This window comes from Manis javanica, chromosome 5, assembly GCF_040802235.1.
Source record: "Manis javanica isolate MJ-LG chromosome 5, MJ_LKY, whole genome shotgun sequence".
In the NCBI taxonomy this organism is placed as follows: Eukaryota; Metazoa; Chordata; class Mammalia; order Pholidota; family Manidae; genus Manis; species Manis javanica.
Genome location: NC_133160.1, coordinates 1,106,151 through 1,229,808, shown reverse-complemented (window position 1 = coordinate 1,229,808; position 123,658 = coordinate 1,106,151). Strand labels below are relative to the sequence as shown.

The 123,658-nt window shown below is 59.7% G+C and overlaps 2 protein-coding genes and 1 long non-coding RNA gene across 9 annotated transcripts; 2 read left to right on the top strand and 1 right to left on the bottom strand.

Moving 5' to 3' along the window:
- Window positions 1–20,954: 20,954 nt before the first annotated feature.
- Window positions 20,955–30,912, bottom strand: LOC140849738 (uncharacterized). Its single transcript, XR_012131910.1, has 3 exons — window positions 30,095–30,912; window positions 29,353–29,474; window positions 20,955–22,320 (listed from the first exon to the last, which is right to left on the bottom strand). It is a non-coding gene; the product is annotated as an uncharacterized lncRNA (long non-coding RNA).
- Window positions 30,913–41,443: 10,531 nt separating this feature from the next.
- Window positions 41,444–60,510, top strand: SLCO4A1 (solute carrier organic anion transporter family member 4A1). Of its 7 annotated transcripts, XM_073236363.1 has the most exons (14): window positions 41,451–41,563; window positions 42,320–42,517; window positions 46,931–47,022; window positions 47,834–48,693; window positions 49,458–49,548; window positions 50,356–50,477; window positions 50,896–51,007; window positions 54,079–54,233; window positions 55,198–55,393; window positions 56,442–56,607; window positions 56,699–56,871; window positions 57,121–57,185; window positions 57,589–57,737; window positions 59,450–60,510. In XM_073236363.1, exons 4-14 carry the CDS (start codon window positions 47,901–47,903, stop codon window positions 59,633–59,635), a joined length of 2,208 nt encoding a protein of 735 aa, XP_073092464.1. In that variant the 5' UTR covers window positions 41,451–41,563; window positions 42,320–42,517; window positions 46,931–47,022; window positions 47,834–47,900; the 3' UTR covers window positions 59,636–60,510. The 7 variants fall into 7 exon arrangements, with proteins under 7 accessions (XP_073092463.1, XP_073092467.1, XP_073092466.1 ...); XM_073236364.1 differs by lacking the exon at window positions 46,931–47,022; XM_073236362.1 differs by lacking the exons at window positions 42,320–42,517; window positions 46,931–47,022 and having other exon boundaries at window positions 41,444–41,563.
- Window positions 60,511–73,380: 12,870 nt separating this feature from the next.
- On the top strand, window positions 73,381–108,199 carry NTSR1 (neurotensin receptor 1). The gene is made up of 4 exons (XM_017663736.3): window positions 73,381–74,764; window positions 102,279–102,480; window positions 103,870–103,960; window positions 105,215–108,199. The coding sequence occupies exons 1-4, from the start codon at window positions 74,051–74,053 to the stop codon at window positions 105,462–105,464; spliced, it is 1,257 nt and encodes a 418-aa protein (XP_017519225.1). The 5' UTR covers window positions 73,381–74,050; the 3' UTR covers window positions 105,465–108,199.
- The last annotated feature ends 15,459 nt before the right edge of the window (window positions 108,200–123,658 follow it).

Genomic DNA, 123,658 nt, shown 5'->3' with positions numbered 1-123,658 from the left:
GACAACCTCTGGAGCTGCACAATCAGAGCCATTGACCTGAGTCTCAGCATGTTTATCACAATGCTTGCTCACCAAGGGTCCTGGGTAGGACTTGGAGCGAGGAGTTCGCAGAGCCCATGTCCCGGGGACTCCCTGGTCTGAAACAGGCCTGCCAGGTGTCTGACGTGCCCTCCACAGGCTGGAGCCCTGACACATGATTTATTAATGCAGCGCTGTATTAATTGTATCGCTATATTAATAATTAATAGTGGCATGCTAATAATTGCCGTCAGGCCTCATCTACGGCTGCTCGCTCGCATCCTGTCCTGGGACAAGGGAAGTGCGCTTGCCCAAGGGCAGCTGGGGGCCAGTGGGCAGGCCACTGGGCGGGACCCATGCCCAGCAGGCGGTGCAGAGGGGACAGCGCTGAACGGTGTAGCCACTCAGGTGTGTTGGGGGGAGGGGTCCCAGGGCACAGAGAGGAGCCTGGACTGCCCACTGGGAGCTTCTGGCTGCCCCAGCAGGTCAGGTCTGCAGCGTGTGGGCCAGGCCAGCCTGGACGGGGGCCTCGAGCAGCATTCTCCAGCTCGGCGCGGCTCCCTTGGCATCCGCAGTGGGCACGGCGGTCCTGTCACCTTGCCCAGGGCTCAGGCCTGGCACTTGGCAAAGGCAGGCACCCAAGGAGCTATTTCCTCCTGAGGGTTCCGCCCAGTGTCTGTCCTTGGAAAGCACTGAAGAAAATGCTGGAAATTCCCACTCTCCCTGGTGTTGCTTCCCGGTGAGGCCAGGAGGAGGTGGCCGGGGCAGGGCCTTCTTTCCAAACTGGAGGTCTGGAGGGCTGCCTTTGGAGAGCACAGCGACGGCCCTGCTGGCAGTGGGCCAGGACCGGGGAGTCACGGCGCCTGAGGGGCGGGCCAGGCCTGGCACAGCCACCTTACCAGGTGCACTTTCACCCAGATTGCTGCTATTAGCCCCATTTTATAAGCTGAGGGCCTTGTCAAGGTCACTGCCCATGGAACAGCCAAGCTGGGCTTCAGAAGTTTCCAGAACCAGGCAGTATAGCCACTAGGTGACCAGCTTCCTGTCCAGTAGCTGGAGAGGCCGGCACAGTGGGCCTTCCCAGAGCCCACCCAGCAGGCCTGTGCCCCCCCACTGCTCCTCTTCCCCCATGGGTATGTCTCTGCTCCTCTCTCCCACCCTCTCCCTCCCTCCCCCTCCCCCTCCATCCCTCCATCTCTCTCCCTGTAATGATGGCCCCGGGAGGGGCATCAGGAGGGGCCCTGAGCATATGGAGCCCGCCCCTTACTGGGGGGGTGCAGGGCTGTGTCCCCAGAGCACACAGACACTCCGCAGCTCTGCCCGCCTGCCAACATGTGCTCTTGTCCCTGACCTTCAGCTGGCTACTCTGGGGCTGCAGGACTAGGACAGCACTGGGCCTGATGAACAGACGCCACGGAACTTGCTTTTATTCCCCTTTGACATCTTACCCAGATGGCAGTCTCACCTCTGAGTGAGTGGTCCCTGGGCATCTTGAGGCCCAGAGGGCCCCCACAAGCCACTGTCCTGAGATGTGTTCTGGGGGAGGGGCAGGACCGTCTAGGACTCCCCAATACTTACATTTAGAGGGAATGGGGTGGGGGTTGCCTCTGGGCCCACTTCAGCGTGGGGCTTCTGCCCAGAGCATCTAGAGAAGGGCCCACCTGGCAGAGCTGGTCCATCCCAGTGGCTGCCTGGGGCTGTGCTGGCACCTCGGGGGCCTCGGGGCAGCCGCAGGCGCCCTCAGGCAGCACCTCTTCATGGGGATCGGCACCTGCGGGGCAGTGGGGTCAGGAGCAGCCGGGTCTGCTGTGGAACAGAGGCAGAGGGGCTGTTCAGGGTCCTGAGTGGCCTGTGGGGCTTGGGGCCGGTGGCCTTCCAAGAGGAGCAAAGGCGAAGGGGTGTCCATCGGGGCTGAGGGTGGAGCTTGCTGGGCGGCCCTGAGCAAGGGCAGCATGTCTCTGAATCTCCGTCTCCTGTTTTCCAGCAGGCTAGCCACGTGTCCTCAGAGGCTGCCAGTGGTGGACAGGAGGGCGGCCACTCACTCCTTGCCAGGCAGAGGCTGGGACGCCTGGCAGGGAAGCCTGGCCCCTCGGTGGCCCCTGCACCCTGAGGCCTGTGGGTGCCCACTTGGCTGTGGCACTAACTTCCCAGGCTGGGCCCCTTCTCCATGGACCCATCCCTGTCTGAGCTCAGCCTGGAAGAGGGCATTCCCAGGAGAGCGGAGGGGCACTGGGGCCTGCTGGGGACTCGGCACGGCCACACCCAGAACCCGGGGGCTGCAGCGGTGGGGCAGGTCTGCTGAGCCAGAAAGGCCTAGGGACTAAAGGTCATGAGAGGCCGTGTGGCCCTCGCGTTGAGTGACAGACTTTGACATGTCGACACTGTGTGTGGGTTTGGACGTTATACTGCTCCAGGCTCTGAGAAACTCCTGGTGAGGGGCTCTGGGCAGGGGCAGGGGCTGATGCTAAACCAGCTGCATTTGGGGAAGCAAAATGCAGGCAGGGAGGGCAGGACAGAGCCCAGGTCCAAGAACTAGGCTTCGAGCTCCCCCAACCCCGTCGCATCCCCAGGTCACCAGGTCACCTTCCTTTGCCAAAGCCTTTGCGGGGGCAGAGGTGCAGGGGAGCCCCGGAGTGGCGGCCCCTCCTCTGGGCGGACCTCACAGGGCCCTGCAAATTCCTCACTGAACTCCTAGCTGCTGGACGCAGGCGCGATGAGTGTTCTGTGATTCCGACCCACAGCCCAGGCTGCTCGTGAAGCCATCTTGGAGCCTGGGTGGGCGCAGGGTGCGGGGCAGAGGCCAGACTGCACCCCTCAGGCTGAAAGGGGTGACGGGCGCTGGGTCATGCTGATCAGTGGTGGCCGCTGCAGGGCAGGTGCCTGTGGACACCAGACAGGAGTGTGGGCCTGGGAGGGGCACTGGGGCAGGGGGACAGGGCAGTAAGTGCAGGGATGTTGGGAAATTCAGAGCTTTAGAGGGAACTATGATCCTGGGGAAAGGGGGGATGTGAATTTGGGGGACTGGTCATTGCTCTCTGCTGTGCTGACCTTGAACAAGTTAGTGCCTGGGCTCCTGAATCCCTGTCTCCAGGGCTGGACGGGCCCTGCTTTGAGCCAGCCGTACCCCTCTAGACCCCTGTGTGCTTTGGGGGGTGGGGACAGCCTTGGTGTCCCTGTGTCCTTAAGGTTCTTAGGAGAAACAGACATGGGTGGTGGTCAGTACCTGCTTCTACTTCTCTACCAGTCTGTGTGTCTGTCTGTGTGCCTCTATCATCTATCAGTCAGCTGTCTGTTCAGCTCTGTCCTTCCCTGGGTGTCTGTCTGTTGGGGTGAGAGATTTACTTTAAGGAATTCCAGCTGGGGGACTGTAGAGCCCAAGACCGCAGGACGGGTGGCTAGGCTCTTGGGCAGGCTTCCAAGTTGCCCCTTCCCTGGAGGAGAACTCTTCCAGAAGCACGGCTTTGTTTGTGAGGCCTGGGGGCTTGGGGAAGCTCCCCCAGTGCCATTCCCAGGCCCAACCACTGTGCTCCGAGTCGGTTGATTGAAGCACTGATCACATCTGAAAATGCCTTCACAGTAACATCCTGAGGGGCGTTTGACCTGACCATGGGCACCAGCCTAGCCAGACTGCTGTGACGTCAGCCATCACACCCCCGTCTGCATGCCCTGCTGCCAGGGGACACCGAGGGCCTTAGTGCTTAGCGGGTTAGGTCAGATTTTCTGCATGACTTTCTGGTGATCTGGTGGCAAGTGCCTCACACGGATTTGTGGCTCTCAGACGAGTGAAGCCTTCAGGCCTGGGTACTGCCAGGCTCAGCCCCACCCTCACCTTAACTTACAGGAGATGCTCACGGGTTCTGAGCTGGGCGCCTGCTGCCCCAAGGCTCACAGTCAGTGGGGGTCCGGGCACATGCAGAGCTCATGGCTGGCACTCCTCACCTGAGTGGTCAGAGAGGATTTCCTGTAGGAAGGGGTCTGTCTGTAAGATGAGACCCAGATGATGGCTAGGCATTTTGAGAGGGGAATTCTCCCTGGCCGTCCCTAGGCCTGCTGGTTACCTGTGCTTTGGGGTTCCCTCTGGGCATGACAACAAGTATATACAACATATTCTGAAGCCAGCGACACACCCCTGCAGGACACAGCCAGGCCCGGCTCCTGCAGCGAGGGGCACACACCGCCCGCCCCCAGGCACTTGTGGACGCACATGGCTGAGCTGAATAAATGGTGTGTGAGGGGCACCCCCTTCAAATCCGACTCCAACACAAACACTTTAATTATTTAACTTGCGCTTAATCAGAGACCTGGGTCCACATGTTTATTGAGCACCTACTATGGGCTGTGGAACTGTGACAGGCCCAGTCCTTGGGGGGCCTCACCTCCTAAGGAGAGAAAGGTGCTGACCTGGGTGATGGGGAGCTGAGGTCGAGGGTAGCGGTCATAGGGGTGGAAGGCAGCTCTGGGGGAGGCGGCACATCATCAGGACGTGGAATTGGGGTAGGGTGGCGGCACTGAGTCCCAGAGAGTGAGAGCCAGGGAGCCGAGTGACAGAGGGGCGCAGCCCCCACACACGTGCACACCACACTCACGTGTCCCCTGCAGGTGAAGGGCCAGCCACACGGACAAGGTCCAGTCCGACCTGGCCGTGGGTGGGCCCAGCGCAGGCAGATGTGACCTCGCCTGCAGGCATCTGGAATGTTCCCGGCCCAGCAGACGCTCAGAGGCAGAACTGGGGGGCGGCCAGAGGCTGAGCCAGGCAACCTGCTTCCTCTCCGGGTCAGTTTGCTTATCTGTGAAGGGGGAGGACCGAACCAGTGCAGCATGGTGGCCCAGGGAGTGTCAGAGCACCGTGAGCTCCGTGGTAACGGGCCACCCAGGCCTGGCAGAGGGATGAGGCTCCTGCCCCGCCCCGCCTGAGGGGCCCAGGGGACCTGGCAAGACTCCCAGCTCACCGGGGTGCTGGGGGTTGGCGCCGTGTGCCTCTGGAGACACGACATGATGGCTCACTGCTCCTGCTCCCAGGGCGTCACAGATGTGTGAACTACGTCCTCCCGAGACCCGGTGGGGAAGTCGAGTTTGGTGGCTTCAGCCTTGAGAGTGTGAGAGTGTCTGGCCTCTCCTCTGGCAAGCTGGGAGCTGCCCAGGTGCACGGGTTCCCGTCATACGCTGACAGGCATTCGCAGAAATGAATGAGGGTTCCTGGTGAGTTCACCTGAGAAGTCGCGCAGCCCCCATGCGGGCCCCGCCAGCTGTTAGCGCCCAGCCCAGAGGCGTCTCAGGGAAGTGGTGGCTGAGCCTCTGGCCACACAGCCCCTGGAGTGTCTGGCGGGACCGAGTGTCCTGAGGACACACTCTGGAAATTGCTGCTTCTAGCAGACTTCCACCCCAGGACAGCCAGGATGGGGCCCCCACGGACACTGCCAGGAAATCGTGGGGACTGAGGCCAAAGGGCCGAGGAGGGGATCGCCTGCCATGGGCTCTGGGAACACTAAAGGGTGGTAAGTGGGGAGTGCTGGCTTCTTGGCTCGGGGTGCCTGGAGCAGACCCAGGGACACAGATCTGGGGACATAGTTTGTACGGAGGTGCCAGCAAGTGTGGTGAGGAGCCGGGAGGGACAGTAAGGGGAAGGTCAGGGAGGTGGCTGCTCTAGGGCTCAGTTCCGGGAGGACCCACGGGCCAGTGTGGGATACCCTCGGGGGGGACACCGGGCACCTGTCCACCTGCCTTCATATCCCGGTTGGGGCCTGTCCAGGAGGCGTGGCCCCCAGCATGCTGAGCCTGCCGTCGCAGGTGGCGGCTGCCGGACCATCTGAGGGCCCCTGGGTCCACGGCAGGCTCTCTTTCAGCACTGAGGAGAGCGGCTGCCAGGCTGCATGGGCCCTGGCACCCAGCTCTGTGGGCCCTGGCGCCCGGCTCTGGCTGTGGCTGGTTCCACGCTGGGGCCTGGGTTGCCCCTGAAGCACAAGCCCAGGCAGGCAGTGGGCTGCTTGGCTCTAGTTCCTGAATCCCTCTGGACAGAGATGTTACGCCGCCGGCCTACCAAGGCACGAAGTGCAGGCCCAGGGGCGCGGGCAGAGGCTTCAGGCAGTGCTTTATGAGGGCTGAGATTTACTCTTTCATTTGGAACATGAATAACCAATTTCCTGCAAATCTGCCAGGGCTTTTGAGTCAGGTTTCCCGCTAAGAATAACCAAATCAAATCCATGCTCTGGGGTCTTTCGTGGGGGATGCTCAGGTCCCATACGCAGTACAGGGTCTGCCTGCAGCAGCACCCAAGTGGGTTCATGGAGCTGGGGGTGGGGTGGCTGCCCACGGGACAAAGCTCCCACATCTGTGAGCCTACTGCGTGGCCACCAGGCTGTTCCCCAGCCCCTCACCCTGGCAGCCTGATGCCTGGGCCCCGCCCTCCACGCCTCAGTGTCCCATTGGGTCTGAGTCCTTTCACCACAGCAGGAGAGAAATGGTCCATGGAAGTCAGTGTGGTGGGCTTGGTGGGGGGACAGCACAGGACAGGAACACCATGCAGGTGGGGGCTCCAGGACCTTTTTGGGGGAATAGGGGGGTCTAGGACCAGAGGTTGGGCTGCTTTTCGGTGTCTGCGTCTTCCTGCTGCCCAGAACACACTCCCTGCTGCCCACACCTCCTTCTCTTATCAAAATCGACTTGTTCCTCAAGGTCAAATTCAAGGTCACCCCCTCTATGGAGATTTCCATCCCGAATGGCAACCCCTTGGTCCCCAAAGCCCTTTCTTTCTTCTCACTGCCCCTGTGGCTGGCCACTCAGCGGGGCTCTTGGTTGCTGGCAGTTTGTACCCTGGCTTCCCCCCAGACAGTCTGGGACTCTGCCTCTGCTGGTGCAGAGTGATCCCAAAACCAGTGTGTGACCCCTCACTGTGGCCAGAAGTGGGGGGGCAGATGGAAGCAAAGGCTCAGAGAGGCTGGGCTACTTCCCAAGGCCTCACAGCATGCTGGGGGCAGAGCCGGGCTATGAACCTTGGCCTGTGAGTCCAGCATGGGTGGCCTTGCGATATCAGAAGCCCCAGGCAGGGGCTGTGGGTCTGCTGGGCTCAGAGAAGGCATATGGGACCTCAGGAAATCAGAGGCACTGAGGGGGTCCTTCATGGCTCTGTCAGGGGTGTCTGCTGGGCGGGGACCCCAACACACCATCTCACAGACAAGGAGACGGGCAGAGAGCAGGCTGCTGATGAACCAGGTCACACATCGAGCACAGGGCCCCTGGGCTGTGGCCCCAGGCCAGCTGTGAGGGTGGCCGTTTGGGTTTTACGGTAGGCTTCCGCCACCCACACTGGGAAAGGGGACCCCAGTGCCGGAGGTCTCCTGGCCTGTCTCCCATGGACTGTAGAGACCTGGATGCCTACCTGAGACCACGGGTATCAGAGCTGGTGGGGCCCAAGCAAGCCCAGCAGTGGGGAAACGGCCATGGCAGGGCCTTCTGAGGGAGCGTTTGCCACAGACACAGTCCAGTGCCTGGACGGCTGGTCAGGCGTGGACAAGGACTCAGACCCCCCTGGTGGCCCCTGCAGCCCGTGCGGGAGTGTGGGGTGGTCTGGGACCTCACTGGGGATCCTGTGAGGCCCTAAGCCCCACGTGCTGCACCACTCCCACGAGACAACCCCAGGGCCGGCAGCATCTCCCCTCCACGTGTGCTCCCTGCTCCGTCATTCTGTTTAAGGGGACCCCGACTCACAGGCTCAAAAGGAGGCTTCGCTGCAGAGTTCCCAGCTCCCCAAGGGCAGCCAAGTGAGGGTTCCTTTTACAAAACATGAGTGATCAGGATGCAGGCTGAGCCATGGGTGCCAAGGTGGAAAGAGCCCCAGGCAGGGGCAGGGGCCCAGGAATGGCAGACCGTGAAGCTGGGCTCGCCCTCCGGGGCTGCCGTGGTCCCCCCCCCCATTGGACTGGGCCCTTGAGGACTGCTGCATGTCTGCCCAAAGTCCTCTCACTGGGCCCTCCTGCCAGCCTGAGATGCCCTGGGAAGAGGCCTCTGTCCCAGCACCCAGGGGAGTGCTCGTCCCGGGGCCTGGACACCCTCTCTCCAAGGGCTTCTAGCAGGGGACCCATGTCCCTCTCGGCAGACAGACAGTCTCCTTGCTTACTGGGGGTGGGACTGGGCCGTCACAGGCCTGGAGATGCATGGCGGCCCTTCTCTCAGCAGAGCTGATGCCAAAGGTTTATAGAATGCAGTTATGGGGCGAGGGGGTTCTGGATAAAGCAGCAGGAAATAGCAACTCAAGATAAGCCCCAAATCAAACCTCAGAGCTCTGAGCTGACCAGGCCTGTAGCACATGGGACGTGAACTCCAAATCCTGCTCAGTCGGGACCTTGGCACACATATGCATGTGTGCACACATGCAAGCACACACACGGAAGTGAGAGGGCAATGGAAGCCATGCTGGGTGCAAAGCGGTGCCCACGTAACACACACACATGCATGTACACACACTCATGCTTGTGGACACATACACCCCCCCACTCCCCCACCCCATAGCAAACCTGCCCTTGACCTTTCTGCATCCTGGGAGGCATTTTCTGAGAAAATAAGGCAAAGCTGTCAGCACGTCCAGCTCCTGGTCTTGGAGCCTGTTTTCGCCTGAGTCCCTGCCTGTTTGGAGGGGAATTTGGGGGTCAGTATGGTGACTGTTTGGAGCCTGTGTCTGCAAATGCACAGTGAAGGTGGCCCTGACTCCAGAGTCAGCAAGCAGCAGGATAGGACTCAGTGCAGGGCAGGGACCCCAAGATGGGCTTCAGAGAAGGGAGGGGCTGGGCCTGTCTGCAGAGGCCTGTGGGGGGAGGAGGCCTGCGCTGCGGTTCCATTAACAGCGGACAGAAGCTCTGAGCTGGAGCCGGAGATGACTTAAGAGCGGAGATGTGGGACGCAGTCCAGGAGAACGCTTACCCCGCTAGCCTGCAGGGCCTGCCCCACGCCGAGTGAATGATTCAGCGGGCCTACCCAGACAGGGAGTGGGCAGGAGGGAAGGGCGGGCAGGACGCAGGGGGCACAGCTGCCCCGTGGGGTGGTGTTGCTCCTGCCCCTGGAGAGAGGTGATTATCTTAGAGCTGGGCAAGTGCAGAGCTGAGCCAGGTGCCCCGTGGAGAGGACTGGACCATGGGCTCTGGCGCAGATAGGGGCCCAGAATGCCCCCAGGAGGAGCAGCAACGCTGCGGCTGGGACAGTGGCGGGGGTGTTTCGGAACAGCTCTCCAGGTTTAGTGAAGGTCACTCTTTGTTCCTCCCTGGCCACAGCGCCTCTGCCTGGACTCTGGCTTAGCGAGAGGCCACCCTGGGCACCCCCAACCCCTGGCAATATGTGGCACCCTTGGGGCCAGCCTCCCAGGCAGCTCCTCCTGCTGGGTTCCCGGAGGCAGTGGGGCTGTCCCAGGGGCTGAGCCCAGAGGATTCCTCAGGCTCCCAGCTGGTGAGGCAGCATGCACCCTGCTGCAGCCCCCTTTCCTGGGGAGGCCCAGCCCTGCTCTGCCCTGCCCAGCACCACCGTCCTGCCCATGGTGTGGAGAGTGTGCGGCTGAACGCCCCACGGGAGCCCGTCCCTTGCCTGACACAGCAGAGGCCACAGCCCCGTAAGGCTGGGCCAGACCCCACCCCACCCCTCACGCTGTGCACTGGAAACCTGGTCTTTGGCGTCTCAGTCGCCCTACAGCAGGCCGTACTGCTTGGGGGACATGGAGTGAACAAGACAGACAGGAGGCCACCATCCAGGGCTCCCATTCCAGGGGCAGGTGTCAGGGGCAACTCATGTAAATGAGCGGCTGAGTTCATGTCAGGTTTTATAAGAGCTGGGCCAGGCGGGGTGATGCGTGGGCCAAGGAGGACCTTTCTCAGGAAGAAATGTCCGGATGGTGCCTGAGCCGTGAGGAGGAGCAGCTTCGTGGTGGAGCCTGCAGGCAGCAGGAGCATTGGTACAAAGGCCCCGGGGCAGATGGGACAGGGGCCCATGCCCAGAAGGGAGGCCCACATGGCAGAGAGGGCCGCAGTGAGTCTCCGGGGATGGCGCGGGTCCCAGTAAGGAGCTGGGTTTTGTTCTGGGTGAGGTGGGGTGAGAAAGTCAATGAGGAGGGCACCCCGAGTTTCGGGTGTTAATGGTGGAGTCTTGCGATGGTCAGACCTAGCAGGGGGCAGTGGGTGGTCACGCTGGACTGAGCCGCCTGCTGGCCCTTCACGTGGGTGAGCAGGCAATCGAGAGCTAAGGCAAGCTCGGGAAATGAGGATGAGGACGTCTGGAATGTGGGCGTGAATTTGGGTCATTAGCGTGTGGGTGACTTTGGAAGCCCTGGGACTGTCTGGGGTCACTGTCAGGTCACACAGGGCCAGTGTGGGCAGCTGGAAGAAGGCTGCCTGAGCCCCGCTGCCTCTGGATCCTGAGATTCCAGGAAAAGAGAACCCTGTGCGCGGGCGGGCATGGGACGGGGCGCGTGGGAGGACCGGCCTGTGTGGTGTGGCCTGGCACACAGCGAGCGCTCAATAAGCGTGAAGTCAGTAAGTTAGCGTTGCTTGGCACAAAGGGCCTGGTCAGCACACAGTGGGCCAGCTGCCTGAGTTCCCCTGGCAGTGGGCATGCTCCCAGGTCATCCACAGGGCCCTTGCCTCTCCCCGCCATCGCCATGGCAGTGTGCCGTCGTCGTCTGCAGAGGGAACCTGAGGCCCAGGGTTCCATAAACTGCCCACTGCCTCTAGTCTCACCCCGTGAGGCCTGGGAATGGGGTCCCAGGCCCCCAGACCCCCAGCTTGCTCACGGTGAGACCCTAGGGGCCCTGTACCTCCTCTCCTCACCCATGAAAGAAGAGTGGATTCCTGAGGTTTCCAAACTCCAACTGCTGCAAGGGGAACCTGCCCTGAGGTGGGCAAAGCCCAAAGAGGACCTTGTGATGCAGAGCGGGTGGCACCTGGTGCCTAGCTGCTCTGGGGGGCACCGGACACCCTCGAGGGGCACTGGAGGGCCAAATCCCTCCAGGGGCGCTTTCTCATCTCTACTCAGAGCCCTCGTTCTGGAGATGATGAGAAGCAGACCGGCTTTCATCTGGGTTTTTTTGAGTGTTTTTAAATCCTCTGCAGGTGATACTGCCTGCCTCCCCTGAGCCCTGCTAACGAGCAATCAAGGGAAGACCCCGTGGCGAGGGAGGAAAGGAAAGGGGGGCAAGAGCACCGGGGGGATCAGCTGCCCCTTTGGCCCTGCTTGGCCCGGGACAATAACCCGACCTATCATCCTGACATCCGGCAGACCGCCAGCCTCAAAACCAGCCAGCACCCCAGGCCTTGGACACAAAGCCGTCTGTGAGTGCCAGGCGAGACAGAGGTTTGGCAAATGACCACTGCCCAGGTGACGGGACAATGTGGTCCATGCTGAACAAGCTGTGCCTGCACCTGCGCTTGGCAGTGTGGTGGGGGTGGGGCAAGCCAGGCCTCCCCAGGCTGGGGCAGGCATTAGGGAGGGGCAGCCTCCATCCTTAGCCTCACCCCCAATGCCCCCAACGCCTCCTGTGGAGGCACCGGGGCAGAAGGCAAAAGTGTGCAGCTGTGGGCCTGCAGAGTGGCAAGAGCTTGGGGGCGGGGACCCCCACCCATCATACCTTCCCCGCACCTGCCTGCTGCCATCACAGGCACCCCCACCTACGGAGGGGCCCCTCAGGGACTCCTTGCCATTGCTGGAGGTGCTGGGCAAGCCTCCTTCGGGCACCCACCCCGTGCCGCCCTCACCACGGCCACAGGGCAAGCCTTGCAGGCCCTTCTTTCCGGTGAGGCTCCCCAAAGCCACAGGGCCCCAGCCGGGTGCAGACAAGGTTGGCATGGGGACAATGGTCCAGCACACAGTAGGACATGTCCCCCACTCTGCAGGCTCCCACATCCGAATCTGTGGAGATGGATCCCCTGGAGCCACCTAAGTGGGATGATGCCCAGTGACCCCACAACAGCTGGCAGGGGGCCCTGGCCTGGTGGCTGGCCTGGGGCAGAGGCTAGCTGCATCTGGCCTGGAGCCCCGACCACGAGCCCCCCACATGGCCGGTGGGAGGAAGGGTTGGCTGTGGGGGTTTCAGGGCTTGTGTCAGTGTGGGGGGCTCTGGCCATGTCAGCTTTGCTGTCAGCTGTGGGGCCTGGGCTTCAGCTGGGCAGCCTGAGGGGGAGCTGGGCTGCAGGAACGTCAGTGCCCTTTTTGTCAGCCTTGGCTGTCAAAATAAGATTCCACAGGCTGGGTGGTTAAACAACAGGAATTAACTTTCTCACAGGTCTGGATGCCAGCAGTCTGAGGCCGCGGTGCCGGCACAGTCTGCCTTGAGTGCCGGCTCTCCCTGGCTTGTACACTGCTGCCTTCTCACTGCGTCCTAACCTGGCCTCGCCCTGGCGTGCATGCAGATAGAGTGGCCTTCCTGTAGGGCCACCAACCCTGTCCTGAGGGCCCCATCCTCATGACCTGATCTAACACTAATGACCTCCCAAATCCCCATCTCCAAACACACATGGATCTAGGGCTTCGACATAGGGACTTCAGGAGGGCAAACATTCAGCCTGTAACAGATGCAGAAACCCACAACAAATACTAGGAAACCGAATCCAGCAAAAATAATAATAAATATGTCGTGACCAAGTGGAGTCATCCCTACAATGCATGGCTGGCTCTGTAGGCACTACTGAGTCACAGTGTCAACACCCTAGAGAACCAAGACCAGGTGCATCTCAACGGATGCTGTAAGAACATTTGAAAAAAATGTCAACACCCATTCATGATAAAAGCCCTCAGCAAATACGGAATGGAATGGAACTACCTCAGCCCGATAAAGGCATCTACAAAAATCAAATGATACAAAAGCAAAGAGCTTTATACCTAACCTCATTTTTAATGGTGAAAGACCTAGGTGATGATATAATTGACCACAGACAAACGATACACTGATTGGAAAGAAGAAATAAAACACCCCATAGATAACATCATAGTCTATACAGAAAGTCCTAAAGAATTGACAAAAAGCTACAAGAACTAATAAGTGACTTTTGCAAGGCCATTAGATACAAAGTCACTATACAAACATCAGTCACATTTCTATACACTAGCAATGAACACTTGCAAACTGAAATTTTGAAATACTACCATTTACAATGGCATCAAAAAACTTATGAAATAGACATAAATCTAACAAAACAAGTGTACATTCTGTAAGCTGAAACCTACAAAACAGTGATTAAAGAAATCAGCTAAAATGCAAATATGTGGAGGGATAAACTATCTTCATGGATTGTTAACTAGTCAGTTTCCCCCAAACTGGTCTAGAGGGCCAATGCAGTTCCAGAAAGAATACAGCAAAATATTTTTGCAGAGACTGGAAAACTTATTTTGAAGTTTATGTCAGAAAGGCAAAGGCGCTGGCATCACCAAAACAATTTTGAAGAAAAAAAACAAAGCTGGAGGATTCACACCACCTGATTTTAAGGGTTAGTATGAAGCTACACTAATTAAGGGAGGTGGATTTATGACAGGACAAATACATAGATCAGTGAACAGAATAGAGACCCCAGAAGTCAACCCACATATATATGGTCAATGGCCTTCCAGTGACAGTTACGAGGCCATTTCATAGGAAAGGTATGGCCTTTTCCAGTCGTTTGAATCATCGTTTTTGTGTTTTCTTTGGTCTTCAGAAATTTGATTATTATGTTTCTAGGTGTGTGTCTCTTTTGAGTTTGTCCTGCTTGGGAAACTCTGAGTTCATTGGATGTTTAAATTTGTGTCTCTCCCCAAATTTGAGATCCCAGTCATTGATCTGTCAACTAACTTTTCTACCCCAGTCTCTTTCTGGAACTCCAAGTGTCTACTGGCCCTTTTAATATTGTCCCCACTAGTCCCTAAGCATCTGTGCAGATTTTTCTTTTTATCTGTGGTCTTCAAATTAGATATTTCCTATTTATCTACCTGAAAGTTCTCTGGCTCTCTCTTTGATCTACATTCTGTATTAAACCCATCAGCAAATTTTTTATTTCAGATACTGTATTTTTCAGTTATAAAATACTCATTTGTGTATTTCTTACTTCTCAACTGAGAATTCTTTTCATTCATTTCATATCATATCCACTTCAAGTGTGTGTGCGTGAGAGAGACCGGGGTGGGGTGGGGGGGGGGCGTCTCACCGAGCAGCTGGGCCCCTGCTCTGGGCCGCTGGGCCGCCCCGCCTGGGATCTGATCCTTGTCTGTTCCCCAGGAGGGCTGGTCGTTTTCCTGTTTTCTGTTGAGCAGTTTTGTTCTACACTCTGAATGTCGTGAATGCCTGAATGCCGTGCTGGGTAGACTCTGGGACCGGTTTCAGTCCTCAGGAGGTGACGTCTTAGCAGGTGAGCTCACTTGCCTTCTGCGGGCGGGGCTTCACCCCTCCCTCCTGTCGTCCCCACGCCCCGCCCACCCCGCATCTTCTGGAGGTTCTGAACACACGCTTAAGCATCCTCTTCTTGGACCCACTCCCTTGCCTGCAGGGGCCCCTCTCCCTGGTTCCTCTGGTGGAAAGAGGGGGTTTCTCCCAGAGTTTAGCCTCGCACGTGGTGGTGCAGACTTGAGGCTGGGGCTGGTTCTCTGGGCAGGGCCACAAGGAAAACCCAGAAACTCCAAGCAGGTTATTTCTCCGCTTTGCACCCTCCGCGTCTCCTGCGTCCTGAGTCCTGGGGGTTGCTGCCTGGCCCTAAGTCACAATCAGTGAGGGGCTGGCTGATGCCCATCAGACCCTGGGTGGGGATGAGTCCCCTCCCCATCCATTCAAAGGCTTCCTGACAGTGAAGCCTGGTGGAGGGAGCTTTATGAACCCGAAGGTGAGTGGGTCCCTGGCCGCGTGCGGGCACTTGGCCAGTGCCATAGGCTTGGGAAGGTGATAAGGACTCCGTGAGTGGCTCTTATCTGGGGCACTGGCTGGAGCTGCCTGTGTCCGAGTGTGGCTGGAGGACAGGTCAGGTGGAGGAGGCGTGGCATCAACACCTTCCTGTTCTGCATCAAAGTGGGTACAGCATCCTGGGACACAGGTTAGGGCAGCTGTCCATCTACCTGCCCACAGCTGTGGGGCCAGGGGGGCTGGGCTGGACTGCGTTGCCCAGCCACTGACGCAGAGACACTGCCTGTGACTGCATGGCACGTGGGGGCAGGGCAGCCGGAGCCCGTGCCTGGCCCTGTGCCGCATCCGCTGAGCAGCTCCAGCCGCCTGGCTGGCGAAGTCCTTGTCAGGGCCGGCTGCCTCTGGGGTAAATGATGACTGGCAGAGCCGATGATCTCAGAGCTGGCAGCGGGGACGGTGGTGACTCAGGGGAGAGACAGAGATGGGAAGCAGAGGCCCCTCATGCACTCTCCCTGTTGGTAATGTGCAGGAGCGGGGACATGGGGCACGTGGGTCATGACAGCCTACTGGCCTTTGGCTAGAACCTCTTCTGTTCTGGGAGAGGCCGAGCTGAGAAGCTCTCCTGTCGCTGTTGCTTGGCCAACTGGGCCAGGAGAAGGCTACATCGGTGTGTTTCCACCAGGCCATGAATTCGGGTGGCACCTCAGAGGGACAGTGGGCAGGCTGTCTGCTGGGGAAGAGGGTGCAACCCAGCCACACCCAAGCAGGGACAGATTTGGGCCAAGTGCCCCAACATACCCAGTCTTTCTGTCACTGTGATGTCACCTGCCCAGGGGACCTGCCAGTAGGAGAGGTGGGGCATGGGGCAGCGAGGGCTGAGGACCCCAACTCACACACGGGCCTGTGAGGGGCTGCAGCCTGGGCCACGCACTTGGGTCCCTCCAGGTCTGGCGCCCCCTTGGTCAGAAAGGAATTGGGCATGTCCCCAGAAGGGCCCAGAATAAGAGCAAATGCCCAGCCCCACTCTCCTGGCAGCAAGAGCTTCCCCTGGGGTGGGGAGAGCAGGCCCCGGGGTGGGCCCTTCTCTGCAGCTGCAGCCCTGTTAGCACCCCCTGCAGCTGCCACCATCTGTCCACTGGCTCCCACCCCCATCCTGCCTCTGCACTCCAGGTCTGAGCATCCTCTGGCCATCCTGGGGGTTCCCAAACCCATGCTTCAGCCAGACCTGGGGCTCTCCCTCTGTGTCTAGGACCCTCCTGTCTCCCACCCTGCCCCCAAGGTCTCCTGCAGGGCACCAGGCAACCCAGCCAGCCCCACTGCCCCCTCTCCCCTCTGCTTGCAGCAGCCCAGCCATGTCCTCACGGACACCCTGTGTACCACCCGGGTCCGGCTGGAGCCCTCCAGGTCAGCCCAGGCCTGCCAGAGTATCCCACACCGCGTTAGCACTGTTATTTTAAAGATGCCAAGGCCCAGGGGGACTGGCTCACACGCCTCCTTCCATGCTTCCTTCAAGCCCAACTCAGCCCTCCCACGCTCCCGGAACCACCTCTCTGCGAATGCAGGTCCAGCTCTGTCCACTGTCCGCGCGTGGCTGTCTTGAGGGCAGCTTAGCCCCGGCTGTCCGTCCCCCGTTCCTGCCCTGTCTCTCTTGCTATGCTTTTCCGCCCGCTCTGGTTATCTAGGCTGATCCGGCTCGTTGTCTCTGCTGCTGCTCAATTGCTGTCAGCAGTGAGGCCGCCTCTACCTGCCCAGGTCCCTGGCGGGGGAGTTGGGAAGCTCCCATGTCACCACTGGGGCAACCCTGCTGGGGAGCTGACCCCCGTTTCGCTCATGAGGACACAAGGCTTGGCGCTATGACAGTGACATGGTTCAGGGCCTGTGGCACGGGAGCCTGCATACCTGTCAGGCTACCCAGCCTCCTGGGGAGGTCCTGCAGGGTACCAGCCCTCTGAGCCCTGTTCTGATCCTGGGTGAGGACCACGTTCTCCTCAGGCTTGAGGGGAGTGTGGGGTTGGAGGGCTGGTTTGAGGGGAGTTCTGGGCCCTGACTAGTGGAGGGCTCCTGCAGGTGAGTTTCCTAGTGAGCACTTTCAGTGTGAAAGGCAATTTCTTGTTGAAACAAGAAAAGCCTGGACATTTGGCTCTCGGGGATATTATTAGGAAGTTCTTGTCCCAGTGGGTAACTGTCCTCTAAATTTGGGGTTTGGAGGGGGAAGCACTGTCTTCAGAATTCCTAGCAAGTTAAGGTTTGGGGATTTCAAGGCATCAGCTGCTGATTGCGGGCCGAGCCCCGCACCCAGACTTACGATGCCATGGTGTGTGTGTGTGTGTGCGCGTGGGGTCACATCCCGACACCAGAGACCCTCTGGGAAGCTCTGCCCCTTTGGGCCCCAGGCCCCAGGACGGGTGGGAGGGTAGGGCCCGCAGTCCCCCGCCCATCATCCACAGGACACGCAGGGCGCTGGGGCTGAGGGCATCTTGGCTGCTCACTCTTTTCTTTTCTTTTCAATACAAATTAAGCTTCTGCTGGGCGCCAAGTTCCAGGTACCCGCGTCCTAATCCCCCAGACTCGGGCTGTAGGGTGGCCACATTTGCTGCTCGTGGAGTCCGTGGGCCAGGACTCGGGCGGGCCACGTGGTGCATCCTGCTTCCTCGGTGGGGTGGGTGGGCTGCCCCTCGGGGCCCCGAGTTCTGCTCTTCTGGGTGGGCTCTCACCACTTCCGCTTCCCAGGTCTGGGCTCAGCAGGTCCACCCCACCAACCGTGAGTCCTGGGGGTGAGGTGGGGTGCCCAGGGACACCAGTGGGAATGCGCATGCACCACCCCCCGTACACAGCTCCACATTGCCCAGGACAGACGGCAGCAGGGCCTCACTGCACAGAGGCGGGCCATGCACGTGCCTGGCTGAGCCGATGCCGCTCTGGACTGGCTGCTGCCCCTGTCCCCGCTGTCCCCGCTGGCTCCCCCAGGGAGGTGCCGGGCCCCACCAGCCTGGGCAGCACAGGTCACCACTGCCCCTCCCAATCCCCCCCCAAGATCCACTCCTGGCTGAGGGCGAGGGAGGTGGGCATAGGGTCGGGAGGTCTCAGCCTGGCTGGGGTCTGAGGCAGCGCCCTTACACTCCCTCCCTTACACACTGTTTTACACTCCAGGGAAACCGTCCCCACTGCCCCTGGGGCAGCCACAAGAGCAGGGGCACAGCCTCCCCAGGCCCAACGCCTCCGTGAGCTGGGCCCAGGGGAAAGGCCTCCACTGGCCCTGCCCCCTGGAGGGCCTTGACAGGGGTGCCTTGAGGCCGGGTGTGCTCAGAGCCCCGTGCCCCGGCCCCTCACCCGGCTTTGTGTTTGTGGGTGCCCCTGTCCTGGGCTGTCCACACGGACCAGCATCTGCTTGAATTGTGCTCGGGGTCTAGAGTACCCCCGGTGCAGGCAGCTCTAAGCCAAAAGGCTCCACTGTGTCTGGAGAGGGTAAGAGTTTTGTGGGGGTGCTCAGGCCCACCAAGGTCTTTGGGGGGCAGCAACGGGAGGGCTGAGGTGGGGTGCACATGGAGAGTGGGCTAGGCCCTGAGTGGGAAGGGGGAGCTGCCTGGATCACCCCCATCGAGCCCCCACCTGGGACCCCTTTGGGGTCCAGTGGCCCCTTCCCAGCCCCTGCCTGCAGCATCGTGGGACATGGCCTGTGGTATGCTGCCCGAGCTGCCATGTGCCCAGGGGTCTGGGACAGTGGGAGGGATGCCCAGGGCCCACTCTTGAGGGGCGAGGGGCAGCTCACAGCAGCTGCAGGGCCAGGGAGGCCTGAAGCAACGCCATTCCTGCCAACAAGAAAAATCCCTGTTGGAGAATGTAGCCTAAAAATATCCAGCCGCAGCCGAGGTGAGGCAGGGGGGCTGGCACCCAGCTCTGACAGCTCTCTGAGGACCCTCCCTTTGACCCTGCACTGGAAGCACTGGGCTGGGGGCCAGCAGGGCACTTAGAGCGAGAGCCGGCCCCTGTTTAACTGGTGGTGTCCAGGAGCAGTTTGCCCCAGCTGGCTGGCTGGCAGAGCCCCAGCTTGGCGCAGTGCCTCTGCGGCATCCTGCTGGCTCACCCAGGACTGGGGATGGGGGGTGCTTCCCAGGGACTCCGCACCTCGGTGCTCACCCCTCCCCAGGCCCTGCCCAAGGAGAGCACATTGTACAGAAGCTGGGAACGTGGAGCCCCAGACGGGAGATGAGCCTGAGGGGTGGATAAACACCCCTCCTTGCGACAGCTTCAAGTCAAAACTTCCCATCCACGATTGCCGACCCCAAGTGTGTGCCCTACTCTGGGTGACCAGCAACTCCCCAGGGAGGCCGCGCCAGAGGCCCTGGCCCTGCAAACCTCTGACCATCATGCGCAGCCTCCGAGCTGCGCCTCAGCCTGAGCCCAGCTCATTTCTGCCCATTTCATGAGGGCGGCTGCAGGTCCATCCTAGCCATGCCAGTTTCAGGTAAGTTGGTTTCCTCCTTAAAGAGCGATCAAGGGAACCCTCAAAGCGTCACCTCCCTCAGCAAGTTCCTGATGGACTAACTGAGCTTGGTAGGCCGCACGCTCCCACCTGGGCCCCAGCTATGGGGCCTGCCTTCAGACCCAAGCGGCAAAGCCTACATTTTTAATATCCACTTGGCATTATTGTCTCTTGCCTGGGAGATTATTGCAGGGACGCAGGAACTGCATCTCACATTTATAATGATCCGATTCGGGCTAATAAAATGCCTCATAAACCTAAAAAAGACGCTTCAACGGCACCTCCTCTTCTTGGGGCCGCTCACACCGAGTTCTGGGGCTCCGGGGCTGGCAGGGAGATGGTGCCCACTGGGAAGTCCTCCGCTGCGGAAGGTGCCCCCTCTTGAGGCCGTGGACCCAGTTTGCCTTGGAGATCCAGCCCCGCTCTGTTCCAGCCCATGCGTTTCAGGCAAGACCAGCTTAGCAAGGCCACAGCCCAGGGGTGGGCCCGTGACCCCGAGAGGGGTGGTACGGGGAGTGGGTTCCGGCGTTCCCACGGACTTGAAGTCCTGCAGCTTCCGCCTGGGAGAGGGGGGTCTACAAGGACACAGGGAGAAGTCTTGGCGACACCTTTTAAAGCTTTGATCGAGCTGCACTGAAACCAGTCCTGCCCTGAACTTCCAGGCACGTGAGTCCCCAGGTTGCCCTTTGCTCAGGCCAGTTCGGGTTGCATTTTCTGCCACATGCGGCTAAGGCCAGCCTGTGTCCATGCAGGGGTGGGGGGCATCGCGGTGCGTGGCAGAGCCCGCTTGGCCCCCCCATCAGGCAGCACGGGCACCGTGACTCATTTCTTCATGAGGAGCCTCAGGCACACCTAGCGAGGGGCCTTCTGCAACCCCACCAGCCCTCTGCACACCTGCCAGTCATCAAAACAGGGAGGTCTGGGAAGCTGTCTGGCCCAGAGGACCTAAGGAGACTGACAGCCGAAGGCCAGGTGGGACCTGGGGCAGGAAAGGGTGCCGGGGAGGCCAGGGATGCCTGAGTTTGGGGTGCCCAGTTCCTGATCACAGCTCACGTGCCCACTGGGACAAGGGCGCCTTGGATGTGAGATGACAGCCAGGGGCTGCCAGATATGGGCCGGGCAGCCATCCTTTATGTTTCTGTAAATCTAAAACTCTTCTAACATTTAAATGTGTATTTTTAAAAAGGAGGGAAGTACACAATTTGGAGATTCATGGAGGAAAGAATGATTTTCCAGAGACTAGTAAGCCTTTAATTCAGTTTAATTTTATGTACTTGAGTCAGAGCTCTGGAAGGAGGAGAGGGTGGGCCTGGGTGACACACAGCCCCCATACCGGTCTACCCACCCATCTCACCCGAGTCACCTGTGGCAGCACAAAATCCCAAAGGAACAAAAACAGGTCCTGGGCACCCCAGGACTAGCTGACCAGTGGGTGTGGGCAGGTGCACGTTGGTGTTTGGCAGTTTGCAGGGAGGGTGGAGACCCATGGAGGGAAGCCCCCAGCCAGGATGAAGATGGAGTGTTATCAACAGCTGCTGTGGAGGAGGAGATGAGGTGGGGTCCCCTGCTGTGGGCCCCGGGTGGGGGGTGGGGGGGCCACAGGACGGGGTGGGACAGACCCTGAGGGATAAGGGTGGACCCCAAGAGCGGGTAGACCCTCCCCTGGGAGAGAGGGAGCAGGGCATGTGGGGTGGGGACTACAGGGAAGAAGCCCACGGAATCTGAGGACCAGGGCTACGTGGGGGCTCTGCCCTGCGAAGGTGACAGCCGCCCCCCAGGGTCCAGGTGGTGTCCTGGCGAACGAGAGCTGTACCGACATGCGCTCCCCTGAGAAGCACTGGGAACAGGGTATGACCTGGCCGGTGCCCTTCAAAGGTCGCTGTAGTGGAGACTGGACAAAGGGGTCAGGCAGGTGGAAGCAGGGCGATGGGGTGGGGACGGAGATGGAGAGAAGTCAACGGCTGCCGGGTATCTGGGCACCGAGCGGCACGTGCACCCACCACTTCCCAGCTGGTCACTCGCTGTGTCGGCCTGTGGTTGGTGCGTCACGAACACCCTGTGGTTCTTGTTCTCATTCTGGGTCTGCAGGTTGGTTGGTTTTGGGCTGATCCCCGCTGTGGGTTGGGTTCAGCTGTATTCGCCACTTCCTTCTTCAGGGACCAGCAGGGACGGCCCCTCTGGTGGTGATGGCGGATGGGCAGGGAAACAAGGCACAAGGCCACCACGCACAGTTCAGGTCCTGCTTGTGTCGTGCTCGCCGAGATCCCACTGGCCAGTCCAATCAAGGGAGGAGGAAGGATGCTCCGCCCACTGTGAGGTCCCCTGGGAAGAGTGGGATTATAGTGCTGCCCCTGGGGACAGGGACTCAGCCCCGCAAGGGCCTCAGACCAGGAAGGCAAATGCTTTGCAGGGGAGCGACCAGCACAGGTGTCGCAGTGCGGTCAAAAGGAAATGCTTCCCAAAGGTGGGCTATCAGTATCAGACCATTGTAGGGGCGGGAGTTGGGGGAGTGTCCACCAGGGAAATCAGTCATTCTAAAAGGCCGCTTTCCGCCAGGCACGTCCTGTGCCAGCACAAACCTGGGTCAGATGAACTAAGAAATGTGTAGTGACAGTGACCAAGCCTTCAACCCTCCCCAGGTTGTTTGTGTGGAAGAATGGGAGGGTGGCAGTGTCCAGCTGATGGGCCTTGGTGGACCGCTGCCCTGCTTCCTCCCTGACGGGCCATAAGGTCTGCCGAGGTGTTTAGGAGCAGAGCAGAGCCTGCATGCGGAGCAAATGCGTGTCACAGTGCCCTCCCGCGGTCCCTGCCGGGCCAGGCCCGCAGCCCCGGGCACATGACAGCGATCAGGGTGATGCTGACATGAGATTGCTTTCCGGGAAAACCGCTGATGCGTGGCACGCTCTGGCACAGAGAGAGCTGCAGGGCGAGGGCCTCCCGGATCCATACAGCACATGATGGCTCCGGCTTCAATCGATTTTCAGCCCTTGAAACGAAAATAGTGTTGATTTATGAAACTTTGCAAGTCCATTGTCTTCTATGCGGCCCAGCATTGCAAGCAATGACATCCTCCTGGCACAGGGGCGGCTTTGAACGGTCCAATCCCACCCTCCTGGGCACCCCCCAACCCCCTGAATGCTGACCTCCAAATACGACCAAAGAAGCCCAGGGCCTGTGTCTCCCGCCGAGCCCAGCTAGGCCCGCACCTGCTGCGTTAAGAGGGACGCTGTCTCCGTGCTCTCCGCCGCCTCCACGTGCTCACCTCTCTGAGGCCTGGCCTGTGCACCCTGGGTTCAGCAGTGGCTCTGGGACTGACCACAGCCTCAGGAGGTGGCTGCCCAGGACATGGAAGGTGATGGATTAAGGGAAACCAACTCTTTTCAGCCACTGAGCAGGGGCAAACGGGTTTGTATTGGGGGGGGGGGGTTGATGAAATACCAATTTCCACCCATTTTAAAACCATATCATTACATTCCATCTGCAGTTCATGCCCCTCTGCTAATTATTCAAATAAGCTATTCAAAGCAAAGTCTAGAAGCCTTATGTCACCAAACACATTAAATAGTGGGAATGTAGATGAATTACCGTATTGCTTTGGGATAGTGGGGCCTTTCTAATCACCACAAAGGAAAAGATTGATGTATTTGACTACATGAAAATTTAAAGCATCTATATGGTCAAAAATATCATAAATCAAAATTAAAAACAAATGGAAAACAGGAGAAAGTGTCTCAATATATATGACAAATACTTAATTGCATTCTCAAAAAGAAATATGTATTTAAAGGACAAGCACAGCCCTCGAAAAATGGGCAAAAGACTTGAACAGGCATTTCACAAACCGCGTCACGGGCATATGCTGTGACAAATGCTCGACTTCACTGGGACCGAATAAGTACAGTGAATGTATTGATGACATCCAATTTCTCTTCTGTCAAACTGGCAAACTGTGTTTTAAGCCATAAAACTGATTCTGGACAAAGAACAGAGAAAAGATGCATCCCCTGCCAGGCGGGTAGAAGTCCAGATGGGCAGGTCTTCTCTGGAGGATGGGGAGAAGGGACAATGGGGTGTGTTTGGCACAAGGGACCAAAATCCCAATAAACATAGAAATATGCCGTAAGGAAATTAGTTGCTGCATGATTTGCATGCAAGAGTAGTTATGATATATAATATCCATATATATAATATCCAAATCTGGAAACAATTAACAGAAGTTAAATAAATTATGGCAGAATGGTGTGCAGCTGAGAATGCTGCAGATGACAGCGACGTGGAACGGTGTCCATGGTATACTAAGAGGAATGAAGGGGTCACACAGACGGTGCACGTCACCTGTGTGCTGTTTTATAATTAAATAGATGGCCAAGGGCACGTGGACCCTGGTCACCCCTGCAGATGTTCTCAGGAGACCAAGGGACCTTCACAAACTTTCTTGCTGCAAATCAGAAGAAATTACAACATAAGCTGGTCCGTTTCTGAGTTCACATGCTGACTCATCACTTTCTGCTATTGATTTTGTTCTACAAATCACATTCGATGGAGTTCTTTGGAGTCATAATGCAAAGAGGCGCGCACTGGAGCTGGACCACAAACAGGCGCGGACGGCCACCCCTTCCTCTCCGCGGCGCCGAGCAGGCAGGTCACTTACTGTAACAGCGGAGGAGGCGGCGGAGGGCAGGGCTACTGTCCCGATATCTCTGCTCTTAAAACTGATCTTGGAAAAGGTGCTGTGTGTGGAGCAGTGAATGGGCACAGCCCCTCCAACGTGAGGAGTGATTGTGTGCCTGAGAACCAGTCCTGCCTGGCCTTGAGTCTTGGCTCCACATTCACGCACACTTTTATCCTGTTGCCTGCCGCACAGACGAGTTACAGTAGGCCAAAACCTACTTTGGAGGCATTCGACAAATACCTGTGGTTACTGTTGATGTTGGTGTTAGTCTACTTATTCAACCATGACACAACCTCTCTCCAAAGGAATTTTGGCTTGATGTGGATTATAAAAATCCAGTTAAGGCAAAGGCATCCCGTGCGCAGTTCTGCTGCTCCCAACCCCCATCAGGACGCACATGGTTCGTGCACCCACGTCACCAGTGTTCACAAGAGCCCAGATGCCCGTGAACAATGTGATGAGTACATTGTTGTGTGTTTGTACAATGGCATATGGCCATGTAAAGAAACGGGCTCCAACTGTGTGCAACCACCCAGATGAACCGTGCAGACATCATGTGGCATGAAGAGGCCAGACACGCAGCATGAACACTGAACGATTCCATTTTGATAGAGTGCAAAACAGCCAAGCTGGAAAACAGGGTGGCAGTTTCTCAAAAAATCAAACATAGACTCGCCATATGATCGAGCTATTCCACTTGTGGATATAAACCCAAAGGATTGAAAGCAGGGTCTCAAAGCGATATTGGCACACCCACGTCACCAAAGCGTGATTCACGACAGCCAGAATGTGGAAGCAGCCCCAGGGCCCGCTGACAGACGAACAGATAAACAGAATGTGGTCTAGTCATTCGATGGAATATTACTCAGCCTTAAAAAGGAAGGAAACTCTGACATGCGCCCCAGCACGGATGAACCTTGGAGACATAACACTAAGTAGCCCAAAGGACAAATGCTGTCTGACCTTCACACTCGCAAGGTCGCTCTCTCTGCAGGGCAACCGGTCGGTGCATGGCGTCAGAGGCTCTGGAGTTCAGCACCGCGCCGGGCCGGCAGCAAGCCAGATGCCTCCAGGCTTCCGGCAGCGCCTTAGCTCCAGTCCCTGGGCCCTGACCAGGTGCTGCCCCTCCGCTTGCTGGCCTGTCCACCACTCCGTTCCCGCTGACAGCAGCAAAGCCCCTGTCCTGTGGCCACCGGAGGGTCAGGGCAGGACCCTTCTCCGATGGAGCAGAGTCGTCTCGGAGCACAAGCTCCCTGGCAGCGAGAGCAGCAGACACGTCTCCAGGGATCCCATAGACTTAGCCAAAAGAGAAGGAAAGAGCTGAGAACTGGGAGCCGGCCTGACCATGGGGGTGAACCTCAGAGCACCAGGCTGTGAGAAGGAAGCCGGACACAGAGGCACATGGTGTGAGACGCCTTTCCTAGGAAACGTCCAGAAAAGGCACCACAGAGACAAGGCAAGTTTGCTGGATGGGGAAGGGGAGTGGCTGCTACTGGGCATGGGGACGCCCCAGGGGGATGTGACGTCCAAGGCCTGCACAGATTTGACAGTCACACACCATGGATGTGCCAAGTGCCACTGAGTCGTCTTCCCAGTGGCCAGCTGTCTGTGGGTGAGTGCCCGTGGGAGTGGGGGCTGTGGGGCCAGCTCTGACGGGGAGTCAGGTGGGGACCCTGACCCAGTTTCTTCAACCAAAACTGGTGCAAGGAGAAAAGGGCAGAGGGTGTGTGGTGAGCACACCTGGCATGAGATGGCCCAGAAGGGGCAGCTGGGCTCAGAGCCGGCCTTCAGGGGCCCCTGGGCGTGACCACGAGAAACCCCAGCCTCAGAGCCTGGGCGAAACTACTGGTCATGCAGATGCTAGAAATCTGGGATTTGCTTCCGAGTGATTTGGGTGGGGCTGGGGGGAGGTGGGGCAGATGGGGACCAACTCTGGCACCCGGCCATGGGCACCGTGGGCACCTTGCTCTCTTCTCTGTGCCTTTTAAGTATTTAAACTTTTCCAAGAGAAAGAGTTGTCACATAAGAAAAGCGGACAGAACACTGGCCACGCCAGGAGGCCCCCTGGTCTGGGGGACCCTTCTCCGCAGGGCTCCACACAGGCCTGCCCGAGGTCAGCGGGGATTCAGGGGGCTCCTCCCAGCTGTAACTCCCAATGCTGGCCATGATCTTAGATTTTTGACAGTAAGATGGATAAAGGAACATGCAGGTGACTGCACACCCTGCCAGGCACTGAGGTGGGCCGCCCGGGTCAGTGTCCCACTGTGGGCGACCTTACACTCAGGCCCAGGCCGTGCCTGGGCCCGGGACGCCCGTCCCAGCTGCTGGGAGAACCGTCGTAAAGCCGTGTTCCTTCTCATTTGTCTAGTGTCTGATGCCGCCCATGCTCAGCAGCCCTGCAGGCACCTCCGGGTTCACAGGATGGGGTGGCCTCCAGGGAGACAAAAGGACGCGGGCTGAGGATACCATGGCAGGAACCGAGCTGGGGCAGACCGAGGGCACGGGCACAATGTCCCACACCAGAACTTTCCACTGGCTCTGGCTGTGACTGCGGACTCCGCGCGGCTCCAGCCCTGGGAGGGTCCTGCATCCCCCGCCCTGCCAGCTGTGGCCCCACATCCCAGGCGTACTTTTCCACTGCGGGCCTTGTGGGGAAGGCAAGGAACAGCGCGTCACATGGCCACTTCCTGCTGCAGCCCACTTGGTCCAGCGCCTGCGGCTGAGAGCCTGGCTGATAGGCCACTGCACCCCCGGCTGTCTCTCCATCAGTCCCCTCGGCACTGGGGGCCAGGGGCGTGTGGGCCACTTCACAGAAGGGCAGACAGACGACCGAGCCTGCCAGCCCCACCCCCCTGCCCGCCCTGCCACTGGGTGCCCGCACAAGGTGGCGGAGTTTCCCAAAGACAGAGTTATGGCTTGTCAAGCCTTCCCTTGGGCCTCTGACAGTCACTGTGAAACCCCGGTGACCCCCACACGACCTACCATTTCCTGAGCACAGAAGCACAGGCTGAGTGACTCTGGGATCTCGGTGCCCCAGGAAGTGGCCTGGATGTGAGGGCGACATGGCCAAGAGCAGGAGGGAACCAGCAAGGTCGCTTCCATGAGGGCTCTGAGCCCCCTGCAGGGGGACCACCTGTCCCGAAGCCTGGCCCTCTTGCCCTGTCCCCGTGGAAGCCTGGCCACCTCAATAGGGGGGTGCTGGGGGTCACCAGGGACTGCAAAGGGGGCTCAGTGGGTGTCTGCGCTGTGCCCACGTGTCCTGGCAGCACAGGCCTGTGCCTGGCTGGGGTTCACTCCAGGACTTTGAAGAAAGGCCCCCAGGCACCACCTCTCACCAAGGATGGGAGGGTGGTCTTCTCACCCACTCCCATGGGGCTGCACACCCACTCACACACCCAGACATAGTCACACAGAGAGAGAGACACCCACAGACACCCAGACACACACACAGGGACACCCACAGACACCCAGACACACACACTCACACAGACACACACACAGGGACACCCACAGACATCCAGACACACACACTCACACAGACACACACACAGGGACACCCACAGACATCCAGACACACACACTCACACAGACAAACACACACAGGGACACCCACAGACACAAAGCGGACACACAGAGACAGAGACACAGACATACAGACACACACACATACAGACACAGGTGCACACACACGCAGACACACACGCACATGCATGCTCTCCCTGGAGTGCGGGCCCCTGTCCCCCAGTGCCAAGCTCTGTGACCTGGGGTCCCCCTTTCAGGTTCCTTAGTTGGTGCATTGAAACAACCAGGCTTTGAGTCGGGTTTTTTTATACTTGAGCACATATAGAACAGCACAGTCCAATGAAAGTATAATGGAGCCACATATGGAATTTTACATGAAATGGGTAAAATTAATTTTAATAACATGCTTTATTTAATCTAATATAGCCAAAAACAGTCACTCCAGCGTGTCATCAATATAAGGAATTACTGATGAGATATTTTACTTTCCTTTTTTCTACTAAGTGTTCAAAATCCAGTGTGTGTGTACACTTACAGTGCACCTCAATTCAGACACTAAATTTTTATCTGAAATTTATTGTACTTAAGTTCCATAAAACATACAGTCCAGGAAGAACACTCATTTACCTAAGTTGTTCCAAACATAGTTAAAAGTTTTCAGTAATCAAACTGAGTATCAGTTTAAAATGTTAAATTTAACTTAAAGTCCAATTAAAATGCTCCAAGGCTGCCTTGGAGCATTTTATGGGACTTGGGTTTCAAAGTCTCCAGCCCCTGCCTACAGGCAGCCCACCTGGGTTAACAGCCATGAGATGCTGTTATCAGTATTCTGAGAGACAGGCAAGGACTCTGCCCTCAAAGATCTATACTGATGGACATCAGAAGGACCCAAGAAGTCCAGCAATGAGAGGCTATCTCCCCCAAACCTGCCCTGGGTTTTCCTTCTCCCAGAACCTGGTGATATCCTGGCAACCCAGAGCTCGGCTTTCCCTCCTTCACCTCTTCTGCTCCCACCGCAGAGGCCAGCTGGGGTGGCCAGGCCCTGCCCCAGGCCCCTGCCCCAGGCCCCTGTCCCAGGCCCCTACCCCAGGCCCCACCCCAGGCCCTACCCCAGACCCCTACCTCAGGCCCCTACCCCAGGCCCCTACCGCAGGCCCCTACCCCAGGCCCCACCCCAGGCCCTACCTCAGGCCCTACCCCAGGCCCTACCCTAGGTCCCTACCCCAGGCCCCTGCCCCAGGCCCTGCCCCAGGCCCCACCCCAGGCCCTACCCCAGGCCCCTACCTCAGGCCCCTACCCCAGGCACTACCCCAGGCCCCTACCTCAGGCCCCTACCTCAGGCCCTGCCCCAGGCCCCTACCTCAGGCCCTACCCCAGGCCCCCACCCCACGCCCCTACCCCAGGCCCCTACCCCAGGCCCCTGTCCCAGGCCCCTACCCCAGGCCCCTGTCCCAGGCCCCTACCTCAGGCCCCTACCTCAGGCCCCTACCCCAGGCCCCTGTCCCAGGCCCCTACCCCAGGCCCCTGTCCCAGGCCCCTACCTCAGGCCCCTACCCCAGGCCCCACCCCAGGCCCCTACCCCAGGCCCCTACCTCAGGCCCTGCCCCAGGCCCTACCCCAGGCCCTACCCCAGGCCCCGCCCCAGGCCCCTACCTCAGGCCCCTACCCCAGGCCCCTACCCCAGGCCCCTGTCCCAGGCCCCTACCTCAGGCCCCTACCCCAGGCCCCACCCCAGGCCCTACCCCAGGCCCCTACCTCAGGCCCTGCCCTAGGCCCCTGCCCCAGGCCCTATGCCAGGCCCTTGCCTGGGCAGTGCCTACTCACCCTCAGGCCCAGGTGAGGTCAGGTCTGTGGAGCATGAGCACGTGGCACACCACATGGTGGCCATGACTGCAGGTGGATCGTGGCTGTGGCCCAACGGCATCTGCAGTTCCGGGGAGGACTGTCTGGCGTCGCCCTCCACCATGTCCGCAGCACCAGAATGAGCAGTTCAAGAAACATGTGGAGGGAAGATGAGTCAGTGGACAGAAATGCTGGCAGAAGCTCTGAACCCCCTGCCCCGGGACTGCAACTGTCACCTCTGGAGAATGTGGGCACCACAGAGCTGAAGGCAAGGGGAGGAGCTGACTGGCGGGCACTGGGCCCCCACACCCCACCTGGGGGCCCTCAGCACGTGGTGGCAGGGCCCCTGGCTCTCCGGGGCTGCATCTGTGGACTGACTGACATGTCTTCCCTCTGCTTGTCCAAGGGTCTCCCGGGCCGTTTACTTGGTCATCCCAGTGTGTGTGAGGCCTTTCGAATGTCAGGACTGCATGGGCATCAGGGCAGCACTTGGGGACAGAGGCAGATGTGTCCCCTGCCAGCAGGCCCTCAGTGACTAGGAGCCCTCAGGCAGTCCCACCCCGGAGGGGACCCGCGAGACCCCATGGTGGGAAGGCTGCCAGGCCATGGAGTAGAGAGCCCTCGGGGCACAGATGCAGCTGGCAGGTTCCACAGGCCCTCTGGGGTGGGGGCCAGTGGGCCCCACACGTCCTAACCCCTGAAATTTGAAAATAGGTCACCTCACCTGGCCAAGGGGTTTGACCCTTGAGATGGGAGCTGACCGCAGATGACCTGGGACCCATGTAACCTTGAGGTTTCTGAGAAGAGGTGCAGTGATGGATCAGACGTCAGGGTGATGTGAAGGGGCCATGAGACAGGAATACAGTGGGAGCTGGACAGGCCAGGACTGGATTCTTCCTGCAGCCACAGAAGGAACTCCATCCTGCAGCCACCAGGGCCCTGAGCTGCAGCGGTGAGCAGGTGGTGTTCTCCCTGGGCCTGCGGCTGCTGGGATCTCACACCGCCTTCTGGGAATAATGCAGGTCCACCTCCCCTGGGAGCCGCTGGGCAGGTGGGAGCCCAGTGAGCCCGGACCCCCTGTGCCGGGGCTCCCAGCCTCGCCGAGGCTCACGGCAGCTGCATTCCTGCTCTAGTGATTTAAGTGATCCTTAACCCACTCTCTGTATTTACCTGGCTTGCAGGTGCTTTGAAAGTTGTTTACCGAGGGAGGCCTGCGGGAGGGGTCTGGCCTGCACACACATTAGTCATTTCAGGCAGGTCGGGGTTCACGGTGCTTTCTAGAAGGATCCCATGTGCCTCTGAACACACAGCTTGGGTCTGTAGCTGCCACAAAGGGCTGAGACCCCCTTTGTCACAGACTGGCTTGTGCCCTCAAGGACTGCCCGGGACACAGGTTTCCTGGCTGCCAGGAAATCAGGGAAGTGGTTCTAGTAAAACCTCCCTGGAGCCAGCGTTGCTCTTCACAAGCCGAGACCAACAGGGAAATTTCTCTCTCAAAGTGCCCCAGGGCAGAAAATTCCCTTGGTTCCTGGCCTGGTAATTTTCCAGAGCTGAAACTTTCCTCTCAAGGGCAGGAAGGATGTTCAGTCACTGAAGCTCAACCAGAAACATTTTCTCCCCGGCAGAAGTCACAGCCACCGGAGCAGAAGCCGGGACGTGACTCAGCAGCTGAAGGGGAGCAGGCAGCAGGGGGTGGAGGCGGCTCTGGGGCCGGGAGGGCGCCCGGGCCCTCCCAGGGTGCACCAGAGCCTAGCGGGCTGGGGAATAAGGGCCCCCAGAGGCGACTGGTTTCTGGCTGGCTTCCTCCTGTTGGGGGAACGGGTATGAGGATCCGCAGGCTCCTGATGGCCCTGGGCATCAGGACCCCATGCACCGTGCGGACGGACAGTGGCTGTCAGTGTGGTGGATGCTGCCGGGCTCCCCCCAAATGGACCCTGAACAAGAACAAAGGAACACGAGGTCCAGTGCTAAGCTGAGCCTGTGCCCGGTGGTCCTCGGGGCATGTGGCAGGAGGTCACCGGGTGGGAGAGCCCACGTGGCAAGTGACAGTGTCAGGTTCAGGCGGGAGCACTCAGGACCCACGCACAGCTCGCCTGCACCTGCTCCACGACCCTGGAGCTGACGACGTCCAGCCTGTCCAGCACCCACAGGGGCCTGCCCGGGATGGGGACCTGCTCTTACGGGAGCGCGACTAGGTCTGCACCAGCAGCACATGTCACACCCAGGCTCAGCCCCAGAAGAGCTGCTGCCTCAGTCTCCTCTTCCAGGCCACTTCCAGGCAATCCAGTATTTGCATGTTTTTAAGGGAAGTTGCTAATTATTATCTAACTATGTCACCTCAGGAAAGGGAAATGCCCATCCAAACCACACGGTTGCCGGAAAAGAGCAGTTGAACCAGAATGTGGTGCTGGGCGGACGCAGCAAGACCTGCGGTCCAGACAGAGGGAGGCAGCGACGCAGGCTGGGTCCCCACGGCCCCCCCACGGCACGTCACCAGTCTGAGAGCCCACAGGGACCACAGGGTTAGCAGCGCCCAGCCACGTGCTTCTGGAATCACCCACCTCTGCCTTCCTCCCCAGAAGTGGGGGTAAGACAACCCAAACGCAGACCCCCACTTGGCAACCCCAGTTCCCCCTGTAAACCGTCTCCTTGTTCCCAGGTAACTGCCTGTGGGTAAAGCAGAGGCTTAGAAAGAGCACTTCAGCAACTCGAACCCCAGTCGGGCCACCGTGTGGGATGGTGAGGGGCAGCAGGCCGGAGCCCCGTCCCCGCGAGGCAGTGACCGGGGGTGGGGGGGGGCGGGTGGCGAGCGTTTCCTTGATAGCTGTCGCCACAGGAGCTCTGCTCCACTCCGCACAATGAGTCCACGCCGTTTTCATCTTTCTGTTTATAATTTAGCACTGCCCAGGCCCAGACAGAACAAAACGCAGCCGGGGAAAGCCGGTCCTAGGCAGGCTCTTCCTGCCACCAGCCGCAGGGCCCCAGACACCAGCTGCTGGAGGGCTGTTTCCTGGTTGGGCCTGGCCCTGCTGAGGGTGTGGTGGCACCCAAAAGCCGTGCCAAGGAGGGAGAAGGAGGCTGTGCTCCGCCCGGGCAATGGGTTGAGACACGGGACTGTGAAGTGGGTGCTGAGAAGGGATGAGGGCGCTGTATCTCTGTGACACGGAACACCTCACCTGTAAGGGGCGGGCACTGGTCACTGGCCTGGCCGGATCCTTCCTGTCCACTTGGCTTCCATCCAGAGCCGCTCCCCCCACGTCTCACGGATGACCTCTCTCTGCGCCCACCAAGTCCACGCCAAGGGTGAGTCTTGGGCCCCGCCTCCCAAACAGCTCTCCAAGCCCCGGTCTCCTCCCTGACCCCCGTCTCCTCCTGCCTGATCTCCTTGTGTCTGTTCTGGTCCCCGGCCCCCACCAGTCTGACTCCATACTGTCACATCTCCCAAGAACAGAGGTCAAATCATGTCACGATGCAGTCAAGACGTCTCAATGGCTCTCCATTGGTCTCCAGATAAAGTGCAGGTTATTTACCACGTGCTGGGAGGGGGGAGACCTCCACGCATCCTCATCCCCGTTGTCCTCACTGCCACTGCCACCGTCACCACTGTAGTTTGTCTACAAAGCAAGGGAGATTCTCCCTAGACCTGGGCCCAGGACACAGGGCCTCCCCTGGCAGTGCTTCCGTCCCTGTAAGCCCTGGACGGAAGGAAATTAACATGTCCCAGCCCATGTGGAGACATAATTAATGAAGGCTATAAGGAAAATATTTATTGACACTTGGGGTTTTTCCATTTCTCTGATCTGAGGCAGTCGACTGTGAGTCACTCGAAGTTGAGTTAACCAGCTGGACAGCCCAGTGTCGCCCAGCCAGGCAGAACCCCACCCAGGTCCTTCAGCCTGAATAATACCCCGTCGTGGATATACCCATTTTGTTCAGCCATTTTTCCACTGAGGGGCGTGGCTATGGTGAACACTGCTGCTGAGAACATGGATGGGCAAATATTTTTTCAGGTCCTTGCTTTCAATTCTTTTGGAGATACACCCAGAAGTGGAGTTGCCGGGTCATACGGTGACCCTGCTTTTTGTTCTCTGAGGAACCCCTGAACTGTTTCGCCCAGTGGCTGGGCTGGGCTGTTTTGCGTTCCCGCCAGCAGTCCACACTGGCGTACTTTTAAGGAGCCCCCAGACCCCACCATGCAGGAGGGGGTGAGTGTGCTCTTGAGAAGGGCATGCACAGTGCCCTGGAAGACAAAGTCCTGGCTGAGATGAACAGTGCTGAGCAGCTCCGGTCCTCACGGGAGCTGGGGTCCCTTGTCACCTGCCAACACAAGAGACAACATTCGGTGACAGCAGGAGGGAAAGAAAGAGCCAGGACTCCACCCTGGCAGGAGGGCTGACTCCTAGCACACCAGAGGCAGCGAGGAGAGGGCACTCCTCCATGACCAGTTGAGCCCGAGGGCCGTCCAGCCCAGGCCCAGGGCACCTGTGGGCAGAGGTCAGCCTTTCTGGTCTCTTTCCTAATGGATGCAGCTCCCAGGGTGTCGCTTGATTCTCTTCCCAAATTATTCTCCGGGATGTGTGGCTGGGCTGCCATGCCTGCTGGGGCAGCCCCCTCTCCTGGGAGTTCACCCCCCATGACAGAAGCTGTCGGGGCCTCCCACAGGGGAGGGGCCAGGGAGGGGTGCCAAGGAACGGGACAGAAAGCCTGGTGGGGGAGGAGGCCCACGGGCAGCACAGGGAAGATAAGGGGATGTGAGGACCTCCTGGACCCGTGGAGGATGGGGGTCCTGGCCAAGGGCCTGGGGTCTCCTGGGAACCCTGGTGATAGAGTGCTGGGGAGGGTCCTGACATGATGGTGCACAAGGTGAGGAAAAAGCCTTTATTTTGTTCTACTGGCTGGACAGAATTTCAGATTCTTTCTGAAATGCTAAGGCGCTCAGGGGGTTGTCTGTGGGGACAAGCGTGGCCTCCTGGAGCTGACATCTGGGGAGGCAGACACGGCACAGATACACAGACCCATCCAGGGGACCAGCGGGGACAGCAGCAGGCGGAGGTGACAGGAGCGTGGCCTTCGGAGGGCCAGGCGGGGGCTGGAGAACAGGAAAGGTGAGCAAGTCAGGAAATATTTCAAAATGTGGACAGAGAGGAAGATGGGGGCCCTCAGGTTCTCTCTTGGGCAGGTCATTGAGCAGGACAGGGATGCGGGTGGGGAGCAGGTGGTGTTCCGAGTAGGGGCTCTGAGCCATTCCGTGGGCTGGGGGGTAACTGGAGAGACCACAGGGCCCCCTCCCGGGGCAGAGCTGGGGCACACATGGCATGGACACAGGTTTGGGGCACATGAACAGAGGAAAGAGAGCCTGGGCCACAGTAAGTGGCCTGCAAGGCCAGGGGACAGAGGACACCTGCGAATAAGGCCTGGAGGGAGCCCCCAGGAGGACGGGCAGGTGGGCCTCAGCTGATTTAGCTGAGTGAATGGTGGGGTGGGAGGGGTGTGGCTGAGGGGGATCAGCTGGGGAGAGGGTGGAGGGGCCGGGGGAGAGGCTTCATCTTCAGAGGCACAGAGGGAAGCCATGGGGTTCCGGCCCAGCCCCAGACATCAGGGTGCCCAGGGTCAAAAGTGACCTCAGCTGGTCTGCTGGCCCAGCAGGGCATGTGCAAGCAGTGCCAGGGGATGCGGGCTGGCCACAGAGGGTCTGGCCGGCCAGGTTCCCACCCAGGTGGGAGGTGGGCCTCCAGGGAGGAGCTCGAGGGAGGCAGGGGGCCTCTGCAGGCCTTACCGAGGCCCCAAGGAGTCCGGGCCAGGCCTGCACCATGGACACCTCGGCCCTGCCAAGCCACAAGCCACCCCACTTCCTGCGATGGAACAAGCCATCTGGATCCGGAAATTAAGCCGACTCCTCAAATCCCCTCTGGGCCTCTGTGTTCCTGGGGCTTAATGGAACATTCAGGCCTCTTTGTGAGCCAGAAAATCACATTTGTACCTGGGATGGGGAAAAAGAAAATCATCCCAAGTGCAGGTGCCCAGCTCTGCAGGGCACTGGCCACAGGCTGCGTGGTCACTGTGAGTTTTAGAGGATCTCCTACCAGTAAGTGGGCTTAGATGCTGTCATTCACCTGTGAGAGCGCACCTGAGCATACCTGATCCCCTGGACCCACATGCCCAGGTCAGAGCAAGTTAACACAAGCTGGACAAAGTCCTGGTGGCTGCCAAGAATCTTTGGGACAAGACGGCACCCCTCTTTTCTGCCCAGGCTCTCACCTGGCTTCCTCCTGCAGGCCTTCCAAGGGGCCTCAGCCAGGCAGCTCTCCCCTCCCAGCCAATCAGCCCCTCTGAGTGGCCAGGCCCCGCTGTGTGCCTGCAGTGTCCACCCAACTCCAGTGGACGGCAGTGTGGCAGACGCCTGCCAGCGTCACCCACCATGGCCAGCCCAGAGCCGTCGCTGGCTCTCCTCTCAGCCGCCCCAGGGCCGTTCACACTCACAGCAGGACCACAGACACACAGACCTGCCAGGACCCTGGGGCAGCAGCCCCAGACATGTGGCACATCTCCCTCCCACCAGCCTCCCCACGTGGCTGAGAACGGCCACGGCAGCCGGCTGCCACCTTGTCCGGCTCCATCGCTGAGTCAGAAGGCCCCAGGGGTCAGTATCTCAGCTGGGAATTTGTCGTTTTCCAGGAGGGCAGGTGGCCCAGCAGCCTACCCCAGGAGAGGGGCTCTCAGACGCCTGCGGCTCGTCCAGGCTGAGCGGGGTTGTCCAGGGTGCCCGGCCATGGCTGCCTCTCTGAAGGAGGAAAAGGCCATGGGTGGTGGAGGGAGGGGATGATGGGCTCTGGCCCCTGGCTGAGTGGCCACCCTGGCCCAGCCAGCTCCATGTCCCCCTGAGCCAGTGGGTGTGGAGGGCAGGAAGGGGCTGTCCCAGGTAGCAGTTCTGGGACCGTGATGAGGCCATTCCGAAAAGAGGAGACGGTGGGGATCCACTCCAGACTGCAGATGCCCAGGACATCTCCCAGGGCTGGGAGGCTGAGGCAGCCCCTTGTGCTCATGTCTTGTGACTGTGTGTCCCCTCCTTCCTCCCTGCAGCGCCTCACCCAGGGCCTGGGGTGTCAGTTGCTAGGTGACCAGCTTGCCTGAAGGTTCTTCAGGGAGCAGGTAGCTTGGCGGGGGCTGGGGCAAGGCCTATAGCCTAGTGATTTGGCTTCCAGGATGGAGGAGAGGAAAGAGAGACGTGGTCCTGGAGGACTTCCTGGAGGAGGCAGGACCAAGTCAGCTGTGGAGGAAATACTCAGGAACAACAGACAAGTGCAAAGGCACAGGGTGGGGCTGCCTGTGGAGTGTTTGTGGTGCAAAGAGGGTCCTGGCTGAATGGGAGGGGTACCACTAGCACAACGGGTGGCTGGGGCCAGCAGCAGAGGGCCTGGGCAGGGAGCTGAGAGCCAGGTTGGTGGGTGAGTGCCAGCCCAGGCCGGTGGGAGACACAGGACAAGAACACTGAACTAGGGAGGGTCAGGGCCAGAGGGGCACCGGGGGGACCAGAGGCCGAGTGCAGGGTGGGCCCCCAGTCCCGCAAGGGGCAGAGGCTCCCTGCTCCCAGCATCCTCCTCCCCTCCCGGCCCTTAGCTCCTTTTTGTTCACTGTCATGCATAGCAGCTGGGCACTTGGCTCCTGGGGAGAAGGCAGGGTGTGAAGGGGGTGAAGATGGGGAGGGCAGGGCCTTGGCCGAAGGGGAAGGTCCTGCTCTCTCAGTTCGCTGAGGTTCCCCCAAAAATAAAATATGAAGAAATGCCCGGGCAGGGCTGCAAATAATTGTCAATAATTTGCATGCTTGCACTTAATGTTTTTAACATAAAAATACCCTCAATGCCATATGATTTTTCTAGTCACGGGACATTTACAGGATTCAGGGCTGATGCCCTGCATCCCAGGTGGATGGGCTGGCGTGAGAGCTGGGCGGAGGCTTGGCTGCCCCTCCTCAGGCCTTGTCAGGAGGCCCCAACTACAGGAGCGGCTGTGTTTGAAACAAACACAACAAGTCGCCTACTGTGAGGTCCCTCCGGAATGCCAGGCCTCTGCCGAGTGAACCTTCTGACCCACCTCCACCCCAGACGGGAAGGCAGGCACGGGGCAGGCCCAGGCAGTTCCCGGTGCCCTCTGGCCGGAAGAGACTTTGGCTTCTTTACAGAGGCCAAAGCAGAAAGACCACACAAGCACATCCACAGTGAAATTCAGGTGCTCCTCACAGGACGGTGCTGGACAGCCAAGGCCCAGTGTGTGCGAGGCTGGGCTCTGCCAGTGCCGGGAGCTGGCACACTGCCTGCAGCCCACGCTGATCCTGCCCTTCCTGGAACTTACGGGGCTCCATGCATTCAAATGGTGTCCTCAGAGCTCGGAGATGACCAGCCAGGCAAGCAAGTCCAGACATCGTCGTCTTTTTCTACCCAAAACCTAATCTCTAACAGGCTCTCTGGGTAATGACCAGTTAGTTGGTGGGTCCTAAAAAATAACGTGATACCCAATTTGCCTGCCCATCCTGAGCTGTTACCGGCAGAGGCAGGCAGGCCCAAGTGCCTGTGAATGAAGGCCTCTGTTCCCCCAGGTCCAGAGCTCCCCTCGCTGCCTCCAAGAACGGCAGCCCTCGCCAGCAGGTTCAACGCATGTGATTCCCGCGTGATTTATCTGTGCATCTGTAACCCCAGGAGAGTCTCCCTCATCCACCACGGTTTTGGAAGAATGCCCAGCACCCAGCAGTGGAATTATATTCCCCAGAAGCTGCTTTTAAAGGCAGCAGATGCTCTGAAGAAGACAAAGATGGAATTGAAACCGCATCTCCTAGGGGTCATCTTCCTGCAGGAGACTCACAATGAGGAATGTGACATCTTCTCAACAATTTGCAGCTCGCTGTCGCCCAGACCACCCAGTGGGTGTTTGTACAGAGCTGACCAGGGTCCTGGCCCAGCAAAGCCAGCATCTCAGGTCACATCAGAGCTTAGCAAAGTGATGCACAATGGAAACTGTCTGCCGCGAATGACGATGGCAGCTCACACGGAGGCTTCTGAATGTGTGTGCCCAATTCCCATTATGCAGTGGGAGAAGGGAGAAGACAGACCGGAGGGAGGAGTACTGAGGTCCAGGAAAGCAAATAAAGCACCTCAGGCAAAGTTCAGCCAGTGTCCATGGAGGGCTGCAGAGCCTCTGGCCACACCCTGCCCCAAAGGGGCTCTCCCCTCCCATGGTGGAACTATGAACACGAGGACAGAAAATGCTTTCAGCCTTTCAATGACGCTTGCTACCCAAGATCCTCCTGCTGGCCAGGCCTCCTTTCACTGGACAGTCTCGATCTTCCACGAGGCTCTGCTTTCTGGGGATTTTGGACAATGTGGGGCTGAGTCTTTTTCTGGGACTACTCTGACCTCATGCTTCTCTCCTTGGTAAGCCAGGTACCAACTGCCAGCTGTCACCCCACAGTTGACTTACCTTAATAATCATACCTCACATATCACAACAGCACAGGCCCTTACGCTCGATGGCTGAAGACAGAAAGCCGTGTTTTGCCTTGAGCCCCATCCCTTCAACCTTCAGCAAAACCCTCTTTCTCATGCAAAACAGGGAAATCATAACTTTAAATATTTTTTTAAAACTTTCTCCAGAGCCTCCACTGCACAGGCTAGACTTTGCTCCCATGTTTTCATAATTTCTGAGACTTGGTATCAATTATCATTAGGTTGAAAGGGCTGTCTTGGGACACCAAAAAGTGAAGAACAGACAGTTTCAAATGATTCCCCTAATACCTATGCAACATTCAGCAAAATAGAAATGGCCACAAAACATTACATTAACATAGGATTTTAGTGTTCTTCAAAAAAGCATTGCTAACTGAGCTAGGTCATTTTTAGACACTATGCCTAGTGTCCCATTTTCCAGACCAGGCCCCAGCCCGGGGCATCAAGGATCAGGGGGTGCTTCCAGTTTGGCAGTGACCTGTCTCGAGAGCCGCAGAAAGTCTCTCTCCCCACTGCTCTTCTTATCTTAGGAAGAGACACGCTTGTCCGGAAACGAGATGCCCACAACACCGGCTCAAGTCGGCCGAGAGGCGTATGTCAGCTTGCACACTTCAGTCCAAGGATGATGTGGAGAACAGCAACTGTAAGCATGTAAAGCACCTGTTCCGAGTCTCCTGGCGATGCCCCGACACGCACCAGCGCGCACCTGCAGGACTGCGGGGGAGCCGCCGGGCTTGGCTTCTCTCCTTTCCTTGTCAATCATTTCCTCTATAGACAAAACCCCGCCGGGACAGAACTTACTGAGTTCAGGATGTTCCAGGGCATTTTTCAGGCTGCCCTTGTTCTCAAAGGCTGCTGTGCTCTGTGAGTGACTTCCCCCAGGCCTCCTCCCTGCCCCTCCTAATTCCTCCACTGCAGGATGAAGTTGAGAGTGGGCTCCTGGGAGCAGGCCACAGCCCCATTCCCCGCGCCTGCGGCCGGGAGCCTGGACAGGCTCCGCAGTCTCCCCTGATGCCCCAAGGGCTGCATTGAATGTGGCATCAGGGCACGCAGGTAGGTGCTCTGAGGGAACCCTTGAGGTACCTGGGCACTGGGTTAGCCTCTGAGGACAAAAGGCCTGTATTTTGCATTAATATGCCTGAAATGTTTGCTCCCAATCTACCTTTCAAATTGTGCCTGTGGACAGTTCCTGAAGGAGGAATCTGCCAGAGACATAGTGATGGGTTTGGTGGGGCCAATGGGGAAGCATCATGAGACCAGGTTCCTCGGGGCCTCAGGGCCTGGGTTTCCCCAGGGCAGGTGAGGGTACTGGGGCGGGCAGGGTTGGGGGTGCGAGAGGGCCAGTGCCTGAACAAGACTGGGAACAACAGTGACTCACAGGGCGGGAGCCAGGTCCTCACCTCCGGGAAAATGTCTGTAGCAACAGCCCATCCTTCACACCTGTCTGACACTGGCCCCTGGCCTTTTCCAAAGAAGGGCGGGGAGGGTCTGAGGCTCGGTGCTCCCAGTAGGCAGTGACATTGGCTGGGGTTTAATACTAACCTCTGTTCTCTTCTATTTTTATGGTGGCCTCTCTGTGGTAATGACACGGATTTTCTTTTTAAAAATAAACCTGCTTTAGTAAGATACATCAATTGTTCAAAGGAATAACACTGTGTAAATAACAGTTTCAAGGAATAAAATCCAAAGTGAAGTTTGGAAACACTGAGTCTAGTCCTGTGTCTGACATTTGAAACGCTTTCACAGGGTCACCCTTGGAAGACGGCCCGGGTCTGTCACACCCCCACGATGGGGACCCCACCGCCCATCAAAGTCATCTCCAGGGGCTCTGCTGGGAAACGCCACTCCCAGGAGGCTCCACACCGAGGCCAGGTCTGCACAGCAGCCCTGGTCCCTCCTGGGGGGGTGGAGTCTGCGGGGCACGCACCTGTCTCCCAGACACAGCGGCCCCCTCATCCTCTCCATCTGGGAGCTGCAGTCGGTCGTTTATTTCCCTTAACCAGCAGGGCCGGGAATGGAGGCCAATATCCCAGAGGTAACCCCAGCTTCCAGAGGTGGCGGGCAGCACGGGGGATTCCCTGGCCCAGCCTCTGGGGGAAGCGCTGTCCATAAGTAACTGCGAATGCGGGCCCTCCCCGCAAGCCCCGCACCCCTCCCGGGGCTGCGCCTCCCGCAGGACGAGGCCCCCATCGCTGTGGCTCCCTGCGTGGGGCTCTCGAGGGTGCCCTCCCCGGCCTAGGGCCCCGCTTGCTCATCTCGTCCTTACTCGAACACACACGCGGCTGGCTTTTGCGGATTTCTTTTAAGTTAAATTCATTTTGTAGAAACTAAAGAGGTAAAACGTGTGGATGTTCATTGTGTTCAGCTGGACACGCGAGACCTCGGCGGCCCTTACGAGCCTTCCCCTGCGGACCTCGCCCTGTTCCGCCCCACCTGCTGCTCCCAACGGCCCTCTGAGCACGCGGTATCGTCACCCCATGTCACAGACGAGGAAACGGAGGCTCGCCCCGCGGCCCCGCGCCCCGCCCGCCGCTGTCACTCCGGGGCCGGGCCCACCGCGGGCGCAGCCAATGGCCCGAGTAGGCGGGGCCCTGAGCGGGGCCACGGGGCGGGCCCGGACGCATGAATGGGGCGCGAGCCGGCGGCGAGCGGCGGGCAGAGCGCGGAGCGCGGCGCGGCTGCCGGTCCTGGGCGCGGTGAGTGCGGGGGGCGCGCGGCGCGAGACGGGGCGCCCCGGGCGCGGCCGGCCGGCCGCCGACGTGCGAGCGCGGCAGGTGCCCGTGGACGTTGGGCGGGGGCGCAGGTCGGCCGGGATGCGCGCAGGGCGGAGGGGGCGGCCCGGCGGCCCCCGGGGAGTCGCGGCGAGCGCACCCCGAGGCGGAAGCGCTGGGCAGGCGGGAGGCGGGCGGGGGGTGGCCGGGCAGGTGGCCCGGCGCGCACGCAGGCGCAGGCCACGCGGGCCGGGCAGGCCGCGCGCGCCTCCCGGGGCTGCGGGGATGCGGCGAGCCCCCCACCTGCGGCCGGTGCCGCGGCGGCCGAGCCAGGGAGGAACTTGTCAGGCCGAGAAGTTTCTCGCGGGCGGCAGGGCTTTGTTCGTCCGGCCCCGGGAGGAGGGAGCGCGGGCGAGGCCGGCCCTGTCCCCGCCGCCACGAGGGGTCCCCGGGGTGCAGGCGCAGGGCAGGGGGCGGAAGCGGGGGCCCTGGGCCCGGGACAGGAAAACCCGGGCCGCGCCGCGAGGGCGGACACGCGCGCCCCCTCGTGCCGCGCCGACCGGGGCCGGGGCGCGTTTCCGGCCGTGGACAGAGCCGGTAGTTTTCCAGCGAACGCACCGGCTTTCCGGGCGCCTCCGCACTGCGCTTTAGGAACTTGGGTTTCCTGTCTGATCAGCAGCCGGCCCTGGGGAGCCCCGGGGAAGCGTGAAGGGCTGGGCAGTGAAGTTTTGATTCTTGCAGGGCGGGGCAGATGGACTTCGGAGCTGGGAGAGCCCCTGGGTCCAGCCGGCTCCCTCATGGAGACAATAGCAGTAATAATAATGCCATAGGAGCCATTTGCTGTGCATGTAGAGGCCAGACCCTGTGCCGCAGGCCGCGAGCCTCCTCTGGGGTACGCCTCACCCGCAGGAGCTAGCTTCTGTCGCTCCCATTTTACAGGTGGGTAGACGGAGGCACTGGGGTTCAGTGGACTGCCCACGGTCACACAGTCCAAGGTGGAGAGGTTTGAAGCCAGACTGTGTGACTCTGGACATTTTACAGCTCTGCAGGGGCAGGAGGGGGTTGCAACCCAGGGGAGCCGGGCCTCACAGGGTCCCAAACGACGGGCCCCAGCTCGGGGAACAGGAGTGTTTGGCTGGGATAGTCAGTGCCTGTGGGTGCAGGGAGGGGGCCCCTCAGAGAGCAAGCCTGCACAGCTGGCCTTTGGTGCGCTGCTGGAGGGAGGGGGCAGGGGTCTCTCGGTCTCACGCCCTGAACCCCGGGAAGCCCTACGCCAGAACCCGTCCTACCTTCCTGCCAGGCAGGGCCGGCAGGTGCTACCTGGGAGCTCTTAACTGGCAGCTCCCCAGCTGGGTGGCCATGACCTGATGCAGCTCCCTGGGCGGGGCCCCTGACGCAGGTGCCGGGCAGGACCCCAGCCAAGTCCTTCCCACTGGCATGGTGAGGTGGCCGGGGCCTGGCGGTCAGGCAGGATGCTGGCCACATGAATGGAGGTCTTGGGCTGACCTGTCATCGTCAGAGCAGGTCCCTGGCCTCCAGGGAGCCCTGGCCTTGTCATAGCCACGGCTGCAGTTCGGGTGCTAGGTCTGTGTCTGGCTTCCTCGCAGCAAGCATTTCCCACACATTGTGAAACCTGAGCTGGCTTGTCGAGGCTGGCATCCTCTTCTACAGCGTCCTCCATCTAGATGTCTTGGTGAATGGTAATCCTCTCCCAGGCCAGCGTGCTGAGCCAGTACAAATTCCTAGCTCTGTGGACACCTGCACCCATTACAGGCAGGTGGCTGGAACACAGCCTGGCACCAGCAGCCGACCCAGGGGGGACTCAGAGGCCTCGCCCGGCCACGCTCCTGCTCCCCCATTGTTTCGTCCAGCTAGGGTGTGGACAGAGACAACGAAAATTCTCTGTCCTGAGCCACATGGGCTCCTGTTCTCAGGCACAGCAGGAACCCATTGTCTGCTTTTGGAAGGGAGGGATAATAATCCTCAGAAATAATCCTCAGAATCTCGCAGCCGCTTTTGTTCCGGGACAGTGAGCTGCTAGTCCGGCCTCAGGGTGGTCACGGTGGGTGTGGAGCTGACCCTGGGTCAGGCCCCAGGCCCCACTGAAGCAGGTAGTCAGACTAGCCCCCAGGATCCTGCCCCCGAGCAGGAGAGGGGCATCAGCTCAGGCCTGAGGTGACTGGGGCCCTTGTGTGGTGCCACTGGAAGGGAAGGGGGCAGCCGGGTGGCCAGCACGGCAGGCCCTAGGTTACATCTCATGGGCTGGTTGTGGAAGCTCTCCCCACTACTGGCTCTGGCTCGGCCCCCAGCCTGCTGTCCTTGGACACCCCTGTTTCCCCTCAGTGGCTGTGGCGCAGCAGGCTACCCACCGGCATTGCACAGAATCATCCTCTCAGCTGGTTTCCAGGGGGCAGTGGACACGTTGATAAGCCCCATGCGTTTTGCAAAAGCCACTCACGGTGTGGCCAGGGGAGGCCCACTGAGGACCAGCATGGGCAAGGTGTATTGGCCAGGGCCTGGCTGGCTCCACTGGACAGGCAGAGGGCCTCCCAGGTGGGGGCTCCCAACACGTCCTCTCCTCCTCGGGACCACCGTCACCCACGCGTCTGCCTTTACTCAGTGGCTTTTTTATCCAGCAAGCCCTGGGGGTACCTGAGGCGTCACCCCTTGGCCCGAGCCACAGAGGACTTAGGATGGGCTAGGCTGAGGGTGGTACCCTTTCCCATCCCGGGCTTGCTTGGGGCTCTGGAGCTCTGTGGCGGTGGGACACCTCTCAGCAGGCACTGTGGACGTGACATGTGGACCTACAGGCCTAAGAGGCCGTCTGGATGTGCCGAGCCCGGCCTGTCCCATAGCACCCCCACGCCCCGTGAGGGCCTCTGCAAGTCTGTGTTCCCCATGAGCCCCCATGTGGCTCTGGAGTCGAGGGCCTGGGTCCTTCAGCTCAGGGACTTGCTCCTTCCGCCCGATGGTGCCACACCCATGTATAGGGGGTTGCTGAGGCTCAGAGACACTCTTGACCTACCCCGATCCTGTGTCCTGCCTCTCTCTGCAGCACCCTGGGGTGCTGGGGGTGGTCGTTTTGTGTTCGGCTCCATGGATGGAACATTTCCAGTTGGGAAGACAGTAAGCTTGTACAGCACGTCTCCAGCTTATCCCGCCCTTCCCACGCTCTGACCCAGGCCCTCGAGACAAGGAGTGGGGGCAGGAATGTCCATGTTGAGACAGCAGGACACTCCCGGAGGGACAGGTGCTACCCAGCCCTCTCTCAGACAAACCTTCATTGTTGGCCTCCATGCCAGACAGCCAGCTCCTTGCCCATGCACCTGTGAGCGGTCACCAGGTATGCAAATCTGGGCATTCCAGGCCCTGCTGTGGCCACCCCAGCTCGCAGCACCCACCAGTCTGCCCTACAAATATCCTTGAGTCTCATCTTCAAGGGGTGAAAGCCTCCCCCACCCCCCCACAGAGGAAGAGGCTCCAGGGGGGACCTAGCAGGAGGAGAGAGCTATCTGAGCAGTCCCACGGGTCATGCGGCCGGCCCCAGGGTCAAGAGCCAGTTTCGAGGTTGTAGAGGGGGGAGATGGTGAGAAGCGAGCATGGAGCTCAGACAGGGGCTGTGGGTTGGTGCGGGGTGGGCTGTGTCACCGTGGCGTGGGTGGGGCTGGCAGCCTCAGGGTTGGGTGCTGGGAAAAGGAGGGGCTGCTGGAGCAGAAAGGGACAGGCAGACCTGGTTTTTTTCCCCAGCTGCCCCACTCTCAGGGGCAGGAGCCTCAGGCTTCCCTGAGAGCATGAGCTGTGCTGCCTGCTGCAGCCAGACGTTCCCCCGGGAGCCAGGCAGGCAGGCAGGACCAGGTGGGCCGGGGAGCCAGGCAGGCAGGACCAGGGCCTGCCGCCTGAGGCCTAAATATTACTGTTGCCATCCTGGCCCTTCTAGCTGCTGGGCTCAGCAGACAGCCCAGGAGGAAATACACGTTTCCCGCAGAGCACCAAGGTGATGAGAGGGCAGGGCTGGGGTGGAGCGGGGGGCATATTGACAGGACTTCACTGAAACTAGGCTCCCAGTTCTCACAGACTGGGGTGGTGAGCCCCCACTAGGGACCACTGACTTCTCACCATGCAGCTGTAGGGAGACTGGCGGGGGGCCATGTGCACGCAGGTACCGCCCCCCAACCAAAGGCCCCAGAGCACTTTCCTCCTAATCATGCTTGCCTGGTCCTGGGGGACAGCGGGAGGGCCGCTGGCGGCAGGGACTGACCCCCCCGGACGCCTCCTCCATCTCTCTCCCGACCAGGGACCAGACCGGATGGAGCAGGTGCAGAGCTCAGCCTCTTATCCTGCGGAGCCCGCTTGGTATCTCGAGCCAGGAGCCCAAAGTCCGAAATCGCTGTGGGCGGGGCCACACCCAGCCCACCCCTGGGGGCTGCAGGGGAGGGTCCTTGCTGCCTCTTCCAGGCCTGGTGGCCTCAGGTGTCTTTGGCTTCTGGCCACATGGCTCCAACCTCTGCCTGCGTTGCTGCATCCCCGCTTCTAAGGACCCGTGTCCTGATTTAGGGCCCTCCCCAACCCAGCATGACCTCATCTCAAATCTGAACAGCTGCAAAGACCTCTTTCCAAATAAGGTCACACTTAGTGTCTGGATGGGCGTGTGTTTTTGGGGGCCACAATGCGGCCCTCCAGGGCCCCAGAACAGGACCCAGCAGAGCGGCTGCCTGAGCAGGTCTTGCCACAGAGCTTGGTCAACAGCCAACTCCCAGCACTGGCCGGGCACCCCCGTGTCCCCATGCACAGTGGGGTAGGGGTGGAGGTGAGGCCTGTGCCAGCTGTGTCTGGGGACTCGTCAGGGCCCTGAGCCACCCAACATAGAGTGAGGCCAGCATGCAGCTCCCCCGACTCTGGGCACAAACCCTGGTGCTTCCCGGGCCTCCCACGGGCATGACGTCCCCGGAGTGACCGTGCTTTGGAAGTGCTGGGAGCCCCTAAAAAGGAAGCTGCCAACCACCCAGCAGGGGAGGGTGTCTGTGTCCTGGGGCTGCCAGACAAAGGCCCTGGGCCCGCGCTGCAGTGGCAGACACTGTCGGAGCTCTGGAGGCCAGAGTCTGAGCTCAGGCACGAGGGGTGTCTGCCCCAGGGCTCTCCTTGGCCAGCAGGTGGCATTCTCCCTGTGTGCAAGCCAGGTCCGAACTCCCCGTATCCAGCCCGTAGGGAGAGGTAGGTGCGCAGGGATGTGGGCTGGGGTCTTCCTGAAGACCCTCACCCAGGAGCCATGGGCGTCGAAGCTCTGACATCTTGTCATGGTGACCGCATGTCACTGGCTCGGCACTCATGGCTTTGTTTATGTTTTGCCCTGAGGATGTACTGATTGTTGCCACCTGGAGTCTAGGCAGCCTGGGTGCCCAGAGGGAGCTTCACCTGGCAGTCGATGCCACCCTTTCTAAAAGCAGGTGTGTGAAGCTGGCATGCTGGGGCCCCTGGGAGCCTAAAGCTGCAGCCATCACCCCCCACCCCCAGCCCAACTCCTTTCAGGGGTGGGTGGGGGCGGGAAGCGAGGCCCGCTGGGGAACAGGGACAGGGCTGTGGTCAGCTGAAAGGGGACGTGTTGTCCCGTTTTCCTGTTAACCTGTCCACGTTGCTGTGGACTGCTGCTCGTTTTAGCATTTGGAAAACCCTCCAGGGGCAGAGAACACAGCCTCTGCGGAGCTAGTGAGGCACCAGCCGACCCTCCCATGGTGCAGCCTGCCCTTCATCCCTCGCCACCCAAACACTGGGCAGAGATGAGTTTCTTCTTCGAGACAAAAGGCTCAAAAGGCTGTGTGTTTAAGGCAGAACTAAGGCTGAGGTTGCTGTGGGGAGCTTGTCCATACAGTGAGGTCTCCCGGGCACAGCAGCCACACGTGGCACATTACACCGCTCACACTGCCCAGCAGAGGCCGTGGGGCAGTGCAGGTGAGGGCCACCCAGGGGCTCCCAGGGCAGCCGGCCCCCTCCCCACCCGTGGCCTCGTGGAGGCAGGCTCTGCCCTGTGACCTAGCCAGGCACATGCCACTCCACAGCCAGGCTGCCCTGAGGGCAGGACTGGGAGGCATAGCTGTGGATTCAGGAGGGGGCTAGTAAGGGGAGGTCCGCCCACCAGACTGGACAGGCAGGAGAGCTCCCGGCCACCCCCTCAGGCCGGAACATGCCTGGTGTGCTCGCCGAAGTGTAGATGTGCTCATCTGTGGGCGTAAGCTTGCTAACCAGAACTTCTCCTAACAGAGTCAGCCAGCCACTGGGGCGCTGCTCGGTGACTTCGCTGGCCGTCGCTGTCACGCCCTGAGCAGAGATGCCCCAGCACTCGATGGGGGACAAGCACTTCGTCTCAGTGCCAAAGCTGGGCTTCCCCAGCCCACCCTCGGCCACCGGCAGTGCGTGTGGCTGCACCCCTGCGAGCCGGCAGGCATCCATGTGCCCGGCCGCCCACAGCTCCCTGGACTCCTGCAGTCAGCCACTGTACCAGCCAGAGGCCGGGAAGCATGGCCCCCGGTCGGCCCACGAGGTGCGCTGTGTGGCGGCCCGGCCTCGGAGTGTGGAGTGTGGCTGGCAGGGCTTTGCCCCCGCGTGCCTGCAGGCCCTCAACACGCCCAGGGGCTTTCTGCTCTTCCTGAGCGCGGCCGCCTTCCTGCAGGGCATGACAGTGAACGGCTTCGTCAACACCGTCATCACCTCCATCGAGCGCCGGTTCGACCTGCGCAGCTACCAGAGTGGCCTCGTCGCCAGCTCCTACGATGTGGCCGCTTGCCTTTGCCTCACCTTCGTCAGCTACTTCGGGGGCAACGGGCACAAACCTCGCTGGCTGGGCTGGGGTGTGCTGGTCATGGGGGCCGGCTCGCTGGTGTTCGCGCTGCCCCACTTCACTGCGGGCCCCTACGAGGTGGAGGCAGACGAGGGCGTCGGCATGTGCCGGGCCAACCACAGCATGGCGTGCCGGGACAGCACCACCTCCAGCCTGTCTAGCTACCGGCTGGTCTTCATGTTGGGCCAGTTCCTGCATGGTGTCGGTGCCACGCCGCTCTACACACTAGGCGTCACCTACCTGGATGAGAACGTCAAGTCCAGCTACTCGCCTGTCTACATTGGTGAGTAGGGCAGTGGGTACAGTGGCCAGCACTGGCCAGGTACCTACCCAGAAGTCTGGAGTGCCAGGGTAATTCAGCTGCAGAGCCAGGCACTGCCACACTGCCTGCAGGGCTGGCTGAGGCCTCCAACTCCCTCTGAGACCCTCACATCTATCTGGGGATGAGACTTCCAAGTTTGCAGCCTGGTGCTGCCTGCCTATTGCCCCACGGCCCTCCTTTGAGGCTGTCACAGGAAGGGCCCCAGGGGCCCAGCCAGACTGTCAGCTGACCCCCAGCCCCCTTATTTCCACTCTGGACTCTAAGTCACTTAGCGGTTGCCAGCAGGGATGGGGCCCTGGGGCCTCGTCTCTCCAGCACGGCACGCCCTGCCTGGCCAGCCACCTGGGCCCTTCTCATGCCTGCAGCTCCCAGTCTCCCTCCGCATAGGTCTGCTGCTGCAGGCATGTGCCATCATCCTGCCAAGTGAGCTCCTAGGACCTTTGCTCTTTCTGGGGGAAGAGTAGATGGCAGCTGCAGTCACTTTGAGAGACATTTTTAAAGTGCCTCACCAAGTAGACGGCAGCCAGCTTTCAGGCACAGCGGAGGCTGCGTAGCTGAAGACCCTGACATAAAGGGGTCCTGGGGCCGCCAGGCACAGAAATGCAAGCAAGGTGGGGGCTTCTCTCGGGTGGGCTGTGTGGCTTCCCGTGTTGGACACTGAGAGCCCTCAGGTCGGGGGTGTAGACCGGGTGTGGCCGGACCCCAGCGCTCTGCTTCCCTTCCAGCCGTCTTTTACACGGCGGCCATCCTTGGCCCCGCAGCCGGCTACCTGATCGGAGGCGCCCTGCTGAACCTTTACACGGAAATGGGACGACGGTGAGTGGCCTGCGTCCGGTCCTGTCCTCACGCTGTTTGTGCGGGAGCTGAGTGACAGCAGGGCGTCTGTGCGGCCAAGAGCTGCGGCCCTGAGCAGAAGGGAGCTGGGGCCGGCCTTGCTCTGCTGGGCCTGGGGTCTGTGGTGGCCTTGAGAGCAGGTCTGGGGGGATGGCGTGGCCTGACAGCAGTACGCTGGAGCCAGGCAAGCCCTCCGCGGATTCTCCTGCTGCTGATGGGAGTTCTTTCTGGAGAGGGGAGTCCTCCACACCAGGCTTCTCTCCTCACACCAGCCAGGTGCCTTAAATTCAACTCAGTCCTGACACTGACTTCCCAGAGTCAACACAGACCCCACAGATGAAGGACTTGGTCCTACAAGACCAGCCCGCTTGAGATACCAGTCCTGAGTCCTGGGCCTCTGGACCGCCCACAGCTGCTGTCCAGCCTGGCTTGGGTCCGAGGCTCCCATGGCCCTGCCTTGGGCTTGAGTCATTGCTAGAATGAGTCAGAGAACTCAGGAGGGCACCCCAGGCGGCAGGCTGCTGGCGTGTCACACAGGGCGCTCAGCCCCAAATCTGGAAACACACCTGTGCGCCTGGGCCCCTGAGCACAGGGGCTGGGCACCGGCCGCCTGCCCTGCACGCCGCTCTGCAGTAGGCACCTCGCCCTGCTCTCTCTGGCCCTCTCGGCCCCTGCCCCTGCCCTGCGTGGCCTTACAGGGGGGCAGCCTCTGGGGCCCCAGAGAGAGGGCAGAGCAGAGGCAGGGCTGCGGGGATATGGAACGCTGACCCCACACTCCTCTCCCCGTAGGACGGAGCTGACCACGGAGAGCCCGCTGTGGGTCGGCGCATGGTGGGTGGGCTTCCTGGGTGCTGGGGCCGCCGCCTTCCTCACCGCCATCCCCATCCTGGGCTACCCACGGCGGCTGCCAGGTGCGTGTTTCCCTGCCCTGAGTGTGGAAGGCCGGGCACACCCATCCCCCGCTCTCCCGCCTCCCCGCCTGGAGCCCAGGTCTCCGCTTCGTGCGCGCCGTTGGTTTGGGCTAGTGGGGAGCACAAGAGGGCTGGGGTCTTTGCTGGGCAGGCATTGCCCCCCTGAAGCCAGGCCTGTGGGGCCATCAGAGAGGCTCGCTTTCCCCTGGGATGCCCCTCTTCAACCCCTTTTGGACCCTGGCCCCAGTGGTGCCCCTGTGACGTCCCCTCCTCCCCCAGCTGCTCACTGGTCACTGTGGGGCCTCCCACACGAGGTCTGCCCCCTCCCTCCACTCACTGGTCCCAAACCCGGGAGGGGCAGGCCTCGGATGGGGAGGAGCCCTGGCTCTGCCTGCTGCTGACCCCCGTGTCCCTCCAGGCTCCCAGCGCTACGTGGTCATGAGAGCACATGAAACGCACCAGCTGAAGGACGGCGGCCGCAGGGTGGCCAGCAACCCCAACTTCGGGAAAACCATCAGAGACCTGCCTCTGTAAGGACCTCTGGGGGGAGTGCGTGCCTTCTGCGCCTGTGGCTGGAACACCCTGTGGGGTCCCCCTCACACTGGATCCCTGTGACCCCCGCCCCCAGGGCCCCCAAACCTCCTCCATGACAAGAGAACCTCAGGTCTCGGCCCCAGCACGTGGGCTAAGATGCAGCAGCCGCAGGCAGAGCCTCCTGGCCTGGGCGCCGAGGGAGGCCTGGCAGATGGGGGGCCTCAGCCCTTCGCTCCGCTGTGTCCTCTGGCCATTTCATTAAGTGTCACCAACATGTCCCAGGGGCCCCGGCTGGGCACCCTCGCTGCCCTGCATCCCCCCCGCTGCTCCCCCTTGTCATTCGTGACCTGGTCTTACACCATGGTCTTCACACACTGGGGACAGAGCCCTGGGTCTCCAAGGGACATGCGGCCTGGGGCTCCTGGCTGCCCAGTGCCCCTTTTTGTGGGACCAGGCATCCCAGGGCGGCTCTCCTGGGCTGGGGGAGGAGGCCCTCTGAGGGTCACCCACCGAGTCCTCGGCCTCTCTGAGCCCTTGCAGCACCCTCACATCTGACCCTGGGAACGGCCGCATCTAACCGGCCGTGGGAGGTGGGGACAAGCCCCTGCCGGCCACCTTCCACACAGGGAGGGTAAAGGGTGCCGAGGCCAAGGGCAGCTGCAGGGCAGCCTGCGTGCTATTGCTGCCTGCTCTGTACCAAAGAGAAAGCAGGGCTGGTGCTGAGGGCGGAGGGGTGGACGGCCTCCTCCTCATGTGGGGCTTTGTTCCCGAGTCCTGCTTCCTGTCTGACCACCCAGAAGAGCTGCCCCCTCTGGAAGGTGCCCCAAGGAGGCCAAGCTGGCCCAGGGCCACAGTGGCCAGCGGTGCAGGAACTCTGTGTGGCCAGCTTGCCCCGTCTCCCAGTGCCCATGGCCTGCTGCTCGGTGGGGCCACCAGTTCTCTCCACTCAGCACTGGGGACTGAGCCCACCAACAGCCCTGTCCCCAGTGGACTCCGGGGACCAGGGCCTGATGTACACCGAGGCTTGATTCCCCAAACCAGTCATGGGTGATAAAGTAAATCCCGGATCACGTGCTCCCTGCTAAGGTCATGACTAATTCTCTGAGCGAATTCATCACAGGAGGCTGAGCCAAGCAACCTGCAGGCTGGGGTTACGAAATAAGGAAGTTTGCATACCCCTGGGGCGCTCCCCTCCCCTCCCAACCCAGCTGAGGCCCTGAGCCTAGGAACAGCCTGGCCGCACCCAGGGCGTCCCCCACATGGAGCCCTGAGATCCCAGCCTGACTGGCCCCTACTGGGGGCTCTTCCACAGCCACCTTCCCTCCACGCACATGGGACCCAACTGTGTGACCAGAGAGAGGCCTTCTCAGTCTTCCAGCTTGAGGGCCTCAGGGTCCCCCATTTGCTCTGGACTGAATCTGAGCAATGCCCTGTGGGGGTGCCCTTCACTCCCCTCAGCCGCCTGCTCCGAATGCCACCCTGCACTCCCCACACTACAGAACCTGGCTAACTGGGTTAATGAAGAGCATTTGCACATCAAGATGTTCAAAGTTGCTTGACAAGTGCTCGTAGCATATGCCCTGATCTCTGGGCCACTGGGAGGCCCCTCCTGCTGCCAGGGTGACAGGGTTTGCGGGAGCTGGTTCTCCCGGTACGAGGCTCTAGAGGATGGGTGGCACCTGCTTCCCTTTATGGAACACCCTCAGCTGTAGACTGGAGAGCTCTTCAAAGGTGACTGAGAAGGTAGCAGAGGGTGCCACTTCCAGGGCTGCTTCTGTGCAGAGAGTGTCTGTCCTGGGGCTGCAGAAAAATTGCTCCCAACCCACATCACTCACAGGTCGGGGGACAGGGACAACTGCTTTGGGAACACCTTTGTGCCTGTACCTGGTGTGAGTGGAGCTGGGGACAGCTCAGAGTCAGGGAAGGCAGGTGTTGAGTGAAGCCACCTGGCTGCACGGCACGCGGGGCACTTCACTGCCCCAGGACATCTGAGCTTTATCTCCCAGTGCCCCATGGTTACGTTTCTGTGTCCCCATTCTAAGCTCTGTCTCCTCCCCCAACCCCAGAAGGAGGGTTTGCTTTGTTTTGTCCACTCGTGACCATCAAGACATCACAAGTTGAAATGCACACACTGGGACAGTGCGGCTCGGTCCTCCTCCCCTGACAAAATGCAGAAGCCCAGTTCACCCCAGTGAGCTTCCCTCAAGGAAATTCTGTGCTCATCGCACAAGTGGGCCAGACGGGATGGGCCTGTTGGGGCCCTGGGGTCAGGGGAAGCTGCTCCCCTGAGAAGCCTCAGGGGTGTGACACCAGCACCTCCAGGTGCGCAGCCCACATCCAACACTCCTGAAATGCGTTCTGCAGAGTTAGCCACCCTGCTTGACCCTACAGTGAGACCCAAGGCCAAGCACCCCCAGGGCTCTCTGGGGCTCTGAATCCTGGCTTCAGAAGTGAATTCAGGCCAGGTTCCCCGAGGAATCAGCTGGCCACATCCAAGGGGCAACACCAAGACCCTTCCTTGGGACCCTCCCCTCACCCCGTATGTGCACGGTAAGAGAAGTCAGGTGCCAGCCGAGCCGGCCCAGGCGGGATCTCCCCATCCCCCTTGCCACATGCGGATGGGTGGGAAGGGGCCTCCCCCCTCGGTGCCCTGCCTCTGCCGACCTGCAGAGTCCTGGCTCGGGCCCCTGTGTGGGTCCTCACGGCAGGCCCCAAGCTAATTAAACAGCGTTGTGGTTGCTTAGGGTGCCCCCCACCCCACCAGCTGGGGCTGGAACTCGGCCCAGGCGGTGATAACCTCCCGTAAGTTGTTTCAGCAGTTTTCACAACAAGTGGCAGGCGTGCACTCCCGGTGCTCGTTGTCCAGCAGCCAAAGCCCAGCCTCATCCCGTCTCGGTTTCTCGGGAGTAGATGTGGGCTGCCCCAGCTCACACCACCCCACTCTCAGAACTAGGGCTGTCTGTGCCCGGATGGGGGCCGTGGCCTCGGGAGCTCCCTCACACCCTGCTCTGGCCCACTCTGACCCTCTGTCTTTCCTCTCTGCTCTCCCCTCCCCTCCCCCACCCAGCTCCGTGTGGCTTCTTCTGAAGAACCCCACATTCATCCTGCTCTGCCTGGCTGGCGCCACGGAAGCCACGCTCATCGCCGGCATGTCCACGTTTGGCCCCAAGTTCCTCGAGTCCCAGTTCAGTTTGAGTGCCTCAGAAGCTGCCACCTTATTTGGTGAGAAATTTCTCAAATCATGGGAGTCCTCTGCTTTTTCATTAGTATCTTCTAGAAAGCCAGACAGCGCTACTGCAGGTGTGCATGAACATGGGCATGTGGTCCAGGTGGGAGGCCCAGAGGGCGCAGGGGACTTTGGACAGTGTTGCCACACAGTGCAACGGTCTCAGAACCGTCCCTCCAGAGGGTAGTGCATGGCAGGCCCCCCCCAGCTGGGAGGCTATTTGCACCCCGCACACCCACTGGGGCCTCGGGCTTCCTCAGCCTGGCTTGCTGAAGACAGTGGGTGGTAACACCCCACTGAGCACCTGGACCTTCAGGCCCACGAGGTTGGGGCCCCTGGACCTGCCCGGCAAGAGGCGTGTGGCCAGAGGCAGCCTGGTGCCCCACAAGAGAGAGGCCTGCCTCAGACTGCTCTTTCTGCCGCTGTTGATTGGTGGGTAGCCTGGCCTCACCAAGTACCTGCCAGGCAGGAGTGTGGGTGAGAAGGTGGCTGTGGTTGTGAGGTTTAACACCACATGTGCAAGGTGGGGCACACTTGAGCAGCACCTGGTCCACCCCGGCCGCATCCCACCCTCAGTTCTGTTCCCTGCACGGGAGGAGAGCTTCAGATCGGCTTCCTGTGACTGATGCCCCCCGACACGTGCCCTTGCCTGGTCTCACCCCACACACCCAGACCCCCACCTGCAACTGCCTCCCCTTCCCCACAGCCACCCCCTCTCCTGTGCCAGCAGCCCCTTCCCAGACCAGCTGCAGTCTCTGGGGTCCCCACTGCTTCACCCCCAAGGGGCAAGGGGGCGCTTCCTCCTCCCGGTGCTTCCCCGCCCCGTCTCCCCTGCGTCCCCCAGCCTCTGGGCAGCCACGCAGCTGCTGAGAGCTCCGGCCAGGGCTGGGCGCCTTGAGCAAGGTGACAGCCCACCCCCTGGGCTCCGAGGACATCACCGGGCCTCTCCCTCTCCCACAGGGTACCTGGTGGTGCCGGCGGGTGGTGGTGGCACCTTCCTGGGCGGCTTCTTCGTGAACAAGTTCAAGCTCCGTGGCTCAGGCATCATCAGGTTCTGCTTGCTCTGCACACTGACCAGCCTGCTGGCCGTCCTTGTCTTCTTCGTGCACTGCCCCAATGTGCCTGTGGCGGGCATGACAGCCAGCAACGGCGGGAGGTGAGGGCCAGGCGGCACCCCGGGGGCGGGGCGACCCTCCCACCCCACACGCCAGCTGGGACACACGAGGTCTGCGGGATGGGGAGGCGGGTCTGGTGCTTGGGGCAAGGCCGCTGGAAAGGGTCATGACAGCAAGACAGCAGGAAGGACGGCCCCTCAGAGGGGCCCTTACAGCAGCAATGGCCACATATAAGCCACGTCAGCCCTCAAGGAGCACCTGGAGTCAGGGCCCCAGCTCCTCTCACACTCATGTGGAGCACGGCCCAGGATCGGCTTCCATGAGTCACTGTGTCCTAGGAATGTGAGGGAACAGCCGTCAGATGTTTGGGAATATCTAAAATAGACCTGGGCCGCCTGCCCTGGGCCCGGCAGTGTCCCCCCAGACTCCTCGTGGAGGTGACCCGGGGGACCGCTCAGCTCCAGGACCCTGTTGTGGCTTCTACCTCACACGAGACTGGAAGCAACTGAGCTGGTGGGAGTGGGTGGCTTGAGCTGCAGAGCCGCACCTGCCCACACCCACCTCAGCCACCCGCCTTGGAGCACCCGTGGGCGGCCCCCCAAGGCTGTGGGGGCGGGAAAAGCAGAAGCTGCTCTGCAGGTTTCGTGTGCTCAGCGGAAGAGGCGTGGGGTGCACACCTGCAGCCACTGGCCTGCGCTCAGTGACCACCGCTGGTGGCCTGCGTCCGTGGCAGGGCTGGGAGCTGGTGCTGCAGCAGAGGGCTGCCTCTGGGGCTCTTTTGTAATGTTTGCGCGTTGGGCCACATTAACACATTGCTGACCCAAAACACAAACCACTTTGGGGCAGAGCATTGCACACAGGGTTGGAGAGCTGCAGGGGGCTTGGGTCTGTACTGATTTTGGTGAGATATTCCCACAATTCAATGAGCAAAAGCAGCCCACCAAACACCATGCCTCAGGTGGAGCAAACCCAGTGAGTTCATGTATCCACAGACATGGGCCAGTGGGGATGCGCCCCAGGCTGACCCTGTGGTATGGGGCACCTCCTGGCGCCAGCCTCTGCCCCACCGTCCCCTCATCTTGCCTGCAGCCTCCTGCCTGAAGGCCACCTGGAGCTGACAGCCGCCTGCAACACTACCTGCAGCTGCCGGCTGCAGCACTACAGCCCCGTGTGCGGCTCCAACGGCCTCATGTACTACTCGCCCTGCCACGCAGGCTGCCCCCGGGCGGCTGTGCCCGGTCCAGGCGGCCAGAAGGTGAGCACAGCCGCTGCCCACACTGTGTGCCCGCGCCCCGGGAGGGCCCATTCCTTCCCCCTGTAATCAGCGCTGTTGTTGCGCTCCTCAGGTGTACCGAGACTGTAGCTGTGTCCCTCAGAATTTTTCCTCTGGTTTTGGCCATGCTACTGCAGGGAAATGCTCTTCAACTTGTCAGAGAAAGCCCCTCCTTCTGGTTTTCATATTCGTTGTAATTATCTTTACATTCCTCAGCAGCATCCCTGCGCTAACGGCGACTTTACGGTAAGCCACGGGCCTGGGTGTCACCTGGGCTGGACCTTCCCTTGCAGCACACTTAGGCGGAGCGCCGCCGATCCAGAGGGGTGCGTGCTGGGCTCCCCGGAAAGCCGGGACAGGAAAGCCTCTGTGAGGGACCTGCCACCTGGGGAGGCGGTGCTGTGGCCTGGGACACGGCCAGGGCCCGGCAGGACGCAGCCGCCGGCTTGGGGGTGGCCAACCTGTGGGCCCTGACACTGCGGTCTTCCATTTTAGGTGTGTCTGTGACCAGCAGAGATCCTTTGCGCTGGGAATTCAGTGGATCGTGGTTAGAACTCTAGGTACTGTGAGCGTGAGGAAGCCTGTGCAGTGTACGCCGTGTACGCCGTGTTCACTGCACTGGGCTCCTGCGGGCGGCTCCTCTCCCCGGGTGTGCACCGCCCAGCCGCCCCTCAGGGAAGGACGCCATTCCCGAACAGTCCACTAGAGGGACCTCTGGCCATTCATTTGCCCGGAGGGTGCCTTTATCATTAACGCAAAGGCGGAGATGCTGGGGAATCCCGGGGCCTGAAGCCAAGTCCCGCCCCACTCTGCCCCCAAGAAGGAACATTTTAGTCCCCCTCCACCCCTGACAGCACCAGTGGCCACTGTCACCTTTCTGAGGGGCTGTGCCTTCCGGGTCCCTGGCACTGCCCGTCCCACCCACCCCGTGCACAGCCAGGCACTGAGTGCGTCTCTCCGCAGGGGGCATCCCGGGGCCCATCGCCTTCGGCTGGGTCATCGACAAGGCATGCCTGCTCTGGCAGGACCAGTGCGGCCAGCAGGGCTCCTGCCTCGTGTACCAGAACTCGGCCATGAGCCACTACATGCTCATCGCAGGGCTGGTGTACAAGGTGAGCGGGGCGGCAGCGGCCCCCAGGTGCGCGGAGGGGGAGGCCCAGAGTGTTCTCCGGCCAGCTCAGGGTCCAGGCGCACCACTGGACCTGCCAGCCCCCCGTGTGCAAAGCAGCACCTTCTTCCAGGGGAGAGCTGTCAAGGTGGGGCCCTGATGATGAAATGAGGCTGGGGAGCGGCAGGCGCAGGCCCCAGGGTCTCTGCAAGCCGGCCGCAGCCCCCCCCTTCCCTGCGGCTCCGACCAGCTACAGCCCTGGCAGATCTGTCCACTGCCGGGCCCGGGTCAGCCAGGATTAGGGCCCTCTTTGCAACATTAATGTGCCTCAAGTGCCGCCTGTTTCTGGAGCCGAACTCAGTCTCCAAGCACCTGCCGTGCTACTGGGGAAGAAGTACAGCGTTTATAGTTTGAGTCCCGAGGCACCAACCTTCCAGCAAGTGAAGTTCTGGGCTCAGTCTGTACAAGTCCCTTGGTTTTCTTCCTTGGGGCAGGATGGGCGCTGGAAGGGCCACTGGTGGGAGCTCCAGCCTCGGGTGCTCCATGCGGGGCATCTAGGCGCCCCGCCCCTTTGGTTTATCTCCCCACAGATGAGCCAAAAACAGCCACTGGGAGAGGGAGTGTGGCTCTGGGGAACAGCAAGGGCCCGTGCTCGGGACACCTGCCCCTCCCGGAGAGCTGGCCCTGGCTCTCCCTTTCTCTGAGTCGCATGGTCCGTCTGCCCAGGGCGGCAGGCCAGGACCAGCCTCCGTCTCCCCAGGTGGTAACCCCTGTGCTGTGCACACTGGCAGGGCTGGCTTCTAACGTCAGGCTGCCGTCAGCTGGGCACACATGCTCACACTACAGCTTCCCCTGGGGGCTGCCGCACAGAGAGATGGGGCTCGCCCGCCAGTGTAGCTTCAGGCCATCGGCCCAGGGGACGCTCCACGAAGCACAGTGGGTGTCCCTGACAAAGCCCGGCATCCCACAGGGAGGTGTTCCATGTGCACGGGGCCAGTGTCTGCTCACACTGCTGTGGGACTCCTGTCAGGACCCGTGAGGCCTCAGTGGCCACTTCGGGAAGGCCTCGGCCAGAGCTCCAGTCAAGGTGTAGGCGCCTGCACCCTTGGGGTCTGAGCGTGGGGCCCTGGCCGCCCAGGCTTCTGGCCCTCCTTCCCCGGCCTGTAGGCGACTCATTCCCACCCTGCCTCCGCTGTCACGTGGCCTTGTCCCCTGACAGTGTTTCTCCATCAACCTCTTTCTTGTTTCCAAGGACACCCCAAATCCAGGAAGATCTCATCCCAAGGTCCTTAACTGAACTACATTTGCAAAGATTCTGTGTCCAAATAGGGGTCCCATTCAGAGGTTCTGGGGGTCAGGACTTGGACATACCTTTTGGGGGAACACTGTTCAGTCCATGACGAGCCCCCTACCAGTCTCTGTTTTTAGTCAGATGGTGTTTTTCGTTACCTCCCCAACAATATTGGTGTTCACACTAGGGCCTGGCCATGCAGGAAAGGTGGGTCTTCTCCCCAGAGCAGGGGTTCCCCAGGTCTCGGAAGCCCAGGCCAGGCAGGGGTGCTCAGGTCTGTGAGCAGCCAGACCCTAAGGGCGGTTCAGCGAACAGCAGCCCCTCCCTCACCCCCAGGTCCTGGGCTTCCTCTTCTTTGCCGCCGCCTGCCTCCTGTACAGGCCCCCGTCGGGGTCTCCTGATGGCCCGGAAACTTCTCTACCCAGCCGGTCCTCAGCCTCCGACAGCTCCGCAGACCTCCGGGATGCCCCGTCTGCCCTCCAGCTCCAGAGCGAGGTCCGATAGTCCGCCGGTCCGCCAGGTGCTCGGGACAGCCACTGTGCACTTCCCGAGAACACTGGTTTTCCCCCAAAGGGCTGAGCCCTCACCGATCGACCACCCCCCAGCACTGAGGACCCTTCAGAAAGCCCCAGTGGATTCTAGGGGCACCGAGCTGGAGCGGCACGCGTATCCGAGCCTCACACGCAGCAAGGCACATCCAAAACGTGCGGGCCTCCCCGAGCCCCCAGCCCTCACGCTGGGGGACAGCAGCAAGGAGGCCGGGCGGCCTGCCACGCAGCACCACCTGGCCTGCCCCTTTCCCACCTGTTTCCCACTCTGGCTTTTTCCAGACAACACAGACGACAGTGTTGAATGGGGCCTCAGGAGCCCCTGGACACGTTAGCAGCTGTGCTTTTAAAATGACCTATGCAATGTTAACTCCATTGTTATTACCAAAAGTGGAAAACCCTCTGTGGACCTAGACATGGAGCTGGTGGCCGCCAGGTGGGTTATGAATCACTGTTCTCCCCAGGAGACGGAGGTGTGTTCCAGACGTGCGTACACGCGTGCTGATCGTGCACAGTACCCTGAAAGCTGCAATGGAAAGTGCAGAGCCCTGAGCCCCATGGGACTCAGCAGGCGGGTGGTGCTTTGTTTGGGTCTGGCCTGGCCCTGCGGTCCCATCTCTCCTGACGCAGAAGCCAGCTGTGAGGCTGTGCCCGGGGCCAGATCCATTGGAACCTCCGTGATGTGTTCAGAACCTGCCGTCACCTTCTGTCCTTCGAGCACAGGGCCCTGCAGTGGAACAGGAGCAACTTGCAGAGGCACACGTTTATGCATAAATATTTATTTACGGAGTTCGTTTTTACCTGATGGTGCGGTGGGCCTGCCAGCAAACTGCAGGCACTGGAGGTCTAACCGGAGGGCACTGGGACTTTGTGGAATCTTTGTGGGCGTCCCGAGGTAAACTTATGTGTACTAAATATATTTTAATATTGAAAACACATGTCCCTGTCTGGTGTGCTTCATTTCCGTGACGTGCAGTGTGGTGGCTGGGCACACCATCATGTGGGTTTTTGTGCCCCAGGGTCTGCAGTGCCCCGGGACAAGTGCTGGCCCCGTGTCCTCCCAGGTGGGCACTCCCCCCACCCTCCAGTGACCCCACCCCCGTTGTGACCCAAGAGCCTGCTGCTTCCAGGGTCCAGCACCTGGTGGCCCGGGGCCTCCACCTGGGACTTCCCACCACTTCATGAAACAGGATCTGGGTTCAGGTGTCCAGACACTGCCGTCAGCCCAGGAGAGTGTGTGTGTGCATGCATGCACGTGTCTACACGTGTGTAAGGGACAGGAACACAGGAGGCCCAGCTCTGGGTCACTCTTTCCCTGAACGCCCATATCTGGCAGGGCCCTGTCTGCTCCACTTCCTGGAGGGTCAGCATGCAGCCATGGGGCTCAGCAGACTTTTCTTGGAGGAAGCAAACAACAGTTGGAGCAAAATGGGAATGATCTGGTTGGAGGCAGTGCCAGCTGGAGGTGCCTCCCTCCACAGGCCTCCCTGTGCCAGCCAGTGCCCACCGGTGCCCTGAGAGGCCCAGCACATCAAAGCCCCTGTCCTCTAGGGCCATCTGTGAAGGCCAGAGGAGAGTGGCCACTGCATCCTGGGACGTGCCTCGACTTCCCCAGCTTGGGGTGGAGTGGCTGGATGGGGTCCCAGCACCAGCTGTGGGTGTGAGCTGATTGCACCCAGCGGCCCCTCCCAGTGGGGACCTGAGGCTGTGGTTGGTGGGCACTGGGGGCAGCACTGGTGCATCCCGAAAGGGGGCCCCAATGGCCGCCCACCCATACGGACCTGTGGCCCATCCCCAGCTGAGGTTTTCTCCCCCACAAGTGCTGAAACAGTGTCACTCCGTCCCCTGGGAAACATTCCTGCCAATGTGAGCCAGACACCAGTCCTCCCCTGAATCCTGACCCATCATGTCCACTTGCAGGAGCTGGGCAGGACTTGGGTTTACGCTGCGAGTGGGAAATGAACAGGCTCGCTGACCTTGGGGATGACTTTCAAGCGTCAGTTGAGCACGTGCTGTGCGCCAGGCCCTGCCCTGAGAGCTCCCCACAGCAGAGCCAGGGCAGGGGGGAGGGCAGGAGGGCCTGGGACTGACCCGCAGGCAGTGCCTCGGACCCTCCTGTGGGGCGGGACTGCGGGCATCCAGGAGAATGCTTCAGGATTCCTTCGCTCCTGGCTGTGCCCTTGGAAAGGGGCAGAGCTGGGATGGGTACTTAGGAAAGCTCACATTTTTTTAAACAGTTTTGTTGAATCATAAATCACCGTCCCTGGGGTTCACCCACTTGCAGCGCTCACCTCCGTGGGCTCTACGTACTCAGAGTCGGGCCCCCGCCACAGTCACCTGGAACGTCTTCATTATGGCAAAAAAACCCAGGCACTGCCCCTGGACCCACGGGTCCGCTGCTCTCTCTCTGCCGTCCTGGGCGTTCTCTGTAAGTGGAGGCGCACAGCACACGGCCCTCTGCTCGCTGCGTCCACCCAGCCCCGCGCTTCGAGGCCCGTCCACGTGGTGGCCTGTGCTCGTGCTTCACTCCTCTTAACGCCGAATAGTTTTCATCTGTTTGGGCTCCTAGTGGTGACCACAGACCACCCTGGGCGGCTTGCATTTTCCAAAAGTGCCTGCCTCCTATTTCCCTTCCAGGACCTGGCCCCTCCCAAATCAAGACGGGAGACCTGTGACCCTGTCCCGCCCGTGGGCCTCTGTGGCCACATCAGCCAAGGAGTCCGCAGAAGTGGCCCAGGGTGGCCTTCTGGGCTTGATGATCCACGTGACCCTCCCTCCTGCTCCAGAAGGCAAGTGAGAGGTGGGTCCCCCAAGGAGGCCCCCAGTGACCCATGTGGAGTGGGGACAGCCCTGGCCAAACCGCTGACCCATGACCAAATTCAGGGCTGTTGCTCCAGGAGCAGGTCAGGGTGGTTTGTTGTGCAGCTGCAGGTCACCAGAACCCCCGCTGTCCTGGCTGGGGCCCCACAGAAGCCAACCCTGAGAGAGCATTTGGGTGCAAGGGGAGGTGTGGGAGGAGACCCCAGGGCGCATGCTGATGGACAGGGACGGAGGCAGGGGAGAGAAGGGGCCACCTGGCTCGTGTAGCCCACCCAGCGGCCATGTTGCTGGGGACTGTGGGGGCACGGGAGCAGGGTGGGCCCATTACGCCTCAGTCACTGGGGACTCAGGCGGCTTTCTCCCTGAACCCACCGTCCTGCCTGGTGCAGGTAGAGTGGCCCTGGGCATACGGAGGCCCTCAGGCTGAGATGCAGGGGCTGTGAGGGGCCTATCATCCCAGCATTCATACCATCGAGGCCACCTGACCGCAGCCAAGTCCCCCCTGTGGCCAGGGTCCTGCTGTCAGGACACAGAGTCCCTTCTGCCATACCGTAGCCCTTCCCAGAGCCGTGCACAGCATTAGGCTCCCACCGTCTCCTCGCCGCTGAGTCAGTTTTCCCCGCTCCTTCCTAAGCAGGGCCCAGAGGCCCACCTCCCGGGGCTGACCAGCACCGCAGCCATAGCTCTCCCCGCAAGACTGTGCACAGGCCCAGATGCTTGCACACCAGCATGGCCTGGGAAAGTGAGCTCAGGTGGGGGATACCTGGGCCACTGCAGATTCTGTCTCAGGGAACCAGGGGTCGGCCTCTGCGCAGGAGCTCATCACGTGCCCCCAGCGCTCCACCGGGAGAGACACCAGTGCCCCCAAGGCAGCCCTCAGTGGGAGGGGCACGGCCCTCCTGGCAAAGCCTGTGCATGCGTGAGCCCTGCCCAAGGGGCAGAGGGCAGAAGACCCTGCCGCGTCCTGGAGCCGGGCCTGGAGCCTTGCTGTGGAATGGACCAGATCTCTCCTAGCAAAGACTACTAACCCTGCGGGGGGCTTGTCAGCTGACCAGGACACCAGGGAGCCACAGAAAGGCCCCAGTCTGTGGAGGAAGCAGATATTTGAGCAAATTTGGAAGAGAAGCTGTTTTACAGAGCGATGCACTGCCCACCGGCCATAGCAGGCAAGCTGCAGAGGAGCAGCTGTCAGCGGGGCTGGCCACCCTCCCGTGCTGCCTGCCCGGCTGCTGCGAGCAGGAATGGCGTCAGCCACTCCCCGCCTCACTGTCCTCCCTCACCCGCCACTCCTGTGAGGCTCAGACACTTGGTGTCCACCCCTCTGATAAAGGAGAGACCTTTCAGACAGAGGCATGTTAGGCCAACTCGCCATCGTCTAGGGACGACAGGGACAGGCCGGCAGCGCAGGCTCTTCTCCGGGGACAGGCACCACTTCCCCGGCCCGCCAGCAGCCCCAGCCTGAGTCCCACCCACAACCAGCGGTTCAACGTGGCAGCCCTCCGGGGGCTCGTGTCGGTTCCGGGATGCCACCAAAGGAAGTAGCCAGACAGACGGACAAGACATGTACGTCCCCGCTGATCACAATGCTGAAAAGGTGGGAACCCGGTGTCCTTCCACGGGGGCCACTAAAGTTGCTAGGGAAGGCTCTACAGGTGGGAACTTCCGAGGTTCGTTTGGCAAATTGACATGGAAACCGGCCCCAGACACATCAGGGGAACGGCAGGTGTAGGTGGGCCATAGAGGTGGGGGAACCAGGGCCGCCTGCAGACGGCAGAGGCTGGAGCAGCGCCCCTCTAAGAGGGTCCACACCTCCGTGCCATGCTTGGCCACATTTTTAACGAAGGCAGTGCAGCTCACCAGCCTCTGGGGGACACCCCATTGTGGGCCATGTTGGCAGGAGCCCCGGGCAGAGGGGTGTGGGTGCTGGGCCAGGGATGGGTGCACCACAGCCCCCAGTGTAAGGACTTTGCACAGCACAAACTCTGGGTTAGGCCGGCCCTGGGTCCTGAGCGCCAGGTCCCACCCCATTCTTCCTACAGTTCCTCACCTCCAGGGGGTGTTAGGAAGGTACAGGAGTTTGCAGGCCTCTGGGGCACCACCCCACTGAAGGACAGCGTCCATGACCGTGCACACACACTTTTAAAGTGCTGTCCCCACAAGGGGTCGTACAAATCTGGTCCTGGGTAGGGCATGAATCTGGCTCTGGCCCTTACAAGTGCTATGACTTGGGTGGGTCACCCCTTACCTCAGGGTTCCCGTCTGAAATGGGGCCTGTGTGGGGGCCCACCTCATACCCTGGGCACAGGCAAATTGATGTGCCCATGCAGAGCTCTGAGGACGCCCCTGGCCCAGCTTGCTGCCCTTACCTTGTTGCCCCAGGACTTCAAGGTGACCCTCCTGGTCTGAGGCTGGAAGCTGGTGGTCCCTGAAGGACTGGCTGTGCTGGGGGGTGTGACCCCCGTTCAAGGGCTTCCTGTCGGTGCCAGTTCCTTGGGGTCACAGAGATGAACCATGGAGCATACCTGCTCTGAATGATAATTTGCACTGATTTAATCAACAGCACATTAGAAAGGCACGTGTGATAGCTGTGTGATGGCCATTGTGTGTCCAATCCATGTGTGTAGCATGTGCAGTGATGTCTGCACAATCCGAATGTGTGGTATGCACGGTGACCATCATGTGTATACTCCATGCATGTAGCACATACACTAATGTACCTGTTGGGTAAGGGAATTGGCCAGGAGCAGCTGCCCCCAACCCTGCAACTGACAGGAGTCGCCTATGTGAGACATGCAAAGGTGAGTCCAGGCGTCCCAGGTCCCACCTGCACTGTGCCCGGGTGCCCACAGTGATGGGGCTGCCTATCGCATTGGCCGCCTCCCTGCCGGCCTCACCTTGCTGCCCCCAGTGCTACAATGGCACCCTGCTTGTGGCTCCCTGTCCCACATGTGTGGGGGTGCCCAGGCTGCTCCAGCATCTTGTCAGTTCCCACCATGGCCCTGTCAGGTGGGCCAACATCCTGCCCATTCCCATGGGGGCTCGGAGCTCAGAACGGGGTGTTGCCAGGACCCCTCTCAGGCAACCAGATGGAAAGCCAGGGATCACCCCCAGGCAGCTGACTGTCCCCCCATCTGGTCAGGGCAGGCTCTGCGGGAGCAGGGCGATCCCCGCCAAGGGATCAGGGGAATTGCAGTTCACCCCACTCCAAACAGGCCACCCCAGGGGGCAGGATGCCCTGAGACCCCTGCGCCCACGCCCTGCTGCTGCGTCGGTCGGGGTCACTGCCTGCTGCACAGTCAGGGGAGGGACGAAGGGATCCACAGCCAGACGCCTCAGGGGGCTTTTGCTTTGATGCTTATTTTTTAGCAATGAAACAGGGCAGGAGAAAACATCTTACTGGCATGAGCAGCAACTCAACACGCTGTGAACTGCGATTCAGTAAACACATTTTTAACTCCAGTTTCGTTTCTTGACTTTGTTGTGGGAAATGGAGAACCTGCAGAAGTGGAGAGGGGATGGTGAGCCCTGCGTCCCCGCCGCGGCTTCCACGATCCCCACACCAAGCCTCTCATCACCAAGATATCTGCCTCAAATCACTGTAACACTATTTGACAAAGTCAACAGTCCCAGGGCAATTTCCCCGGCACCTCTTGACAGCTCCACAGAGGAGCAGACAGGACAGGGCATCATGCCGCCCGCAGAGGCCCCCAGGAAGGAACCGACGGTCAGTGGGAATAGGCCGAGTAGAGGTGCCATGATATTTCAAAAGAAGTAGCCCTAAGGCTCTGAATTGCATTCTCCAAAACTTGTGTTTAAGTCCTTGGCTGCGCAGGTAAATCCATCCAAAACAGCCCCGTGCTGTCAGGAGGCTAAATCATAAGCTGTCACCAGAAGAAGCAGATGATCTCCACTCGCTCCAGCAGACGGGGCGCCTCAGGAACGAACGCCTCCATATCAAGCCCTGAGATTTCCGCAGAAGATGAGACTGTTCATGCGTGATGCCATCATCATTTCCCAAACAGTTATAGAAAAATGAACCCACAGACTTGCTCTCGCCACTTCTCTGCCATTTCTCCATCTTCACGTAGGAAGGATTTAGGACCTAGTGCCGCGGTGGCTCTAGAGCCCAGGTGATGTCCGAGTGCCCTCGGTCAGGGCTCAGGTGTCTGTTTGTGCTCCAGGCCCCTCGGCCATGATGCATGAATGCAGGTGATGGGAGCTCTGCGCGACCAGCTGGAGGAAGGGTGGACAGGGCAGGGGGAGCTTCAGGCGCCAGAGGATTCCGGGGCTGCCGCAGTGTCATCCAGGCCCCATTCCTCTCCAACTCCAGCTCCGCTGGAACCAGCCTGGCGACCAGCAGGAGGTACCTGCTCTGTCCTGCATGCAGGAAGGACTCCGAGCACCCACCTGGGGTCCCCAGGGCCCTGGGCATGGGGTCTCTGGTTTACCAGAGGCAAGGAGGAGAGAGGGCCAGCCCTCCCCAGGCCTGGGGGGGCACTCGGGAACAGACCCCCATGACCCAGCCGAAGGGGCAGGGCTGGGGTGGGAGGCACCATGGGTCTGGATAAGCAGAAACAACGGATGTCCCCTCTGGGGCCAGTGCCAGCTGTCCACAGCCACGGCAGAGCAGGGCTGGGGGCCTGTTGTGAAGACATACAGAGGAGCAGCAGATGCCCCGCAGAGGACAAGCCTGTGGAACAAAAGTGGCATTTGAGAAAAGATCACAGAAGCCAGACGCTGAGACTTGGTGACCTGTAAAGACTTGACAGCAAGATGGTCCACGTGCTGACATCCAGCAGCCTTATCCCTTTTTAAAGGGAAAATAGAACAACACACACTAGGTGGTGACATCCGTTATATGTGGTATAGATTTATATACAATGGGAGGGTGAGGGGTGGAGAGGGAGGGAGCAGGCGGGCGGGCGGGTCCAAGGAGCCTGGGGGCGCCAGCACAGAGCACCCGGCAGGCGCCCGCATTCTCGCCTTCCAGCAGGGGCGTGGCTTCAGACACCATGTCCGGGCTGTATTTAGCCACTCGTTTTTACGGGCATGCGTTTTCCTTAAGCGTGCTAACGCCCCTTTCTCCCCACATGATGATATTTTAAACACCAGATTGCAGAGCTGTTGTGATGCACTGAAGGAGACTCTGAGGGGACATCAGGCCAGTCCTCCGTGCACAGACATCTGTACCCCCGGCGGAACCGGGCCAGTGCGGCAGGGCTGTGCCCTGAGTGCCCTCACGGCACCCACATAGGGGTGACTGTGTGCCATCGCTGGTTGTGTTGGTCCTAGAGATGGGGTGGCTTCCCCCCAGCCATCCAGGCCGAGGTCATAGATCACGCCAGCCCCTGGGTGCTCCCAGGTCCCCAGCGAGGCGCTCATCATAGCCAGCAGTGACCAGCTCCAGAGGGAGTCCCTCGAAGCCCAGGGACGGCGCCGGCCCCCTCGGCCTGCCCCCCCCAGGCCTGAGTGTCTGCCAGGGGTCTGCCTTGTGGTCTGTCTCTGCCAACAGTCCCTGAATGTCTCCCAGCTCTTCAGACATTTTGATCCAATCCAACAGAGCAGCATCCTCACCATCGACGGGGTTGTCACGCCCGTGAACAGGGTGCCCCCAACCTGCTCTGAGCCAGGCCCCCAGCAGCTTCCCGAGGGCTGTGGTCTTCAGCTCTGTCCCCAGAAGCAGAGCCTGGGTGTGAGTATGACGGATGCCACAGGACCCACTGGAGCAGAGGTTGTCCCATCTCAAGGGATGGGCACCGGGGATGCAATGGGCCCCCGGGGTGCAGCCCCCAGGTTCTTCCAGTGGTGTTTGGATTGGGGCCCGCCAGGGACCGCTTTCTGAAGAGGGCCTCCGCTAAAACCCTGGTCCTGGTCCCTGGACTGTGAGTATACAGCTCCCCCTGGCCAAGGAGCTTCTGTGGGCATGAGGGGGCAGGGAGCTCACCCTGGGCCCCGGGTGCCCCAGCTCACCTGGAGCCCTTGCTCCAACTGGCCAGGGATGCAGCAGGAGGCCAAGCCTGGAGACGGAAGCTCACTGAGGCTCAGAGCTGGTGAGAACCAGCAAGGCCTCCAGGAGCTCACTGTGGCCACCCAACAACCCCCCAGGACCTTGGGCCAACGCCCCACAGCCACAGTGAGCAGTGAGCCAAAGCCATCCTCCCCGAGGTTCTGCCGAGGGCCCCGCGGGCCACCATGGCTGGCCCACTGGACTCCTGGCCCACAGAGCCGAGACAGGCCAGCCAGCCGGGTGAGCCCAAGGCAGGTGCCGACTGTAGACAGTCCTCCGTGGGGTGGGCGGGGGTGCACAGGCGGGGAGGGCCGGGCGCCATCCTCAGGAGCGCAGGGGCCAGGTGCACGGACAAACGCGTGCTCTGCAGGCCCACACCTGGGAGTCCAGAGCCCGTGGCCTGCCCTGGGTGCTCTGCAGGACCCCCTTCCCTCCTGCCCCCAGGGCCCTGCCCTCGCCCTCTGGCACCTGGCTTCGTTTCCCAGGGTGTTGCCTCGATGGCCTTAGAGCTCCAGGCAGGAATGACAAAGCCTGCGCTGGTTCAGCTTTTATTTTTGGAACTTGCATGAAGTCATAAGAAGATGAGAGACATTTTTTCTATTTAAATATTTCTAGGCAACTAGGCTTCCTGATTATAGACAAAGGGAGCTCGCTTCTCATCTTGGGAAAGAGTTGGAGCCATCAGACGTCATGTTTATGCAAACCCCATCCTCCCATCCGAGGCCAAGTTCCAAAGGCTGCAGCAGGCCAGGCAGACCCTCAGCTGCCCCTTCCTGTCCTCCTGGGCACCTGGCAAAGCCCCGGGGACAGAGGAAGGCTCTGCCCGGCTGTCAGGAGTGCGCACTCTGTCCAGTCCAAGAACTTCCCAGACCCACCTGTCCTGACAATGAACAGGGGGCTCAGATCAGCCCGACACGGCCTTTCAGCATCAAGGCGCCTTGCACACTCCAAGCACGCCCAAAAATCGAACCACAAATTAGTAAATCTGTAAGATTTACCACAAAGGCATAAACTCTCAGCCTCCTGCAGTAAGAACTGAGAGCGTACCCCCTTTCTTTGCAAACTGAACAGATTGAGTTGTGTGTTCCCTGGCTTGGACGTGCTGTGTGTGTGCCTGTCTCTTGCCCGAGAGCAAATCAGGGAAGCTCCTGCCAGTGCGACCTAGGTGGGCGCAGGAAGATGGCGGGCGCGGTGGGGTCACACCATCTATTGCACACCTGGTCCAGAGAAGTCGGGTGCAGCTCAAAGGAAATCCCAATGAGGGCCATTTGTGTTGTGCAGCCTGGCCTGAATGCCACAGCAAAACAGCTTTTAGGTAACTGGGCTGCAGTGAGCTAGAGATGATCTAACAGGGCTGTTTCCCCAGAAATATCAGCTTTCTTTTCGTGCCTCTTTGCTAAGGTCAATGGCCCTAATGGGGTTCGCATTTGCTCAGTCCCAGCCCCCCAAGCATAGCCCGCCCTTTCTGCCAGGAGTGCCAGTAGCTGTCATCTGTGGTGTGGTTCTGCTCAACAAATCTGGAACCATGCCCAGCGAGATTGCTGGGGTTGGTTAGGGAAGGGGCTATGCTTCCATGGGGGGAAATGCCAACTGTGGCAGTGGCGGCCCATGGTCTGTCCCCTCCGCCGGCCAACCTCCCCGCCCCCCCGTCGTCCTCAGAAGGTAGGGATTAATGTGGGCCTTACATACCAAGGGATCACTCTCGATGGAGTGGTGTTGCTGTTTGAACTAGAAGATTCTTGGCGTTTAAGCCAGCCAGGGGAGGTAAAGGGATCCTCTGCTGATCTGGGATTTGGAAAGAGAGGTAAGAAGTGGTTGCATAGGGTGCTTGGCAGGACCAGGGACAGAAAAGTCCCCACTCTGGAGAGGGCAGAGGGCATGCCCCCGCGCCATGCCACCCTCTTCTTCACCCAGGCCTTCCAGCTCACAGGATGAGCCCACACATGGAACCTGGGGTTGACCCAGCAGGGTCCTGCCTTTGGTGGGGGGCTGTTCACCTGAGACGTGGCGCTCACAGCAACCCGATGACACAGGGGCATGTCACCTGCATTCCACAGACCAGGAAATGGAGGTGCAGCCAGCTTGTTCACCTCGCCCCTGAGCCCCCAGTCAGGGCACAGTGGGTCTAGGACACCCAGCCCCAACCCTCCCTGCCCTCCACCCAGCTGCCCTGCCACGGTCTGCCCCTCGCTGGGCCCTCCTCATGAACTCAGCTCACACGCCCGGAGAGCTGGCCAAGGGCCAAGAGGCAGTGAGGACAGTGAGGGGTGAGCACATGATGAGCCCCACAGGCCCCAGCTGGGCCCCCGGAAGCCACCACAGCCCGGATGTGCCATGTGCCCAGGCTGCAGGGAGGCACGGTCCGCCCCTCCGACTCTCACACTCGGCTGTGCTTATGTGGGCTCGTGTGCTGCTCGGTGTGTAGTATCCACCTCGGGACGCTGTGCATTCTGAAACGAGCAATTCCCGCACTGCGGTGGGAAAGTCTATAGCTCAACTCTCTAGGTCGCACATGCCCCGCGCGCTCCCCACCCCAGATGAACGCGCACCCACCCCGCCTTGCAGGCGACCCCCCTTCACCGTATTCGCTGTTTGAACCACTTCGTCGGAGCGTTTGTTATGCAGCGGTGCATGAACAGGTGACTGATGTAGGCCTTGTGGTGAATTTATTCCTCAAAATTTCAGAACGAGCCTTCTTACCAGCAGGGGGCCCAGTGGTGGCCTTGGGACCAGAGGAAAAGAAGGGCCTCCTAGGGACCCTGCAGCACTGTCACAGTGAAGACTGAATTCTTGTCCCCGAAAAAGGAAAGAGCCCTCTTCCCCCCGGCTCCCCCTTCCCCTGGCCAGCCATCCTCTTTCCGGGACATTGACCCCCGCTCCTCCTGTGTCTGGGGGCTGCGCGGGAGGCCAGCCCAGAGAGGTCTACCACAGGCTTCTCAGTGACACCCTCTGCTTTGGGAGCCAGGAAACGACAGTGGGGTCATTACGCAATCCCGTCTCTTCCCGTCGTCTTCTCTCTCCCAATAGTTCAGCAAAAGTCCTCTGAGCACCAGCTATGCACCAGGTGGCCTTGAAGGACTTGGGACAAGTTAACAGACCAAAAAGGACATCAGCCATGGCAGTGTCATCCAGGCATCTTCCCTCTGGCGACTCCGTGGACAGGCCATTCGCCCAGGGTGCAGGCAATTGGCTCGCAGGCTCCAGGGATTCAAAGGCAACTGGAGCCACCCCACAAGTTTGCTGCCCAAGAAGGGCAGGCCCCAAGCTCGTGGAGCTTGGGGATGGGCGGCCGGCTGCTCTCTGACATGCAGCATTTGGGGTCGGTCCGGGCAGCCAGCCCCGAGCCCCCCAGCCGACCCAGAGCAGCTCACACCGTAGAGCTCTGCTCCCCCCAGGCAGCAAAGTGCCAGGCTCTGGGTGTCGCTGTGGAGTGGGTGCCTTGCCAACACTTTCTCCAAAGGGGCCTGGCAGGGAGGGGGGCGTTTGCCTGGGGGAGATAAGAAGGGAAAGGTGTAAACGTGGAGTTGGGAGGCCGGCTGCTGCCCTGCCTGGGTCCCCAGGGCAGAACCGGAAGCAGGCTACGGACAGGGCCTTCGAGTGACATTTCCTCAGTGGTTTTAAGCAAATGCCTTGTCATAATATTTGTGCTAAGTTGCCTTTTATGATTTTTTAAGCTCTTAGGCTGGCTCAAGAAGAAATCTCTGAAAAGGCAAGCTTAGCAGAAAGGTCAGGGCTTTGGAGACCAAACAGCAGGCTTGAGCGGCCGGGCGAGACGTGTTTCCGCTGGCGTGGCAGCCTGCCTGGCCGGCAAAGGGATGGGCCCCCTGGCCACTGGCTGCTGCCTCCCCTTGGGGCCCCCAACAGAGGCGGCCTGCAGTCTTGTCGTGGTAGGAGCGCAGTTACCGTGTGCCCAGAGAGCATTGAGCCCTGTGGGGCCACCACCGTTCAGCACCATCACGTCCTTCTGTGCCTCACCGATCCATTTGTGTAACTAGTGGACATGCCTTCCGGAGAGCCAACCTGGTCTGCTCTGGTGGGGTCTTCAAGCGGTCATCAGCCTGGGCCCCTCACTCTCATGCCCTCTGAAGTCACCGTGCCACCTGCTCAACAGCATCCATGCCGCAGGCATTCTCAAAGCACTCATGGGGGCCAGCACTGGCAGCACTGGCGGCAGCCCTGGCCCCGAGGGGCGTCCATGCAGCTGCTAGCCCCACATCACAGATGATGCAATCACCTGCTTAAATACGAAGCCGGGCCAGCTTTAAGCCCACCTGTTGACTCCAAGCCTGCTCCCTGGCTTCCAGCAAACGGATGTCCATGTTGCCTTTGAAGGCTAAATTTTTAAGCACAGATTTTCTGGGCTGGGACCTCTGATGAGAATATCAGGTGGGGTGGAACAGGCAGGACAAAGCCAGCAGAGAGCAGAGGAAGACGCGAATCCTTCAGCTTAAGAGCGTCAGCTTGGGGCGGCCGGGTCTGGGCAGGACTCCCTCAGCCTCACCCACCCCCCTCTACCTCCTGGCTCCCCTCCGCCCATGCTTCCTGCTCCCAGCACACAGCGCCAGCCAGCCCTGAGCATGCAGGGGTGGGCTGGGCCCTGAGGCTGTGACCCCAGGGCCACCCCTCGCAAACCCTGCGGTGTATGGGCCCATGCGGCTTTCACACCGTAGCTGCACAGGCCTCCCGGGTGCCAGTGCAGGAGCCCAGCCTGCCTTGTTCTTATTGCCGCTCATTCACGCCCCCTTAGTTATGCTAGAGCCCCAGACACCCAGCTCCCTGCACCTCACAGGCTCCCCACAGGAAGGCGAATGCCAGCTGCGCAGCAGCCCAGCCATCCCGGCGGGAAGCCTCCTCCCGGGACCGCCCCCCCCCATTTCTCCCCCACCCCTGAGAGCGAGCTGGCGTGAGGAAGGGCATCTCCCTTCCTGTGCGTGTGAGCAGGTGGGAGACGCGGGCAGCAGGGCGCGCTGCCTGGCGGAGGGAGCTTGCAAAGCGCCGGTCTCCCCACACGCCCCACCGGAGGCGCAGCGCCCTGGCGCGCCCGCCCGTGCCCGGACCGCCCCTGGGAGCGCGCGGGGAAGACCTGCGCTCTGGCGGGGCGGGGACAGCGGCCGGGCCACCTCCTCCCCCCACCGCCCACCTCGGCTGGGCGCACGGCGCCGCCGGCAGCGCAGGGGAAGCGCGGAGCCCGGAAGAGCGCGGGCGCGGCGGCCGGTGTGCGGAGCGGGGGTGCGCCGAGAGCGCGAGCCGGGCAGTGAGCGCGCGGAGGGCCGTGCGTGCGCTCCGCCGGGGCCGGAGGAGCCGCAGGGTCTGGAGCCGCAGCCCAGACGGACAGGGGAGCGCGGCAGGGAGACCGGGAGCCGCGGAGGCTGGAGACCCGGAGGAAGCGGGGCAATCGCGGGGCCCGGGGGCAGCGCAGAGCCGGAACCTGGAGCAAGAGCGGAGCCTGGAGGGAACCGCAGCCCCGGGCGAGCGCGAGCCGCAGGCGCTCCGGGGTGACTCGGTCAGGGCCAGGCTCCTCCCGGCTGGACGGCGCGACCCTCGCCCTCTCCCGCCCTGCCCTCCGGCTCCCTCTGCTCATTCTGGCACTGCCTGAGACGAGCCCACCTCGCTGGGCCTTCCAGGAGTTGCCGGGCAGAGCCGCGCCCACCATGCGCCTCAACAGCTCTGCGCCAGGTCCCCGGGGCCAGCCTGGCGCCAACTCCTTCCCGCTGCCACCGAGGGGGCTGGAGGGGGCGCTCCTGGCCCTGGGCTTCAGGAACGGCTCTGGCAACGCATCGGAGCACCTCCAAGAGGCACCCAGCAGCGACCTGGATGTGAACACCGACATCTACTCCAAGGTGCTGGTGACCGCCGTGTACCTGGTGCTCTTCGTGGTGGGCACCGTGGGCAACTCTGTGACAGCATTCACGCTGGCCCGCAAGAAGTCGCTGCAGAGCCTGCAGAGTACCGTGCACTACCACCTGGGCAGCCTGGCGCTGTCTGACCTGCTCATCCTGGTCCTAGCCATGCCCGTGGAGCTGTACAACTTCATCTGGGTGCACCACCCCTGGGCCTTCGGCGACGCTGTCTGCCGTGGCTACTACTTCCTGCGGGATGCCTGCACCTATGCCACGGCCCTCAATGTGGCCAGCCTGAGTGTGGAGCGCTACCTGGCCATCTGCCACCCCTTCAAGGCCAAGACCCTCATGTCTCGGGGCCGCACCAAGAAGTTCATCAGTGCCGTCTGGCTGGCCTCCGGCCTGCTGGCCGTCCCCATGCTCTTCACCATGGGGCAGCAGAACCGCAGCACCGACGGCCAGCACCCTGGCGGCCTGGTGTGCACGCCCATCGTGGGCACTGCCACAATCAAGGTCATCATCCAGGTGAGTGGCCTCTTCAGGGCAGAAGGGCAGAAAGAAACGGGGCTCTCACCTGGGTCAGTGGCACCCCTCAGGGAAGCCTCAGGCCTCGCCCCCGTCCCCAGAGCACGTCCAGGCTGTGTTCCCTCTGGGTGCAGGGCTTCGAGGCCTGTCAACAGGAAATGTTACCCCAGGCAGCTGGGGGACGATGCGGGTACTGGGGGCCTGGGGGCATCCTGACGCCTCTTCCTACCTTTCACTCCAGAGCTGCCAGGGCAGATCTCAGCCCCACCTTCTGCCAGAGGGGGCTGGAACCTGAGCAGTGACCTCCCTGAGGTCCACAGATGGGCCTTAGCTGCCCCAAAGCCCCCGAGGTGTAAGGCTGTGTGTGCTGGCAGCGGCCTCTTTCTTGAGAGGGTCCCTCTCATCAGCTTCTCAAAGGCTTTGTGCCCCCAAAAGGCTAGGTTCCCCTCTTCTGCAGCAGACCCCTGGATGCTCCCCCAGTGCTCCTGGGTCCCCCCTTGCTCACACTTGAGAGATGGAGCTGAACCGGCTGCTGTCCTGGGCTGGTTCCTCAGCTTAGCCTCAGTTTTCCCAGCTGAGAAGCAGGGACTTGGAGCCCAGACCTTAGCAGGTGGAGGATTCAAAGAGAGAAGGTGTGGGCAGGGCTTGTGCGGTTCCTGGTGCCCAAAAGTGCTCGGAGGCACTGCTGGTGGAGGTGATGATGCTTCTGCTGGGAAGATCCTAGGGTGTTTGGGTGTGGTGGCAGGTGGGGGGCCTGTGAGGTGGCCAGTGCAGGAGCTGGGTCTGAGCAGAGGCCCTGACAACTTGGGTGGGGCCCTAGGACACAGTAGCTATTGAGGTGCAGGGTACCAAAGGGAGGGCACCCTTCCTTTTGCTGCCCTTTAACACCTGAGCCATCAGCAACCTTCCAGCAGAATTGGTGTGACTGCCACAGAGCCGAGCAGGATGGGCATGTGGGGTGGGGAGCCAGCCATGGGGATGGGAGCTGTCATGTACGTCACTCCTGGGGCTGTGGTGGACCCTAGGCAGGCCACTATCAAGGTGCATCAAGTGGGCAGAATTAAGCTCCAGGTGCCCCTCACCTCCACTAAGAACAAGGAGCTACAGGTGTTCCTGGCAGGAAGGCCCCCCAGGCAGCCGCCTGCAGGGAAATGAGCCAAGCGCTGCCTCTCCGCCGCCTCTCCGCAGTCCCTGTGCTACAGAGGCGCAGGGCGTGCATGGTGAACGGGAGGGAAATTACCTTCCTGCTGCTGTCAAGGTTTCATTTTCTTTCCCAAGCTCCTCTCTTTGATCAGCTGTGCCCAGGGGCCTCTCCAGCTGGCGCTGGGGGTCAGGGGCATTAACCACACCACCTGCCTTTGAAGGTATGATGTGGTGGCTCAGGTCAGTGACTCAGGGTCTACAGGGCTCGCTGCCCACCAGGAGATACCCCCACCCAGACCCCCACCCCTGGCTCCCGAGAGCATGGTGAGTTAACAGTTTGCAATTGTCGTGAACAAAGAGCAGAGCCTGGGGCTTAGGGGGCCCCTAAAGTGTCCTCTCTCCAACTCCTACTGACTCTACCAGTCCCTCAGAATCAGACCCTAAGTGACATCACATCCCATCCCAGAGGGCCATCCTCTGAGTCCTCGAGCTCAGACACTAGGACATGGGTATGGCCGGGCCATGTCACGGCCATGTGTCCAGCTGGCAGCGTCCACTGAGCAGGACCATGGACGCGCCCCGCATCTGCACGCACAGAGGCAGTGCAGCCTATATGTTTACTGAATGCCTGATGGCTTCCCGACACCAGAGAGCGGGTGGCCTTGGCCAGTGCCCTGGAGAGGCTGATGGGCTGGCCACCAGAGGCGCCCTCCCACCTCGTGCTGGCAGCCCCACGTCTCGGGGCCTGCTCCACACGCCTTCCAGGAGAAGCATGGCTGCGGCCTTGTGCCTTCCCCTCCCCTCTGCACCGCCCTCTGCTGCCTCAGGAGCAGTTTCAGGTGGGGGACCACACTCCTCGCTCCCCACCTGGGCTTCTGGTTCACTCGGCAGATCCAAGCAAATGTCCACTTGTTGGGCAGTGCCCTCTGGCCAGGAGGGCCGGGCCCTCATCCACCACGTTGGGCAGTGAGGAGGCTCGGCCGCTGCAAATGGCCCCTGTTTCCAAAGCAGGAGTGACTCCCGTGAGGCTCTCCAGCCCTCGTCATCTGCCAGCCCACCTGGGCACCAGCAAACGGAAGTCATGTTTAGAGACAAGGTGGTTTGGTCATGAGAACTCTGGGCCAGTCTCAACAGTCAGCAGGGAACATACCACAGGGCATCCTGTGCGTGGCCTGGGCTGGGAGCAGGCAGCAGGCTGCACAGAGATTATGGAGAGGGCAGGGCCGTCCCCAGGCCAGCAAACCGCCCCAAGTCCACAGGGGTGACGGGGAGTGTGCAGAGCCCACCACACTCCTTGTGGGGGTCCCTTCTCAGACCCCAGGAGGGACGGGATGCAACCCTTGCTAACAGACATGTAGTCACAGTGAAGACTTCTAGGGGGGAAGACGCTGTGCAGGCCATCGGGTGGTCTTCCTGTGAGCAAGCCCCTCCGCCCTGGCTCCTGGCCTCCTTGATGTGACGCCATCCCACACGTGCCCTGCCTGCCCCGGGGATTGAATTTGAGCTGTGTTGGTGCCCCTGCAGGAAGTTCAGGCCCAGCTGAGCTCTGGCCTCGGGTGTGATGTGGGTCCTGCTGTCGCAGGCTCTGTGTCCCTGGCTGCAGGTGGGGCAGCGTCTGTGTCACTCACGCAGTGAACGTGCTTTCAGCGCTCACCGTACAGTAGGTGCGGGAAGAGCAGTGAGCCGAGGAGCCCCAGAGCAGCCGGGGCTTGGGGGCTGCATGTCTGGCTCGCATCTGATGTGGCCAGGGGCTTGTCCAGCCTCACTTCACCCTGTGGCCCCCCAGCCCTCACCCAGGACTCAGCAGTGAATGTGCCGCCTGCCCCAGGACTGTTGCTAGCGGGGCCACCAGCTCTGAGCATCAGAGGGTGTCGAGCCTGGCCTGGACACTTGCTGTCCCCACGTGTTCCCGTTTTCCCAGTTACAGAAACAGGGCATGGGAGATGGTATCCTCCAGACAGTGTCCTAAAGCCTGGGGGACTGTGTCCACACGCATGTGCAAACACACACATTGCCCACACAGAGACACACACAGACAGGCACACGTGACAGGGAGATGCCAGACACATGGGCATGCACATGCACCTACACAGGGGCACACACACATAGTACGTGTGCACACTGCAGGCTGCCCTCCAGCTCAGTTAACAGAAGGGGGCCTGGAAGGCCCCATCTTTTCCCTCAAAAGCATGGAGGTGCCCAGAGCACACGATCTGGGTGCGAGGCTTGCAGGTGGTGAGCGGGGAGGTGACTCCAGGCCTGGGGCCACGGGCCAGCTTCCTGTCAGGATCAGGGTCACCTCCAGCCCTCATGCTGATGGCTGGGAGGGGCAGAGCGCCTGCCTCAGTGGTGCTGACACAGTGATGGGTGACGCATCACAGAGTCCCCACTGATGTGGCATCATATTGGTGAACACAAAAGATGGAGACCCCAAAGTGAGCACCCCAAAGAAGGTGTGTCGTGCACCTTCTGCTCTGTGCATGGAAGGCAGCACCCTGCCCCAAACGCAGACCCTCCCACCAATCCCTTAGCCCCCCAGGCTGAGGGACATCGTGAAACAGGGGCCTGTGCTGGCAAGGCGTCCAGGCCGCGAGAGACGTGGATGGCTGGGGAGCCGTCCTGTGTTAAAGGGGACTGAGGAGGCCGCAGCTGTGCTGCACTGGCAGGGGGAGACTCCCCGTAAAGGAAGCCATCGAGACAACTGCCCAAGGGATGCGGTCCGTGTTCCAGAGCGGGTGCTGCTTCAGGGTCAGGTTGGTTTCTTGATTTTGATACCTGCACCAAGGTTCTGTAGGGGCACGTCCTTGTGCAAGTGTGTCCGTGGCTCAGTCTGTGGCTCGGGGAGCGCGGGCAGCAAGGGGGCGGCGGCCCTGGGAGCAGGCGTCTGAGTGATGCTCCTGAGCCACTCAAACCGCGCCTGCTGTCTCGGCCCCTGGGCACCAGCAGGACAAGGACCGGCCTTCGACTCCCCCCCGCCCCTGCCCCCCGGGAAGGTGCTTCTGGTCATACACGGGGGCTTGTACAGGGAAAAAAGGGATCTCAAGCTTTTCTCTCCTTTTTTCTGGTGTGATTAAATGCGTATCACGTAAAACTCACCCTTGTAGCTGTCTCTAGGTGCAGCTGTCCCACCACACATCTCCTGAGTTTCCAGCACGCCCACGGGCAAGCTCTGTTCCCGCCAAGCACCACCTGCCCGCCAGCCCCATGCCTGCTCCCACTGTCTGTCCCCCAACCCTGTCCTGGGGGCTCTGAATGACATCTGGAAGACAGTGACGGGACAGAGCGGTGGCTGATGGGCTGGGGGGTGCCGACCTGGGGCATAAACGCTCTGCCTCTGACAGCAGGTCACTGCCAGCATTTAGCAGCACTCACGGCGCTGGGCCAAAGAGCTAACACAGTTACGACCCGTGAGTCTGCCGGAAATGAATGGGAAGCTCCCCCGGCCGGCCAAGTCCTGGAAGGGCTGCTGCCGGTGGTCAGGTCCTCTCGGGCGGGCCTTTGGGCAGCCCCCAGTGGTCCCTGCGCTCCGCTCTGGAGGCTGCCTTCCACTCTGTCGCTGCTGGGAACTAGGCAGGGGCTCAGCACCTGGAGGTATAGAGGGGAGGGAGGGCTCAATCCCTGCATGTGAGGAGGCTGGTATCACTGACCTCACAGCTGTGGGCCCCAAGGCCCCTGCTCTTCCCCAGCCACGCCCTGGTGTTCCTCCCAGCCAGGCCCAGCACCAGGGCCCATGCCCACTGCCACTCCCACAGGGCTGTGATGGAGCCACCCACCTGCAGCCGTGCCTTCCCACTCCGGGGACTTCGCACACATGCCCGGGGCTGGCTGGAGACAGTCTGTGCTTCCCTCGTCTCAGGAATGGGTGGTCTGAGGCCCACTTCTTTGTCTGGTTCTGGCATCAAGATCAGGCTGGCCTCATCAAATGAGCTGGGAACTGTTTGCTTCTCTTCTGTTTTCTGAAAGAGATTATGTGGAATTGATATTATTTCTTTTTTAAAGTTTGGTAGACTTCTTCAGTAAAACCATCGGGGCCCAGATGGTTGTTGGAAAGTTTCTGACTCCAAATTCAACTCCTTCCTTAGACGCAGGGACATTCAGATCATGCATTTCCTCTTGAGGAAGTTTTGGCAATTTGTAACTTTCAAGGAGTTGGTCCATTTTATCTAAGTTGTCACATTGGGGGAAATAGAGTTATTTGCAGTATTCCTTTATCATCCTTATAATGTCTGTGGGGTCCTGAATGACAGCTTCTTTTTCATTCCTGATATTGGTGATCTGTGTCTTCTCTTTCTTCCTTGGTCAGTATGGCTAGAAGTTTATCAATATTATTATTTTCAGAGAACCAGCTTTCGGTTTCACTGACTCCCTCTATTGTATTTCTGCTTTCAGTTTTATTTATCTCTGCTCCCATCTTCACTTCTTTTTTCTACTTGGTTTGAATTTAATTTATTCTTATTTTTCTGGACTGCTTAATGTGGAAGATTAGCAGAATATTGATTCAAAAACTTCTTTTTTTCTAATGTAAACATCTAATGCTGTAAACTTTCTTCTGAATACTGTTGGTGGCATCTCAAAAGCTCTGAAATGTATTCTAGTCCAATTCAAAATATTTACTTATTTCTCCTGAGCCTTCCTCTTTAATCTTTGAGCTGTTTAGAAGTATGTTGTTTAATTTTCAAATATTTGGGGATTTTCCAGATAACATTTTGTTATTGATTCCTAATTTAATTCCATATGTTCAGAGAACATACTTGCATGATTTCAATTCTTAAGGATGTTAATGTTTGTCTCATGGGCCAGGATAATGGCCTGTGTTGATGACTGATATACATGCATACTTACAGAATATAGACTCTTCCATTGTTGGGTATATTACTCTAAAAGGGTCAATTTGGTTGATTACGTATTATTTAGTTCTAAAATTTCCACTGGTTGTTTTAATATAGTTTCTTTTTCTCTCTTAAGAAATTTTATCTTTCCATTCATTTCAAGAGGGTTATCTGTACCTCGAGAAGCATGGTTATAACACCTGCTTTAAAGTCTTTGTTTGGTAATTCCATCATCTAAGTCTTCTCTGGGTGGCATATATTATCTTTTCCTTGAAAGTTAGTTGTATTTTCCTGGTTCTTTCAATGTCAAGTAATTTTGGATCACTTCCTGAACATCTTGAATATTGTTGTGGTATTTGGGGTCATGTTAAAATCATGAAGAGAAGGCTCATGCTTTCAGCTGGCACCTTCCAATCAGCAGTCATCCCAGTTAGAACTGCTGGTCCCACCTTACTGTCTGGTGATGGCTTCAATGTGGGTACCGTTTTCCAATCCTTCCTGGGCTGTTCCTATTTTTTCCGGTGTGTGTACCACCTAGGATTTGGTGTTAGGTCTTAGAGGTGATTTGTGACACAGTTCAGTTCTCAGACTCTTTACTCTGGTTCTTCAGGTGTGTTCTGTATGTATGCAGTTCAAGGGTAACCCCAGGATTTATGTCAATACATACACAGAATCAGGGGATCCCTTTTCTAGCTTGCCTTGCTGAGCCTTCCTCCCACACCCTCCAGTTTCCAGGGATGCTTTTCTTGGTCCTCTGGCTAGAAATCCAGAAATTCCATTTGATTTCCTTTCCTGGCATTTTTAGATATACCTCTCTGTATTTGTTCTCGTAATGGCTACTCCAGGGCTGTCAGCATGCATCCTCCAGTCGTCAGAGTCTGATAGGCGTTCATATTGAACCCATTCACACCTGACACGTCCCACATTTCACTGTTCACCTGGAGGTCTGTTTTAATTGGATGCCTTTTTTCTTATCAGTGGGCCAAATATTCCTGTTTTTTTTGCATATCTAGGAATTTTTCATTTCTAGTGGACATTGTAGATGACACGTTGAAGTTGAAGAGACTCATGTTCCCGTGGAGAGTGTTGGCTCTCATCAGGGCAGCTGTGTGGTGGCTGGCTGACCGTCTTGAGCTTGCACAGGCTTGGGCTCACCGCTTCCGTGCGGCTCCACGGCAAGCCCACGCCCCCCTGGTTCTCGAGAACTCAGATCTCAGCTCGGCCTCCACTGTGGGTTTGTCGGTTTGTGTTAGGCGTGGTCAGGGTGAGCCTAGCTCAGGCTTTCCTCTAGGGCGTGGTCCTCACTCCTACAATGTGGGTTTGCTGACATCTCAGCAAGACACTCAGCATATGAGGCCTCTCCCTTCCAGCTCTGCCAGAATGCCAGCCACCCTCCCATAAGCCTTTCAAAGTCTCAGTCTGTGCACCAAGCCCAGCCAACGCAAACCCACCTGAGAGCCCCTCACGGGTTTCTGGGGACCCCACCTTGCAGGGGCCCCTCTCCAGTGCCTCACTGTGCAGGTACAAGCCACTCCTGCAGCCCACCTCTGACCTCTGCCTCCTCAGCCGGAGTAGGCCTGCTCTGCCTAGACCCCACCGCCTACTGCTGCAATCGGGAAAGGGCAGCAGCGGGCCCGCCTGGTGAGTGTCCCTGCCCTGAGCAGCCGCGGGCTCGTGCTGCAGCATGTCCGCTGTCTGGAAGCAGCCACCCAATGCACCGTGTACAGTTTTATAGTTGTTTATGACAGAAGAGCTAGTCCAGTGCCCCAGGTAGAGTCATCTGTAGATTTTAAACACTGCCTACTTTCAAAAATATCTGAGGCAGCTTGTGATAAAAGACTAGTTCAAAGGAATTACTGAAACAATGTTGAAAAGAATACATAACAAAGAAGCAGAGTTATTCTAGACAGAATTTCGGAGGTAGCCACTGTGAGTAAATCTTACTGAACTGCAGCTTAATGGAAAAGAGTGACAGTATTTGAACTTAAACATTTTTAGCTCATTATCTGTTGAAAGGTGAATGTATTGTAAATTTCCATAAGTCTCCCTTGACATATTTAAAGGTTAAAGCATTCTCCAGTGATTTTTGTGTGCTCTTGTAACTCAAAAATGATTCCCATATTTTAAAAACATACCACTTCCAGCCTCCTGGGGTTCAGAGTCCTGGGACTGTTTGGGAAGGGTCCCTGTTTAGGAATTATTAAGTTGTAAGGCGTTTGGCAGGACTGCAAGCCTCTGGCCCCCGAGAGTCAGGGGGGAGGGAAAGTGCGTCTGGGTTGTGTCACTGGGGGGCACTGCGTGTCGGGCCGCCCAAGACATGCCGGTCTGGAGCCAAGGCAGGGACTCATTCATTTGTAAGTCGGCCTTTGGACTTCGCGCCCAACAGGATGTGAACAGTTGGAAGCCGCTGTCAGGGGTGTTTACTGCCAGGGTGAGGGAGAAACCGTTACATCTATCCTGACTGCACCTCCCGAGATCTCCCACTCTAGGCTCACCAGCCACTCCCATCCTACCGGTCCCCCTGGGAGCCCTGAAAGGGAAGGAGCTCCAAGTGGGGGGGATCCTTCCAGCCCAGAGATCCTCCAGACAGGCTGCTGGAAGATCCCCTCCCTGAACTGTCCTCAGTGTGAGGAGCCCCATGATGTCGCCCCTCATTTTCCTCGTTCTAGTGATGTGCCTTGAGGCAGGGCCACACCACAGGGCACCACCTGGACTTCTTCAAAACAAGCCTCTGCCGAGTACGTGCTCTCTGGGGGCCCCAGGTGACAGCAGGTCAGGAGCGCAGGCACCAGTGTCCAGGGCAGGGGGCAGGAGGACAGTCCCCACAGGCCCTGCCCAGCCCTGAGGCCTGTTTTGCGGAGGTGGACTGTCTCCTTAGGGGATTCAAGCCCCCTGGGGTCATGTCCCTGGATGGAGTTTGAGATGGGGGCGGGTGAGGGTACTTGCCACCCCAGGCCTGGGGCTTGGAGGCATGCAGGCCCTGTGGGGGTCCCTGAGGACAGTGGGGCTCTTTGTACCCCCAGAGGCTCAGAAAGCTAGGGAGAAGAACAAGCCAGTCACCCAAGCCACCACACCGACACCTGAGTGGTGATCTGGGGTTGGGAAGAGCACCCCAGCCTGGGGAGCCCCTCTGGAGCAGCGAGGCCTCTCCAAGCCCCCACCCCGGCCCCCAAGTGGCCTGCAGACTAGACATGCAGATAGCGGCAGGGCACTCAGATGAGGTCAACCCCGTGAAACTCCCTGCAATTCATTTTCCCAACAGCTTGTTTAACAGACGCCTCAGCAGTGTATTAAAATACCTGCATTTGTGTCAGATCTGGAGAGGAGTGAGACGGTGCTCAGAGAGCTTCCAGTTAAAACCCTTGTGGGCGGACTCATGTTTTGGAAAAGCTCTGAACCCCAGTGCCCTCAATGCTCCTGTCAGGGTCTCTGAGGAGCCCCTTGGTCTCGGGGCACAGGGTCCCCGAGGAGCTCCTTGGTCTCAGGGTTGCAGGGGTCCTGGGGAGCCCCTTGGTCTTGGGGGCGCACTGGGACCCTGGAGCCACGTGAGACAACAGAAACCTCCTCTCACACAGGCCCGGAGGTCAGAGGCTGAGGTCAAGGTGCCCAGGGCTATGCTTCCTCTGCAGGCTCCGGGAAGCTCCTTCCTACCCCTTCCTGCACCTGGGGACCCCAGGCCTTCCGGGCATGTGGCCTTCGCTGCATCTCTGCCTCTGTCTTCATGCGGCTCTTCTCCTGTCTGTCTCTGTTTCGGGCTGTTGTAAGGACCCCCGTTTATAAGGACGCTCTGATAAGGCCACCCCAAGCCAGGATGTCCTCCTCCTGAGATCCTTAATTGTGTCCACAAGGACCCTTTTCTAAGTGAGGTCACGGTCACAGGTTCTGGGAGTCAGGGCCTGGACGAATGAGCCCCACTAGGGCCACACTTGAAGACTGACACAGAAAGCCTGAGCAGGGCCGCCTCTGCCTGGCAGAGGGATGGGCAGCCTTGGGGCCGGGGGTCGGAGGTCCAGGGCTGGCATGGTAAGGGGGCCCTGTGATGTCTGTGGCTCCAGGGTCTGTCCTTTCTGACCCAACCCTGGAACAGCTGTGTGGCTGCTCAGGAAGGGCGCCTGGGCACAGAACAGGCCTGGGCCCAGGCCCGGGACCAAACACCCAAGATGGTTCTGCTGTGCAGGGTGGTCTGGAGGGACAGGCGCAGATGCCGGAACCCTGGCCAGGAGGCTGCCCTGGCCTGAGGGCAAGCTGGGAAGGGGGCAGCGGGCAGCAGAGCAGGCCTGTGCATAGGGGGATTCCAGGTGGCCCTGCCTCAAGCCCTGAGATCCTTGCTCTGTCCACCACCTGCGTCTCAGTGGCTCCCCAAGGGCCGCCCTGTCCCAGCTCCAGGGCTCGAGCCAACAGGAGCCGTCCACACGGCCTGGGGCTCAGCCCACCCAGCAGTTCCGGGACGGGGTCCCTGGCGGCCTCACCTGCTGAAGGTGCGGTGTCTGCAGTTGACATTTAAAGCATCTAGAACCAGTTTCAGCCTGTTCTGGGGGACGTCCTGACCTGACCATTTTAACTACTTCACCAAACAGATGAGGCATCGCTGGGTGGGCCCCTCTATGCTCCCCCTGAGATTGTGAGCTAGGGTCCCAGTGCAGAGACCACAGTCCAAACCCAGCGCCCCCGGGGTGCCAGGAGTCAGAGGCAGACAGATCTCCGGAGGCCGTGGGGTGAGCCTCGCTGCCGGGGAGCTCCCACTTCTGTCGCCAATAAATGAAGCTCGTTCTCATCTTGCCCTGGGAAACGACCGCTGTGGGGACGCGGAGGCGGGAGGACCGGTGCCTCCACAGAGAGGGCGGGAGGCCACAGGTGCGTGCACAGCTCTCACGTCCCCTGCCATCTGCATGCAGGTCTGGGACTAATGGGGCTGATGAGTCCAATGCCCCATGCAGAGCAGACCTCGAGAATACAAGGGAGCACTTTCTTTGTCACTTTACTGATTTGGGGGTCAGGCGGCGCCATTCTCCACAAATAACGTGGCTGCGTACGGCACAAAGCCAGGATGCCTCTGGTCCCTCATACTGAACGTGACCACAATGCTGAAGGCGCCGTGACCCACAGCGGCTGAGCAGGCACTGGAGGGTCCACAGCTAGATGCCGTGTGTGTCTCTGTGCCTCAGTCCAGCCAGGACCTTGGCCACACCGACAGGGCCAGAGGGGGGGGCTCCAGTGCTTGTCAGGGGCACCTGGGGGCAGGGAGAGGGTGTCAGCCTCACCCTCGCGCGTCAGTCCCACAGGTTCCGGGCGCTCCTAGAGCCTCGGAGGGGCCATCAGTCCGATCAGGAGCAGGCCTCCCCTGGAGCCCACGGAGGCCTGTCTGGGCCCAGGGTCAGGTGTGGGGCCTCTGCCTGCTCCCCACAGCCCCATGGACTTGTCACCCTGGGCAACCACTGTGTGTCATGGACCGTTCCTCTGTAGCTACCTCTGCGCTCTACCCCGGCCAGCGCGGCACCCGAGCCTGCCCGCGCCGTCCCCAGTCGGTGGAGACCACAGCCAGTCCCAGCCTGGAGTTTGCGGGGAACAGGTGGGTCCCAGTGTCGGAGCAGCGAGTGTGAACAGCTTGTCTCCGCCACTAAAAATAAAACAGGCTGTCGGCACCCAGAACTGTGGCTTCCTTCCCTGGGATGGGCCAATCCAGCAGGCAGGCCTGGAGCTGGCTTCATTCACGAGGCTGTTGGCACCCAGCAGGAGTGGCTCTGACAAGTGTCCCTGCAGACGGTCACTGGGCAGTGCCTCGGAGCCCCTGGCTGGCCGCAGAGCGACTGCCTTGGGCAGCCGGACATGGATTTCCACAAGGACAAGGGTCCAGGGTAGCTGGGAGGAGAATCTTGGGCCGAAGTAGTGGCCCTGGACCAGTCAGCACCTCCACCCCAAAAGTCTTTTACAGCAAATGGCCTCTGGACCCTGGAATCCGTGCAAGCAGCCCAGGGCAGGCAGCGTCCTGCCTGGACCTCTGCAGATGCTTCCCAAGGGCTGATGTGGAGTGAGAGGGGCTGGCTGAGAGTGGGTGGGCACAGGCACCCCAGGGGCCGCCCTGAGTGTCCTCACAAGGTGCCTGGGTGCTTCCTGAGGGTCACAGGAGAGGTCGTCCCGCACTGGTCAGGTCTGGCTCCTGGGTGAAGGCCAGCAAAGCAGGCCAAGGGACAGAGCCGCTGTGTCCTGCGCCCTGGACACCCCAGTGCTGCGACTGACACAGACCTAACCTGGCACCCAACTCCCACATGGCCCACTCCCTGCCATAGCCAGCAGGTGGGGCCTGGCACAGCCCTGGGATTGCCCAAAGCCCTCAGCACCAAAATGGGGCCAGTCTGGCTCTCTGAGCACTACCAGGGCTCCCTGTGAGGACTTGGAAGGGTTACACTGACTGAGGAGCTGTGTGGGCTGGAGTAGCAGGGAGGGCTTCCTGGAGGAGGGGCCGAGTGGCTTTCAAGTCTAGGGAAGGGGATGGGTTGCTGTGCCCCCGGTTCTCCCAGCATCCGAGCCTCGATCCCTCAGGGCGGAGGTCTGGGCCCCTTGACACTGGTTCTCTCGCGCCCCCACCCCCTGCTCAGATGGGCACTGGGGTTGCCCCCTCTACGAAGCCCTCTGTCCTTGTGTTTCACTCTCTTCAGGAGTAACAAGGGCGGATCCGGGCCAGGTGGCCCCGACCCCGGGGCTCTGCACAGGGCCAGCAAACTGCCAAAGCTCGGCGGGTGGGAGGAGAAATGGACAGCCCACCCTCTGGTGAGCAAAGCGTGCGTCCGCTTCCAACACCAACTTCTCTCTCATGGATTTTTACTCTTTGGTTTCTAAAAATGGCAGAGAGGTAATTTCTCAGCATCCCCTTCTATCTCAGTAAAAACTGAATCCTTCTGTGCTTCATGTGCCCACCCATCCCCGGGCCACATGCCCACGCGGGGCTGGACGAGACATGTGCCTGGTGGAGGCTTATTTCTGCGTGAGTCCCGCTCAGAAAGAGAAGGGAAGGAAGACAGTCAGGGAGGGTGCAGACGCTGCAGGCTGTGCTTTCTCTGCCGAGCATATTGCAAGGCGGTCTTTCCTGTCGGCCAGACACCTGCTCCTTATTCCAAACGCAGGGGAGCCACCAGGCCCACCTGGGCAGCCGGCCGGGGCTCGGGCTCAGCTCTGTCAGCTGCCCCTGAGCCCTGTGGGCAGGCTCAGGAAGGAGGTGCCAGCAGGGAAGGGTCTTGGGTGGTTCCTGTTCTAAAGGAGCCTGCAGGTGGTGAGTTGGAGAGGACCTGAGGCCCTCCGTTGACCCCACCTCACCCCTCCTGAAAACGGTCAGAGCCTGCCGAGACGAACGTGCGACCCTCGGTCCATCCACGCTTGGGCAGCTCTTGGCTGAGATGCAATTGTGCCCAGACACGGACTTGATGCCCCTTCCGCTGCCTGCTGTCCATGGATTCGCCCAAGCCAGCTTCTCTGCTGTGCCTACAGCCCTGGGGGACCATAGGCCAGGCCGGGGTCAGGCAGAGCAGCCCCCTGGAGGGGCAGGGCCGGCTTGTCAGTGCGGGCTCTGTGGCTCCCAGGCCCTTGAAAGAGGTGACATGGGGGGAGAGAGCCTGGCTCTCCCTCTGCTCCTGGGGGCTGGCAGGGCTCAGCCTGATCCCACGGGAGCCCTGAGGTGTCCACCCAGAGGCAGGGGCTGGGCTGTGACCCTCACCTCGGGCAACACCTGCAGCGGATCACAGCGAGGGCTGTCTGGGCCAGCTGATGCCCTCCAGTCCAAATGGTGACCTGTGCTCTGCCTGGGCCTTGGACTTCTGTCTTGGTCTTGACCAGTACAGACCAGGGGTCAGGCCCTTCCCAAGCGCAGCCCCCTGCAGGAGCTCTCAGTGGGTCTGTGACACCTGAGACCAGGGTAGGGCTCCGGTGGTGAGTCAGGAGCCAGGGTGGCCATGCAGCCGGGGTGGGGGGCGGACGGTGATGCGTCGGGTGGAGGAGACAGCTATGCTGACCTGTGGAGGACCAGCAAAGCAGCTGGTGCCCAAGGACCTGTGCGCCCCAGTCTCCCCACCCACCCTGCCCTGGTCACATGAGCACAAGGACAGTTGTGACACCTGTACCCAGGCTGCTGTGAAATGTCCGGGAGCCTCAGCCCCAGCTGCAGACACCAGCCCTCAGCCTCAGCCGGCAGCTCAGGCCTCATCCCTCTGGCCCTTGTGTGAGGCTGCCAGGCCCACAGGGAGGGAGGCTGTAGGATTTCCATAACTGCTTAGCCAGTTTCCATAGCGGCTGCACCGACTTACGTTCCCACCCCCGGTGACACGGGCTCTGCCTCCCCCACGTCCTCACCCCTCTTGTCATCTGTCAAGTTGCTAAGCCATCCTCACGGTGTTGGCGGTATCTCGGCGCTCTGGTTAGCATTTCCGAGGACTAGCAGTGTGGAGCATCTTTTCACGGGCTTCTTGGCCAACTGTATCTCTTGTCTAGAGAGCTGTCTATGCAGTCTTTTGCCCATTTTTGAACTGGGTTGTGTTTGTGGTGTTGCTCCATTTCAGTTCTCCACTCCAGACGCTGATCGCTTATCACATGTACGACGTAAGAAGGCCTGTATCAGATGCGTGCTCTGCGAACGCCTCCCCGTGGGAGCCATCTGATTCTCTTAACAGTTGTTGCAGAGCCCAAGTTTTAAGTCTAACATAGCGTGTCAGTTCTTTCCCCTGCAGACGTGTCTTTGTTGTTCTACCTAAAAGCCCACCACCAAACCCAGGGTCACCCAGATTTCCTCCCGTGTTGTGATCTAGAAGTTTTACAGTTTACATTTGACTTCAGGTCTAAGATCCACTTTGAGTTAAATTTTTAAAGGTATAAAAGGCCCATTTTTTTTACACATGGATGTCCAGTTGTTCTGGCGCCATGTATTGAAAGACGTTCCTTTCTCCACTGAACTCATTTGCTGCTTGTATGGGTCTGTTTCTGGGCTCTGCCGTTGTGCTGGTCTGCGCCTGTTCTCTAGTCAGTGCCATGTGAGCTGAGAGCTTTAAGCCTTGGATTCAAGTGGTATGAGAGTGTGTTCCCCAGTACTGGGCTGGCGATTGTGGCTCTTTGCCTCCTCTCCGTGCAAACTTCAGGATCGGCTTGCCAGGATCCACAAGATGACCTCCTGGAATTCTGATTGAGATCGCACTGAATCTGTGGATGCAGTTGGGAAGAGCTGACATCTTGACAAAATTGTTTTCCTATCCATGAACATGGACTGCCTCTCCATTTACTTAGATTTTTCATCATTTTTCATCAGTTTTGTGGTTTTCCTTCTATAGGTCCTGTACATATTTTGTTAGATTTATATCTAAAGTATTTCATTTTGGTGGAGCTGGGGAGGCAGCCTGCACAGGCGTGTCTCCACAAGGCGCTGGCTAGTCCCTTTGCCTGCGTGCCCCATCTGGCTTGTGGTGAGGACTGAATGCGTTGGCATCTGTAGGGCACTGTGAGCCCCCCAGGCATGAGTAAGCTCTGTGGGGGCCTTTGGGAATACAGGCCACTAGCTCTCTGCTCTCCATGAGAATTTCCAGACTCCTTGCCCAGAGTCTGGCTCTAGCGGTTAAGCAGTTTAAGCAGGAAGTTTGCCCTGGGCCCAGCCTAACCCCTCTTGTTTTGGTTCAAAAGGAATGGTTTTAATGGACTCCCAGGTTACTGGGCCTTTGAGACACTGGGAATGCATTTTTTACCCCATAAGCAAAGGGACCCGACCTGTTGCAGGGTGGGTCAGCCATGACAGAGGGTGTTTCCAGGCGTGGATTCCAGACCCCCCACTGTCTGATGCATGCTCATGGCTGCTGGGGAGAGTGTTCGATGCTCCCTGCTCTGTGTCAGATGATGGCCAAGCAGCCAGATGTGGCTTGTGTATGAGCCTCGTCCTGGGGAAGCCCTCAGCCTCGTCCCACGCCCAGCACTGGCCACGGCTGAGGCCAGGGGAGCCCCAACACAGCCACCTCTGGTTTAAGAACAGTGCATCCGGCAGACAGAAGTCGTGGCAGCAAGCCTCCTCTCCCCACACCCGCTCTTGCGTGCCCCAAACCAACATCTCTCCTCCTGCCCTCCCTCTGCTCTCTCCAGGCCTATTGGGGTCACAGCGGGGTGGCCCAAGCGTGAGGATACTGCCCACATCTGGGTGGAAGGGGCCTCTGGCTGCTGGCAGCTTTCTGGTTCTGGAACGTTCTCAGGTGTAATGCTACCAAGGGTGTCAGTCGGACCTGTCACATTACTGCAGAGAGGTGTGGGACCCCAGGCAGGCCGTGGCCTCTGAGCCCCAGGAAGTTGAACTGGGTAACGCACATTCATGAATATTCATGTGTGCATTGGACTTGCAAATCCAAGTAATTTAAATGTCATAAACAGTGTGATCGCTTTTTGGGGGATCAGTCAGAGAAAATGAATCTTGATTAACGGGAAACAGCCTCCTCAGTCCTCGAGCTGGGCCGCCTGGCGGCTCCTCTGCAGAACCATCCTTCAAAGTCACAGCTCCAGTGGGACGAAAGCCAGTGCTAATGAGGGTGAAGGGAAGCTGTCAGCTCCCCTGCGGAGCAGTCAGCCGCCCCACACTCGGTGGGGACAGCGTCCCCTGGGCAGGGAGATGGCTGGAGGCCCCCACGTGGAGCCAGCCGCACACCTACCCCAGCTTTCCGTCAGAAAGACAAGTTCTGGAAAGCTTGGCTGCAGTGGACACGTGGCAGGGCAGGCGGCTCAGGGAGGGCATGGCGCGGTGGCCAGCTTGGGGGCTGTGGGGGGCACCACCCTCTGGTGGCCATGGCCCTGGGGTCTCAGCTGCTGAGGAGCGAGGTCTTCCTGCCCAACCCCGCTCTTCTAGAGGGGCTGCATTTTTAGCACAGCTTTTTTCATGGGTCATTTTAAGTGAATAACATCCCTGACCTTGTGCAGATTCTGACACATCCTGCTTTTGGGGTGACCTGGGGGCCCAGGGGCTGCTCCTCCCTCCCCTCTGTGGCCCAGCGATGGGGCCAGGGGTGGGCAAGCGCTGATGCCCGCAGCCCAGTGCTGCTTGTAAGAACTCGGGAGCTGCCTGTCCGGCACGGAGGCCGGCCCGCCCCCGAGGAGCTTCCGGCGAGAAGCCGCGCATGACCCCCGGGAGCCAGCCGGGAAGGGCGCACGGCACCTCATGACGCCTTCATGCTGGCTGCGCACTGAAAGGATAATATTTTGGATATATCAAGTTAAATAAAATAGATTGTTGCAATTATTTTTATTTAGCTGTTTCTACTTTTTTCCAGTGTAGCTGCTAGAAAATCTTAGTTGTCATTTATGGCTGAGACTAATTTCCACTGGGCTGGCTGTGCTCTGGGGAAAGAACTGTGCCTGTCTGGGCACATGGCAGTTGTCCAGAGCCCACCCTGCCCTCCTCCCGGTGATGGTGCCCAGGATGGGATTAGCAACCTTCTAAGAAAGGCCAGAGCCATGGTCTCTCTGGCCCTGTGAGGACACCAAATGTGGCCGTCTGTGCGTGCTGGGGGCCTCCCCGGGACCCGGTCCTCTCAGCACCCTGGTCTCAGACTCCAGCCCAGAGCTGTCCTCCAGGGGCCACTGGAGCCGTGGTCCATTGTCCCAGCAGCCATGCGTTCATTTGTTCACTCACACAGGAGGGACTTGAGGGGCCTGGGGCGCCAGGCTTTGTCCCTGGCAGCCAGCTCTGGGGGTGGGGTGGCACCAAGCCCGGCGCTCTGCCCCTCTGTGCCAGATAGCTCGGTGGGCCTGTGCCTACCCTCCGCTCCGCACGGTCCTGGCACCCAGGCCAGCCCCTTTCAGTTAAGCAAGCTGCCATCACTGGCTGGGCAGAAGTGGTGCCGAGGTGCCCACACCGGGAAGCCAGGCCCTGGCAGGGGGAGAGTGAATGGCTCACTTGCTTCCCTCAGAGGCTGGTGGCGGTTCGGCTGGAGTGCCACTCTCTGTAACAAAAACCCCAGCGTTACAGGCTTGAAGCACTCTGAGTCTAACAAACGAACCAGTTATGTCTTTGTGACACACATTATAGGAGGGAGATTGAATTCCTCCTGCGGGTGGGGGAATGGTGCAGAGGGAGTGGCCGGGAGAGACGCCAGCTCCGGGGAGCAGGCGGGGGACGGCGGCCACGTTCCCGGGTCTCCCCACCTGCTGGCACGTGGAGGCTGCTCCACGCTCCCGGCAGCCGGGCGGTCAGTCAGCCCCGGCCGCTCAGTGGGCCCCCCCAACTGACCACCTGCGCGGGGACTGTCCCCACTGACGTGTGCCCTCTGGAGGCTGGGGGCTGGGGAGCCGCCGGGGGACTGGGGTCCAGCGATTCCTGTTTCTGGTTCAAAGTCTTCAAAGGGGTCTTAGTCTGGATACCGAATTTGGATTCCGCATTCAAGCGTTCTCTTCACTAGAGAAACTAATTTTCAGAGCCTAGTGATTATGGTCTAAATCTGCTAATTTTCATTCATCAGCAGAAACCAGGGTGGTGATTGTGAAAGCCCAGCTAGCAGCAGAGGGGCAAGTTGGGATGGAGCCTGTCCCCTCAGTGGCAGCGTGGACTGGCAGGTGTGGGATCTGCTCAGAGTCTGGGCCCAGCAGGGCACAGTGGCTGCAGCCTCCCAGTGGCCACTTGGTAGGAGCCCAGGGTCCCCAGGCACTTCCATGTCAAAGCGACCGCCTGGTTCTGCGTGAACAACAGCAAAAGAGGAACGAACACCGAAGCTCGGCACAAACACGTGCTCGCACGCAGGCACCAGGGCTGTGCACACACGCAGGCACGCGCGCAGGCACCTGGCACACAGACGCAGCGCGTGGGCAGTGCACCGACGGATGCAGGGCCGAGGTTTGCCGATTCAGGGCCTGGAGGAGGACAGCGCTCAGACCACCAGGCCTAGAACTCTTGAAGGACCCGGCACGTCCGCCTTACCGGGGACTCGGCTGCCCAGGGCTCACGTGGTTTGATTTCACACTCAAGTTTGAAGCAGCGGCGAAGGGCTGGCTCCCCTCTTGCAAGGTTTAATCGCATCCTGCTGGTTTATCGAGAAGGCAGACCCACGGGTCCAATCCACTGATGAACCACTCTTCAGGGGAAACAAAAAGAAAACTGTCCCCTCTCCTCCCTGCCCAGCTCTGAGGCGCAGCTGGTGGGGTGAGATGCCACACGTGGCAGCCGAGTTACCTTTATAAGGCCAGTCCCCAAATTTTGGGTGGGGTAGCCCGGCCATGCAAAGTGAGTACCTACCTGTCACCCCTACAGCTCCCCCTCCTGCCTTCCTGGGCTTCTTGTCAGCGCCTATGAGTGTTTCTCTCCAAAGAGAAAATGGACAATGAGAGGGGTGGCCACACCACTAAAAAGTGTGCGTGCAGGGCTGTGAGAAACTGTCGGCGATGTTTGAGGCCCCTCTTCCACTGGCTGTTGGTGAGTTCATGGCCCAGCCTTGCCAGAAATTGCCATAGCGACTGTGCAGACGTAGGTTGTCAACGGAAATGTGCCCACCCTCAGACGACACCCCATAGCGCCAAGGCTCTCCATGATGATTAAAAGGCCCTCAGGCCCCGGGACACGTGATGGTTGCAGGATGCAGGACTGTCGCAGTGATGTCTGTGGGCATCCACCACTTAGCGGCATGTGGTGGCTGGTCATGGCCAGTCCAGGGACAGGGCAGACGTATGGTGGGAACCATGCACGGGTCTCATGGGAAAACAGCCCTATTGATCAGATGTCTCCTGGCCCAGGGGGTGACCTCACAGTTGTTTTTCAATCATGAACCTGGTAAACAGAAGGGAGGGAGCAGCCAGGAAGTGCTGGAAGATTCCAGCAGGAGACAGCAGAGCCTGTCTCTGCAGAAGCCTGTGGGCCGCAGGCTGGGAAGGAGCCACGGCCCCTTGGCCCACCTCCAGGTGATAGCTGGGATGACAGGCACACCCGAGCCCCACAGCCTTGTCCCTTTAAACGGCCTCAGCTGCTACTGAGCCCCTGTGAGAGAGAAGGCGGACTGATGGCCACATGTCTCCTTTCTCATTAGAGCGAGGCTTCTCTGGAGCCAATCAGCCCCCTTCTGACTCCTACGGGCTCAAAGTCAGCAGCAGCAGAAGCCCACAGCCTCGTCATGACCTGGGCCAGGCGGGGGTCCTGCAGGCAAGCCTTCCACCTGCCCTCTGGGCAGGAACCCCAGCAGGAGCCAGGCACCCATCTGCCCCATCTCATATAGCATCCCGCCAGACTGCCCTTGTTCCCAAGGACAGGGCCTCCAAGGGCCCAGCGCACCCCCCCTACCAGGCAGAGAACAGGCAGGTGCGCTCAGGGCATCTGGCGGGACCCTGGCCCTGGCCTGCCTTGCTCTTTGCTCCAAGATCTAGAAACGGAATCCAGAGCCTCCACCCCCACAGTGACCAGCTCTCACACACATGTGTGTGCAGCACCGAGCCTCACGTCCACTGGGCTGTTCATGACATGCAAAGCCAAGCCTCTCTAGTATTGCGGAAGTCCCTGTGGCTGTAAAGGCACAAGGCAGAGCAGAGCCCATGCTGTCCTGTGGCCATGCTGAGGCCTGCCAGTCTCCTGGGGTGGAGAGAAGAATGGCCTTTAATTGAAGTGTTCGCAGGGCAGCGTTCACTTGGCCCCCTGCGCATCCCCCCCACCCCCCCGCCTGGTCCCCTCTTCCTCTGACGAGCGGTTTCAGTCAGATGAGAGTTGCAGCCGGGCTCGCCTGCCTCCGAGCAGGCCCCAGTGGGGGCTGCAGCACGGGTGCCTGTCATTCGGAGACACACCCGCTCCTAACCACAGCCATTCAGGGTGGAAGCCCGGCCGGAGGCAGGTCTGAGGGAGCATGAAGTGCCACTGGGGCGAGTCCCAGCCTGCAAGGTCCCTTCCAAGCCCAGGGGCTGGTCAACTTGGGAAGAGCCCAGAGCCAAAAGCTGGCCCTGTCGGGGTGAATCCCCGTCCCCCACGGGGCCTGAGGGGATGTGGGGGCCGCTCCTGGCCCTCCTCCCTCACACCCACCGTCAGCTCCGGGCCCACCGTGACCACGTTCACCGAGAGCAGGGGCAGAGCGCTGATCCTATGAACAGAGCCGAGATGCGGGGATGGAGCCAGATGTCCACGGGCCACGGTGACCCCTCTGCCAGGGCACGGAAATCCAGAACTGGGAAGGGACAGGATATTTGCTGAACTGCCCACACAATTACATGGCAAAGAAACAATGAAAATCATGGGGCCAGAGATTCAGCAGCAGTGATGTCAGGACGGCGGAGACACGGATGTTCTGGCCAGAGGACAACCCCCCACCCCGAGCCCGGGCTCTGTGCTGCGGTGAGGGCACCACTTCTCCAAACACAATTTCTGAAATGGGCCAGGCCGGCTTGAGCTCTGGCTCCAACCACACAACGTCCCCACGTTTTCCTGGCGCGGAGCAGGGACTCTGATGGCTTGACTTCCACCACGGGGGCATGTGCAGCCCCCAGAGCACCACGGGTGAGGTGACTTGGCACCACTTGGAATCCGTCAGTCAAGCAGTGCCCCACACATTAGAAAAATGCAAACGCAAGGTTTAGCACACCTGATCAAATCGAGTCATGTTTGAACGGCAGGGCAGGCAACAGCCACTTCTTACCAACTCGGGGCCACCCCACAAGGCAGACTGTGTCACAGAAAGAAAACCGTCGTCATCATTCTGTGAGAGGCACGTGGGGAGCCGGGGCACATCCGGTGTGGGCCACGGTTCCTGTGCGTTGGGTGACCACCGAAGTACCTTCTCACAGATTCTGGTGGGCCCAGGAGTCAAACCCCACCCACCCTCTTGCTACTCTGCCATCTGTCCTTGTCAAGGATTTTAAAGCCTGGTTTGTAGCCATTTAGCAGATGCCCCACTGACTTGAACGTTCTCATGGGCTTTTTTGCCAGCAGATACTTAAAACACAGGAAGCGTGCCTTCAGCCCAGCCCCCACCATGGCTCTCTGCACCGTGCAGATGGCTTCCATGCCGTTTTGAGAGGTATTGGCATGAAAAGTGACTCGTCACCCCCGCCGCTGTGCCCAGCACGTTAAGGAGCCACCCCTCCTGTGTGCTGCCAAGGGGTCCCATCCCACCCCTCCTCAAGAATACCTCCCCCAGCACCAGTTGGGGGCAGACATGTCAGGAAGGCCATTTCCCTAATCCAGTCACGGGTCTCCTGGCGGCCCAGTGGGTGCCAGCCCCGCAGCACAGCCCGAGCAGACAGGGTGCAGCTCCCAAGAGCCTTTGTTCACCAAGTTCACGGGCTCCAGCACTCTGGGAGGGAAGGTGCCACGCATGGCTGTGGCTGCACACGGTGGGGAACACCTTCTGCAGGGGCTGCAGATGCCCAGCTGCCCCCATCAAAGGACAAGGTTCCAGGATGGCATGCAGTGTTCCTGATAGCCTCTGCTCCTAGCTGGCTTGGGGTCCGCACCCCAGGCCCCGGGGTCCCTCTGCCCAGTGTTCCTCCTCCCCCGGACCCCCCACCTCAGGTCCCTCCCAGAGAACCTCTCACAAGCGAGTGCAGCACCTGCAACCTTGGTGGGCACTGTCCATGGTGCTGAATCCCAAGGCTCTGGCGAGCATTCTGTCACCAGAGACCCCGGTCCACCCTCTCCCAGAAATCACAAAGCGGAAGAGCTCAGACACTAGGGCGGAGCAGACGGGAAACCAGAGAAAGGAGAGAGAAATGTGCAGAGGTTCCCTGCGAGACGGCCAAGGAGCCAGGGCCTTTGGACTAGACGTTCTCAAAAATTTGCAGTTACCCAAAAAAGTGTCCCCTCTGGAAAGTGGGGGATGGGGTACACCAGCAAAGCTTCGCTGATGAGGATGAGGCCCCTGCAGCCTGGTCTGCCCCCAGCCATGCTTGGTGGGTGCTTGTTCTGTGTATCTGCCCTCTGCTTGCAGAGCCATCCGTGGTGTGGGAAGCAAGCCGTTGGCCGCAGTGAGCCTGGGTCTGGACTCAGCCAGGTCTGGGTTGTGTCGTCTATCGTGTGAGGGTCCCAGTGGCTCCCACCTCGTTGAGCTGAAGTGCATATTGAATGAAGTGGCATGCAGGGCGCGCAACGTGGGTGTCTGGCTCATGGAAAGCACCCATTAACAGCTAGCTAAAGGCTGTGTATCAGCTGGGAAATGGAAGTCAGAGGCACTCAGAATGTCCTTTTTTATACGGAGCCAAAATCTGTATTAGAGCCGTGTAAGGGGGATGGCCTGCACCACAGTGGGCCGAGACTTGTGGCCAGAAACAGGCAAGCTAAGCCCTAAGCTACACACAGTCCACTGATTCCCCCTCCCCTCGGCAGCCTTCCAGACACTAACGATGACTCACAAGCCCCTCCAGGTCCCCCCTCCCCTGGTCCTCCTTGTGTCAGCTCAGAAGTGCCCGCAGTTCCAGGGAGTGCCAGGTCTCTACGTCAGAGGCTCGCCCTGGACTTCTCAGAAGCTTGGGCCTTGGGCAGTGCTGACCCTTCGTGTTTTCCAGACACTCACCCATTGGGTGTCCCTACTGGGTGGCAGATCTTTGCATTCAGATCTCAGCAGCATCCAGACATCAAGATGCCCATTAGATGAAGGATGAGCAAGGGCGGAGTTGCCCTGCACAGTGGGAACTTCTGGGCTGGGTCACTTTGAAAGCCCCTTTCTGCGCTTTGGGCCGAGGCACCCCACCTCCGAAAGGAGGACAGACCCACTGAGATCTGGACCCTTCCACCTCCAGCACTTCCCCAGCACTTCCAGCGCACGTGGGTTTCATGTAGCCGCGAGCGGCAACCCCAAGCCCCTGTCACAGGACACAATGGGAGAAGAAGGCGGAAGGTTTCCATTTATTCCACTCGTGGGCTCTAAGTCCAAGAGGGTGTGCCGGGAACCCCCGTCTCTCCAGCTCTCTCCCTGGAACAGCCTGCTGGCTATGTTCAGTCTCTCTCCAGAGAGCTGTCCTGGCGTGCCAGTGCCAGACATAAAGCATCTCCTCATGCCACAGACATGCTAGCTGCTCTGCGCTTCTCTTGTCACTAAACTGGGATCCTGGTGCACCCTGGCAGCCTCATCCCCAGCCCCACAGAGCACCCAGTATAACGGATGCGTCACATTTATCAATGGCCCAAAGGGAGGGCACTAAAGTGGTTCCTGGATTTTTTCTTTCCACGCGAGGCTGTGCTAAGTGACCGTGACACACAGCAGCTCCAGAGTGAGATGCCGTTGCTCCTGGTCCATGGTGGCTGGATGGGAGGATGAGTTGCTGGGAGAAGCTCAGGCATTTGCTCCGCTGTATTTGCTGGGTCTGACGAGGTTCTGTTCCGTCTGTAATCTGTTCCTGAGGTTAGGAGGGTTCCCTCTGTGAGCCTGGCCTGCTGATGGGGCAGGTAAGGGTCCGCACCAGGCCAGCCAAGGCGGTCTCAGCCATCTCTACATCGGAGTTTGGACAGGAAGCCGATTCTCTCCAAAACTGTTTTATGAAGCCGCTGGGTTTTGCAAACATCCTGAGAGATTTTGCACCTTCCCACTCACACCAGGCTGGTTGCTGATCCTTGAAGGGTGTGCGCGAGTCCGGGGGCTGTCTCTTTATCTAAACACTATGGGATTAATTAGAGGGAAACAGGCCCTTGCACAAAACATGCACTTGTTCTTCAGAAGATGGGTAGAACAGGGCCAAGTCCATCTAAGGAGGAAGGAGAGGGTTTGTCCGTGTAGGAATCCCCAGCTGGCCGGAGCGCCCGAGGCCGAGCCAGGCCGTCTGCATCCTCGTGGGGCACCTATTTGCAGACATGCCGTGTGCATTCCTGCTGGCCCTGCGGGGCAGCCCTCCTTTCCAGGCAGAGCCCTTTCAACTGCCCCTAAACGCACACTTCCTTTTGTTCAACTGTTTCAGCCCATGTCCCTCCCAAAGTTACCACTGCTAGAGGGCAGAGAGCAGGCCCTGAGCCTGAATACCCTGAAGCCCCACCCGACTTGTTCTTTTTGTTCCCCCCAGAATAATCCTGGGTACCCCTGAGTATAAACCATGCTCTCAGCACTGAGGTAACACCTTAATTGTCCCCTTTTTAGAAATGAGGAAGCCGCGGCCATGAGGCCATTCTGGCACTGCCCAAGGCCATGCTAGCCAGTGGACAAGCCAGGGATCCCATATGTCTGAAGCAAAGTCCATACCCCAATCCCCAGGTGCTAACCCACCTGGCACACAACCTCCAGGTGCCCTGTGGCTTGCCACCTCCCACCTCCCACCTCAGAGGAGTTCAGCTCAGGCCAGAGCTGCCGAGCCTGGGGGGGTATGGTGGGGGGCATCTGAAAGTGTGACCCAGCGCTCAGAAGACCTGTCCTCCTCCAGCCAGCCTGCTGATGTGGTCCGAGCTCGGCCAGCAGTCAGCCCGGCCCATGGTGGGAGGCCGCAGCCGTGTCTGGAGGCAGAAGACAGACTCAGACGGAGGTGCTGGGTTAGCCTGGGAGGCCCAGGCTCCCGACTTCAGAGCCTACGGTCCGAGTGGGGGGGAGGGTGGCAGGGGAGCCAGGCCTGTGGCTCAGTGAGCATTGGAGAGTGAGGCTGGGCGGGAGTTTCTCCTAGGGCGGAAAGAATCAGTATGTTTCCATCACTAAACTTTCTAGCAAAATTTTACAGCAGGACTCAAACTCCTTTCCTGTTTGAAATCCCAACATTATAATATATATAGAAAAAGTAAAATTTCCATTTCTTCCAGTTGATGTGTAGCTTTTATTTCTGTTTTAAGCTTCGCGCCCTCTGGATTTTTCCAGCGTGATATCTCTGTGAGTTTAGGTACAAGTTCCAGGAACTAATTCAGGTTGTCTTAAAGGGGAAAAAGAAATAGTTGTTTTGCTTAAGAAAAACGGAAAGCTCAGAGGGGACGGCTGCAGGCACAGCTGGCTCCAGGGGCGCGGCGATGCCTTCCACCTCTTTTTGTCTGTGTTGGCTTCCTTCGTAGTCAGGGCCTCCCCACCAGGTGACCACCACCACCAGTGGCCACAGACGCAGCTCCTGGCCCAGCAGGCTGCCCACTGAAGGCCTGTGTCTTTCCTAAACTGAAGGCCTGGGGCTGGCACTGACCGGACTGGCGTGGCTGTGCAAGGATGAACAAGAGGTCTGCGTCCGTCCAATGAGGGCTCACCCAGGCCTTTTGGAATGTGCTGATTGGCCAGGACTGGGGAGGGGGTGGGCCATCGGTGGGAGGTCAAGGGAAGGGGCAGAGACAGCAGTCCCCGGAGGCACCGCCCCGCACCCCTCGCTCTGCCGCTGCGTGGGGCACCGATTCGGGGCTCTCCACTCCAGTGCGCGCTCTCCGTCCTCTGTCAATGCCAAACTAGTCCCATGAGTCTCTCCTCAGTGCGTCCCAGGAGTTGGTAAGGCTCATGCCTTCCCATCCCACCTTCCTTTCCAGAACTTCCCTGGCTATTCTTTGGTTTTTCTTTTCCTTCCATTTGAATTTTGGAATCAGCCTATCTATTCCCAAGTCCGTCCTGTTTTGCCGGGACAGATGCCCAGACCAGGCCAGCCGACCCGCCCCTCACACCCGTCCCCAGTGTCCCTGGTGGCCCCACCGCAGGCCTCCCTCGCTCCTGTGACGGCATTTCCAGCAGCCCCCAGAGACCTTGCCCACAGCTTATCAGGTGGGTTCCTCTTAGCTCGTTGTAGGGGGGCTGCTCCCAGGTTCCCAGAAGTGGGGTGAAAATGCAGGAAGGAGCCCCCGTTCGGGCAGTGAGCCGTGGTAAGAGAAGGTGAAGTGGAGAGTCAGGCATGCCCCCCACCACCCCCAATCCAGGTTCAGTGTGGGGAGCCTCTGGTCAGGGTGGGCCTACAGGCCCAGGGCCTCCACTCCGGACTCTGGGATTTCAGGGTCAAGGGCCTGGACTCCTTCCAACTGGGAGACCCAGTGGGGCCTCAGACAAGACCCCACAGCCCACCAAGCCGAGCCCTGGCCCCCTGCTTGCAGCCCTGCCCAGCTCCCAGAGTAGCTATTTTTGCTGCCGGTGCTCATCAAGGTAAGGTATTTTAAATGTTTTGACATTTAAAATCTGTGTTGGATACATTTGTTCTGTTTAAATTATACCCGGCTGCAGTGACTCACAGGGAATTGGTTCGTCTCCTGGGCTGCGCCCCAGCCCCCAGCCCTGCGGGAGCCCCCGAAACCCTCCCAGAGCTGCCCCTTGGCCCTTGCCAGCCCTCGTCATCTTTCGGAAGGTGGACTCCACACAGAAAGTAGCGGAGCCTAAGGAGGGGGGACGTGGCCCCAGCTCTGGACCTGCCGCCTGGGCTTGGCAGATGCGGGAGAGAAGGGTGCCCAGCAGAGGCAGCCCTCAGGTATCCATGTGGGCAGGTGATAAGTGATGGCGCTGGGGCTGCCAGGTGGAGAAAAGGCCCCCTCCTGGGGCACTGGGCGGCCCCTCTCCATCGAGTTTGTCCTCTAGTTTAGCAGAGCCTGTTTAAATGGAGCTGGAGGTAACCTCAGGCCAGCGCCTCCCGGAAGGCCTTGAGTCCTCCCTAGTGGGGCCTGGAGCCCTGAGGAGGTGGGCATGTGGGTCTGACGGCCCCTCCCCATGTCTCCGCAGATTCACACCTTCATGTCCTTCCTGTTCCCCATGGTTGTCATCTCCATCCTGAACACCATCATTGCCAACAAGCTGACCATCATGGTCCGCCAGGCAGCTGAGCAGGGCCAGGTGTGCACGGTTGGGGACCCGCATAGCTCCTTCAGCATGTCCATCGAGCCCAGCAGGGTCCAGGCCCTGCGGCATGGCGTTCGGGTCTTACGTAAGTAACTGCGGGGCCCTCTGGGAGTGGGGGATGGCCAGGGGCCAGCAAGGCCGCAGTGCTGCACCGTCAGACAGGACCAAGTTTAAAGACCCCGGAGGGAGCACAGCGGCAGCCGGGGTAATGTTCCACCGAATGGCTAGACCTCATTTGTTTACCCACTGATTCAGGGATGGACCCTTGAGTTGTCCCACCCTTTGGCTGCTCTGAATAATCTTGCTATGATGTACAAATATCTATTTGAGTCCCTGCATTCAGTTCTTTGGGGCATAAACCCAGGAGTGGAATTGCTGGATCATAAGGTAATTCTAGTTTTAATTTTTTGAAGAAGTGCCGTACTATTTCCGAAAGTGGCTACACCATTTTACACCCCTAACGGCAGTGCACAAAGCTTCCAATTTCTCCATATCCTTGCCAAAAATCACTGTTTCCTGGTTTGTTTTTTTAATAGTGGCTATTCAAATGGGAGCAAGTGGCATCTCTTGGCTTTGATTTGCATTTCCCTAATTATCAGTCATGGTGTGTTTGCTGGCCATTTGTAAATCTTTTTGGAGAAATGTCTGTTCGGTCCTTTGCTCATTTTTGAATTAGGTTGTTTTATTTTTGTTGTTGATTTTTAGTTCTCTGTATATCCTGGATATTATTTTATTGGATCACATGATACAGGTATTTCTTCCCATTCTGTGGGCTACCTTTTCTCTCTGTTGATTGTGTCCTTTGAGGTACAGTTTTTAATTCTGATGTAGCCCAAATTGCCTGTTTTTCATTTTGCTGTCTGTGTGATGTCACATCCAAGAAATCATTGCCGGGGCCAATGCTGTGAAGTCTGGGCCCTGTTTTACTCTAAAAGCTTTATACTGTTAGCTGTAATGTTTAGGTCTTTGATCTATTGGAGCTAACGTCTGCTGTGAGGTGTGTGGTGTGAGGTAAGGACCCAGCTCCGTTGCTTTGCTTTGGATGTCCGGTTTCCGGCGCATTTGTTGAAAAGACAGGCCTTCCCCCTCGAACAGCCATGACGCCCTCACAGGAAATCGTCTGACCACATGCATGAGGGTTTATCTCTGGGCTCTGCTCGATTCCCTTTGCCTCTGTGTCTGTGTCTGTGCCAGAGCCACTCTGTTCTGGTCGCTACAGGTTTATAGTGTTGACATCAGGACGTGTGAGTCCTCTGACTTTGTTCTTCCTCAAGATTGTTTCAACTCTTCAGGGTCCCTCGTGCTTCCATATGAATTTTAGGATGGGTTTTTCTATTTCTGTGAAAAATGTTGTTGGGATGTTGACGGGAATTATGCTGCATCCATAGACCGCTTTGAGTAGCGTTCCTAAGCCTTCCAGTCCGTGAGCACAGGCACCCCCGTCCTGTGGCTGAGGCCCACATCTGTGCCGCAGGTGCTGTGGTCGCCGCCTTCGTGGTCTGCTGGCTGCCCTACCATGTGCGGCGCCTCATGTTCTGTTACATCGCAGATGATCAGTGGACTTCGTGAGTACCCGGGGGCTGGGGTGGAGGGAGCAGGGCTGGGGCCACGTGGGGTGCTCCCCAAACAGGCTGCCAAAGGAGGTGGGGGCACTGAGTAGAGTAGCCTAGGCAGGGGTGCAGGTCAGGTGACCCCAGAAGGTTCTGGGGTGCAGCTGTGGCCGAGCCAGGGTGAGGGAGAGACACCCACCCAGGAAGCTGCTCAGTTGAAGGGCTGGTCGCCAACAGAAAAGGAAAGCAGATCCTTGGACAGTCAGTGCCCAGCCTGGTTTAGAGACAGCCGGGGAGAGACGGGAGGGTCTGGCTCCACTGGGTGCGGGAGGAGGGTGGGGGAGGCCACTGTCAGATCCCCCAGACCACCCAGGCCAGGAGGGGTCCCCTCCCTAGGAGGATGCCCGGGATTCGAAGAGTTACAGCCACACTGTGACATCCCACAGAGAAAGGACACACAGAAAAATCAGCAAATGGAAATCATGGATGTCAGGAGACCAGGGGCAAGCTTCCAGAACCCCCTCCCCAGGCTGGCTCCCCTAACCAGACTCCCTCCCCAGGCTGACCCCCTCCCTGGGCTGACGCCCACAAAGCTGTGGTAACCGGTGAAATGCTGTCCAGAAGCTCACCAGACCCAACACCCAGGGTATTTAGTGGGCTGGTCCCTTAAGCACCCTGCCTGCAGGCACCCAAATTCCAGGTTCCCAGAAGGAAGCAGGTGCTCAGCGCACGAATCATGCTGTTTGCACACAGTTTAGACCCAGGGAGCCCCCCACAGGCAGTGGGAACCCGAGGGATCCAAGGGCCTGGCTCCAGCAGCCTTCCTGTGACGCCTGTCAAGCAGGGCTGCTGGGCCTGAGGGTCACGGGTGCTTCAAAGTGACAAACTTTTGGGGAGGACAAATCTAGAACAGATGAGGAGAAGCTTCAGGGAGCAGAGCTCCAAAGAAAGGGCTTCTGAGACTCTGGGCTGTGCTGTGGCAGAGTGGACTGTGGGGAAGGGAGGGGGATCCTGTGGATGAGGGTGAGCGAGGGGGTGAGGTGCACAGTTGGGGGCTGTTGGGTGGAGGCAGGGAGCAGCAGCGCCGGCAGCCCCAGGTGCTGGGACTCCACACACAGGAGGGCAGGTGTGTCGAGCAGACGGGTGTGACCTGGTGCAAGGTGAAGCCTAAGGAGGGCCGCACCCCTGGTTGCTGACCAGCACCCACTGCGGCCGTCTGCGGCCTGTGTCTGGACCCAGCCAGGCTCTGAGCACCCTCTCCCTGCCCAGGTTCCTCTACGACTTCTACCACTACTTCTACATGCTGACCAACGCCCTCTTCTACATCAGCTCCGCCATCAACCCTGTCCTCTACAACCTGGTCTCTGCCAATTTCCGCCAGATCTTCCTGTCCACCCTGGCCTGCCTCTGCCCTCTGTGGGGGCGCAGGAGGCGGCGGCCCGCCCTCCCCAGGAAGGCCAACAGCGTGTCCAGCAACCACACCTTCTCCAGCCACACCACCCGGGAGACGCTGTACTAGGGCCGAGGTCGGCAGGGCAGGAGGGGTGCCCGTGTGGCTCTGCGCCTGCCACCAGCAGCAGCCCCTGGGAGCTGGGGTGGTCAGGAGAGGCCCTGAGGCCTGTGCCCTGTGCCCTGGCCCCAGGGCCCGTTGCTCTCGGCTTCTCCCCTGTCCACCCACCCGCCCTTCCCCCACTTCTCTTTGAGAGCTGGAAAGAGATCGTTCCTTCCCCGATCCAGGTAGGGCCTTAATGAGGAGAAATTCGTGCTGCTTGGAAGGCATCTTCTTTGTTCCCAGACTGATGGGTGTTTGCAAGGAGCAGAAATAAAAGGAGCAGTTGTGGCGGCCAGCTAGCATGGGGAGGCGGCTGCCCGGAGTGGGCAGTCGGGGAGCCGGCTGGCAGGGCTGTCCTGGTGCCCAGGTGAGCCAGGGGGCCCTTCCACCACCTCTGGTACAGCAGGCACCCGGAGCGCCCGCCTCTCGAGAGGTGACTCCCAGGGGCTTTGGTGTGCCAGAGGACGAGAGGGTCTGGCCTCCCTGCACCCACCCCAGCAGCCCGGCCAGGCCAGCACTGTTCCTCTCCCTCTGACTCCTGCTGTGCGGGCACACACTGGTAGCCCAGCCCCAAGCTGCCTCAGGGTGGGTACCCCGAGGCTGAGGGCAGTTGGCTGGGCTTCCAAGAGATGCTGGGCCTGTGAACACGGCGCCGGCGAGGAGGAAGAGCCTCGGGTGCGGGCAGGCCCCACCTGCAGCCACGCTGAGGCCCACGCTCTCTCCCGGCAGGCGGCAGCCTCAGCCCCAGGTGCCCAGAAAGGAGGTGCCCCCTTAGTCTCTAGGAGCTGGTCTCCAGACAGGACGGCCCGGCCCCAGTCCTGGTCCCCTGAGCAAGTGGCAAAAGGGCCTGGAGAGTAAAATACAGGCCTTTTTAAAGTAGCTCCCCTAGGCTTAGGGGCACATGTGCCCTGAAGAGACGGCCAGGCTGGCGGGAGGCCTGCATGGGCAGCGTGGACTGAGGACTTGGGGGACCTGGTCCTGGTCCTGGGTCACCGGGACTCACTCACCCCATTGTAAAAATGGTGAGCTGGCCGCCGCAGCACCCGTGGCTCCTTCAGATGTGGGCGCTCTGCTCTGAGCTGGCATGTTGCTTGGGCCCATGAAATCCCTCCCCACCCACAGAACCCTTCGGTTCTGGCACAGGGCTGGGGAGTCAGGGCCAGGCAGCCCCCCCACAGCCCAGTGGCCCCCTACCCAGGGGACGAGGCCAGCCCAGAGCTCCCATGCAGGCGTCTACTCCTGGCAGGAGAGCAGGGGAGTTCAGACCAGCTGGGTGGACAAGTGGGCATCAGAGTTTGGCAAAGACTCAGGCTGGGCCTGGGCACCAGGCTTCAGAACAAGGACTGGGATTCATTCTGAGAGCCCCTCAGACCCTGCATTCCTGGACCTCTGGCACAGGGCTCAGGTCCCCAGCTGAGAAACGGGTGTGGCATGCCACCTGCGGCTCTGCCAGTGCTAGATGGGACTGGTGGACCCAGCCCAGGACACACAGAAGGGATGGTGAGGTCTGTAGCTGCCACCCCAAGCCCACTGCGCTGTCCTGGCATCTGTGTTCCTGCCTTCACACCTCACATGCATAGGGCACCTGTCCACATACCGCCAGATGGCCCTCCTGCCCAGCCGCCACCCAGCGCTGTCAGCACCTTGTGAAGCCACAAGCTGGCTCCACATGCTGTGCACGTGTCTCATCGGGGGCCCGGTGTCCTGGGTGATGGGCAGACTGGGATGGAACCCCCTAGTACCCTCTCACACGTTGCTCAAGATGACCACCCCACCTCCCACGATGTAGACCACTGACCAGAGTAAACCCCCTTATCTCAATAAAGGAGGCTGTGGACCCCACCATTGGCCTCTGCTGTGGAAGGGCCGGCCTGCGTGCTTCCTTCACTCGCCCGTTCACTGCGCAGACACCAACGGCAGCGCTCTGCTGGGGCCTTTTTACCAAAAACACGTGGGCTTGAGCAAAACAATTGGGTTTCCCTAAGGCTGCAGGCTGGGGGCCAAGATGTCCCCGCTCAGGTCCTGCCCCCCCAGGAGCTTCAGGAAGAAGCAGAGGACGGAAGGCTTGCACAGGAGAAGCTCCCCCACCGTGAGCCACGGGGTCCCCACGAGGCAGCGTCGGGGAGCCCTGGGTGCATACCAGCTGTGTGGGCACCCTGCGCCACCACAAGCCTCGGTTTCCTGCTCCCTGGGCTGGGCACAGTGGAGGCCAATGAAGGGGGCACGGGGTGCTGTGGCCATCTGACTCCACAGCCCCCCCCAGCCAGCCCAGGGAGCTGAGGGGACACAGTCGGCTTCTCCCTCAGGGTCCGCAGGTGGGGGAAGCCCAGGACAGGTGAGAGCTCACCCTGTGCTCTTACACAGCCACCCTGTCTGGAACTTCCTGCCCACAGGCAGCTGGGAAGACCCCCAAAGGAGATGCCTTCTGCATGGGGGCACCCCCTGTTCCTGGGCTCCGCCTTCATCCTAGCAAACAGGCCCCTCAGCCCACCTGCCCCAAGCAGGCAGTGCTCCCAGTGGCCAGGGGACCCGCGCCTGCTTGGTGTGTGCGGCAGAGTCCCGTGCCCGCTGGAGTGCGAGAGCCACCCCACACTCCTTCCCACCTCCCATACACCCACTCATTTGTCCATCTGTCAGCTGCTCCTGGGGGCCTGACTTCTGCAGAGCTGACTCGCTGTCCTAACCTGATTGGCACAGGGCTGAGGCGAGAGACCCCAGGTGCTCTGGTCTCTGCACTTATGAGCTGCCCACCCCTACCTCAGTGGGGACGTCTCCAGACTCCCATTGTCTCTGAGGTGTAAGGGACTCACTGGCAAGCCCCAGTGGGTACACTGACCTATTACAACACTATCCAAAGAAATAAAACTCTCGTGGTAAAATTTCAAGCCGGTCATGGAAAGAGGAATTTGGGGACAGCAGGCAGGCCGTCCTGAACCCCGAGCACACCTCAGTGTCACTGTCCTATGAGCCCGAGCTCCAGACAAGCCCCTCCCCACCTCTTGCTGGTTTTCTGAGCTCAGGTCCCTGTTCCAGCACATGGACAGGGCGTCGGGAGGACACCTCTGGCTCCAAAGCCGTTACTAAGCAACAGGAGGAGGCTTGGGAGAGAATTCCATACATTTTGAAGTGCATTTGAAAGGGGAAAAGAAAAACAGCCAGCCGCAGCTCTAAGAAGCTGGGGACAGGAAAAGCCCCCTCCCTCCATCCCTCCTGCCAGCCCCCTCCCAGCCCCAGGCAGGAGCTGCTGCACACACAGGGCCAGGCTCGCTCACCATGCCCGCCGCAGGCCCTCTGGCCAGCAGCTGGCTCTAGAGCTGACCCCAAGCACCGCACTGCACGGAGTCCCCTCCTTGATCCCCCAGCAGGGCCTCACCCCCGGCTCAGGCCAGTGTTGAACAAGAGACAGTGTATCCATCTCTTATGGTAAAATGAGATAGAACCAGCCCTGGCGACTCTTTTTGAGGGTCAGCCAGCCAAATAGTCAGTCTCCTACTAAAATTTGCTTATGTTTGGCAACACAGAACCTGGCCCTTAATAGACACTCAAAAAATCTAATGAACCAACCTACAAAGCCCTCCTCCTGCAGCAGTTCTTGCCTGGGGGTGGCAGGGGCCGTTCCCTGGGGCACACCTGGGGCTGGGCCCCAGAGGTGATCAGGAAACACGGGCCTGGGGCAGGAATCAGGCGTCCTGAGGCAGGCGTCTGCAGTCGGCTCACTATTGCAATGCCCGTGGCACTTTGTAGACACAAGGCAAACCCGTACCTGCTGTGATGACCCCTGGAATGACGCCTGTGCCTTCAGATCTGTGGCCACCTGCACAGCTCAGCTCAGAGCAGAGGGGGAGGGGACTGCAGAGCCATCCGTCAGCTGGCAGGACCCGGAGCCGCATGAACACGCACAAAACCTTCCGGCAAGCACCCCTGTGATGAAGCAATCCTGCCAGTTAGGATGCCCAGAGCCCAAGGGGGCAGCGGTGGGCTCTGGGATCCGCGCATGGAACCACAGTCCTCCACCCTCCGTGTCTCCTCCCAGAGGCAGCCCCAGCAGGGGGCACGGCCCTACTTCATCTCCACTGCCACTGCTCAGGGGACCCTGCCAGCTGGAATGAAGGCCTGTCAGTGGCTAGGTCCTCACTGTCAGGAGGGCAGGCGCAGAACAAACTCCTGTAGAAACAGTCTGTTTATGGTTGGGTACCAGCTGTCTGCCCGTCAGTTTAAAGAGTTATTACTCCACCTCTTGCCCCCAAGATCCACAGACCCTCTTTAGAATCACACTGGTGATTCTGGGCTCCGCCTACTGTCATGGAGCCAGGAGGGGAGCCCCCCAGGTAGGGACGCCTCCCCTGGCGCGGTCCTCCAGCAACCCACAGGAGTCAGGTCGGTGCCCCAGCCCCCTCCCACCGCCGGAGGGGTGGGGAGCCCTGAGGAGCAGGTGCAGCCGGCTCCACAGCACGCGGTACGAACCCCTCTTGCTACCGCCCCACTCACCTCCTGGGAGGTGTCCCGGGATCACCTCCCCAGTAAATGACTAGGACTCAAACCTTGTCTCAGGGTGGTCCTGGGAGGCAGCCCCTTGGTGGGATTCCGGGACTGGGTCACAGGGCCCCACTGCTGATCATAAGTGGGGGTCAGAGTCCGGAGCAGAGGAGAGTGACCGGAACCTGCCCACCGTGCTGCTTGTCCATCAAGGCCGAACTTGCCTCCGAATCCACTTTTCAGAGTCCTCAGTCATTCCTGTCCATATTCCACCCAGAGCTTTTAGTTTTTAGTAATTCACGGGAAAGTCAGCCGTGGGCTTATTCTTTCTCAGAATAACTTGCTTGGTACAGTTCTCAAATCTTAGAAAGTGTTCGGAGTCTGTGCGGCGAGAGGCGCCCGGGCACGTGATGGGCCTTCAGGCTGTTTCCGCCTCCACTTTCCCTGACGAGCCTGACGAGGCCTCGCGCGCCTGAACTGCTCTCTGCACCTGTGCTTCTGTTCCTGCAGTGGAACTGGCATTTCTGGGTATAACTCAGGGTGTAGGGGGGGATATGTTCCCAGGCCAGGGCAAATAACCTTTGAAGCCAAAATCAGTCAAAGGGAGAAATAAAGTGGGAGAAACTCGTTTATGCTTCCGAGCAGCCACCTGCTTTGACTCGCCTGCGTCTCTCACCACCGGATCCCACCGCACGTCTCTGGGCCCAGGGCACACTCACTCCCCACCCACCTGGCAATCACCTATTGCTATGGAGATGGACTGCTTCTCTCCACCCCTTGGAAACACCTGTTGATATGCAAATGCACTAAGGCCAGGTGAGAGATTTTGGAAATATTGCAATCTTACCCACACAGGGTCTCCGGGTTTGGACGTCTATAATTTTGTCACTACTGGCAAATACCTCCTGCAGATTTGTGCCGGAGCACATCTCCACCAGTCCCAGTGTTTGTGATGAAACTGTCTGGGCCCCTTTTGAAGGTTCTGGCAGAATACTCCATGGCGTTCTCTCTCTGCCACATCAATCACCAGGAGCCCCGAGGAAGACGTCAGCCCCACTGCGCCTTCAGCACAAGCCCTGTCCTTCAGCCTGCGAGGTGGGCCTGGTCCTCAGACCCACCTTCCGGGCGCACCCACCTCCTTCCCTCAGGCCCCTGGGTCGCGTCAGCTTCCGCACCTGCACGGCCCATCACACTGGGTGGAGTATGCACCGGGGCAGCTGTCTCAGCTGGCAGAACCACTTTGGGAACAAAACGCGGGGTCTGGGTTGTAAGCGTCCCTTACCTTCATGAGCAGGAGGAGCCGGCTTCGGCCCGTCCACTCCGGTCGCCCCGGAACGATGCTCGCCTTCCCCCCTTGCAGGTCATTTCCTGACTTGAGCCTACAGGCTCACGCGGAGTGTCGTGGGAGAGCACACACCACATACACACACCCTACGCGTACACATACCACACACACAGTCCTCCGAGAAGCCTGACAGACACACGGAAACCCCTTCAGAATCGTCTGTGTCACCTTTGATGCCTCAGGAGGTGCAGGGAGGGGGCGCCCAATAAAGCATTGACTTCCCACCCCTGGCCTCCCAGAGTCCTCCGGGGCCTCCTGCCCAGACTGGGACCCCCCCACCGGGGAACAGAGCCTGCAGCTCAGCAAAGAAGTGGAGCCCCCCCACCAGCTAGGCCAGGCCGGGTCTCTGGTCTAGACAGGCTGCCTGGAGGAGGCAGGGCTGGGGTGGCCTTGGAGCTCGCCCGGAGCCCACCGAGTGGGTGGAGCTCTCCAGGGCCCCCTCGCTGAGCCCCTCATGGGTGACAGACCCAGCTGCATGGGGGCCCTGTGGTGAGCACGGCAGGCCCCGGGGCTCCCGCTGGGGGACGGGCAGGAGTCAGGGAAGCAGGAGGAGATGGGGCAGCAGGGCGTGCACCATGGAGAGAGCGGCTGGGAGCACAGCCCCCACGGGGCTGGGGTGGGTGCCCACGAGGCCAGAGCAAGGCGTGGGGGTGGGGGGCAGGGGTAGGGACTGGGCAGCAGGGCCTGGCAGGATGGCACACTAGAGGCCTTATCCCAGGCCCTGGGGAATTGCGGGAAGGGGCTGGCATTACAGGCCCCCGAGAGCCACGCCCACCCAGGCTCTTGCCAGACCTGTGACAGACCCTGGCATCCAACAGAGCAGGCAGCCCAGGGCCCGCCTTGCTGGCCGCGAACGGCCGTCACTTCTCTGGGCCGAAACCGCCCTTAATCACCGGGCTCCTGGTCCTGACAGTCTGGCCCCCCTAAGCAGCCGTCATCCATCTGCATTAGGGGCCGTGCTGCCGGCGGGGCCTGGGAGAGGCGCCAGCAAGGCCGCAGACTGGCCCTGACTGCAGGCAGAGCGGAGACGCGTCTCCTGTCCCACAGGCCTGGCCCCTCCTGTGTGTCCCTGGCCTACATGAGGTGACCCAGGCCTGAAGGAAGCAGGGTGGGTGCTCCCCTCCAGGCCTCTGGCACCCACATGCTCCCCCACACCCGATTCCAGCCCCAAGCCAGAAAGTGGGGACAGCCTGGGGCCACAGCCGCAGGAATGGACCCTGAGCCCAGCAGGTGAGCAGGCATTGCTTCTTCCCTGAGCCTCCTGAAGGGAGCCTGACTGGCAACCCCTTGATGCCAGCAAGGGGGACCCTGAGCAGAGGGCGGCGGGCGCTCGGACCTAGGGAGCGTGCGACGACAAACAGTTGCTGCCTGAGGTCGGTACATGGGCGGTTTGCTGCCCAGCAGCAGGGAACCCATACAGCACCCCACCGTGGGCTACAGCACCTCCCTAGCACCCTGCTCATGCAGACTAAGTCCTTCTCAGTCTTCCGCTGCTAAGAAAGCTCCCTGGTACCTGTCCCTGCTCGCCTTCTGTGTGCACGTGGGCAGGAGGAGAAACCTGCCTGTCAGCCCTGAGCAAGGGTCCTCCTGTGGCGACTGTAAGGGCTGTGTCTACCCACGGCCACCAACCTTCAGACAGGGGCTAGCTCAGACCCCAGGCACACCCCAGGCCCTCCTGCTGGGGCCGTCTGGTCTGGGGGTTCTGTGGCTGTCACCTGCCTCCCCTCAGCAGGCTGCGTCCTGGATGTGAGTTGGATCGAGCCCGGCAGGGGCCTCGGCTCCCTGTCGAATGAACGGCCCTGAGCCCCCAAGTCAGCAAACAGCAAGGCCCTGCTCTCCATGGTGTTTGGGGCACTGCTCTGGAGAAAGATAGACGTGCAGCAGGGCCGGCCTAGCACAGCACGCTCAAGGGCAGGGACAGAGGGCGGCGCCCTGGAGCCTGGCTAGGCCTCCGCTGAGACCCCGGCCTCACGGGCCCCTTCCTGCCACTGCTTCACGCTGTGGCTGCTGGCACTCAGCTGCTCAGGGGCCACCCCACAGCGCCTCCAGCTTTCTCGGAGGGACCTTCATGATCCCCAGGGCCAGGCCGTGACACAAGCTCTGCCCTGTGGTCACCGGAAGGTTTGTACCTGGATAAACTGAACGTTCTCAGTCCATTTCTCACTCGAGCCTGGGAGAAAGGGTCTTCCCTGCAGGAAAATGCTCCAGGCAACTTCTCAACAGCATGGAGACTTCTCTGACAGACATGCCAGGCCCCTGGGGTCCCGGGATTGATCAGGAGGTGCCAGAGGCACAGAGGACCCGGTGTGGACCAGTGTCCTGGCGTGGCTGTGTCCACCATGCTGTGACGTGGTGCTCCTTCCCTCTCTGGGTCAGGGTTTCCTGGACTCGCCCCCGAAGGCTGCTGAGCTGCCCAGTTTGGCCACGGGTGGAGCTCAGGCCCCACAGAGGCAGCCGTTCCCAACCCCACAAGGAGGTGCAGGAGAGAGAAGGCTGTGGGGGGCTCAAGTGTGGGTCTTTATTGGAAGCATTTCCCAGTGGCCAAGAGCCAGGTGGTTGGGAAACGAGGACACAGAGAGCAGAATATTGGCGTATCCCCTGTGACTCTGCCGTGGGATGGGCGAATGGGGTCCACCCAGATGGTACGGCCCTGAGGGAGAGAAACAGCTCTCAAGTGTGCAGAAAGATGAGCCACGCGACAAACTGAGGAAGGGCGCTGTGAGCACTGCGCAGCCTCGGGGCAGGGGCTTCTTGCCCACCATGCAGACCCCGCCACCTCAGCCCTGCTCTGCTTTTCGCACAGTGAATATGTCGATTTGTTCTCTGATCACAAGTCTCCCTTCTCCCAACGTGAGCAGCTGTGCTGCATTCACTCCTCTGTGCCTGGCGCAGGGAGAGCGGGCACCCAGCAAATGTTTGTGGGATGGATGGGTGGGTGGGTGGAAGGGTGGATGGATGGGTAGGTGGGATGGATGGGTGGATGGATGGGTGGGTGGAAGGGTGGATGGATGGGTGGGTGGGTGGATGGGTGGGTGGGTGGAAGGGTGGATGGATGGGTGGGTGGGATGGATGGGTGGATGGATGGGTGGGTGGAAGGGTGGATGGATGGGTAGGTGGGATGGATGGGTGGATGGATGGGTGGGTGGAAGGGTGGATGGATGGGTGGGTGGGATGGATGGGTGGGTGGGTGGAAGGGTGGATGGATGGGTGGGTGGGTGGATGGGTGGATGGGTGGGTGGGTGGAAGGGTGGATGGATGGGTGGGTGGGTGGAAGGGTGGATGGATGGGTGGGTGGGGGGATGGGTGGGGGGATGGATGGGGGGATGGATGGGGGGTGAAGACGTGCAGTACACTGCTGGAAGTGTTCTTGTTGATCATTTTGTCACTCTAACTGCAGAGGCAAAAATGAGGAAACTTTTTGCCTGTAAAACCACAAAAGCAGCTAATAACATGGCCAATGCCTGTCAAACTTTGTTGAGGAAATCTCCATTTGGAAATGAGAATTCTGAGGGGTTTAGTGCTTCATCGCGGGAATGGACTACACAGCTGTGCCCGCGGAGAGAACTGGACACATGGCACACACAGCACGCTTCACCACGAGAGCCTCCTGCCAGCTGCTTGGGTGGGGGCAGGACAGCGACTAGGCCCACAGCATGGAAGGGTGGAGAATCAGCCATGGACCAAGTCTGGGCCCCATGCAGTCCACCTGACATGGAGCCCCAAATAGAACCGGCCCAGAAGCTGGAGATTCAGGCCCTCTGCTGAGCCCATCTGCCTGCTGCTTCTAGATGGTTCCTCCGCAGCCCAGGGGCTTGGAGTAGGAGGGGCCTTCCTCCCAGCAGCCATCCTGATGTGGGGAGCATGTGCCCCTGGAGCCCGTGATGAGGGCAAGGGAGGTGCACGGCCTCCTGGGACAGGCACGCATTCCTCGGTGCGTCCGGTCACTCCTGCGCACGCAAACACCAACGCCGCTCCGCTGGTTCAGTCCCCTTCATCCCATTCCCGGACTCAGGCGACAAACGGCTCCTGAGTGTGGACACCGGGCTGGTCTGCCTCCTTGAAGTCCTCACCTTGGTCAGCCCAACCCCTGTCCTGTTCCCATCTCGCTCTGGACAGAAGCCCAAGTCCAGACGGTGGTCTGCAGGGCCCCCTGCTCCAATCCCCAAATAGCTCTGGGCTCGCCCCTCCCGCCACCTACTCCCAGGATCACTCAGTGGGCTCCGCTACTGCCGAGGGCCATGGAAGGTCTTCAGCTGCCCCATGACAAGGCCAGGGGTTCCTTCCCTTCCTGTCTAAAGCCAAGGGGCAGGTGTCTCTCCATGAGTGCGTTTCCTCCAGCAGAAGCTGGAGTCTGTCTCCACATGAGGACCCAGGATCCCAGAGCAGCCCCCTGGCCCCATAACTTCCATCCCCCTTCTTTGGGATTATGACAGCATCTATATGGCCCTGGCAGAGACACCCTAATGCTCAAGAAAGACTATTGGTGACACCGTAAGATCCTTCTAAGGGGCAGAGGGGTGGGGACCAGAAAGATGGGGCAGCCCTTCATGAAAGCCCTTATGTCCCCGAACACACGCACACAGTGATCACCACCTGCCCCCATTGATGCTGTGGGCTTACAGGAAAACTGCTTTCATTTCAAGAAGCAGGTTTAGGACTCAGTTTAAGCAGAAATGCTTGCTCTGGAGTCCCAAGAGAGGCTAGGATTTGCAAATCAATCACACATAAAATCACACAAACAGCAGGGGCTACTTTAAGAAACCCCTGCTGTGCTGGTGCAATATAATGAGTTATAAGGTATATTTATTTGGTCTTTCAGATGACCAAAATGTATTTCTCAGTTATATTTGGTCTTCATCCACAGTTCCCAAAAATGGTGCAGAGCCGTAAAGGTGAAATGGGTGCCTAGTTATGTTAATGAGACGTGTGGACCCCACCCGAGGGCGGGGCTGGCTGCTGGGGGTCCAACCACGTGATTAGAGTGGGGGAACTCTCAGGCCCCAGTCCCCAGCCCCAGGAGGGGAGAGGGCAGAGGGGCTGGAGGCTGAATCAGTCAATGGCCAGTATTTAGTCAGTCATGACTATGCAGTGAATCCCTCACAAAACCCCTGGGAAGAGCTTTCTGCTTTCATTTGCATCCTGTCTCTGCTGGAGCAGACGGACGTCCACTCTTGGGGAACCAGACGGCTTCCATGTGCCACCGAGCCAGGTCCCAAGCTCCCCAAGAATAGAAAGTCCCATTATCTGGGACCTCGCCCTATGGATCTCCAGCTGGCTGCTGACTTTGAAGTGTGTTTCCTGAGTTCTGTGAGCTATCCTAGCGAATTAACGGAACCCTGGGGAGGGGGTCCTTGGAACCTCTGATCTGCAGCCAGGGGGTCAGAAGCACAGGCAACTGCCTCGGGCTGGGGGCTGGGGCTGGGGGCTGGGGGCTGGGGCTGGGGGCTGGGGCTGGAGTGGGGGTGGGGGGCAGGCCTGTAGGATGGAGCCCTCACCTGGGAATTCCGTGCTGTCTCTGGGCAGAGAGCGACAGAACTGAGTGGACTTGGTGTCGTGCGCAGGGACCCCTAGACACACCCACCCACACCCACACACACGTGCACACACGCACGCACTGGAGGTGGGCCTGGGAACCCAAACAGGTAGGCTTCCTACTTGCTCATAGCTTTTTTCCTTTCAAATCTTCAGGTGTTTGAAATTTTTGTTTTGACAGCAGCAGACTCACAGAACCCAAGAATGGACTAACAGGTACCAAAGGGAAAGGTACTGGGGAGGATGGGTGGGAAGGGAGGGATAAGGGGGAAAAAGAAAGGGGGTCTTCCGATTAGCATGTATAGTGTGGGGGGGGGCACGGGGAGGGCTGTGCAACACAGAGAAGACAAGTAGTGATTCTACAGCATTTTACTACACAGATGGACAGTGACTGTGAAGGGGTTTGTGGGGGGGACTTGGTGAAGGGGGGAACCTAGTAAACATAATGTTCTTCATGTAATTGTAGATTAATGATACAAAAAAAAATTTTTTGTTTTGATCATTTCAAACCGAACAAAAGAGTCTCATGGCTTCCAGGAGAGCGTCCACGGGGCCGCCCGACACCAACCGCTGACATCTTGCCACATTGTGTCCCAGTCCTTCTCTCTCTGGATTCTTTTCTGGACCACTTGAGAAAAATCCCTTTGTGTGCTTAAATTTTTTAAATAAAAGTAAAAGAGTTGGTGGGGCAAGCTTGGGCAGTGAAGAGGGCAGAGTGGGGAGTCACATGGCAACAAGCTGCGTGCCCGGCTCCATCCTGAGCAGCGGGTGCCCACAGCCGCCCAAGGACACTGGTGGGTGGGCCAGGTCCCTCCTCCGCCCCTCCCCACCCCACTCCAGGGGCTCGGTCCCCGGGTTTCCTACTAGCTCTTCCTGCGCTCTGGTCTGAGTGTTTGGGACCCCACAAAATCCGTATGTTGAAAACCGGATGCCCAGGTGGTGGCGTAGGGAGGCAGGGCCCTTGGGAGGTGATAAGGTCATGAGCGCGGAGCCGACACCATGGGATGAGAGCCCGGAGGAAGGTGCCCCACAGAGCTCCCTCCGCCTCCCCCCTATAAGGACACAGTGAGAAACTGCCCTCTAACGGGGGAGGGGAGGGGACTCTCTCGGGAACCCTCCTGGGACTGGCCAGCCATCTAACCGGGAGGGCGGACTGGCCAGCCGGCACCCTGACCTGCAGCCTCCGAGGCTGTGAGAAGCCAACGACTGTTTGGGGAAGCCCCCCAGTCTGTGGTCCTTTGTTTCCGCAGCCCCAGCTAAGATGTGGGGGTTCCGGCAGGATGTTCTGCTGACATCTTACTTCCTGGTTTTCAGTGTGAACACCCTCTGAAAGAAGACAAGCTGGGGCCACTCACACTCCCTCCTAACTCCGTCTCCACCCCCCAGTTTTCCTTAGTTATATATTATTTTTAATCTCCTAGAGAATACCTTTAGAACTTTAAACATACAGTGCTGTGAACCCCAAGCCCTGCAGTGGGGACACTGACCCCTGCCCACCCTGGCTTCTGTCGCCCCCTCCAGTGCCAGACCTGGGATGTTCCTTCTGCCCCACGTCATAGTCAAGGCCTCCTCTTGGTTGATGGGACGGTCCTAACCGGATAACGCTGATCGCCAGCACTGAAATGTGATGATGATACAGGCTTTGAGAAACCGAGTGCCGTGTTTGGGCCCTGGGATGGGAAATACAGTCCTGTCGCCAAGCCAGCTCCTGCACCGCTGGTTTGGTTTTTACATTCGGCTTTTGCGTCCTGCGTGGCCTCTGGGGAGCAGGCGCACCTGGGCCACCTGATGTGGGCTGCCCCGGGGCCCTGGGTGCAGCCCCATCCTCGTCAATGTCGCTGGTCCAGCTGGCTGCCACCCTGGCTCTGAGTCCTTTAGGGGCATCCTGTTTGTCTCCTGAAGCCCGAGCCTCACTCCTTATCTGGGGTTCTGGGGCACCTCCAGGAGGTGGGGCCTTGCGCTTCGATCCTGCTTGTACACAGGGAGCCCGGGTCACCTCTTTCCCCCTCCATTTTGCCCCAGTCAGGTGCCGCTGGTGGCCTCCCTGGGCATGAGCTCAGAGCTCTCAAAGCCCCATACCTTCCCCCTCTGTGCACAGAAACCACACCCGAGCCTGACTGGAGGGCAGGCAGAAGGAAGCGTATTGCACAATGACTTTTCTTGCCTATAAAAAGAACTGTTCCCTTTTACCAAGAGAACATTAGTTATCTTGCATGTTGACCCAAAGAATCATTTCCTTATGTTGTATTTGCACAAGAAAGCAGAGCTGGCCTTTGGAAGCTGAATTAATGAGAAAAAAGTCCATCTTTTAAAGTAAATCCGGCTCCTCGTTAGTCCTCTTGACACTGACCTGAAAGGTGACCAGCACAGCCTCGTCAGCGTTTCGCACCGGCACATCACGGTCTTGCTGTGTTTTTGAATTGTCCCAGGGCGCTGAGAGGCCCAAGGAGCTGGAATAGCAGCGGGTGGTGATGCCTGAAACTCCCCATCAGATGTCTCAGCAACAGCCTTCATCTTAAAAAATAGAGCAGTGGGGGGCCTCTGCGGGCAGGAGCACGGGCTCTGAGTCATGTGGGGAGAAGTGGTCTTCAAAGCCACCTTGATGAACTGTGGGCTGGAGATAAGGGCCACACAGCTCGCTCAGAAGCTGAAGATAAGTCCCCATGTCTGCAGAAGGGTGGGGCATGGGTCCCCTTCCCAGCCGCTGTACCCTGACTCTCCGCTGCCCTCCGCAGTGACAGCCCTTGAGGAATGGAGTTCCTGCACGCTGTCCACAGGCTCCCAGGGGCATCACCATGCGAGAGGGGAGAGAGGCCAACTGGTCAGCCAGCAGGGAAAGCAAGTGCTGCTTCATGGGGCCCTGACAGGGAAGATGAGAGGGTTGAACACAGGCCGAGTGGCAAGCCTGGCCCACAACTTGGTATAGCAATGACCCAGCTCCTCTGCCTCAGTTTCCCTGCTCCCAAAGGAGATGATGAGGGCCACTGGCAAGGAGCAGCCAGGAGACGCTCCTGGCTCCCCAGCCTGCCCAGAGGCCTTGGCAGAGGGCCCTGGGTGTGCTTCCGGCGCACCCACGTGGTGGTGCACCCCCACAGTGGTGCCTATGTGGTGGAGTCTGCATTTCTGACATGTCCCTGGGGGTGTGGAGCTAGTCCTGAGGGCTGCACCAAAAGAAAAGCAGGCCTACCAGAACTTGAAACCTTCTCATCCTGGTCCAGCCCAGAGCCCCAAGGACATGAGGGGCATACGTAGACGGGACTCCAGGCAGCTTGGAGTCCATAGCACAGATTCACAAACAGTGGTCCATCAGGGCAAGAGGCGGTAAAGCTGCTTTCTGTGCCCTTCCCTGGAGGGCCTCTGCACCCAGAGCATCTGCCTGCAGAGCCGGAGCCAGGGGTCTCCCCTGCGGCACAGCCCAGTGGCTCCCTCCCGCTGTAAATGCTAAAGAGCGCCCCCTGGCGACAGGCCCGCACACCCACTTCCCGGAGAGGCACACGGACTCTGTGGACCTGGCAGGCCCCACACTTAAGACAAACCAAGCTGCTGGCCGGAAGGTGATTTAGACAGAATGAGTAGGGTCATCAGATAAAACACGGGGTAGGCAGTTAATGTGACCTGAAATAAATGATTTGGGCTGTAAGTATACCCCACTCTGTATTTGGGACACACTCATTCAATAGGATTTATTCAAGTTCAAATGCAACTGAGCATCCTTGCTTTCAGTGTGTTAAATCTGGAAACCCCCAAAGATGCCAAACCCTGTGTCCACCAGTCAGAAGCAACCAGCCGCTGAGCCCAGCACCCCAGGGCTCCCCACCTCCCTTGGGCCCGGCTTAGCTCCACAGGTAACCCTGGGGACCAACCGCAATAGTTCAGGCAGGACCCTGTAAGGATCAATGGACCTGACGGCAGCACTGCGCCCAGCGGGTGGGCCAAGCACCCCTGGGGTCATCACAGTCCTCGTATGCCCCTCAGGAAAAACTGAACTATGTTTTCAAAATGCTGCCACTGGCACCTTTGGGGTAGGCCGGGTGTCAAGGAACCCGGAAACACCTTCACTTGGCTCCTGCCTGCAGGTTTCTGAGACTGGAACCTTGGTTTGGGTCTAAACAGTGTGTGGGAAACGCCCCCTAGAGGTGTGATGTGTGGGCTGCAAGCCACGGCTGGCCCTGGATGGGAAATTACCACCAGCTGGTGGCCCCTCAGTACCCTGGCACCTCACCTTCGAGGCTGCTCAGCCCAGTGTCAGGGATAACATAGCTGACCTCAGTGGTCCCAGGATGGCACATGGCTAAGCAAGTGGACATGGGCAAGCTGGACCCACAGCTGGCCTTCCAATCCCAAAAGCCAAGCGTTGTCCAGAGTCCTCATGTTCCTCCAAGGTCTCAGGCATGAGCTTCAGTGCGTGAAACCAGTGGCCCACAGGGCAGCAGATCCCACCTCCATCCTGGCGGTCATCAGGGGAGAACAGTGTGCCCAGGGCAGGTGGCACGCAAGGCCCAGGGCATGTTCGACCAAAGTCTCTCAAAACATTCCTTTCACCGTAACAAGCTATCATGGCCAAGAACCAGGTTCCCCTTGGGTGTGGGGGACAGGCACCATCTGGTTAGCAGCAGTCCCCACCTTCCAGAAACAACCGCTCCCAGAACAAGAAACTCCACTTGGTCAGAACCCAGAGCTGGTCTGGGGAATGATTCACACCAGCCAGACTCACGTAAGGTCGATTTTGTGTTCACTGACGATGGGAGAGATCCCTTTCCAGGGAGAGCCTAGTCATTTCCCACTGGGGTTCAAGACCCGCATTTCTTGGATTAAGATCCTTGAGGCCAAGTGCGTCTTTTGAAGGAGATTTGGGCAACACAGGAATGGGAATGGGGTTCCTTTGGCTTGAGTGACTGAGAGAGGGAGTTGGTCAGTCAGTCACTGGGTTCATCAACAAACAGCCACTGCCCACCTGTGTCCCCGGCCCTCCCTGAAAGATCAAGGCTGCAGAACCAGGCCAGCTCAACCCCCTGGAGCCAACTGATGGGCTGGCAGAGAAGGCAGACACTGAGCGGATTGCTGCCGGTGATTTGCAATGACAGCAGGCAGTGTGGGAGCCACAGATCACTTGCTGAGCAGCAGAACTGCGGGGGACTGAGTGGGACCCTCTTGTCTAGGGGTCAGGAGAGCACCCTGGGGTGACAGCCTTGGACTCGAGAGCAGAAGTCAGGGCAAGAGAGACAAGCAAAGGGGTAGAGGGAGAGAGACTTGCGGCCTGGAGGGCTAGAGGGTGACTCGCAAAGGCGAGCCCAGGTGAGGGTTCTGGGGGACAAGATCAGGCCAAGCTCAGCAGGCTGGGGAGGATGGGTCACAGGCAAGCAGCTTCCGAGCTCGATTCCTGGCCCGGTGCTCAGCACCAAGGTGAGCCGTGAAGTAGCTGCCTCAGCAAGGGGGCTTTGGGGGCAAGTGGTTGATTGATGACAATAGCCTTAGGTCTCTCTGTGGGCTTGGCACCGCCTAATCTGGCCCTGAGATCCCACTGTCAGATAAAGAGGAAAGATAATACCTTTTTTTTATTGGGTGGGCTGTCCATCCTGAACCCCACCCAGGGCCATGGAAGTCTAGGTGGCCCAGAATGTTCAGGGAAGCCCTAGCCTGCCCCTGCCAGCAAGCGTCCAGGCCTTCAAGGTCCCAGAGTGTGTGTGTTCCGTGATGTCTCAGCCATGCCTGGTGCTGGGTGGCAGGGTTGGGGGGCCTCTGTGGCTTCCCTCTGGGGTCCCGCCACCCTTGGAACTGTCCTCATCCCCAGGGAAGCTCCCTTCTGGTCCACCCCCCCTCCACAAGGAGAACTCACATCTTCTGTAGAGGAGTCTGACCTTAAACTATGGGCTCCTTGAGGGAGGCCCCGTGTCCAGTCCCTCCTTCGCTCCAGCAGGCATGGAGAAGATGCTCAGTGACAGCTGCTGAAGGACACCACGTGACCGCCGCCTCCGAGTCAGTGAGCGCCAGTGCCTAGACAGCACGGAGCCTGCCTTAACGGTCAGGTGGGAGAGACTGCCCTAACAGCAGCCCAAGGGCGCTTCATCCGCCCAGAGCCATCTTCCCAGACCGGCAGGCACCAGGCCACACACAGCATCTCCACCCAGCCGCAGGAGCTCTCTAACGTGTTTCCCCACCTCATTTTGAAGCTGCTCTTCCTAAATAACCACGGATGGTTAGGTCATCCAGGCAGGATCACCGGAGCAGTCAAGGGCTGGGTATTGCTCTGAAGCCTGTTCAACTCACCAAAACCAGGGGACTGAAAGGAGTCACAGTGGGGACCCAGCATGCCCGCCCGGAAGCCCAGCCTCTTTGGAACCAGACTCCTGAATCCGCCCAAGTCTGGCTCCAGCTGTGCTCACAGCTGCATAGAGAGTGCAATGAGCCAGATCACCAGGTATTAGGCAAAGTCCTGGTGGCTGAGCACAGGGTCCAGCTGCATGCTGGTACAGGCATGCAGCCCAAGGTGGAGTTTGTTCCACAAGTGCCTGGGGGAGCACAGAAGTGAAGCAGTTACTGGCAGCTTCAGGAAGAAACATGCGTAAGACGGTGTCCTTGTGCCCAAGTCATCCAGCCTGCCTGTGTGCACGGAGGCGGATGGCCAGATATGCATTCCAGGGTCTGGATCTTTCCTCACAAAGAGAACAAGGTGTCATGGACCACAGCCACTGGCTAAACTCGGCCCTGCAAGCACACAGCCCAGCCTTAAAGCCTCCAGTGCAGTGGCAAAAATAAACAGGCACGGTGACTCCCAGGAATGGCAGAGGCGGCTAAGTGTCATGACGGG

Coding starts and splice junctions, on each gene's coding strand:
- SLCO4A1 (XM_073236362.1), top strand. CDS start 47,901: ATGCCCCAGCACTCGATGGGGGACAAGCACTTCGTCTCAGTGCCAAAG. Junction 48,694..49,457: donor CTACTCGCCTGTCTACATTG/GTGAGTAGGGCA, acceptor CTTCCCTTCCAG/CCGTCTTTTACACGGCGGCC. Junction 51,008..54,078: donor ACCATCAGAGACCTGCCTCT/GTAAGGACCTCT, acceptor TCCCCCACCCAG/CTCCGTGTGGCTTCTTCTGA.
- NTSR1 (XM_017663736.3), top strand. CDS start 74,051: ATGCGCCTCAACAGCTCTGCGCCAGGTCCCCGGGGCCAGCCTGGCGCC. Junction 74,765..102,278: donor CAATCAAGGTCATCATCCAG/GTGAGTGGCCTC, acceptor ATGTCTCCGCAG/ATTCACACCTTCATGTCCTT. Junction 102,481..103,869: donor GCATGGCGTTCGGGTCTTAC/GTAAGTAACTGC, acceptor TCTGTGCCGCAG/GTGCTGTGGTCGCCGCCTTC.